Source organism: Leuciscus leuciscus, assembly GCF_965113295.1.
Source record: "Leuciscus leuciscus genome assembly, chromosome: 8".
Classification (NCBI taxonomy): domain Eukaryota; kingdom Metazoa; phylum Chordata; class Actinopteri; order Cypriniformes; family Leuciscidae; genus Leuciscus; species Leuciscus leuciscus.
This window is the reverse complement of record NC_138732.1, coordinates 26,895,553-27,018,261: the sequence shown is the minus strand read 5'-3', so window position 1 is coordinate 27,018,261 and position 122,709 is coordinate 26,895,553. Positions and strand designations below refer to the sequence as shown.

Here is a 122,709-nt window from a genome sequence, read left to right as displayed (position 1 = left end):
GTGATAAAAAGCTGAATTTTCAGCATCATTACTTCAGTGTCACATGATCCTTCAGAAAGAATTATAATATTCTGATTTGCTGCTCAAGAAACATTTCTTATTATTATCAATGTTGAAAACAGTTGTGCTGCTTAATATTTTTGTGGGAAAATGTGATGCATTTTTATTTTTTACAGATTCTTTGATTAATATAAAGCTTTTGTAACATAAATGTCTTTACTGTCACTTTCATTTAATGCACCCTTGCTAAATAAAATTATTAATTTCTTTATAAAAAAAAACTTGCTGAGCAAAACATTTGAATGATAAATGATGCTTGGAATATTTTTATAATGGAGGCATTGTTTTTTAATGTAGCTTAAGCATTCAAATCTGTCTAGAGGCAATGCATACATCTAAAATGTATTTTAGATTTTAGCTTTGAGATGGAAGACTATTAAAAAGCATTTAAAAGTTTCTCTTCAACAGTAAACACACTTCTGAGCCAAAACTTAAAATCCCCCTGTAGTCAATAGTTTTACCCCTTAAAACTCTTCTTTGATCACCAAAATGACATATTTAAAAGTTTTGTCCTTGAAAAAAATGTCTTCGTGTCATAAAATAGCTTGAATGTTATAACACACCCTTGCCTCATTTAGTATAGGTGGTTCTATGAATATGCAAATTAGCCCCAGAGATCCACTCGTTGATGATCACAGGTTGACCTGATTGGTTACAAGGTAGTTTGTGACGTCAGAAACACCAAACCGTGTTTTTGAGACTGTCTTTGGTTCACTGCAGTTTTAAGGAGAAAATACTCAGCAATGGTGTTGACTGATGAATCTGCACATGGTTTGTCTTAAAGCATATTAAAAACACCACATAGACATATAAACAACATTAAAAGCTTGATTTTCACCACAGGGGGACTTTAAGTAGTCAAAATAGACTTAAATGTACATGCACACACGCCTAAAAAATAAATATAAATTTATGAATGTACAGGGTGGTTGGAGGAGAAAAACAGGAACTGTGAGCTGGTTAATATAAAGCCAGAAATGTGCTTTTTCATTGCAGTGGGTGAGAACTTATATGTGGGCCTCTTCGTATCCCAGCTGACACAGTGTAACAGGGTTTCTCCCACTGACGTCAGAACAGTCCGTGCAAACTCCGCAGTCTCTGGGGAAGCGAACAGAGAGAATGAAAACCAGCGAGAGAACAGTGGGAGAGCTGGCCACCTAGCAACCCCTCGTCCTGCTGCCATGGAGAGATGGGCAGAGAGCGGAGGAGACAAACCTATGGGAGAGAGGGGGATGATGCAAGCACCAGGCAAACTCAGGGATTCCCTGATCTGGGGTTCACACCAGCCCACGTCCCAGGAATCACCCCACACACCACGGGACTTCAGCGGTAATGAGATTCAATTACTGCAGAGCCTTATGTAACCAGCTAACTTACTTTCACCAGTGTCACCAGCTTTACGCAAATCCATGACAAATACTGTGAAACAACAAGCACTTTTGCTAAAAGTAGAGTTAGTGGATATAGTCAGAGGAAGGCATAAAAGGCATTATGTATGTTTTATGTAGGCATAAAAACAGAAAAGTGTTGGCGGTTATTGCTAGAAATAATGCTGAATTTATAGCCCTTATTATTCTGTAAAATAAGCTGCTATCTTGCACACAGAAACGTGCTGTGATTAGTGTAGCATGTAATGTGGCATTTGAAGCTAATGTGTGCAGTTGTAAGATAGACATGACTTGAAATGTGACTGACTGAGAGTATAATTATTTCACTTTCATTTAGCTTCATTGTTTATTTGCACAGTTAAACTGGTTTTAATTGGTAAAGATAATTAGCTTTCTCATTACAGAGATCTGAGATACATACCATCAATAATATTCATAACTGCTCAATAAAGCTCTAGTTGTTTGTCATTTTCTATCTATTAACTCCCTCAGTTTACAAACTGATAGTATTGGATTACTTGCTCCACCTAGTGACACTGCTTAGAATTGGTCTGTGATCATGTTTCTATTAAAACTCTCTCTGATACAACCTTCAAATAGATGTTATGACAAAAAAACATGACTATTCTTCCTTTAACAATTACTCTCTCGGGGGTCTATGGCAGCATCTAATGTCATGAAAAGTAATTGCCCATTTCTGACGACCTTCATAATTGCAGCTTTATTTAATTTAATTTATTATGATGATAGTTACGGTCATGGATCCATAACAGCCAGGATCTTAGAATCGTCACCTTTCGCCTCACCAGTGACGGACACGTTCAGTGTGTGAATTAACCAGCTTGAAAAGCCCCGAAAGGAAATTTTACTTCTTAAAAGAATGCTTTTAATTTCCCTTAACGTTCCCTTTTGAGATGGTCTTTCAACATTGTGTACAGCTAGCTGATGCTATGGGGAAAAACCTTTCTCCTAGAAATACTGAAGCCTGATTTGCTTAACGCCATTGCAATGGTGCTTAAGCATGAGGAAAGGAGGCGGGAACGCAACTTATATGAGGCGGCACTCCTCAGAATCACATAAAAGTGGATTATTTCATGAAAAGAATTCCCTTAAGCATTCCGGTGAGATCTCAAGCTTTGTGAGGTCTGAGCGGGAGTTTTAGACGGCTAGCCATATGGAGTACTTCGATTCCCACCACAGTGTTGCTGATGAGCCCTCCGAACATGTGGATCACGAGCTGGAATGGTCTCCCTTCACTGAGGCATAACAAAGTAGACTGGATGAGTGGTTTCTTCAGCCAAAGGCCCACCCCATTCTTTCCTGAGGTGCAGGACAAGGTCTCCAAGATGTGGCACTCATATTCGTCTCATGCCCACATATCGGGTTCGTCACTTCTCTCTTCTGTGGATGGTGCTGATCTATGGGGCTATGCCAAGCTCTCTCCCCCCTGGGAGAACCTCCTCCCTTGCACTCGTTCTCATCGTCTGCACAGCACTCTTTCTTCTGACTCCAAAACCTTGTTCTCAGCCAGAGCCTTCGGTGCAGCCCAAGGACTCTTGGCCTCTAAGTCATGTGCTTCCTAAGCGTCAGGGCCCAAAAGTAAGGAGTCCATATGAGTAATCCAGTCTGAAGCTCGACACCAGAGACAGTCCGGCAGCAAAGGCTGCTCATTCGGAGGCTGCTCCGCCTGTTCCCCTCGCCTCCCTGCCTGTTGCAGACAATGAGAACAAAGAATGTGATATATGTGATTGTTCAACATGTTTGTGTAATAAAATCTTGCTTGCAAATGCTTAAAGACGCTAATCCCCTGGATGAGCACAGAGTTTAACGATCGGGGCGCTCCTATGGGACAGGTGTGCAGACCTAAGGTAGTCATGAAGCTCAGGCATGGGCTAGGACCTTTGCGATGGTGGTCTGGTATTCGGTGTCTGGCCAGACACAGAGAGAATGGGGTACATAAACTGTCTGGAGCTCAGAGCAGTTCACCTGGATCTCAAGTGTTTTTACTCTCAAGTCCATCACAAACATGTTCTCGTTCGCGCAGACAACGTGGCAGTGGTGGTGTACATAAATCGCTAAGGAGGAATCCGTTCTCGTTCTCTCCTTACTCTCGCGACGAACCTGTTGTTATGGGAAGATCAACATCTATCTATTTGAGCTGTCCATGTCCCCGTCCATCTGAACTATGGGGCAGACATACTGTTGAGACACGGGGTAACCTAAGGAAAATGGAGACTACACCCGAAGACACCCTCAGATCTCTTTGCGTCAGGAGAGAATACTCAATTCCCGCTCCATAGCGTAGTGCTCCACACCCCTGCCTTGAAGCGTGCAAATACGCGTTCCCCTCGGTGAACATGTACTCTGTACTGTATTCAGAATGCTGCAGCTCGTCTTGTCTTCAACAAGCCAAAAAGGGCCCACATCACTCCTCTGTTCATCTCTTTGCACTGGCTACCACTCGCTGCTTGCATCAAGTTCAAGGCACTGACACTTGCTTACAGATCTATCACAGGCCCAGCTCCCCCCTACTTTCACTCGCTCCTACGAGTCTACATCCCAACCAGAAGCCTACGATCGGTCAACGAGCGACGGCTCGTGTTTCCATCACAGAGAGCCAAAAAATCACTTTCCAGAACATTCTTATTCACGGTTCCATGCTGGTGGAATGCTCTCCCCACCCTCATCCGGAATGCAGAATCCCTGACAACATTCAAAAGACAACTGAAAACTCATCTCTTCCGTGAGCACTTAACCTCAAAAAATATATAATCTTTCCTTTTCCTTTAATCCTCCCTTATCGGGCTTATGCTACTCTGAACGATGCCTGAACTTCATATTTTGAGCACTTCTTGCGTTGTTTGCCTCTTCACGATGACTCGCTTAATTTAGTCCTAAATTGTAAGTTTCTTTGGACAAAAGCGTCTGCTAAATGACTAAATGTAAATGTACTATGTACCAAGTACTGTGCAAGATCAGGGAGGAGAGGGAGTCAGTTCTGTTAGTTGCGCCGAAATGGACCTGCTCGAGATGCTATGAGGAAACCATAGCAATATTAAGCTGGAAGCACTATTTCCGTTATTTTGTACTTGTCAAAATGTAAATAGCCTGCTGTCATCAGCTATATACAGATTTACACATTACAAATATTTCACAAAAAAACGTTAGGGTTTTTGTCATTATGCATATGATGCTTTTTATTGTTTTACTTTTCCTTTAGTGTGCAATGCATCTCTTTGAGCATGTATATGATCTGCAAAGTTACAAAGCTCTTCCCTAGCAAAAAATAAATATACCAAATATTTAAAATACATTTATTTTATGCTAAGTTTACTACAAATGCATTTACATATTTATGTACTTAATATAAATACCCTGCAATTGTACTGTTGGTATACTAAACTGATATACTTAAAGTCTACTAAATTGGAACTAATTTTGCACTTAATGCACTTGTTATCCGGAAATAGTGCTGAGGTCCAACTAAAGATATACTTAAGTATATTTGATTGCGCTAAAGTGGAACTATTGCAAGTATACTTTAGGTACACTTTAAATATCTTGCATTTAAAGACTAATATTATACAGAGATCAAACTATCCTTAATAATAGTGATATTAAAACACATTTTAGGCTTAGTAAAAAAGAAGTTCACCAAATAAAGTTTAATTATAATATGTGTATCAGTAAGTGGAATATTCCCTTAACATCTGCATAACCAAAGAGACATAAACATTTAAACCTGGACATTTTTAAAGATCAGAGAACATTTAGGAAAAAGTTTATAACTTAATGGGAATGTTAGTAAAATTTCCTTAGAACATATTTTTGTTAGCTGGGAAGATGCTCCCTGGGCACGATTCAATCTATCACTCCATTTGAATTCAGTGTTGCTATTATGATTAAAATAAGGGGCAAATAAATATGTATTGTTATAGTCAGATTAAATGATTCTCTTTTATTATGCTTTGTCTGTCATTACTTATTCAGTTATTCTAATTTACCGAAGCTGATTTAGTATTTTATATCAATTAATTCATCATTCATTACATTTATATAGCGCTTTTCTCAGCACTCAAAGCGCTTTACATAGAAGGGGGGAATCTCCTCAACCACCACCAATGTGCAGCATCCATCTGGATGATGCGACGGCAGCCATATTGCGCCAGAACGCCCACCACACACCAGCTTACTGGTGGAGAGAAGACAGAGTGATGAAGCCAATTACTATGTATATATGGGGATGATTAGGAGGCCGTGATGGACAGAGGCCACTGGGCAAATTTGGCCAGGATGGCGGGATTACACCCCTACTCTTCGAAATACATCTTTCAGATATTTTGTGACTACAGAGAGTCAGGACCTCAGTTTAACGTTTAATCAGAAGGACGGTGATCTTTGAAAGTATAATGTCCCCATCACTATACTGGAGCATTAGGACCCACACAGACCACATGGTGAGCACCCTCTACTGGCCTCACTAACACCTCTTCCAGCAGCAACCTGGTTTTCCCAGGTTTCCCATCCAGGTACTTACCAGGCTCAGCCCTGCTTAGCTTCAGTGGGCAACCAGTCCTGGGCTACAGGGTGATATGGCTGCTGGCATGACACATTAAAAAATATATTTGTAGGCCTATAGGAATATCTAAATATCCTATAGGCCTACGTTAGGGTCCTAACGCTCCAGTATAGTGATGGGGACATTCTGTAAAAGTTTAGCCAGGGGGGCTTCTTGCCCCAGGTATGCAAGGTCTCTTTGAATAACTTAACATTTTGTGCTATGACAACTAAATTAGCAAATGTTTCTATTTATTTTCCTTAGCACATTGGCTGATGCATCATCATCATCATCCTGCACATGCTAAACTTCTAAATAGGTTACAATTTAAAAGTAAAAGCACATTTCTTAAGGAGGGCATCTTCCCCCATCTTCCTCGAAATCTTGCCAAACCTCCTATGTAATTACAGCTTTTTGACAGAATGCTTTTTACATCAACAAAAATGTAATATCAGAACCTAACAGAAAGGCAGTATCAACTGAAATTAGCAGTTTAAAGTGTTAGTTCACCCAAAAATGAAGATTCTGTCATGAATTACTCACCCTCATGTCATTCAATGCAAATGAAGATTTATTTTTTATTAAATTGGAGATATTTATGTCCCTGCCTCAAAAGCTACGCAACTACCACGTTGACGCTTCAAAACGTTCATAGAGAGATCGTAAAACTAATCCATATGAATCCACATTTTCTGAAGAGACTCGGTCACTTTTTATGATGAACAGATTGAATTTAGGCTTTTATTCACATGTAAACATTAATCAACTCACACATCAGTGGTAAACGGAAGCTCAAGCATTTTCACTTGATGTGTGAGAACCAATGAGGTTCATTCTCATGTTACGCAGTACGTTTGAGCTTCTGCAAGAACCAATGAGGTTCGTTCTTGTGTTACGCTGCACGTTTGAGCTTCTGCAAGAACCAATGAGGTTTGTTCTTGTGTTACGCTGCACGTTTGAGCTTCTGCAAGAACCAAGGAGGTTCATTCTCATGTTACGCAGTACGTTTGAGCTTCTGCAAGAACCAATGAGGTTCGTTCTTGTGTTACGCTGCACGTTTGAGCTTCAGCAAGAGGTTTGTTCTTGTGCATCAAGCAGGTTCGGTTGAGCTTCTGTTTATTTTTGCTGATCAATGTTTATATGTGAATAAAAGACACATATAATCATATAAAGCGATCGTGTCTCTTCAGAAAATTTGGAAATTTGGAAACCGCTCAATTCATATGGATTACTATTACGATCTCTTTATGAACTTTTTGAAGCCTCAAAGTGATAGTTGCGTAGCTGACAGAAAGCTCTCAGATTTCATTAAAAATCTTCATTTGTGTAACGAAGATAAACTTAAGTCTTATGGGTCTGGGACAACATGAGGGTGAGTAATTAATGAATTTTAATTTTTGGGTGAACTATCCCTTAAGCTTGAGAATTTACAGCTCATAAACCATAACAAAACAGAGTTCTTTATGAAAAACTAAAGGTAGATATTAAATTACAGGAATGGTTGTTAATGCAGATAAAGGTGGTACAGTTATTACTCTTGTGCCTCAAAACCACTGGACGTGCTGCAGTAACAAATAAAACAGGAATGAAGCTCTCCAGAACTGCAGCAGGTTTGCCAGATACAAATTCCTAGTACATTTCGTCTACTGTATGATGAACAAAGTAAAAAAAAAAAAAAATAAGATGAAAAACTACATACTAAATGAGTTAAATGAATAATCCATTAGGGATGCAATTGCATTTTTATTGAATAATAATTCAAGGTCAGTTAGTACACACTTAGCAGCAATCTCTTTCTTTTTCATACTTTTAATATATTAAGAGCATTGAGAATTGGCACAAACAGTATATTAATGTTGACTATTCTCTCACAGATCAAATCTGTATGCAATAACACAAATTTCCAACACATCACAGAAAAAATCTAAAAGAAAAACTGAATATGTTCAATTTGTCACATCTCACTCAGTGCAGGCATCGGTGAATTAAAAACAAGTTAGTCATTTTTGATTATGCAAATAAGACATACTGAACAAAGGGGGAAAAGAAGCGAAAAACAGGAACAAAGAAAAGAGTGAGACTGACTTGTCATTTGTGTGTGGGTTGGTGAGAACCAACCACACTAGCATTTAATTAAAAGAAAAAGAAGTTTCTTTAAAAAAAACTGAATTACTCAAGAGACTGAGACAGAGAATGTCAAGTTGCCAATCAGCAACAATGAATTAAAGACGTTAAGACAGCAGTGTGTCATGACAACAGATCTGTATTACCGCATGTTATTTCTAAACCGTGTTTCTACAGAAACATCTATCTGCTATTAACTACATGTTTGAGTGTCTAATGTGAGACTGACATATGTTTTGCACTGTTAAAAGAAACTGTAAAGTAAAGTCATCAGACGTTCTTCTCAAACGCAACTGCCCCCATGTTTCATTTCTCTACAAAATAAGGCAGAGAGAAGACAACACACTTTAAATTAAAACACCACACGAATATACACTAAACAAATAGCACTTAACAAGAAATTAACATGTTTCTGTACATCCTACACTACAAAAGTGACAAATTAAATGTAAACAAAGAAAGAAAGAAAAATAACTTAAAAAGCCTATCAGAGTAAGGCAGAAATTTTGTACAGTCAATAGTATTATACAAATAAACATTTCCAGGTAAATTTCAGCTAAATAACTGACTGATTTAAATAGACTGATTCAAAAGGCGTGTATAATAATTTAATCTTGACAGGCAGGGCACTGTGCTCTCTCCCTGTACAGCAGCGCCCCCTACCAGCTCTCCGTAGGACTGCAAGTTGTATTATCTTTGCAAAACCGTAATTCAAACTGCCATTGCTCAAGATCAGTACCACACACCAAATCCTTCAGTTCTGAACAGCTGTGCTGGGAAACACAGCTGCCCACATTTGGATTTTGGGTTACATGCAATTTCAAATGAACTTGGTTCACAGGGTCCAATACAACAAACAAAAAAAATCTATAGATGTCTTTAAAAAAAAAAAAATGGGAGCATTTCCTATAAAAGCACCTATGATTTTCAACAATGACGGTTGATCATTTCACCAAACTTAACCACCTGTTAACTCACGGGTGATGCCATGCTTTGTGCTGCGCCAACCGAATCTGCTCACTATAATTACAAACTGATATGGAGTATTTGAGTTTCCGAAGCAAGCCACAACAAAAATTCCAGCATTGAAACGCAGATTACTCAAGACGGAGGGATCTTGCCCTTTTCTGTGGCCAACATGTGATTGTTTCATCTTGCACCCTACCAAAACACCAGAGGACACCTGCTATCTGATCTACCAGTTAACATAAATGTCTTACAATGCTTTCAAAATGTGTAACATCACGCTACTCGAATGTAAAATTAGCACAAGGGACTGCTTATGCGAGATGAACGCCTCCAGCCCCAGCTGACAAAAGCGCTATTAATGGCAGGAGCGTTTGAGAGCCTGCAGCTTCCAGGAGACATCTGACCTCTTTGATCATGAATATTCACAACAAATCTCAAGACTTTGGATGTTCTGTGACCCGGAATAGGAACAGAACTGCTCTGGGCGCCTCCAGAACTCTCCACGGACGCTGTACTCGTGTAAATCAAGTCTGTTTCTATTCATTTAATAGCCCAATTTTTCTGTTCCCAATTCTTGTTCGTCCCATAGCGTGTGGCCTACATGCTGAAGAAAAAAAAGGAACCAGCCTCCATTATGGAAAACACTTCTGGCATTGAATCTGTGGTTATAAGGGACAAAAGTGTTGATGTGCGATCATGTGCAGGCACTGCTTTCTGGTCTTATGCTTTACAAAGATGCTCTCTAGTATTAAGGCCTACAGAGAATAAGACAAGACCCATCCTTACTTAACACACGCAGAGGAGTGATAACGTGGAAAATAAACGCATGAAGCCTGATCTCTAAATATATTCACCGCATTAAACCTATTACACAAAAACAGCCCCAGGCGATGTGTATGTGTGTATCAGTACGTATCTATAGCAAAGAGCACTAATATTTGGTTGTTAGTATGAGGAAGCATGTGATGTTTGTGTGTGGTCCAGGGATGGATAAACGCAGTGTGACTCATGGTGATTCGGCAATGTTGTTGGTCGTGGTTGTGGCTTTCTTCTTTGGCGGTTTCTTCAATGTCTTGGTGGTCTGCTGGGGACGACAGCAAGAAATGGTGGTAAAAGAAAAAAAAGAGCATTAATACAATTTTACATTTATAACAAGAAAATCAGATCCAAAGCACGCACATCCAAGCAAAATGTTGCTCAAATTGGGTGCTCAACAAGAAAAAAGGAAAAAACGTTGGTACACCATGGCTCCAAAAATGCGAAAAATTTTATGGTAGACTCACACACTGTCTCTCACACACAAAGGCATGTAAAATGTGTATACAGAAAATAAAGAGTTGTCTTATTCTGGTTTACATTCAAGCAGGCAGATGTGACGGACTACAGTGCATTCAGAGTATGTGTTCAGACCCCTTTATTTTGCTTTGATGCAGCCTTAAGGTGTGATCACATTATCAAAATGTCAGCAGAATTTTGCAGGCAAAAAGGTCAATAGTGTAGCGATGTATGAAGCACTGCTCACACAGAAGTCACTTTCAAACCAAGCATTTTTCTGTTAATCAACGCAGTGAATCCATATAACTAACTTGAACCTGTTGCAAAACTTTTGCCCTCACACAAAATTCCAGATCATGTGGGTTCCTACTGAAATGACTGGATTTTACCAGGGAAAATGTATGCATAAAAGCTCAAAAATGCTAAATGTGACCACACCTTTAAATCTACTCTCCATAACCCATAATGACAATTATGATTTGCAAAAAAACTGAAATATCACATTCACATAAGTATTCAGAGCCTTAAAGTGCCCCTATTATGCTTTTTCAGATATTACCTTTCAGACCATCCTTAAAAATATTTTGGTTTGCCGTAACAGCAAAAAAAAAAAAAAAGGTCGTCTATATATTGTTTTTCAAGATTCAATGTAAAAAAAAAAAAAAAAAGTACAATTTTGGTCACGGGTATTACGTAGGTATGAATTTAAACAAATTTTCATATCGGGACTTCACTGACAGTTTTCCAGAACTTCGTGCCAAGTTAAAGAGGTGTAAAAAAAAAAAAAAAAGTGCGATTTTGAAAAAAAAAAAAAAACATTATTAAATGTATAATATAATACATATATTAAATAATTAGAAAACCTGAATAAACTGAACACCAAAGAATAATATTAACTATTGAGCGCTGGTGACGTGTTCATGTGTAAGGGTGGCGCTGCCAATAACGCACCTAAAAGCTGTCACAAAGAACCGGCAAAAGTAATGATTATTAGTATGTCAAATATATCAAGGAGACATTTCAATTGTTTATTAATAAACAAGTGTTTTCTGTGTCAAAGATGAAGTTGACGATGCTGACTCGCGATCTTCGCAATAGTGAATGCGCCAGAGAGAAATACACATTTCACGGATTACATTAAGCAGAGAACAGTCTGTTTTCTTTCGTTTTGAATTGTTTTGTTTAAAAGTACACATTTCATGCTTTCTATATATTTCTCAGGTCTGTGGGGCAAGTAGCTTATACGCTGAGTTTCGGTTCATTTTAAGAGACGAGAGCGCCGGCGCCTCCGTGTCCTGGTTATATTGCCTGCTATATTAAGCCTACCTCTTATTTATTAAATCCAGGAAATTGGTTGATGAAACATTGATTAAAATTAAGATACAATTAATACAAAACGAAATTCACTTTAAAGAAAGGCTTTCTACAAAAACAAACTTAATGAAGTGGTCAAAATATCTGCCCACTCCATTTGTCTCCCGATATTTTCGGGATCATCTTATCTTATTAATGCTTTTCACTTTTCATATAATCAACATGAAATAAAAAAATATATATATTTTATTTAAACATGAATATGAAACTAAATCGTTTTTTAATGACTGGGCTACAATGCCTATTAGCCTACAGTAGGCCTACAGAGAAATTTAATGTCGGAGCGTCTTGCCGGTGAGCATGTGGGGGAGAGATACGATTTTCGATCAATCATCGAATATTATTTTGCTTGATATGCCAATCCTTTATATTTGGTATTTTAAATGCCTGTTTGAGATCTCATGTGAAAGTTTTAATTGTAGTGCCGCTTTCAGAGCGCTCACGTCCGTAACATAAATGTGAACACATAAAATAAAATAAAATAAAATGAATATATTATGTTCTGTGGAGAGCCAACCCCGGTGGGTATATTACTTTTGGTTTGCGCAGTGTAATTCATAGAATTACTAAAAACATATTTTACCACCTAAAAGTTAAAGATTTTTTGTGTCACGTCCGGACCGTAACGCAAGTGTATTTCCCTCATATTAAATATAAAACGCATTTGTATACTGATATTTTTCTAACGTCTGGACTCCTTTATTAAGGGAGTATGGATGTATAAACATACGTTTCAATATATTAGTATTAAACACATTTTCTGATAATTTATATTTCAAGTTTTGACTGCAAATGTCACGTCCATAACGCTGGAATTGCCCAATAGTAATGTAAAGATGTGGTAGCATTAGCATTTTTATTTAAAAGAAAGAGCGTAGCCTATGCTTGTATGTAGGCCTATGGGCAATTTATATTCACAATACTTACTAAAATATAATTAATATTTTATTGCGTTTGTATTAGTTGTTTGAAAAGTTAAAAAAAATCCGTCGGTCTTAACGCAAGTTTACAACCGGCAAGTCGGTCGGACTAAAAGGGAAAAACATTTTTTAATTGGGTCGGTCCTAAATTGACAGGGTCGGTCGGGTTACGGCCAACAAGAATATTTTTAAGGATGGCCTCATGTATTGTGTAATATGGTTGTTTGTGAATGTAAAAGGTCTACAAAGTTTCAAAGATCAAAAGAGTTATTGTCACCCAAAAGAAAGAACCAATTTTGAAGTCCCTGAAACAAGTTGTCAGTAATTCCAGTCTTACTTCCTGCTCAAAACTATGTAGGTTTGTTTGCATAATGCCAGCCTATGGTCTTCACTGGCTGTCCGTGAACAATGTACTTTGATCCTCAAACACTGTAGTTGTGGCTGAGGCCTGGAAGAGTTTGGTTCGTGTTGTTGGCATGTCAAAAAGACGCTGTTTTCTGCTCTGAGAAAGCAAATCCTCTTTGCATGAACTTCTAAAGAATGAGGACTCTCGCTGGAACTGATCCGGTAAAACCGACGCCATAGTTACTGTTCGTATCACTGTGGGTCAAGTGCTGAGGAAGATCCAGAGCTGAAATTCAGATATGGTAATGACCATTTCTTGTTCGGCCGATCAATTACAACAGACTAGCACATCTGACCTATCAGAGCAGGGTAGGCTCTCGAAAAGGAGGAGTTTAGAGAGACTAAATCTTTTATTGAACCATTTCAGACACTGTGACACTGTGCTGCTGCAATGTATATTATGAGAAAATTAAAGTGTATTTTGACCTTGCATGTAAACCTGTTGTAGGAGACAGTAAGGCAATTTAACTCAGCACTTAGTTTAAGCACCTTTGATCGCGATTACAGCCTCAAGTCTTTTTGGGTATGATGCAAGTAAGCTGTGCACATGTGGATTTGGTCAATTCTCTGGTCTTTTCTGCAGATCATCTCAAGCTCTGTCAGATTAGATGGGTAAGGTTGATGGACAGCCATTTTCAGGTCTCTCCTGAGATGTTTGATTGGGTTAAAGTCCAGGGTCTGGGAGACCTCTGAGAGACCTAGGTCCTGAGTGCTCTAGACCAGGTTTTCATTAAGGAGATCTCTGTATTTTGTTGCAATTAGCCCTCCTTCTACCCAGACCAGTTCCCAAGACCCTGGCGAAAAAAAGAAGAAGAAAAAAAAAACACCCCTAATGCATGATGCTACCACCACCATGCTTCACCGTTGGGATGATGGTACTGTGCTGTTTCCTCCACACATGACCGTGGGAATTGAAGTTCATCAGACAAGATAATCTTGTTTCTCACAGTCCTTTAGGTGTTTTTTTGTTTTTTTTAAGAATGCTTCCACATGTCTACAATGAGGAGAGGCTTCCAGCTGCCCACTCTGTAATGAAGTTCAGACCGGTGAAGTTTTGCAGTAATTGTTGTCCTTCTCATCTGATTACTCTTCCGATTTCCACACGATCTCTGAACTCAACCAGATTGACCATCAAGTTGGTCACCTCTTTTACCAAGGCCCTTCTCCCTCAATTGCTTAGTGTGTCTGGGCAACCAGCTCTAGAAAGAGTCTTAATTATTTATTATTATTCCAAACCTCTTCCGTTTAAGGAAAATGGAGTCCACTGTGCTCTTGTGAGCCTCCAATGCAGCAGAACTTGTCTCTAGCCTTCCCCAGATCTGTTCCTCGACACAACCCTGACGCTGAGTTAAGTCTAGTCAGGTTAGTGCCTTTTCAAATCATTTCCAGTTAATTGAATTTGCCACATTTACTTCAATCAAAGGGCAGAAACATCTCAAAGATCCATGGAAATGGGATGCACTTGAGATAAGCTCATCACAAATATGATTTTGCTTTGTCATTATGGCATGTGGGGCATTTTAGAACAAGGTTGCAACATAAAATGTGACTATTTAAATGAACTGGTCTGAATGCTTTCTGAATGCACTGAATTTCAGAGAACTGTAAGTGGAAAACACATATTACAAACTACTAGTGAAGTAAGCTCTGAAATGTGGGTATGGCAAATAAAACATCTAAGCCAGGAACATTTATTTTCATATTTCTTCAGAATTGAAGACTTGAAATATAGTGCACAAGATAAGAAAACATAACTTTTGTGTCCATGGCAATGGAAAAATGGCAATTTTTATTATTTTTAGGTGAACCCCTTTAAGAAGCTTTCCTGAATACTGAATATTCCAGACACAATTGACAAATGCTGAAATAGCCCCAACACTCACAACAAAACCATGTGCTGTAAATAATACAGTTTGTGAAAACAGTAGTACAGGACGCTGTCAAGACATTTGCATCAATTTTCAAATTAGAATCGGCGTGTGTCTATGAGCAGGGCTTAAAATTAACACTCACTAAGCGCCAAATGCGAGTAAAAAACGCCGTTGGCGAGTATATGAAAGGTGTCAATCGCCAGTTGGCCGGTAACATTTTTATGAATTCTAACAAAACAGTGTTGTGAGAACATGAACAACACTCGGGACGGTTGACGGGCCAGTGCTGCATCGTCCCCAAAGTTTAAGCCTTGCCAATTAAAACATTCAAGTGCAAGAGGATGCGAAGACGAAAAAAAAAAAAAAAAAAAACCTTTCAAGGTCGGTAAAATATATTTATGGCTGGTAAATTAAGTCATTTGGCAGGAGTGGCAAAAAGTTAGTTTTAGGCCCTGTCTATGAGTAAAAGAAACAAGAAAAAAAGAGGGTGGAAGAGCACAAACCTCTGTCTTGGCAGCGGCTGGTTTCTTGGCTGCTCTGACGCTTGCAGTGCGTTTGGGGGCCTTATCAGCTACATCTTCATCTGAATGCTCAGTCCTGCTATCTGACTGCTCATCCGAGCGAGAGCTGTGCTGTGATTCAGTGTCAGCCGGCATGGGTGTGGCACGAACTGGGGAAAACCATAATGATGGATACAGTTTAGACAGAATTCATACTCTGCAGCATGTGCTATACTGTTTTTTTTGTTGTTGTTGTTTTTTCTAGATGAGCAGCTGCCATGAATGTGACATGTTGCCATTTGCTTTTTATTAGTCCGATGCAAATTATTCAAAGAACTAGGTTTTGAGTAGGTCTCTCAGGCCAGAGGTTTTCATACTTTTTAATGCCAAGGATCCCTTAATATGAGGTTCTCTTACAAAGACACCCTTTTCTTAATTCATATACATAATCATGTTTAATTTGTTTAGTAAAACATGTTAGAAGTGTGTACATTATCTGGAAATATGCATGCATGTATGTACATAAAATATAGCAAAGTAACTGTCATTAATCTCATGATTACAGACCAGTCTTTAGAAAACAGAATAAAACAGTTGTCAAATTCTGTAAATGTAATGATATTTTTTATATTATTTATTTATAAATAAATATGATCATTTGTTTTTATTCATTTATTTGCAAACTTGAATTTTCTCTGAACTTTTCACAGAACCCCTAACATCCCCTGAGGGTCTCAGGCTACATTCACAACACAGTTGAATGTTGCTGAAATGGTGAATCTGACATTTTCAGTTAAGATTGGGAAAATACATGTGTTTTGATATGTATATTTAAAGTGATATTATGAAATTTGTTGACTACGTTATGATACGATAAAAAGGTAAGTCAAGTCTGTTGCCTGTTGAGTATCTGTTACAGACAAGTACCTAAAATGAGCCACATTTAAGAGGTCACATGAATCGAATAAAATGAATCAACCAAACCAAATAAGAGCATAAAATGTGTCTTGTGGTGTGAACATTGGCTCTCAGGCATTGTGGTGCGAACGGACTCTCTTTGGCATTTAAAGCTTGCCAGACCTCATTCAAAGCCTGAAACAAAGAGGAGCTTTTTACTTGTCTACTCACAATGTATGTTTGACGCTCTGTAATTCAAAGAAGGAGCTCTGTGTGCTAATAGAATCTCATTATTGAAATCATCACCTCTGTGAAACTCTGGATAACTCTACCACAGGCTTTGTTCGTGTTTGCTGTAAAGCCTCACATGGGGGTCATGACCTTCAGCAACTTGCCAGTTTAATGACGTCATTGTGTGTGAAGAGACTAAACTTCATGGTCTTGATCTGCTTGAATGAGTGCTGAAACTCATCCAAGCTGAGCATGAACAAACTCCAGCAGACAGACCCCTCGTCTCTCTCGTCCAGTAGGCAGCTGAATCACATGCTGGTCACATCAGCATCAGCATTATAAACAGGCTGAGACAATGGCTGCCTGCAAAGCGGCTTTCAGTGAGTCAGCAAACACACACATACACACCTCACTGACCTGCCTGTGTGTGTTTGAACAGGACATTATAAATAGGAGTTATATTGAAATAGTATTGTAACAAAGGGATATTTACTACAGTTATTTGTCATGTACAGACATTAAAGAAGAGGATTTATTGTGGTTACATACCAACATTTTTCAATCCGCACCTGTCTGCTCCTGTATGTACATTTAGGGAGTCACACCTGTTACAGTTTTGCAACCAAACACTGACTTGTGTGAACGTGGCCTATTATGTTTTAGTTCCATAAAGTTATGTCCTAGATGCACTTAAAGCAAAATTGACATCTTTTCAAACAACATTAGGCCGAAACAAAGTTAATTTGGAGTTATTTTTGGGAGATCAAAACAGCTTGCCAAACTTTCCAGATCTGGATCTCGGATGCGGTGGGTGGGGATAGTGGGTAGGGACGATGTGTACCAATCGGACACCGTTTTACATCAGGACTGTGCTTGGATTGGATCGATCGCTCAGGGGTGCGTTTCCCAAAAGCATATTTGGCCGACTATGATTGCAATTTCCATTGAACTCTATTACATTTACATTACATTTATATTTATGTATTTGGCAGACTTGTGACCATAGTTGGCTTTGGGAAACGCACCCCAGATTGACAGGTCTGCATTTACCATGCGCCACAGACCAGGATCTTATTACTTGTTGTTTATTGGATGTACTTTTATTGTGGCATTTCCACAAGCAAGTAGTTCTTATGTTCAGAAAAATCACTTGTTTGGAGGGTTTTTTGGACCCTTAGTTAATCATATTTATAAATAAACGGCTAGCCTAATCTATTGCATGGCTTGAAGACATTAATACATTTAGAATACGTAACTACGGCTCGCCTGCTTAATTTTTCCTCATGTGTCTGCTGCACGTATTTTGCGCATGAGCCGCCCGCACCTCAAAACTACGCACTCTAACAATGACCTTACTTAATCAACCATCGATAAGTTATGATATTGATTAAATTATTATCGATAATTAAAGGAAGGGTAGGAAATTTCAGAGAGGCTAGCAATAGCAAGCTAGCTTTAGATACGCCTCCAACAAAACACATGAACGTACACAGCAGAGTCTGCAAAGCGTCAAGAGAGACAGGGTTAAATTACCTCCTGTCTCAAAGCACATAACATTACAATAATAATGAACGTAAACAACTCACAGAGAACCACCTGACGGCTGCAGATTCATTTCGCCGTTGATAGTGCTGACATAGAAACGCATAAATGCAAGTCTGAGGTCGTAATCAGCTCCGGATAGAACGGCACTGGTTACAATCTCATAATTACGGTTATGACATGGCATGGTTCAGGAGGAACTCCTAAAGGTGGCTGCTGTTTGTTTCTGGTGCTTGGCGACTGTCTGTCTACAACTCTGCATCGCCTCATCAAACACGCTGATGACATGTGATGTCTGCGCGAGCAGGTGTGCCAAGGTATTGAAATACATGTTGACAGGCATGTTTTGGTCCTGAGACTTCCACAACATATTTTAATATTTAGACCATTTCAATCAGGATGTGAAGAGAGTTTCAACCAGTATAACAAAAAGTAAAAAAAATCAAATTAAAAAAATGCCTACCCTACCTGGCTTTAATCGATAGTTGGTTAATGGTTAGCATCCCTAGTTAGGACTGTTGTTTTGTGTGTTACCTGAGCGCGTGACAGTTTTAGCACGAGGTAGCGTGGCTGCGGTGTGGGTGTCGTCTGTGCTGTCCAGCAGCAGCTCGTCTTCGTTCTGAATCAGAGTCAGATCCTGCATGCTGAAACTGCGCAGCTTCTCTGATAACACACCCTGACCCTGCAGTTCAATACACAAAAGACAAACATTACAATTGCATATTCTTATTCAAGATGCATAACAATATTACTGTTCGTACTTGTTCTTTGCTGAACACAGTTTGAATAAAAGACAAATGCGTATTGAACAGTGAACCTGACACTACACTACACTAAATTTACACTGATACATTTCTTTCACCCAAAAATGAAAAATCTGTCGTAATTTACTGTCATGTTGTTCCAAACACGAAAGACTTTCATTCATCTTTGGAACACAAATGAAGATCTTTTTAATGAAATCAGAGCTTTCTGTCCCTCCATATAGAACCACGAACCTCATTGGTTTTCACACGTCAAGCGAACATGTGTGCGCTGATGAATGTTTATATGTGAATAAAAGTCTAAATTCAATCTGTTCATCATATAAATCGATCGATCGCGTCTCTTCAGAAAATTGGGACTAAACCGCTCAATTCATATGGATTAATTTTACAATCTCTTTTTGAACTTTTTGAAGCATCAAAGTGGTTGTTGCGTAGCTGTCAATGGAGGGACAGAAAGCTCTCAGATTCAATTAAAAATAACTTAATTTGTGTTCTGAAGAAAACTAAAGTCTTATGGGTTAGGAAGGACATGTGGGTGAGTAAATGAGAGATTTTTCATTTTTGGGTAAACTAACCCTTTAACTTTATATGCAACAAACATCTGCACCTACAGGTCACAACAATAAGAATTTTTATATGCTGGATTTTACTTGCCTATATTTTCATTGGCTCAACCACAAAAGAGTATATTATATTTTTATTTCAGAAATAAATATTATTATATGCTACTGATCAAAAGTTTGTGGTCTCTATTAAAGAAATGAATACTTTAATTTCACCTTTGAGGCAGCTGTGACGGCTGCAGTAGCTGCAATGTTGAGTCCTCTCTTCCCAAACCGCATCATGGTCTCATAACTGCGGTCTTTAGCCTGGGTTATGTACTCATCAATTTCCTGTAACACACACATACGTCATGCAACACAAATCCATTACTCTGCCCTAATTCCCTGATTGGTGGAGTGCTCAGGAAACCTGTTTGAAAGCAACCACCTCTAACAATAGTTTGATTATATTCACGAAGCAAGTTCATTTGTACCTTTTCTTTATTGGAGAGCGTGGGGTGCACAAACTTGCGGTACAGCACGCTGGAGCCTTTGGTGTACGGGGACAACAGCCAGACAACAAAGGCAATCTTAAGCTCAAAATAAAATGGAAACCTGGCAAATGGGAGGTCAACATATTAACGATTAATGCAACAAAAGTAAAGATAAATTAATAATCATTAATAATAATGATAGAGATGAAAATGACCATAATATTATATCACTATAAAACAAATTTTACAGCTTATAAAAAAATCTTAAATAAAAATGTATTTGGCATGATAAATGCATCTAAAAAAATCAGTTGACTGACCAAGAGAGAAGCATATCTGTGATCGTCTCTGCTGTCGTAAATATCGCAAACACTATCCAGTACATCATCCATTTCACCTGAGGAAAGAAAAACACACAGATGTTATAATCAAGCACGTGTGCACATGACATCAGCACACATCAGGTCACATGCTCTTGCTGAATACAGCCTTGTGTATTATGCATGACTGCTTGCTTATGAAAAAAACAGTCGCCATTGCCAATGGATTTGTCTCTATCTGAACTGCCAATAAGATTAACAGCCAATTAAAAAATGATCAAATGACATCACTATTTTTGTCTAGAAAAATGCTTGTGCATTTATAAATCCATGTCCACAAGAAAACAGAAGAATAAAACGTTACGAAATGTCGAAACCTTTTACTAAACTGTATTTGTAATACAGATGAGACTAAAAATGGTGTCCGTGGGAGCAAACTGCTGCCCTAGTGGTTTCCATAGCAACTAGTAACCTGAGACTCCAAGATAAATCGTTTCCAAAAATAGTATGATGCATGTATATATTTAACCAAAAACATAATTTAATCCTCAAATCGTAGGGAATAACAAAAGGTCATTATCTCTTTTAAAAGTAATATTTTGGCCATTTTACATGAATAGTGTACTTGAAGCAATAAAGGCACAATTTGCCTTTTTTTTATAATTTAGTAATGCATTTAGTTTGATAAATGTAAATATGATCATTTTCTTTCTGCATCTAAATATTCCAATTTACACAAATTGTATGGTTTAGTCAGTGAATTCATCAGGCTCAACCTTTCAACCTCGGTATCAAATATATAGTATAAATAACTAACAACAACCAACATTTGTTGCCAAACTAGCTAGCAAGACTCTAAATCTGCAACCCTTTCAGGAATACACATTCTGGAATTTTGTATTAAAAATAATTAAAATAATATTTTAATGAAAAGTAGATCAAATATAGCCATAATATTTCAAATATATATTCTATATATTTGTCAAATATATATATGTATAAAATATAGTAGCCCTATAGTAAAATATATATAGCATAATATTTAAAATATATTTAGTACATTTTATATATATATATATATATATAATATAAATAATATAAATATATATATATATAAATATAAATAATTGTAAAATATAGTAGGCAAATATATAGCATATATACACACTATATGTATAAAATAAAATATTGTAAAATATAGTAGGCCTATATATAGCATAGTATATATATATATATATATATATATATAGTATCTATTTATAAAATATATATGTATGAGATATAAAATATGTATCTATATATGTATAAAATATAGTATTGTAAAATATAGTAGGCCTATATATATATAGCATAGGCTAGTACATAAAATATATAGTATAAACTTATAAAATATAGTATATAAAATATTATATACAATATACTAGCTTCAAATATAGTAGATTCATCATTTTCTGCAAAAGCGACCCACTTAAAATAAAATCTTGTCCAATTAATAGCAATATAATTGAATATAACTATAACATTACAAAAGAGTAAAAAATAAGAACAAATATCCTAATTGAAGCTGTACTGAAATACTCACATACTCCTTGACGTTTTTCGTCTTCACAGCCTTATAAGAGGAATAGGCTGGGTAGAGCGTCCCGAAGGCCAGGCTGCAGAGAGAAAAGACCCTTATTGAACACACTCCCAGCAGAAACAGGCAAGCTCATCTTACCATTACACCAACTCACTTCAGCAGCTAAAATTTCACTTGCACCATTGCCTCGAGTTACAGGACACAATTACAGCACTTTAAGAGGCTGCCTATTTTAAGTGTTAGAGGATGGCTATCTCCAGTTCATTCTAACTAGAACAGAAATAAACAAGTTTATGAATCACACAACCAATTCTGGTGACTGATCAAATTATTCAGAGGCTCTGCACTTCAGTGAAAAGCAAGCTCATAAATCGTATCCCAGTCAATACTAACCCTACTGTACACATACCAGCATGTTTCATGACGCTATTGGAAGCAAACACTCTGAATCTGACTGAGAGCCATTAAAAGTAAATCATTTATGAGTGCATGAAGACGGATCTACACACAAAAGGACCAGATTCCACACAGATGCCCTGCATGTACAGCGTGAACTCAGACACGTGCCCTCGCGCACCCGCGCTCCTACACACACAAACATGCCATTTTGTGCTGAGGCGACAAAATCTGAACGTTCTGCTCTAGCAGATCCAGAAGAGGATGTCAGGATACAGGACAGACCACACCTAACCACAGCTGGCATGAGTGCATCCGGATCACTGTGTTCTGTGGCTTAAAGTCACCATGAAATCAAAATTGGCATTTCTTATTTTTTTATGGAATATTGCAGTGTTTATTATCAATGATTTATCTATGCGCATACTATTATTTATTTTTTTTAAATCACACGCCCTTGAAATCTTTAATCAAAATAACTTCCGCTCCCTCTTGCAGCGACATCTCTTCCCTGATGATGCGTTTACTGGCGTGAGGGCGGGGCAACCTGTAACTCACACGGGATTGACCAATAGCAAACCACAACCATCCAATCAATTCCCCATGGACAAAATCAAGTCCCACCCTACATTTTATCTTGTTCGAGAAGCCGTTTCACACAGATAGCCTATGCATCACAATAGAGAAGAAAAGTCTCGTAACTTCTGTTTCATGCTGACTTCAAAAACATGCTTTAAAGGGATAGTTCAGCCCAAAATGTTTTTCCAAACCTGTATGAGTTTCTTTCTTCTGTTGAACACAAAAGAAGATATTTTGAAGAATGTTGGTAACCGGAGAGTTGACGGCACCATGGAAGTCGAGTGCTACCGTCAACTGACTGGTTACAGAAGAAACAAACTCATACAGGTTTGGAACAACTTGAGGGTAAGTAATGACAAAATGTTCATTTTTAGGTGAACTATCCCTTATGGTTGTGCATATGATTCATTATATTCTGTAAATGTGTACATTTAGACCGTGCACCATGTGTAATAATGAAGCATGAGGACAATGAGGCAGTCTGGCGCGTGGCAGACCACATGCCCTCTGTCCCATTACAACTAGCCTGACTCCCATAACGCATCTGCTCACCACAGTTAAAGCCACAGCAAAGAGCATTCCATGAGATTCAGCAAAACCACGATAATGATGCCTGATGTTTATTTCTAATGGCCTCGATCCAGACCAACAAACAATGAATTCAACCTCTGCCATTTGTGCCCAAGCAGTCTTTGAGACAATTTGTTCGGCACATGCATGTATGGCCTAGCCTAACTGTTTGATGTAGCCTAATCGATTAATCATGGAGTTAGTAATCGGAGTATGATCCAATGATAATCAAAATCACCTGACTGTAAATCCCACTAAGGAACCCACCAGAGACCCAAACATCACAAATGTGAGTCATATGGAACAGATTACGTAACATTACCAGCCGGGACAAATCAGCTGTGCAGGTAGGCCTTCCTAGTGAAAATCCCATCTCAGATGTCTTTGATCACAGTTTGTGATTTAAAAAAAATATGCATTTGAAAGTATGATGACATCAGCATACAACGGAGATGATGTGATGGGTGTAATACATACAGTGCATAGGCTAACATCTGGGATGCCTTAAACCTGCCCATACGTTTTGTTTTTTAACATTTCTGTATTTCACATTCTATATTTAAGTGTTTGGTACATTAAGACCCAATTTAATACTAGGGCATTTAACTCCAGGTGAAAATCACACAACAAGCAACACAAATGGTGAACCCTCCTCGTCTGGATGAAGTCATCGCTTTATTTTATTAATTTAACCCCATATGCAATTTATATGAGTAGCTGAATATATTTAGATCCCTATAACTGTTACTATTAAAGCATTTCCCAGAAAAAAATAAGCAGAAATATTTAAATTTCCATTGAAAAGCCTCATGTATCCGCAACAACACACAACACAAACACACTCGCGCGCCGCATATACACTCACACCACCATTCGCGAAATGATCCACGACACCATCTTGATCTCTGCGACGACTTTTCCTTATTTTAGTCGATTATTCAACATCTCCATTCCGACCACACGACACGAGTGATGGTTAATATCAGGAGGGATCTCAACGGATGTTGTGTGTCTGTGTCTCAGTACAGCCGTTATGATGACGGGGAGCCGCTGCATATGCGCTCAGTCTGTCAGCCCGTGTCTCTTAAAGGGACAGTGACATCTTTACACCTGCTCCGTTTATTAAAAAACAAATATTAATTTATCTGTTTCATTGCTGCCCTGACAAATATTTGACATGGTATCCATAGTTTCCGTCAGAAAGGTACTAGTACATGGTTATTGCTAGTACTGCAAAACCAACCATATTGATCTAACATTGCCAGACGCTGCAGTCACAGGGGTTCAAACAGAAGAAGAAAAATTACTGTACATTTTACTGTCATATAGGTCAGTGTTGTATGTGGACTCATTTTAACAATGTAGGATGTCATAGATACATTTCAAATGTCATAATTTGCAGCTAAAAAGTCTATAACTAGGCCATGTATACATGTGTGTATTTGTATTTGTTTTGTTTCTTGTGATGATTGTGTTTGTTTGTTTTATTTTTAATGTTTTGATTTTATGTAAAAGCCTAACCAGGGCCGCGGGCCGCAAACTACGCTATATGCCCTATGTACACGGCATCGGTTGTCTATGTGTAACAATGCCTAGTGTATTGTCCCTGTTAAATAAACAAACAAAATAAAAATAAATAAATAAATAAATAAAAATAAATAATTTTATTTATTTATTATGTGCCATTCTGACCTTTAAAAATATAAAATATATACTTAATATAAGTAAATCAAGCATTTGCATGAACTGGTGTGTTTAAACAAATGATCAGTGTTTTTAGAAGTGAAACTTACCACGCTTTTTAATAAATAGCCTATATCATCAGCTCAAAATGGTATATTTGTATTTGTTAAATTGTACATGACTACTTTTCTGGTGTAGGCTTATACAAAAACAAGATGATGTTGGTTGGTTCATAAAGCCTGCAAAATCCAAGACCTTCGGTGCTGCTTGGACCCCTGTATTAATAATATTTTTCTAAATAACCATTTTCAAAGAACCACTTCAAACATTTTATTAGGTACAAATTACTTTTTTGCTGAAGGTTAAACTGACAATTTTCTAATGAATTAATATCTGACAATTTTCTAATGAATTAATATCTGACAATTATGCCTAATGTGTGTCTGTGTTTATTGCTATGGTTAAACCGACCGTCTGCTAGCTGTCTCACGTCACAGAGGTCAGATAAATCCCATCACATTGAGCCTCTTTCGCCTAGATATCATCGAGACTGTGTCTGTTCTAGGAATCACAAAACTCCCAAAACCCATTTAAGGGTAAAAATGTAATTGATGTTCAACAAATAAAAAATAGATATAATACAGATGAACAAATGATAAAGCTTGGGTTGCTGAATATTCAATCCCTTACTTCAAAAGCACTTATTGTTAATGATATGATTACAGATTATAACCATGTGCTGTGTTTGACAGAATTACAAGATAAAAGATTACTGTTATAAAAACGAGCCACGTCTGACAGGAAAAGGGGAAGGTTTTGCTGTAATCTATAGTAATATCTTCAGAATTACTGAGAAGTCTAGTTTCAAATATAATTCTTTTGAAGTGTTGGTGCTTAATGTAACACTATCTAATGTAAAACATAAATCCCGCTTGACATTTGTGCTAGCTACTGTATACAGGCCACCAGGGCACCATACAGACTTTATCAAAGAATTTGCTGATTTTCTATCAGAGTTAGTAGGCTACTGGTTGCAGATAAAGTCCTAATTGTTGGTGATTTTAATATACATGTAGATAACAAAAAAGGAGCATTGGGATTGGCATTTAAAGTCATTCTGAAGTCTATTGGAGTTAGACAACATGTGTCAGGACCTACTCATTGTCGTAATCATACCCTATCTAATATTATCACACGGAATCAATGTTGATGCTGTTGAAATTCTGCAGTAGAGCGATGACATCTCAGATCATTATCTGTCTCGCGTAAACTTCATTTAGCCAAGGCTACAAAGCCGACTCCGTGTTACAAATATGTTAGAACCATAATTTCTGCCACTAAAGATTGCTTTATTAATAAAATTCCTGATCAGTTTCATCTGCTCAGCGATAGCCTAGAAGAACTCGATATTGCAACAGTGCTTTTCCAGCACTTTAGACACAGTTGCTCCTTTGCACTTAAAGAAGATTAAAAGAAATAGTCCAACGCCCTGGGTATTTATTTGATACAGTGGCAAAATTAACAAGAAATAAAGCTTCTACTTCTGAAGTTTCCAAGCATAGCAGTAATGATTTTATGAACTTCTTTACTTACACCATGATAATAGAAAGAAAATTATAATTATGCAACTGTCTACTACAGTATCACATCAGACAGTGCATTGTTGTCTCCCTGAGGAAAAATTTCATTCATTCATTGCTATAAGAGAGGAAGAATTGTTTAAACTCGTTAAATCATCTAAATCAACAACGTTAGACCCTATACCGACTAAGCTACTGAAAGAGATGCTTCCAGAGGTCATAGATCCTCTTCTTAATATCATTAATTCATCTTTGTCACTATGTACCGAAAACCTTTAAGCTGGCTATGATTAAACCTCTTATTAAAAAACGCAACTTGATCTTAGAGAATTAGTCAATTACAGGCTGATCTCAAATCTACCTTTCCTGTCATAATTAATGGAATAGGAAGTATCCTCACAACTATGTTCTTTTTTAGAAAGAAATGATATCTGCAAGGATTTCCCGTCAGGATTTAGACCGTACCATAGTACCGAGACTGCCCTCATTAGAGTCACAAATGATTTGCTCTTATCATCCGATCGTGGTTGTATCTCGCTATTAGTGTTACTCGATCTTAGTGCTGCATTTGATACTATTGACTACAACATTCTTTTGAATAGACTCGAAAATTATGTTGGTATTAGTGGAATTGTATTAGCATGGTTCAAATCATGATTATCTGACCGTTATCAGTTTTAGTAAATGAAGAGATGTCTTATCGATCAAAATGTAACTGATGATCTTACTAATAAAATTTTGTGATTATAACTTATTTTGAATAAGTTTGATGACCTTACTGAGTTTAACTATAACGACAACTTTTTAGCACGGAAAGTTATTCAACTTAATAGATTCAATTATCCTCTACTTAAAATAATGAGTATTGTGACATTTTCGAATGGTCATGCGCAGTTCTACATGTAGGTGTAGTCAATTCACAACGGATTCTGAGGGGAGAAGCACATGGAAAGGTGCTTGTTTGTCAGTTTTTATTTATTTCTGAATTGCCTAATATACAGATCGTGTAGTAATCAGATTAAATAATTTAGCGTTACATGGTGATTTTGGATGTGATGTTATTTTATTGAAATTGTTGGATTGTGCTAATCGAAATTAGCAGTCTAGCATTTGCAAGTCACAGATATTTGGCTGCATGTATTCAGTAAAGAAATTTTTTTTTAAATCATGTTTTAGGTGTTTTTATTGTGTGTACAATTTAGACTGATTTATATTATTATATTTATATTTATATATATTTTTGGGGGGGGATTTCTTTAGATAAAAATGTTTGAACACTACACAGTGATACATAATTAAAAATATATATAAATCTTAAGAATTGAGTAGGTTTATATTATTTTATATTATTTCATTAAGTTGCAGAGCTTGTTTTGTGGAATGAGACATGTAGATTAATATTATTTTCTTAATTTGCATGTTTTGTTTTATGGAATGAGATATACAATGGAAATGTGAGTATTGTGTTGTTGTTGTTTTTTGTTGTGGTTGTTTTGGCAGTGTCGCTTAAAACATGGAAGCTGCACCAGAACTAGTCCAATTCCATGCCTTCACACAAACTGTTTGTGTTCATTCAAGTTATTTAATGCATTAAAGATGAATTTAACAAGAAATCATTCCCAACATGTTGATGCAAACCAAACAATTATCCCTTTAACACATTAACCAAAAGCCATATGAGAACTGAGCTGGATAAATGTGACTTGACTTGATTCATATAGCAGCCTAGTCATAACTCATAAACTCCTATTCAGCAATATATGATTTGGAAAAAAGAAACAAACTGCAAAATAAAAGACATGAAACAAAACGTAATCGGTTACTAACGTAACCTCGGTTCTCTCTAGAAGAGGGAACGAGTATTGCGTAAGTTAGCTTACGCTACGGGAAAGTCATCTTTTCTCGAGATCTGAAGCCAAAAAATTATCCTTAATTTTTATAATTTTGTCAACGCTGTGCAGCAGCACGCAGACCTAGGGCAGGCTTACTAGCGTGCCCAGTGGCTGCGCTGCGGCAACTGCAGCAGCCTATCGCTGAGCCTTAGACGTGACGTCACGTCCAATGAGCGCGCTTGGCGCACTTCATGCGTCACAGCCCGCGAAAGAGGGGGTGTGGCTTAGCGTATACAAGCGAGGCTCAGAGGCTGCTTCACTGGTTTCTGTCGCTGAAGCGAATGAGCTCGTGGCGCGAGCACGGAGGGTTACGCAATACTCGTTCCCTCTTCTAGAGAGAACCGAGGTTACGTTAGTAACTGATTACGTTCTCTTACGAGAGGTTCTCTCGTATTGCGTAAGTTAGCTTACGCTACGGGAACTCCCTTGTCAACGCCGTGCGCGCCCAGCATCCACTTAATGAGTCCCAGGGGAAGTCCGGGGAACACGATGAGTGGGAACCGGGCGGCCAATAGAATGGCTAGCGCAGTACATAAGCACACACTAGGGCGCTCAGAGCGGCACGGCCGGTCTGAGCTGATAAACCCTTGTATGATGCAGCTCAACCAGGAAAGCTAAATCAACCGCAGTAGCCCGCACACAGACAGTGGGCCGGCCTACGCGTGACTTAGACTGATAAAACTTTCGCCTGCAAGGCAGGAACTTCCAGGTTGTAAAACCTAACAAATGTCGAGGGGGAGGCCCAGCCCGCCGCCGTACAAATGTCATGAATGGAAATTCCGCTGGACCAAGCCCACGAAGAGGCCATGCCTCTGGTGGAGTGAGCCCTGATGCCCAGAGGGCACTGCAGGTTTTTAGACGCATAAGTAGCTGCGATAGCGTCCACTATCCATCTGGACAGGCTGTGTTTCGAGGCGGCGAGACCTTGGTGCGCCCACCAAACGAAACGAAAAGCTGCTCCGAGCGCCTGATAGCGGCGGAGCGCGTGACGTAATTTCTCAGCGCTCTGACCGGGCAGAGGAGATTACCATCGACCTCGCTGCCGGAAGGCGGCAGGGCTGAGAGAGAAATGACCTGTGCTCTGAAGGGAGTGCCCAATATTTTGGGGACGTAACCATGCCTCGGTTTAAGAATGACTTTCGAGCCATTAGGTCCGAACTCGAGGCACACGGCGTTAACGGATAACGCGTGAATGTCTCCCACACGTTTGACTGAAGACAGAGCTATCAGAAAAACGGTTTTGAGCGTGAGGTATTTCATATCCACAGTTTCTATGGGTTCAAAGGGATGCACTTTCAGGGCCTCTAGGACCAGCGAAAGATCCCACATAGGAACCGAGGGGGGTCGCGGGGGGTTCATCCTCCTGGCTCCCCTAAGGAAGCGGGTGACGAACTCGTTCCTTCCTAATGCGTGGCCCAGCGCCGAACCGGCAAAAGCTGAGATGGCCGCAACATAGACTTTGAGCGTGGAAGGGGACCTGCCCGTGTCCAGCAGCTCTTGAAGGAAAACCAATACCTGCGATACCCCACATGCTTGTGGATCAAGCCCCTTGGCAGTGCACCACTTTTAAACACAGACCATTTAGACGTGTAGAGCCGCCTCGTAGAGGGGGCTCTAGACTGGGTGATCGTGTTCACAACCCCTTCTGGCAGGTCAACGGGTATCCGTTGAGTCTCCATGCATGCAGAGACCAGCGCTCTGGATGGGGATGCCAGATCGAGCCGCGGGCTTGAGAGAGAAGGTCTCTTCTCGCCGGAATCAGCCAGGGGACTGTGTCTGCCAGCTGTATTAGCTCCGGGAACCAAGTCTGGTTCTCCCAGTACGGGGCTATGAGGAGCACCGTGTGGCGCGCTTCCCTGGTTCTCCTGATGACTTGTGGCAACAGAGAGACCGGCGGGAAGGCATATAGTGGGCCGCTGGGCCAGGTCTGGGCCAGCGCGTCCTCGTTCTTCGTAAAGAACTTTGGGCAGTGAGCGTTGTCTTTTGACGCAAAGAGGTCGACTTTCGCTTTGCCGAAACGGCGCCACAGTGACTGGACTGTTTGGGGATGCAAGGACCACTCCCCAGGGGGAACATTGTCCCTGGACAGTCTGTCGGGACCCTCGTTCAGGTGCCCAGGCACATGCGCGGCTCTCAGCGAGCGCAGTGAGTGCTGAGCCCACACGAGGAGGCGTTCCGCCAGGGTGCAGAGCATTTTGGATCTGACGCCGCCCTGGCAGTTCACGTAGGCCACTACTGATGTATTGTCCGTGCTGACTAGAACATGGTGACCTTGGAGGACTGGGAGGAAGTGCCTGAGCACTTTCTCGACCGCGAGCATCTCTAGACAGTTTATGTGAAGGAGATTCTCCTGGTCTGACCAGCAGCCATAGACCGGTCTGCCTTCGAAGAGCGCTCCCCAACCTTGGTTGGAAGCGTCTGTCGAGACAACCTTCCGGTGCGAGATCGCTCCCATCGTCACTCCCGTGCGATACCATTCGGCTGCTAGCCAGGGCTGTAGGGCTGAAATGCAGCCTTGATTCACCCTGACTCGCGAGTCGCTGGCCGCCCAGGCTCGGTGAGGCACGTGTGCTTTCAGCCAGCGTTGAAGCGGGCGCATGCGCAGTAAGCCCAGCTGAAGCACTGCTGCAGCTGAGGCCATATGCCCCAGGATTCGCTGGAATGTCCTCAGCGGAGCCTGGCTGCCCACCTGGAAGGATGCGGCGAGATGACGGATGCGGCGCGCGCGCTGCTCCGATAATCTGGCCGTCATAGCCACCGATCCAGTTCTATCCCAAGAAGGAGATTGACTGGCGGGGCGATAATGAGCTCTTGGTCCAGTTAACCGAGAGACCCAGGTTTTCCAAGTGGCTGAGAAGCACTGTTCTGTGAGACACAAGCTCTGTCTCTGACTGCGCCAGAATAAGCCAGTCGTCCATATAGTTCAGTATACGCATTCCCCGTCTTCTGAGGGGAGCGAGAGCCGTGTCCATGCACTTCGTAAATGTACGGGGTGCCAAAGACAGGCCGAACGGCAGGACTGTGTATTGATATACCCGACCGTCGAAGGCGAATCTCAAGAATGGCCTGTGACGGGGTGTTATCTGGATCTGAAAGTACGCGTCCTTCAGATCGAGAGAGATAAACCAGTCTCCTGGGCGAATTTGCGCAAGGATTTGTCTGGTTGTGATCATTTTGAACGGCCGTCTCATGAGGGCTTTGTTCAAATGTCTCAGATCTAAAATAGGTCTTAGCGCTCCGTCCTTCTTGGGTACGAGGAAGCAACGGCTGTAAAAGCCCGACTCGCTCAGAGAAGGATGGACCTGTTCTATAGCCCCTTTGTGCAGCAGCTTTGCTATTTTCTGCATGAAGCAGATGCGCTGCTTCTGAATTCTCTCTTGTCTCCGTCCGTGCTAAAAAGCGCGGGGGACGGCGAGCGAATTGAAGCGAATAGCCGTGTTCTATAGTGTTCAGCACCCATTCTGACATGCCCTGGATAGCTTCCCATGCTTCCGCACGCATAGCTAGGGGTCGAATGATCTCTGGGTTCAGATCGCCGCACTGCGCAAGATGGGGAACCTGTATCAGAGAAGATGGGGCGGCGCACGCGCCGCCGGTGCTTGAACACGGGGGCTGGTAGACAGTAGTGACTCGCTGTACAGCGTATGACGGCTCGATCTTTATGGATGGGGCACATTTCGCTGTTAAAAACCTGTGTCGCGAGAGCGGCATGAGAGGTATCGTGTTTGTTAGTAAGTGCGCGCACTCGTGAGCGGGCGCAGGGCTTACATTTGTCACACGGCCAGTGTTTGAGCGCTTTAGAGGGTCTGCAACCCGGGGTAACTGTGTGGCAGAGCGGGCAGTGGGTAGGTGTGGGCACAGAGTCGTGGACACATTCTCTACGCTTATTACTCGAGCGGCGTGTGCCCGCTTTATGAGAGTGCACTCTGAGCGTGTTACCAGGGGAACCGTGTTTGTTTGTAGCAGTGAGCACGAGGGTGTGGGCACATTTTCTACACTTATGACATCTTCGGCGTGAGCCGGACAACCCGAATTTATACTCTTTATGAGATTTATCTGGGCCGCCTTAAAAACGGCGTTTGTGTGCAGGCGAGCGAGTTGTGTTACTGGCTCGTTGGCTGCGATGTAAGCTGCTGCAGTAGCCTCTTGTAAGGGGACTGACAGAGCTGGGCGCTTTGATGGCTCAAAAATACTCAAGCACCATCCTTGTGAGCGGGAGGGTGCGAGATGCGGGTTCGCTTTCTGTATGTAAGAAAGCTGGCCACGAGCTCGGAGAAGCAAACAGAAAAAATTTGTATCTGCCGCCAGGGCCGGATTCGAACACGGGTCTCTGGCGCAAAAGCCTAATGTTCTGCCACTGAGCCACAGGGGCACACGTGAGCTTAGAGCTTGTAACGTAAAGGAAGCTATAGCCCGAGACCGTCCGTTTCTGACATCCCTTGTGAGCGGCGCCGTTTGCGCGGCTTGACAGAGGGGGGTAAGCAGCTGTCTATGATAGCAGCGTTGTCTGCTTCATCCCCTGAGGCGACGGCAGTGCGGGCGAAAGCCGGCCGCTGCGCGTCGGGAGGTGGGGGGGAGAAGGAGATAGCGAGGCTCGCGGGAGGGGCTCCGGCGAGCGCTCAGCTACTTCATCCGGGTCCGGAGGCCTCTGAGCGCGGCGTTTCTTCTTTACGCAGCGCGGCGGAGGCAGACGGAGAGGCAGGAGGAGGGTCCAACAAGGCGAGTCGAGCCCGCAGGGTCGACATCGGCATCTCCTCGGAGAGTTCGCAGCCGCCCGAAGTAAGGGCGAGGGCTGCGTGGTCGAGGCCCAGGCAGAGAGCGCAGATCACATGGCGGTCGCTGTCGCTGAGCGGGGCTCTGCACGAGCCACAGGAGGAGCGAGGCATTTGCAACAACGCCTCGCGCTCTTTTAGATGCAGTGTGTCGCGGGGCGAACACACAAACACACACAACACAGAGCAAAGAAGGTAGGGGCGTCACCACTTTTGAATAAGAAACAATATCAAGACTATAAAACTCCTCAAAAAACGCGCACACACTCAAACCTGACTGCACATCACATTTTTGACTTTATTGATTCTGCTTTTATTCCGGAGTCCCTTTTATTTTATTGCTCCGGAGTCGCATATCAGTCACAAAATGCGCCACGGGGAAGAAAAAAACATCTATAGCCTAAGTCGCACTGGACTAAGTCGCATTTTTTAAAAAATTTATTTCACAAAAAATAAATTTAAAAATGTTACAGACAGTTCTCCGTTACGGACGTGAGCGCTCTAAAGCGGCACTAAAATAATGTTTTAAAACTTTCACAGAGACCTCAAACTGAAAGCACAAAGCCTGTCTTTAAATTTAATTTCGTTTTGTATTAATTGTATCTTAATTTTAATCGATGTTTCATCAACAAATTGTCTGGATTTAATAAGAAGTAGCCTAAATATAGGCTATTAGAAAATAAATAATCAGGATACGGAGGCGCTGGCGAACCTGGAGCTCGTCTCATAATGAAACTCAGCGTCGGCCTATAAGGTAGCCTATTGCCTTCACAGACCTGAGACATATAGATAGCTTGAAATGTCTACTTTTAAGCAGAACAATTCAAAACGAAAGAAAACAGACTGCGCTGCTTATGTAATTCGTATGAAATGTGCATTTCTCTCTGGCGCTGCGAAGATCGCGAGTCGTCAACTTCATCTGTCTAGCCGACACTGACATAAAAAATAACTGTTTTATTAGTAAACAATTAAAATGTCTCCTGCTATATTTTACATATTTGCCTGTTCCTTACAAAACACTGACAGTGGGGTTTTTGACGTTTTTTTTTTTTTTTTTTTTTTTTTTTTTGAGCAGCTGCGGGCAAATTCTTTCGACACACACACACACACACACACACACACACACACACACACACACACACACAATATTACGTAACACTCTGCGCTTATGTTTTAAAAAGATAATTTAACATATAAATAACAATTTTTAAATAGCCCACTTAAAGTGTTTATTACAAATAAATGACTAAATGCTAAAAATTTATACATTTTAATGAACAAACATATGCGTTGCATTTACAATTCTGTGAAAACAGGGGGTGCTGCAGCACCCCCAGCACCCCCACTTCCCGCGGCCCTGCTCTCTCCCATTTAGGTAGTGAATCCACACATGGTTTAGGAAGATGTCCACGTGGATGGAAAACTTTTGGACGCCGGTGCTACAAGTACTTCTCTAAATCGGCTCCCTGGATCACAGCAGAGGTAATGCATTATACAACAAAGTTGTTTGGACAACACTTTATATTAGGTTTCTTTAACTACATCTAAATAAATAGTTTGGTACAATGTATTTATTGTGTATGTAAAATGCTTTTGCTGCTATTGAGGTGGGATATGGGTACGGTTAGGGACAGGTTTGATGGTATGGTTAGGTTTAAAGGGATACTCCACTTTTTTTGGAAATGGGCTCTTTTTACAACTCCCCAGAGTTAAACAGTTGAGTCTTACCGTTTTCGAATCCATTCAGCAGAACTCGGGTCTGGCATTACCACTTTTGGCATAGCTTAGCATAGATCATTGACTCGGACAGGACCATTAGCATCTATTTACGGTAAACCGGTAAAACTCAACTGTTTAACTCTGGGGGAGTTGTAAAATGAGCCTATTTCCAAAAAAAGTGGAGTATCCCTTTAAGGGTGGGTTAACACTGGGTCAACAGAGTAATCTTAGATCTAATTACAGCTGTATTAACTGCTTGTATTAAAGTACTATACAAGTTTACTGAATCAAATGATTAATTTTAATGTTAGTACAGATTAAATAATCTTAATATAAGTGGGAATGTTTCTTTGTTTGCAAGTGACTAATGTTTAAAGTCATTTCTGCTTTCTATTAAAAAGATTAGGTTTTTGTGATGACAAATCTGTCTCTTCAGAGAAACTGTCAATCTCTTGGTGCAAATCTCGCATCTGTGCATGATCGATCGGAGAATGATTTCCTGCTGAGTCTGTTGCCTTCCACAAGAACTTGGGTTGGTGCTCATGATGGTGAACAAGTAAGTTAAATTGTGTGCCCTAAAGAAACCTATTTGTTTGTCTAAACTGAAATTTCTGCTTTAATCAAAGGCAAAGTTTCTAATGAAGATGGTTTGACTTCAAAGCTGAACTTAATTGGCTTACGTCTGACTCAGTAGTGCACTTTTTGTATTCATTCTCTTCACTAATTAGGACGGAGAGTGGTTGTGGCGTGATGGAACTGTGTTTGACTATACCAACTGGTGCTCTGGAGAACCTAACAATGCTGGTGGACCTGAGAACTGTTTGGAGATCAACTGGACCTGTGAGTAGGCTTTTTTTTTTTTCTTTTTTTTTTTTAAATGTCATATCATACAGTAACATTAAATGAGTCGTTTGGATTTCACCAAGTGCCTTAAGTTGAACAATGATTCTAACACCACTGTAATGATCAGAGTAACTGATTTCATTCCACCCTACAGATAACCGTTGCTGGAACGATGCATCCTGTTCAACCTCAATAAGCTATATTTGTGAGCTCAAATTCCGTCATCCTGGTCGACACTGACTTGGATTGTATTTTTACTAATGTTGTTCTGAAATTCAATCTCTTTTCTCTGAAACACTCCTCAAATAAATAAGAGCATTGAATCAAAGCATGTGAATTGTGGACAATCAAATGTGTATATTGCATAGCAAGGTTTGAGGATATGGTTAGTAGAATGGCATTTAATGATCTCAGGGAAGGGGTTTAAGCAAGCGCACACAGCCGCTTTATCAACAAACACTAGGAGACATTTGTTTCCTATATTGGATTGTAAGCAACTCCTGGTTTTCGGTCTTAAAATATGCATCATGATGCTGGAATTCACCATGATCTTTACATGGTATTCTGGCTCAAGTCCAAAATCCCATGGTAAAACCATGTTACACTCTGGTATTTGAATCTCACATGTATAATGTAGGCAAATGGGAGTATTTTTGGAAATGTTGGTTGCAATCTACAGGGTTCCTATGCAGTTTAGAAAAGTATGGGATTTTAGTAACTTCCAGGTATGGAAAAAAGCAGATTATGGAAAAATATTCATTTCCAGACTATTGCCCCTATTTAGTTTCTATAATAGAAAATTAAGAATTTAATGAACACATTTATCATTGTTTTCATGGCAGCTGTTTAGTGATTGTCAAACGACTGAATTCAAGGTGCACTTTTTCATAATGCAAAATTGCAGGTTATAAGTGTTTTGGGTTTCTTATATTCTTTGCACTGTATTACAGAGCCACTAAAAGGATCTTTACAAAAAATAAAAAATATGCAGACTTTTGTGTAGCCGTCATGGAAGTAAGATTCGAATTCCTGACGACTCGTTAAGGCGGTTCAGAATCAATTCTTTCTTTTGAGAAAAAACAACTTTATCGCATGCTCTTTCGTCTGTACAACTTTGCAGAAAGCTGCATTACACATTGCATGAAAGAGAATATTTGAAAAAGCATAATAGGGGGCACTTTAAATATGGTCTGAAAATCTACAGAGAGGTTTGGAAATTTGAGTCTGGAAAAGTATGGAATTTTGAAATGGAAAATGTGTAGGAACCCTGAATCTAGGGATTCAGATCAGGTAAAACATGACCAGCGCATATGAAGAGGTTAAGAGGACCTAAAATATAATAAGATGGCATTCAATTTACAATCAACTTAACAGTATAACAAGGGCTTAGACACAAAAACAAATTAAAGAGACGTAAAAAAATATAAACCATAGTAAATAGTAAAATAAACCATATCTGCACAGCCTCAAAAAAATTACCTTCTAAACAGCAAATCAGCAAGGGATACAAGATTATCACAAGGGTATTGGGAAAATATTATTTAAATTGTATTTATCAACTAAGTCCAGCAAAATCCTAGCCTGGGAAAACCCAGACAACTTCTGGCAAATTTAGATTTGCTCTGTAAGTAGTCTGGCAAAGAGATCATTCAAGCCCATTTTTAATCCATCGAAATCTGAATCTAGATTTCACCAATCAGAAACGTTGAGGTGGGCTTTACACAATGACGATCGCTCTGATTGGTTTTAGGTCTATCCAATTGCGCCCAGAGGCATTTGAGCGACGTCCGTTGGTGAAGCGCATCAACTTTTAAATGCATGATTATATTCAAATTGCAAACACATGAGGACAGTCTCCATCAAAATGTGGATCAGTGAGAGGGAAAAGTCTTTAACCTGGTGCAGGCTTGATTCCCTCTGAATCTCTTGTACAGTTGGGTTTTGACATGCTCCCTACATTAAACCAGCTGCCTGTAATGAATTTTAAAAAATCATTTTTTTTTTTGCATCGTTTTAATGATTTCCTGTTGCGGCTGCGATCAAGTTTCATTCTCGCGCAGCTTGTTTAGTAACTTCACGAGCGTGTGTTTTCTGCTACGTGTGTGCGCCGTTCTCTTTGTTCCGTGTGTGTGTGTGTGTGTGTGTGTGTGTGTGTGTGTGTGTGTGTGTGTGTGTGTGTGTGTGTGTGTGTGTCGGCGCGCTGTGCTCTCTGCTCCGTGTTTGCGCGTTCTGCTCTGTAGTTAACGGCCCAAATGCTCGAATCATGTGCCGATCGGCGATCACGCACTGGAAAAGCAAAGTCCGCTCAAATAACGTGAAATTTAGAGGTGGATAAACGCACTTTGGAGGTGGGCAAACGCTATTTCCAAATTTTGGGAGGTGCGTAAACGGCGTTTACGTGCGTTTAGCCTCCACTACATCCCTGATGCTAAATGTACATTTAGCATTTTCAGAAGAGCAGCCCTGTTATGCAAAAATCTAAACATGTTTGTGTTAGTAAATTGCTCAGTGCAAAGAAAGAGAATAATGGGAACCTGGCATTTCTTTGTTCTTTCTACATGTGTCTAATAGACATGAACAAGTTCTTTGAAAAACATCTATGACCTTTGAAACATGTCTCGTCTTCATGCTCTATGTTGGCTATGGTTTCAATAATAAACATGCATTTGCATAAAGCATCCATATTTATCCATGCCCACGTTGATTAGAGTATTACAAAATTGAAAAGTATTAATTCAAGGTACATTTAGAACAATTTAAAAAATGTGCGATTAAATGCGATTAATCGCGAGTTAACTCATGACAATCATGCGATTAATCGCGATTAAAAAATTTAATCGATTGACAGCCCTAGTAAATTTATATTGTTGCCAGTGGAGATCTCAGCAAAAATATCACTCGCAAATTAATATTTTTGGTTGCAAATGCAACCGTTTTAGTCGACGTCTGGAGCCCTGGTGCCTCATGAAACAGTGCCCCAGACAGTGAGGTCCAAATACTAGATGGGTCAGCAGTCATCAACATGCTGAAACAAGGCGTAGCTAAAACCTTCAATGACTTTTCCAGCAAGAACTTCATACATAATATCAAAGAGAAACTTGAAAGCGCCAACAGAGTGGATGTTGTATGGGACTGCTATAAAGTTAACAGCTTAAAGTCCCACACAAGACAGAAGTGGGAAAAGGGGACAAGAACAAGAGTGGATGGAAAAAACAACCAACCAACTGGAAAGGCTTCCTGAGAGTGAATGAAAACAAAATAGAGTTCTTTCACTTTCTGGCCAGGAACCTTGTGGAGATGTTCACTACAAAAACAAAAACAAAAACTACAAGTTTCCACTTGTTCTATCATCTCACTCACAAGAATCAGATCAGATTGCCCCATGCACGCATGAAGAGGCAGATACAAGGATGCTACTCCATGTGGTGGATGCTGCAAAAAAAGGATTTAAAAAGATTACCCTGCGCACTGTGGACACAGATGTTGGGCGGGAGCCAAGCCATTGCAAATGTGTCAGAGCTGGACGATGAGGAGTTGCGCGTGGCATTTTGGACTGGCAACAACTTTAGATACATACCTGCCCATGAAATTGCCAAGTCTCTGGGTCCTGACAAATCAAAGGCCCTTCCTGTGTTCGATGCCTTCACTGGCTGTGACACAGTCTCTGCATTTGCAACCAGGGGCAGGAAACCAGCATGGGATACCTGGAATCCAGATGACATGGCAACAGTGTGGAGCTTCACAATTCTCCTCTACGATCACACCAGCAGCCAACTCAACATTGATCAAGCTTATCTTGAGTTGTTCATAAAGAAAGGAAGAGGAACTAAGGATGCACTGGTGCAGCACCTCAAAAGAGCAGTGTACAAAGGAGGGCACTGTTGGGGACAAGCACTTGAGGTGGCACCAAATATGCCATCTCCAACAGACTGGGGTTGGATGGACGCAAGCGATTGGAGACTATTATGGTCAACTCTTCCACAGACAAGCCAGTCCATCCTTAAGCCTCCACAGCTGTGTCAATGTGAAGGAGACAGTAAAGAATAGGTTCAACAACAACAACAAAATAGATTTTTTGTTTGACACATTCTTTTTAAGCTATGTTGCCAGGTCGTATTGAATATTCTACTCTTTACAGTCACTGTATTGTCAGGGTTAATGAACAAATGTATTAAGCTTTTTAAACTCTACACAACATGCATGCAACAAACATGATATTTTAAAGTCTAGCCTAGGTTCTCAGATACTGTATTGCCTTCACGTGTCACTGAATTAACCATTAACTATTCACCTGAACAGTTTATGATGTTGTATATGGTATCGTTGTAATCCTTGACCATCAGAACATAGGGGTAGACATCACATTTTACATGTTATCATGTTTGGTTCAGGAGATATGATACAAAATACAAAATTTGGTTGTGACGGAAAGTAAAATGGCCGCAACAAGGCGTTTTTGCGATGGCTCCATTTCTGAAAATGTTCAGGGCACCAAACTGTACAAGTATACCAAGTTTCACCTCAAATTCTGCACATATTACCTGGACTATTTGTTGAATTGAACATAACTACTTTCTGGTGTAGGCTTATACAAAAACAAGTAGATGTTGGTTGGTTCATAAGCCTGCAAAATCCAACACCTTCGGTGCAGCTTTGACCCCTGAATTAATTATATATTTTTAAATAAACATTTTATTAGGTACAAATTACTTTTTTGATGAAGGTTAAACGTATAACTGACCATTTAATAATGAATTAATATCTGACAATTATGCCTAATGTGGGTCTGTGTTTATTCATATAGCAGCCTAGTCATAACTCATAAACTCCTATTCAGCTATATATGATTTATATTAATGGTACCTTTAATGATCTCTATCACACAAACACTATAATTCCAAACCTCCGTTTTGGAACCAAAAGTTGAGGTTATTCGCTTACTTACCCTTAAACATACCCGGATATGTCACATATCCATTCACACAAAACATTGCAAATGTCGCCTGCAGGAACAGAGGGGACTTGATGCAGAACACGGCACTTGGGGGCAAGGCCTCCAAAGAACTCTCCCCTCCTTTTGGATGGTCCGTAGAACGACCAGGCTGGGCTGGAACGAACGACTGGGCAACATTCGTGACTCATAGTCTTCGCGCTTCTGTGCCTCAGAGAAACGCTCAGTAAATTACTCCAAGGCGTCACCAAAGAGGCCGGAGGGAATGATTGGAGCCTTTCTTTTTTCAGCCAGATGGGCCCTGAACTTGCACGGCTTGGACTGCAAGCTGAGATCCGCGCCCAGAGATGAAAGGATGGGCACAGATGCATGGCGTACAGAGCCATGGGCTTCCGCACGCCGATTGGGGTGCAGGCCACAACTTAACCACGTGCTCATTGAAGTCGTGGAAGAACGGAGTCCTCCTCCTCGAAGCAGCATGGCCTAGGAATCCGGTTTACTCTTGGTATTTTGACTAGTCTGAAGCATTTCACGTCGAGTCCAGCGCGTCCGCGAAAAGTACCGGTGGAACGTGGCGACGGCAGAGGACTATGACCCCAGGCCTCGTCGTCACCGTCGTTTCTGGCTGGGGGACAGCCCATTAGCGGCTCCCTGGTGGCAGTGGACCTCAACCCCGTAATAGTATGAGCAAAAACCCTTCCTGGTTCTCAAGTGCGCACCGGAAGTCCAAGAAGGCCGAGTTGGCATGGGCGTGGGCCGGGCCCAGGCAGGCGGCGTAGTACTCGTAGGCAGTGGCGCAGATAGGATTTTTTAACTGGGGGGGAGGACCAAGCTGTCAGAAAATGATTTAAACTCAATTCGTTATTTTGCATAATTTGGGCTTTAACTAGTGCTCAAGTAGTTACTTTGCGTAATTTGGGCTAATGATTTGCACTAAAAAGCCATTGGGGGGGTTCTTATTTGAAATCATGGATAAACAACAATGAACAAAGGTAAACAAAGGCCTACCTGATCACCACTAGCAATGCATGATCAGACTGTTATTTGACTAGTATGCCAATCACCCACCAAAACTTCATGTCTTCAGCAAAGTATGTTTTATTTAAACATTTGCTTATCTCAGCATACAAAGTCTATCATTATGAATTCTACTGTCTCTCCTTCATCATGCTGACTTTTTCTACTGTGGCTGCCTTCCTGCAGATCCTCACTTGACTGACTAAGGCCTGCCTTACTGTCATCAGAAATTGCCTGCAGGCCAGGAGGACAACATTTTAAATCTTATTTCAGTTAACCCTCTATACCTCTATAGAATTTCACAACAATGTGAAATACAACATTTTCCTGAGAATTAATGGCTAAAACTACTATTTCAAATGTCTAAGAATAACTCAAAATTTTAAATGTAAGTGTTAATTACAAGTTTTTTGCAATTTATATATTAGAAATATCTTTCAAATGATGTATGACATATTAAGAAATGTTTTTCATAGCCCATCATTTAAGAATCTATATCCTCTGTTGCTCCGTACAATAAAAAAACATGATTTCCTGCTATAAGATGATGTCAAAAGTTTATGTAGGCCTTTATTTGTTGTTTGCATATACCTTGCACCACACAAATTTACTTATTCTAATTATTTTTATAGTGGCTTACACGACGGTGAACATACCTCAGTCAATTTATACAGTACAATGGGTTAAATGATAAGATAAAACATTATTTCCTGACGACGATAAATTGTTTGATTTATCCAACCATTCTTTTTGTGTTCATTCATTATTTGCCTCTGTCCACTCACCTAAATGCATAGTTATGGTCTCCATATTTTGCTGTGTTTGCTAAGTGCAAAAGCCTTCTTGCCATTATTGTCAGACTAGCTATTCCCCTTAACAAATCTAATCTGCCACATCTGGGAAAGTCAACAGGCATAGGATACTTACATTGTTTGGTTTTTGAAAAAACGAGGTGATTGTTTTTTGTCTCTTCATTGCCTTTATGTGGCATTTATACAGTTGATTTTTTTCAGTTTTCACAGACTCAGCTCAGTCATAGATGGTATATGATCATTATGGTTACCGCTCCTACAGGCACGATTGAGGCAGCTTCCAGCTCCTCATAGGACCCCGGCGTCACTCAGGAGTCGTAGCACACACACAGAGAGAGAGTGTAAACGTCGGTGGCATCGTGTGTTTATTGACAACAGAACAGCGTGTAGTGAGAACGTGGGTACAAAGTAATGGTGACCGGTGTAGATTATTATTGTGTGTCAGCCTGCGTCTGCCCCGACCCGATTCTGAAGCAGCGCGGGCCGGGACACTACTTTGGCTATTGTACATAGCGAAAACACTGGTCAATCCTGTTTTACCGATTTTTGTCGCCTTTCGTAGAGATAGTGAGGGCGGGGGACGGATCGGGTCACTATGATCATGTCCCCCCCGTCCCTAGTGCCATCTGCGCCCCTGCTCGTAGGTGTGGGGCGGGTCGATGGGGCCCGCACAAATCCTGCAAAGGTTAACCATTGGATTAGAAGAAGAAAAGGTAACTAGTCCTCAGGTGCAACTTCAACGATGACAGCGTGAAGAAAGAGATTCTGACGCAATTGTCGCACCATGCATTTTATAATGCCCGTAAGCCTGTCAGTATTTGCATACTTCGCGAAAATTGGCCAGTTGTTCCAAGCTGGCGTTAGCCTATAAAATTTCAACAAAAGTGGAGAAGGGAGGAGTTCCCGCAGCATCAGCTGACGCAGTGTAGAAGTTACCGCTCTCGAAAGGAAACCCAAAACCAAATGTCACAGTATCTCTTTGTCACAACCCTGAAAGTTGAAGCATGGGTTAATAACATGAGCACTTAAAGGAACCGTATTTAAGAAATGTATTTCAATTAATCATAAAATGGCCCTGATATGTCACTAGACATTAAGAAATCATGTTCATTTCAAATACTTATATCACTGACAACAGTAGTCCGGCCAGGATATTGTCATTTAAAAGTGAAGTTGCAGCCTTCAACTGATGTTGATGTTGTCATGTTGTGTTTTGGCCTGATGCTCCACCCTCCACCTATCTACTTATCACAAAGTCAGTAGTGTTTCAGCATCCGGGTTGCCAGCTCTGCTCTAGTTACCACAGCTGCAGCTACAAACGTGTCAGATAAAAAATGTCTAACGTTACGAAACCTAAAAGACCTCGTTATGAATCCAAAATACGTTGTGACAAAGTCAGAAAAAAAACTTGCTGTGTAGGACTCGTCACTTGCCATTGGAAGCTCCTTGTAGCAGCCTACGTTCCTGCTGGATCCTGCAGCCTAACTGGCAACCTCGAGTCAGGGGGGAGGGGGAGGGGGAGGGGATACACCGCTCTACAGTAATTTGAAAGTGATTGCAGTACCAGTTTTGGCCACAATCTTACATACGGTTCCTTTAACTCAGATATTTCACAATTTTTTTTTCATGTTGTTGCAAGTTTTAAAGTTGAAAGCAGATAGAAATAGGCCTTCACTCACACACAAACACACACACACACACGCACGCACACACACACACACACACACACACACACACACACACACATATATATATATATATATATATATATATATATATATATATATATATATATATATATATATATAATGCACATTTGAAAAACTTTTTTTATATATAAAAATAAAATGTATATTTATTTGCAACAGTTGTGTTAACAGTAATAAGACATTTCTGTCTTAAAGGGGTGGTATAATGCCCTTTTCACAAGATGTACACAAGAGTTAGGTGAAGTTTTAGCTCAAAATAGCATGTTAAAATTGTCCCTTTTTGAGGGTGAGAATGTAAATGTTAGGGTTTGTGATGTCACTAACCCGGGAGGAATCCTTAAAAAGCAATTTCTTCAAAAGAAAATACCTCCCTTTGCTTTGAACTTAGCATTGTAACTTTGCAGATGTTTATTCTCAAACAGTAACATTACACACTAGCCTAACTAAAGTTAAAAAAAGTGAAATCATAATCAACCACCCCTTTAAGAACAGCTGATAGACGCCGTGCTGCGTTGTCATGGGAACATCCCAGGTGAAGATAATGAGGAAGTTACGGTTTCTAAACCGTGAATTTTTAGGGCCGTGATATTCAAATGCGATTGTTTTCAGCCGCCACATTTATCAACGTCGATCCGATCATTCGTACGATGGGACTGTCTGTATTCGAGTGTTTCATGAATCACACCTGAACCCTGTCGTAAGATGATTTCTGCGCTCGGATCTACGTTAGATTGATAAATGAGGCCCAATTAGTAAAGTAGGCTATAAAAGCAGGGCTCTTTCTGGAACTTAACAAACATTTTTTCTGAGATTCTGAAGGCAACAATCTGAAAAGCAAGGTGAGTTGTTGGAACAGAAACCTACGGAATAACATTTGCTTTGTCTTTAAAATACACTGCGATTCCACAGTGTGCAGCATTTGAGTGCAGACATTTAACTTTACCTGCTTATTCGTTTTTAGCTTCATTTCAGGTTCATCATGGCAATGCTGAGAAGTCTTCTGCTTCTTTTTGTTATCTTCTCCATGGGGAATGCAAACGGTAACCAAAACATTTAATTGTAAAAACCCTTGCAGTTTAAATGCACTATGGGAATGTACAAGTTTCCATTTACTGATATTTGCATGATTAATGAAGGATTTTCAGTGTCAAAGTACAATTACTATTTATTTATTTTTTTGCTGTATAATCACACAAACTTGAAAAGCAACATGATAAAATGCTAAATATTACAAAATCCCCATTTAGGTAGTGAATCCACAAATGGTTTAGGAAGATGTCCACGTGGATGGAAAAATTATGAACGCCGGTGCTACAAGTACTTCTCTAAATCGGTTTCCTGGATCGCAGCAGAGGTAGTGTATTATACAACAAAGCTATTTGGACAACACTTTATATTAGGTGTCTTTAAGTAGTTTGGTACAATGTATTGTGTTGATGTAAGATGCTTTTGCTGGGATATGGGTACGGTTAGGGACAGGTTTGATGGTATGGTTAGGTTTAAGGGTGGGTTAACACTGGGTCAACTGATTAATCCTAGATTAGTAATTTATGCTTTCTGCTAAAAAGATTAGATTTTGTAATGAGAAATCTGTCTCTTCAGAGAAACTGTCAATCTTTTGGTGCGAATCTCGCATCTGTGCATGATCAACCAGAGAATGATTTCCTGCTGAGTCTGTTGCCTTCCACAAGAACTTGGGTTGGTGCTCATGATGGTGAACAAGTAAGTTAAATTGTGTGCCCTAAAGAAACCTATTTGTTTGTCTAAACTGAAATTTCTGCTTTAATCAAAGGCAAAGTTTCTAATGAAGATGGTTTGACTTCAAAGCTGAACTTAATTGGCTTACGTCTGACTCAGTAGTGCGCTTTTTGTATTCATTCTCTTCACTTATTAGGACGGAGAGTGGTTGTGGAGTGATGGAACTGTGTATGACTATACCAACTGGTGCTCTAGAGAACCTAACAATGCTGGTGGACCTGAGAACTGTTTGGAGATCAACTGGACCTGTCAGTGCTTTTTTTATTTTTTTATTTCACTATGCCTTAAGTTGAACACCACTGTAATGATCAGGGTAACTGATTTCATTATTCCACCCTACAGCTAACCGTTGCTGGAACGATGCATCCTGTTCAACCTCACTGAGCTATATTTGTGAGCTCACATTCCGTCATCCTGGTCCACTTTGACTTTGATTGGATTACATTTACTCTTTCTGATCTTTACAAAAATGTTGTTCTGAAATTCAATTTCTTTTCACTGAAACACTCCTCAAATAAAAGCATTGAATCAAAGCATGTGAATTGTGGACAATCAAATGTGTATATTGCATAGCAAGGTTTTTGGATATGGTTAGTAGAATGGCATTTAATGATCTCAGGGAAGGGGTTTAAGCAAGCGCATACAGCGGCTTCATCGACAAACACTAGGAGACGTGTTTCCTATATTGGATTGTAAGCAACTCTTTGTTTTCGGTCTTACTAAAATGTGGATCATGATGCTGGAATTCACCATGATCTTTACATGGTATTCTGGCTCAAGTCCAAACCCCATGGTAATACCATGTTACACTCTGGTATTTGTTGAATCTCGCATGTATAATGTAGGCAAATGGGAGTCTATTTTTGGTAAGAACCTGTTGGTTGCAATCCACAGGATTCCTATGCAGTTTAGAAAAGTATGGGACTTGGTCATTTCCAGGTATGGAAAAATATTTGCATTTCCAGACTGTTGCCCCTATTTAGTTTCTATAATAGAAAATTAAGAATTTATTGACCCATTTATCATTGTTTTCATGGCAGCTGTTTAGTGATTCTCAAACGAATGAACTTTTTCATTATGCAAAATTGCAGGTTATAAGTGTTTTGGGTTTCTTATGATATTGTATGCATGCAACAAACATGACATTTTAAAGTCTAGCCTAGGTTCTCAGATACTGTATTGCCTTCACGTGTCACTGAATTAACCATTAACTATTCACCTGAACAGTTTATGATGTTGTATATGGTATCGTTGTAATCCTTGACCATCAGAACATAGGGGTAGACATCACATTTTACATGTTATCATGTTTGGTTCAGGAGATATGATACAAAATACAAAATTTGGTTGTGGTGGAAAGTAAAATGGCCGCAACAAGGCGTTTTTGCGATGGCTCCATTTCTGAAAATGTTCAGGGCACCAAACTGTACAAGTATACCAAGTTTCACCTCAAATTCTGCACATATTACCTGGACTATTTGTTGAATTGAACATAACTACTTTCTGGTGTAGGCTTATACAAAAACAAGTAGATGTTGGTTGGTTCATAAGCCTGCAAAATCCAACACCTTCGGTGCAGCTTTGACCCCTGAATTAATTATATATTTTTTAAATAAACATTTTATTAGGTACAAATTACTTTTTTGATGAAGGTTAAACGTATAACTGACCATTTAATAATGAATTAATATCTGACAATTATGCCTATTGTGGGTCTGTGTTTATTCATATAGCAGCCTAGTCATAACTCATAAACTCCTATTCAGCTATATATGATTTATATTAATGGTACCTTTAATGATCTCTATCACACAAACACTATAATTCCAAACCTCCGTTTTGGAACCAAAAGTTGAGGTTATTCGCTTACTTACCCTTAAACATACCCGGATATGTCACATATCCATTCACACAAAACATTGCAAATGTCGCCTGCAGGAACAGAGGGGACTTGATGCAGAACACGGCACTTGGGGGCAAGGCCTCCAAAGAACTCTCCCCTCCTTTTGGATGGTCCGTAGAACGACCAGGCTGGGCTGGAACGAACGACTGGGCAACATTCGTGACTCATAGTCTTCGCGCTTCTGTGCCTCAGAGAAACGCTCAGTAAATTACTCCAAGGCGTCACCAAAGAGGCCGGAGGGAGTGATTGGAGCCTTTATTTTTTCAGCCAGATGAGCCCTGAACTTGCACGGCTTGGACTGCAAGCTGAGGTCCGCGCCCAGAGATGAAAGGATCGGCACAGATGCATGGCGTACAGAGCCATGGGCTTCCGCACGCCGATTGGGGTGCAGGCCACAACTTAACCACGTGCTCATTGAAGTCGTGGAAGAACGGAGTCCTCCTCCTCAAAGCAGCCTGGCGGCGGCCCGACTGGTATACCTAGGAATCCGGTTTACTCTTGGTATTTTGACTCGTCTGAAGCATTTCACGTCGAGTCCAGCGCGTCCGCGAAAAGGACCGGTGGAACGTGGCGACGGCAGAGGACTATGACCCCAGGCCTCGTCGTCACCGTCGTTTCTGGCTGGGGGACAGCCCATTAGCGGCTCCCTGGTGGCAGTGGACCTCAACGCCGTAATAGTATGAGCAAAAACCCTTCCTGGTTCTCAAGTGCGCACCGGAAGTCCAAGAAGGCCGCGTTGGCATGGGCGTGGGCCGGGCCCAGGCAGGCGGCGTAGTACTCGTAGGTGTGGGGCGGGTCGATGGGGCCCGCACAAATCCTGCAAAGGTTAGCCATTGGATTAGAGGAAGAAAAGGTAACTAGTCCTCAGGTGCAACTTCAACGATGACAGCGTGAATAAAAAGATTTTGACGCAATTGTCGCACCATGCATTTTATAATGCCCGCAAGCCTGTCAGTATTTGCATACTTCGCGACAATTGGCCAGTTGTTCCAAGCTGCCGTTAGCCTATAAAATTTCAACAAAAGTGGAGAAGGGAGGAGTTCCCGCAGCATCAGCTGACGCAGTGTAGACGTTACCGCTCTCGAAAGGGAACCCAAAACCAAATGTCACAGTATCTCTTTGTCACAACCCTGAAAGTTGAAGCATGGGTTAATAACATGAGCACTTAAAGGAACCGTATTTAAGAAATGTATTTCAATTAATCATAAAATGGCCCTGATATGTCACTAGACATTAAGAAATCATGTTCATTTCAAATACTTATATTACTGACAACAGTAGTCCGGCCAGGATATTGTCATTTAAAAGTGAAGTTGCAGCCCTCAACTGATGTTGATGTTGTCATGTTGTGTTTTGGCCTGATGCTCCACCCTCCACCTATCTACTAGTCACAAAGTCAGTAGTGTTTCGACATCCGAGTTGCCAGCTCTGCTCTATTTACCACAGCTGCAGCTACAAACGTGTCGGATAAAAAATGTCTAACGTTACGAAACCTAAAAGACCTCGTTATGAATCCGAAATACGTTGTGACAAAGTCCGAAAAAAAACTTGCTGTGTAGGACTCGTCACTTGACATTGGAAGCTCCTTGTAGCAGCCTACGTTCCTGCTGGATCCTGCAGCCTAACTGGCAACCTCGAGTCAGGGGGGAGGGGGAGGGGGAGGGGATACACCGCTCTACAGTAATTTGAAAGTGATTGCAGTACCAGTTTTGGCCACAATCTTACATACGGTTCCTTTAACTCAGATATTTCACACTTTTTTTTTCATGTTGTTGCAAGTTTTAAAGTTGAAAGCAGATAGAAATAGGCCTTCACTCACACACACACACACACACACACACACACACACACACACACACACACACACATATACATATAATGCACATTTGAAAAACTTTTGTTATATATAAAAATAAAATGTATATTTATTTGCAACAGTTGTGTTAACAGTAATAAGACATTTCTGTCTTAAAGGGGTGGTATAATGCCCTTTTCACAAGATGTACACAAGAGTTAGGTGAAGTTTTAGCTCAAAATAGCATGTTAAAATTGTCCCTTTTTGAGGGTGAGCAAAAACGCACTGTTTTTGTGTCTGTCCCTTTAAATGCAAATGAGCTGCTGCTCCTGGCAAAGGGGGCAGAGCTTCAAAGTGTCCTTTTACCTCACACAGACATGCACTGAAAATTTCGGGGTATGTAAATTTTAGGGTTTGTGATGTCACTAACCCGGGAGGAATCCTTAAAAAGCAATTTCTTCAAAAGAAAATATCTCCCTTTGCTTTGAACTTAACGTTGTAACTTTGCAGATGTTTATTCTCAAACAGTAACATTACACACTAGCCTAACTAAAGTTAAAAAAGTGAAATCATAATCAACCACCCCTTTAAGAACAGCTGATAGACGCCGTGCTGCGTTGTCATGGGAACATCCCAGGTGAAGATAATGAGGAAGTTACGGTTTCTAAACCGTGAATTTTTAGGGCCGTGATATTCAAATGCGATTGTTTTCAGCCGCCACATTTATCAACGTCGATCCGATCATTCGTACGATGGGACTGTCTGTATTCGAGTGTTTCATGAATCACACCTGAACCCTGTCGTAAGATGATTTCTGCGCTCGGATCTACGTTAGATTGATAAATGAGGCCCAATTAGTAAAGTAGGCTATAAAAGCAGGGCTCTTTCTGGAACTTAACAAACACTTCCTCTGAGATTCTGAAGGCAACAATCTGAAAAGCAAGGTGAGTTGTTGGAACAGAAACCTACAGAATAACATTTGCTTTGTCTTTAAAATACACTGCGATTCCACAGTGTGCAGCATTTGAGTGCAGACATTTAACTTTACCTGCTTATTCGTTTTTAGCTTCATTTCAGGTTCATCATGGCAATGCTGAGAAGTCTTCTGCTTTTTGTTATCTTCTCCATGGGGAATGCAAACGGTAACCAAAACATTTAATTGTAAAAACGCTTTCAAATTTAAATGCATTATGGGACTGTACAAGATTCCATTTACTGATATTTGCATGATTAATGAAGGATTTTCAGTGTCAAAGTACAATTACTTTTTAATCTTATTTTTTTTGCCATATAATCACACAAACTTGAAATAAGCAACATAATAAAATGCTAAATATTACAAAATCCCCATTTAGTTAGTGAATCCACAAATGGTTTAGGAAGATGTCCACGTGGATGGAAAAATTATGAACGCCGGTGCTACAAGTACTTCTCTAAATCGGTTTCCTGGATCGCAGCAGAGGTAGTGTATTATACAACAAAGCTATTTGGACAACACTTTATATTAGGTGTCTTTAAGTAGTTTGGTACAATGTATTGTGTTGATGTAAGATGCTTTTGCTGGGATATGGGTACGGTTAGGGACAGGTTTGATGGTATGGTTAGGTTTAAGGGTGGGTTAACACTGGGTCAACTGATTAATCCTAGATTAGTAATTTATGCTTTCTGCTAAAAAGATTAGATTTTGTAATGAGAAATCTGTCTCTTCAGAGAAACTGTCAATCTTTTGGTGCGAATCTCGCATCTGTGCATGATCAACCAGAGAATGATTTCCTGCTGAGTCTGTTGCCTTCCACAAGAACTTGGGTTGGTGCTCATGATGGTGAACAAGTAAGTTAAATTGTGTGCCCTAAAGAAACCTATTTGTTTGTCTAAACTGAAATTTCTGCTTTAATCAAAGGCAAAGTTTCTAATGAAGATGGTTTGACTTCAAAGCTGAACTTAATTGGCTTACGTCTGACTCAGTAGTGCACTTTTTGTATTCATTCTCTTCACTTATTAGGACGGAGAGTGGTTGTGGAGTGATGGAACTGTGTATGACTATACCAACTGGTGCTCTAGAGAACCTAACAATGCTGGTGGACCTGAGAACTGTTTGGAGATCAACTGGACCTGTCAGTGCTTTTTTTTTTTTTTTTTTTTCACTATGCCTTAAGTTGAACACCACTGTAATGATCAGGGTAACTGATTTCATTATTCCACCCTACAGCTAACCGTTGCTGGAACGATGCATCCTGTTCAACCTCACTGAGCTATATTTGTGAGCTCACATTCCGTCATCCTGGTCCACTTTGACTTTGATTGGATTACATTTACTCTTTCTGATCTTTACAAAAATGTTGTTCTGAAATTCAATTTCTTTTCACTGAAACACTCCTCAAATAAAAGCATTGAATCAAAGCATGTGAATTGTGGACAATCAAATGTGTATATTGCATAGCAAGGTTTTTGGATATGGTTAGTAGAATGGCATTTAATGATCTCAGGGAAGGGGTTTAAGCAAGCGCATACAGCGGCTTCATCGACAAACACTAGGAGACGTGTTTCCTATATTGGATTGTAAGCAACTCTTTGTTTTCGGTCTTACTAAAATGTGGATCATGATGCTGGAATTCACCATGATCTTTACATGGTATTCTGGCTCAAGTCCAAACCCCATGGTAATACCATGTTACACTCTGGTATTTGTTGAATCTCGCATGTATAATGTAGGCAAATGGGAGTCTTATTTTTGGTAAGAACCTGTTGGTTGCAATCCACAGGATTCCTATGCAGTTTAGAAAAGTATGGGACTTGGTCATTTCCAGGTATGGAAAAATATTTGCATTTCCAGACTGTTGCCCCTATTTAGTTTCTATAATAGAAAATTAAGAATTTATTGACCCATTTATCATTGTTTTCATGGCAGCTGTTTAGTGATTCTCAAACGAATGAACTTTTTCATTATGCAAAATTGCAGGTTATAAGTGTTTTGGGTTTCTTATGATACTGTATGCATGCAACAAACATGACATTTTAAAGTCTAGCCTAGGTTCTCAGATACTGTATTGCCTTCACGTGTCACTGAATTAACCATTAACTATTCACCTGAACAGTTTATGATGTTGTATATGGTATCGTTGTAATCCTTGACCATCAGAACATAGGGGTAGACATCACATTTTACATGTTATCATGTTTGGTTCAGGAGATATGATACAAAATACAAAATTTGGTTGTGGTGGAAAGTAAAATGGCCGCAACAAGGCGTTTTTGCGATGGCTCCATTTCTGAAAATGTTCAGGGCACCAAACTGTACAAGTATACCAAGTTTCACCTCAAATTCTGCACATATTACCTGGACTATTTGTTGAATTGAACATAACTACTTTCTGGTGTAGGCTTATACAAAAACAAGTAGATGTTGGTTGGTTCATAAGCCTGCAAAATCCAACACCTTCGGTGCAGCTTTGACCCCTGAATTAATTATATATTTTTTAAATAAACATTTTATTAGGTACAAATGACTTTTTTGATGAAGGTTAAACGTATAACTGACCATTTAATAATGAATTAATATCTGACAATTATGCCTATTGTGGGTCTGTGTTTATTCATATAGCAGCCTAGTCATAACTCATAAACTCCTATTCAGCTATATATGATTTATATTAATGGTACCTTTAATGATCTCTATCACACAAACACTATAATTCCAAACCTCCGTTTTGGAACCAAAAGTTGAGGTTATTCGCTTACTTACCCTTAAACATACCCGGATATGTCACATATCCATTCACACAAAACATTGCAAATGTCGCCTGCAGGAACAGAGGGGACTTGATGCAGAACACGGCACTTGGGGGCAAGGCCTCCAAAGAACTCTCCCCTCCTTTTGGATGGTCCGTAGAACGACCAGGCTGGGCTGGAACGAACGACTGGGCAACATTCGTGACTCATAGTCTTCGCGCTTCTGTGCCTCAGAGAAACGCTCAGTAAATTACTCCAAGGCGTCACCAAAGAGGCGTGATTGGAGCCTTTATTTTTTCAGCCAGATGAGCCCTGAACTTGCACGGCTTGGACTGCAAGCTGAGGTCCGCGCCCAGAGATGAAAGGATCGGCACAGATGCATGGCGTACAGAGCCATGGGCTTCCGCACGCCGATTGGGGTGCAGGCCACAACTTAACCACGTGCTCATTGAAGTCGTGGAAGAACGGAGTCCTCCTCCTCAAAGCAGCCTGGCGGCGGCCCGACTGGTATACCTAGGAATCCGGTTTACTCTTGGTATTTTGACTCGTCTGAAGCATTTCACGTCGAGTCCAGCGCGTCCGCGAAAAGGACCGGTGGAACGTGGCGACGGCAGAGGACTATGACCCCAGGCCTCGTCGTCACCGTCGTTTCTGGCTGGGGGACAGCCCATTAGCGGCTCCCTGGTGGCAGTGGACCTCAACGCCGTAATAGTATGAGCAAAAACCCTTCCTGGTTCTCAAGTGCGCACCGGAAGTCCAAGAAGGCCGCGTTGGCATGGGCGTGGGCCGGGCCCAGGCAGGCGGCGTAGTACTCGTAGGTGTGGGGCGGGTCGATGGGGCCCGCACAAATCCTGCAAAGGTTAGCCATTGGATTAGAGGAAGAAAAGGTAACTAGTCCTCAGGTGCAACTTCAACGATGACAGCGTGAATAAAAAGATTTTGACGCAATTGTCGCACCATGCATTTTATAATGCCCGCAAGCCTGTCAGTATTTGCATACTTCGCGACAATTGGCCAGTTGTTCCAAGCTGCCGTTAGCCTATAAAATTTCAACAAAAGTGGAGAAGGGAGGAGTTCCCGCAGCATCAGCTGACGCAGTGTAGACGTTACCGCTCTCGAAAGGGAACCCAAAACCAAATGTCACAGTATCTCTTTGTCACAACCCTGAAAGTTGAAGCATGGGTTAATAACATGAGCACTTAAAGGAACCGTATTTAAGAAATGTATTTCAATTAATCATAAAATGGCCCTGATATGTCACTAGACATTAAGAAATCATGTTCATTTCAAATACTTATATTACTGACAACAGTAGTCCGGCCAGGATATTGTCATTTAAAAGTGAAGTTGCAGCCCTCAACTGATGTTGATGTTGTCATGTTGTGTTTTGGCCTGATGCTCCACCCTCCACCTATCTACTAATCACAAAGTCAGTAGTGTTTCGACATCCGAGTTGCCAGCTCTGCTCTATTTACCACAGCTGCAGCTACAAACGTGTCGGATAAAAAATGTCTAACGTTACGAAACCTAAAAGACCTCGTTATGAATCCGAAATACGTTGTGACAAAGTCCGAAAAAAAACTTGCTGTGTAGGACTCGTCACTTGACATTGGAAGCTCCTTGTAGCAGCCTACGTTCCTGCTGGATCCTGCAGCCTAACTGGCAACCTCGAGTCAGGGGGGAGGGGGAGGGGGAGGGGATACACCGCTCTACAGTAATTTGAAAGTGATTGCAGTACCAGTTTTGGCCACAATCTTACATACGGTTCCTTTAACTCAGATATTTCACACTTTTTTTTTCATGTTGTTGCAAGTTTTAAAGTTGAAAGCAGATAGAAATAGGCCTTCACTCACACACACACACACACACACACACACACACACACACACACACATATACATATAATGCACATTTGAAAAACTTTTGTTATATATAAAAATAAAATGTATATTTATTTGCAACAGTTGTGTTAACAGTAATAAGACATTTCTGTCTTAAAGGGGTGGTATAATGCCCTTTTCACAAGATGTACACAAGAGTTAGGTGAAGTTTTAGCTCAAAATAGCATGTTAAAATTGTCCCTTTTTGAGGGTGAGCAAAAACGCACTGTTTTTGTGTCTGTCCCTTTAAATGCAAATGAGCTGCTGCTCCTGGCAAAGGGGGCAGAGCTTCAAAGTGTCCTTTTACCTCACACAGACATGCACTGAAAATTTCGGGGTATGTAAATTTTAGGGTTTGTGATGTCACTAACCCGGGAGGAATCCTTAAAAAGCAATTTCTTCAAAAGAAAATATCTCCCTTTGCTTTGAACTTAACGTTGTAACTTTGCAGATGTTTATTCTCAAACAGTAACATTACACACTAGCCTAACTAAAGTTAAAAAAGTGAAATCATAATCAACCACCCCTTTAAGAACAGCTGATAGACGCCGTGCTGCGTTGTCATGGGAACATCCCAGGTGAAGATAATGAGGAAGTTACGTTTCTAAACCGTGAATTTTTAGGGCCGTGATATTCAAATGCGATTGTTTTCAGCCGCCACATTTATCAACGTCGATCCGATCATTCGTACGATGGGACTGTCTGTATTCGAGTGTTTCATGAATCACACCTGAACCCTGTCGTAAGATGATTTCTGCGCTCGGATCTACGTTAGATTGATAAATGAGGCCCAATTAGTAAAGTAGGCTATAAAAGCAGGGCTCTTTCTGGAACTTAACAAACACTTCCTCTGAGATTCTGAAGGCAACAATCTGAAAAGCAAGGTGAGTTGTTGGAACAGAAACCTACAGAATAACATTTGCTTTGTCTTTAAAATACACTGCGATTCCACAGTGTGCAGCATTTGAGTGCAGACATTTAACTTTACCTGCTTATTCGTTTTTAGCTTCATTTCAGGTTCATCATGGCAATGCTGAGAAGTCTTCTGCTTTTTGTTATCTTCTCCATGGGGAATGCAAACGGTAACCAAAACATTTAATTGTAAAAACGCTTTCAAATTTAAATGCATTATGGGACTGTACAAGATTCCATTTACTGATATTTGCATGATTAATGAAGGATTTTCAGTGTCAAAGTACAATTACTTTTTAATCTTATTTTTTTTGCCATATAATCACACAAACTTGAAATAAGCAACATAATAAAATGCTAAATATTACAAAATCCCCATTTAGTTAGTGAATCCACAAATGGTTTAGGAAGATGTCCACGTGGATGGAAAAATTATGAACGCCGGTGCTACAAGTACTTCTCTAAATCGGTTTCCTGGATCGCAGCAGAGGTAGTGTATTATACAACAAAGCTATTTGGACAACACTTTATATTAGGTGTCTTTAAGTAGTTTGGTACAATGTATTGTGTTGATGTAAGATGCTTTTGCTGGGATATGGGTACGGTTAGGGACAGGTTTGATGGTATGGTTAGGTTTAAGGGTGGGTTAACACTGGGTCAACTGATTAATCCTAGATTAGTAATTTATGCTTTCTGCTAAAAAGATTAGATTTTGTAATGAGAAATCTGTCTCTTCAGAGAAACTGTCAATCTTTTGGTGCGAATCTCGCATCTGTGCATGATCAACCAGAGAATGATTTCCTGCTGAGTCTGTTGCCTTCCACAAGAACTTGGGTTGGTGCTCATGATGGTGAACAAGTAAGTTAAATTGTGTGCCCTAAAGAAACCTATTTGTTTGTCTAAACTGAAATTTCTGCTTTAATCAAAGGCAAAGTTTCTAATGAAGATGGTTTGACTTCAAAGCTGAACTTAATTGGCTTACGTCTGACTCAGTAGTGCACTTTTTGTATTCATTCTCTTCACTTATTAGGACGGAGAGTGGTTGTGGAGTGATGGAACTGTGTATGACTATACCAACTGGTGCTCTAGAGAACCTAACAATGCTGGTGGACCTGAGAACTGTTTGGAGATCAACTGGACCTGTCAGTGCTTTTTTTATTTTTTTATTTCACTATGCCTTAAGTTGAACACCACTGTAATGATCAGGGTAACTGATTTCATTATTCCACCCTACAGCTAACCGTTGCTGGAACGATGCATCCTGTTCAACCTCACTGAGCTATATTTGTGAGCTCACATTCCGTCATCCTGGTCCACTTTGACTTTGATTGGATTACATTTACTCTTTCTGATCTTTACAAAAATGTTGTTCTGAAATTCAATTTCTTTTCACTGAAACACTCCTCAAATAAAAGCATTGAATCAAAGCATGTGAATTGTGGACAATCAAATGTGTATATTGCATAGCAAGGTTTTTGGATATGGTTAGTAGAATGGCATTTAATGATCTCAGGGAAGGGGTTTAAGCAAGCGCATACAGCGGCTTCATCGACAAACACTAGGAGACGTGTTTCCTATATTGGATTGTAAGCAACTCTTTGTTTTCGGTCTTACTAAAATGTGGATCATGATGCTGGAATTCACCATGATCTTTACATGGTATTCTGGCTCAAGTCCAAACCCCATGGTAATACCATGTTACACTCTGGTATTTGTTGAATCTCGCATGTATAATGTAGGCAAATGGGAGTCTTATTTTTGGTAAGAACCTGTTGGTTGCAATCCACAGGATTCCTATGCAGTTTAGAAAAGTATGGGACTTGGTCATTTCCAGGTATGGAAAAATATTTGCATTTCCAGACTGTTGCCCCTATTTAGTTTCTATAATAGAAAATTAAGAATTTATTGACCCATTTATCATTGTTTTCATGGCAGCTGTTTAGTGATTCTCAAACGAATGAACTTTTTCATTATGCAAAATTGCAGGTTATAAGTGTTTTGGGTTTCTTATGATACTGTATGCATGCAACAAACATGACATTTTAAAGTCTAGCCTAGGTTCTCAGATACTGTATTGCCTTCACGTGTCACTGAATTAACCATTAACTATTCACCTGAACAGTTTATGATGTTGTATATGGTATCGTTGTAATCCTTGACCATCAGAACATAGGGGTAGACATCACATTTTACATGTTATCATGTTTGGTTCAGGAGATATGATACAAAATACAAAATTTGGTTGTGGTGGAAAGTAAAATGGCCGCAACAAGGCGTTTTTGCGATGGCTCCATTTCTGAAAATGTTCAGGGCACCAAACTGTACAAGTATACCAAGTTTCACCTCAAATTCTGCACATATTACCTGGACTATTTGTTGAATTGAACATAACTACTTTCTGGTGTAGGCTTATACAAAAACAAGTAGATGTTGGTTGGTTCATAAGCCTGCAAAATCCAACACCTTCGGTGCAGCTTTGACCCCTGAATTAATTATATATTTTTTAAATAAACATTTTATTAGGTACAAATGACTTTTTTGATGAAGGTTAAACGTATAACTGACCATTTAATAATGAATTAATATCTGACAATTATGCCTATTGTGGGTCTGTGTTTATTCATATAGCAGCCTAGTCATAACTCATAAACTCCTATTCAGCTATATATGATTTATATTAATGGTACCTTTAATGATCTCTATCACACAAACACTATAATTCCAAACCTCCGTTTTGGAACCAAAAGTTGAGGTTATTCGCTTACTTACCCTTAAACATACCCGGATATGTCACATATCCATTCACACAAAACATTGCAAATGTCGCCTGCAGGAACAGAGGGGACTTGATGCAGAACACGGCACTTGGGGGCAAGGCCTCCAAAGAACTCTCCCCTCCTTTTGGATGGTCCGTAGAACGACCAGGCTGGGCTGGAACGAACGACTGGGCAACATTCGTGACTCATAGTCTTCGCGCTTCTGTGCCTCAGAGAAACGCTCAGTAAATTACTCCAAGGCGTCACCAAAGAGGCGTGATTGGAGCCTTTATTTTTTCAGCCAGATGAGCCCTGAACTTGCACGGCTTGGACTGCAAGCTGAGGTCCGCGCCCAGAGATGAAAGGATCGGCACAGATGCATGGCGTACAGAGCCATGGGCTTCCGCACGCCGATTGGGGTGCAGGCCACAACTTAACCACGTGCTCATTGAAGTCGTGGAAGAACGGAGTCCTCCTCCTCAAAGCAGCCTGGCGGCGGCCCGACTGGTATACCTAGGAATCCGGTTTACTCTTGGTATTTTGACTCGTCTGAAGCATTTCACGTCGAGTCCAGCGCGTCCGCGAAAAGGACCGGTGGAACGTGGCGACGGCAGAGGACTATGACCCCAGGCCTCGTCGTCACCGTCGTTTCTGGCTGGGGGACAGCCCATTAGCGGCTCCCTGGTGGCAGTGGACCTCAACGCCGTAATAGTATGAGCAAAAACCCTTCCTGGTTCTCAAGTGCGCACCGGAAGTCCAAGAAGGCCGCGTTGGCATGGGCGTGGGCCGGGCCCAGGCAGGCGGCGTAGTACTCGTAGGTGTGGGGCGGGTCGATGGGGCCCGCACAAATCCTGCAAAGGTTAGCCATTGGATTAGAGGAAGAAAAGGTAACTAGTCCTCAGGTGCAACTTCAACGATGACAGCGTGAATAAAAAGATTTTGACGCAATTGTCGCACCATGCATTTTATAATGCCCGCAAGCCTGTCAGTATTTGCATACTTCGCGACAATTGGCCAGTTGTTCCAAGCTGCCGTTAGCCTATAAAATTTCAACAAAAGTGGAGAAGGGAGGAGTTCCCGCAGCATCAGCTGACGCAGTGTAGACGTTACCGCTCTCGAAAGGGAACCCAAAACCAAATGTCACAGTATCTCTTTGTCACAACCCTGAAAGTTGAAGCATGGGTTAATAACATGAGCACTTAAAGGAACCGTATTTAAGAAATGTATTTCAATTAATCATAAAATGGCCCTGATATGTCACTAGACATTAAGAAATCATGTTCATTTCAAATACTTATATTACTGACAACAGTAGTCCGGCCAGGATATTGTCATTTAAAAGTGAAGTTGCAGCCCTCAACTGATGTTGATGTTGTCATGTTGTGTTTTGGCCTGATGCTCCACCCTCCACCTATCTACTAATCACAAAGTCAGTAGTGTTTCGACATCCGAGTTGCCAGCTCTGCTCTATTTACCACAGCTGCAGCTACAAACGTGTCGGATAAAAAATGTCTAACGTTACGAAACCTAAAAGACCTCGTTATGAATCCGAAATACGTTGTGACAAAGTCCGAAAAAAAACTTGCTGTGTAGGACTCGTCACTTGACATTGGAAGCTCCTTGTAGCAGCCTACGTTCCTGCTGGATCCTGCAGCCTAACTGGCAACCTCGAGTCAGGGGGGAGGGGGAGGGGGAGGGGATACACCGCTCTACAGTAATTTGAAAGTGATTGCAGTACCAGTTTTGGCCACAATCTTACATACGGTTCCTTTAACTCAGATATTTCACACTTTTTTTTTCATGTTGTTGCAAGTTTTAAAGTTGAAAGCAGATAGAAATAGGCCTTCACTCACACACACACACACACACACACACACACACACACACACACACACACACACATATACATATAATGCACATTTGAAAAACTTTTGTTATATATAAAAATAAAATGTATATTTATTTGCAACAGTTGTGTTAACAGTAATAAGACATTTCTGTCTTAAAGGGGTGGTATAATGCCCTTTTCACAAGATGTACACAAGAGTTAGGTGAAGTTTTAGCTCAAAATAGCATGTTAAAATTGTCCCTTTTTGAGGGTGAGCAAAAACGCACTGTTTTTGTGTCTGTCCCTTTAAATGCAAATGAGCTGCTGCTCCTGGCAAAGGGGGCAGAGCTTCAAAGTGTCCTTTTACCTCACACAGACATGCACTGAAAATTTCGGGGTATGTAAATTTTAGGGTTTGTGATGTCACTAACCCGGGAGGAATCCTTAAAAAGCAATTTCTTCAAAAGAAAATATCTCCCTTTGCTTTGAACTTAACGTTGTAACTTTGCAGATGTTTATTCTCAAACAGTAACATTACACACTAGCCTAACTAAAGTTAAAAAAGTGAAATCATAATCAACCACCCCTTTAAGAACAGCTGATAGACGCCGTGCTGCGTTGTCATGGGAACATCCCAGGTGAAGATAATGAGGAAGTTACGGTTTCTAAACCGTGAATTTTTAGGGCCGTGATATTCAAATGCGATTGTTTTCAGCCGCCACATTTATCAACGTCGATCCGATCATTCGTACGATGGGACTGTCTGTATTCGAGTGTTTCATGAATCACACCTGAACCCTGTCGTAAGATGATTTCTGCGCTCGGATCTACGTTAGATTGATAAATGAGGCCCAATTAGTAAAGTAGGCTATAAAAGCAGGGCTCTTTCTGGAACTTAACAAACACTTCCTCTGAGATTCTGAAGGCAACAATCTGAAAAGCAAGGTGAGTTGTTGGAACAGAAACCTACAGAATAACATTTGCTTTGTCTTTAAAATACACTGCGATTCCACAGTGTGCAGCATTTGAGTGCAGACATTTAACTTTACCTGCTTATTCGTTTTTAGCTTCATTTCAGGTTCATCATGGCAATGCTGAGAAGTCTTCTGCTTTTTGTTATCTTCTCCATGGGGAATGCAAACGGTAACCAAAACATTTAATTGTAAAAACGCTTTCAAATTTAAATGCATTATGGGACTGTACAAGATTCCATTTACTGATATTTGCATGATTAATGAAGGATTTTCAGTGTCAAAGTATAATTACTTTTTAATCTTATTTTTTTTGCCATATAATCACACAAACTTGAAATAAGCAACATAATAAAATGCTAAATATTACAAAATCCCCATTTAGTTAGTGAATCCACAAATGGTTTAGGAAGATGTCCACGTGGATGGAAAAATTATGAACGCCGGTGCTACAAGTACTTCTCTAAATCGGTTTCCTGGATCGCAGCAGAGGTAGTGTATTATACAACAAAGCTATTTGGACAACACTTTATATTAGGTGTCTTTAAGTAGTTTGGTACAATGTATTGTGTTGATGTAAGATGCTTTTGCTGGGATATGGGTACGGTTAGGGACAGGTTTGATGGTATGGTTAGGTTTAAGGGTGGGTTAACACTGGGTCAACTGATTAATCCTAGATTAGTAATTTATGCTTTCTGCTAAAAAGATTAGATTTTGTAATGAGAAATCTGTCTCTTCAGAGAAACTGTCAATCTTTTGGTGCGAATCTCGCATCTGTGCATGATCAACCAGAGAATGATTTCCTGCTGAGTCTGTTGCCTTCCACAAGAACTTGGGTTGGTGCTCATGATGGTGAACAAGTAAGTTAAATTGTGTGCCCTAAAGAAACCTATTTGTTTGTCTAAACTGAAATTTCTGCTTTAATCAAAGGCAAAGTTTCTAATGAAGATGGTTTGACTTCAAAGCTGAACTTAATTGGCTTACGTCTGACTCAGTAGTGCACTTTTTGTATTCATTCTCTTCACTTATTAGGACGGAGAGTGGTTGTGGAGTGATGGAACTGTGTATGACTATACCAACTGGTGCTCTAGAGAACCTAACAATGCTGGTGGACCTGAGAACTGTTTGGAGATCAACTGGACCTGTCAGTGCTTTTTTTATTTTTTTATTTCACTATGCCTTAAGTTGAACACCACTGTAATGATCAGGGTAACTGATTTCATTATTCCACCCTACAGCTAACCGTTGCTGGAACGATGCATCCTGTTCAACCTCACTGAGCTATGTTTGTGAGCTCACATTCCGTCATCCTGGTCCACTTTGACTTTGATTGGATTACATTTACTCTTTCTGATCTTTACAAAAATGTTGTTCTGAAATTCAATTTCTTTTCACTGAAACACTCCTCAAATAAAAGCATTGAATCAAAGCATGTGAATTGTGGACAATCAAATGTGTATATTGCATAGCAAGGTTTTTGGATATGGTTAGTAGAATGGCATTTAATGATCTCAGGGAAGGGGTTTAAGCAAGCGCATACAGCGGCTTCATCGACAAACACTAGGAGACGTGTTTCCTATATTGGATTGTAAGCAACTCTTTGTTTTCGGTCTTACTAAAATGTGGATCATGATGCTGGAATTCACCATGATCTTTACATGGTATTCTGGCTCAAGTCCAAACCCCATGGTAATACCATGTTACACTCTGGTATTTGTTGAATCTCGCATGTATAATGTAGGCAAATGGGAGTCTTATTTTTGGTAAGAACCTGTTGGTTGCAATCCACAGGATTCCTATGCAGTTTAGAAAAGTATGGGACTTGGTCATTTCCAGGTATGGAAAAATATTTGCATTTCCAGACTGTTGCCCCTATTTAGTTTCTATAATAGAAAATTAAGAATTTATTGACCCATTTATCATTGTTTTCATGGCAGCTGTTTAGTGATTCTCAAACGAATGAACTTTTTCATTATGCAAAATTGCAGGTTATAAGTGTTTTGGGTTTCTTATGATACTGTATGCATGCAACAAACATGACATTTTAAAGTCTAGCCTAGGTTCTCAGATACTGTATTGCCTTCACGTGTCACTGAATTAACCATTAACTATTCACCTGAACAGTTTATGATGTTGTATATGGTATCGTTGTAATCCTTGACCATCAGAACATAGGGGTAGACATCACATTTTACATGTTATCATGTTTGGTTCAGGAGATATGATACAAAATACAAAATTTGGTTGTGGTGGAAAGTAAAATGGCCGCAACAAGGCGTTTTTGCGATGGCTCCATTTCTGAAAATGTTCAGGGCACCAAACTGTACAAGTATACCAAGTTTCACCTCAAATTCTGCACATATTACCTGGACTATTTGTTGAATTGAACATAACTACTTTCTGGTGTAGGCTTATACAAAAACAAGTAGATGTTGGTTGGTTCATAAGCCTGCAAAATCCAACACCTTCGGTGCAGCTTTGACCCCTGAATTAATTATATATTTTTTAAATAAACATTTTATTAGGTACAAATGACTTTTTTGATGAAGGTTAAACGTATAACTGACCATTTAATAATGAATTAATATCTGACAATTATGCCTATTGTGGGTCTGTGTTTATTCATATAGCAGCCTAGTCATAACTCATAAACTCCTATTCAGCTATATATGATTTATATTAATGGTACCTTTAATGATCTCTATCACACAAACACTATAATTCCAAACCTCCGTTTTGGAACCAAAAGTTGAGGTTATTCGCTTACTTACCCTTAAACATACCCGGATATGTCACATATCCATTCACACAAAACATTGCAAATGTCGCCTGCAGGAACAGAGGGGACTTGATGCAGAACACGGCACTTGGGGGCAAGGCCTCCAAAGAACTCTCCCCTCCTTTTGGATGGTCCGTAGAACGACCAGGCTGGGCTGGAACGAACGACTGGGCAACATTCGTGACTCATAGTCTTCGCGCTTCTGTGCCTCAGAGAAACGCTCAGTAAATTACTCCAAGGCGTCACCAAAGAGGCGTGATTGGAGCCTTTATTTTTTCAGCCAGATGAGCCCTGAACTTGCACGGCTTGGACTGCAAGCTGAGGTCCGCGCCCAGAGATGAAAGGATCGGCACAGATGCATGGCGTACAGAGCCATGGGCTTCCGCACGCCGATTGGGGTGCAGGCCACAACTTAACCACGTGCTCATTGAAGTCGTGGAAGAACGGAGTCCTCCTCCTCAAAGCAGCCTGGCGGCGGCCCGACTGGTATACCTAGGAATCCGGTTTACTCTTGGTATTTTGACTCGTCTGAAGCATTTCACGTCGAGTCCAGCGCGTCCGCGAAAAGGACCGGTGGAACGTGGCGACGGCAGAGGACTATGACCCCAGGCCTCGTCGTCACCGTCGTTTCTGGCTGGGGGACAGCCCATTAGCGGCTCCCTGGTGGCAGTGGACCTCAACGCCGTAATAGTATGAGCAAAAACCCTTCCTGGTTCTCAAGTGCGCACCGGAAGTCCAAGAAGGCCGCGTTGGCATGGGCGTGGGCCGGGCCCAGGCAGGCGGCGTAGTACTCGTAGGTGTGGGGCGGGTCGATGGGGCCCGCACAAATCCTGCAACGGTTAGCCATTGGATTAGAGGAAGAAAAGGTAACTAGTCCTCAGGTGCAACTTCAACGATGACAGCGTGAATAAAAAGATTTTGACGCAATTGTCGCACCATGCATTTTATAATGCCCGCAAGCCTGTCAGTATTTGCATACTTCGCGACAATTGGCCAGTTGTTCCAAGCTGCCGTTAGCCTATAAAATTTCAACAAAAGTGGAGAAGGGAGGAGTTCCCGCAGCATCAGCTGACGCAGTGTAGACGTTACCGCTCTCGAAAGGGAACCCAAAACCAAATGTCACAGTATCTCTTTGTCACAACCCTGAAAGTTGAAGCATGGGTTAATAACATGAGCACTTAAAGGAACCGTATTTAAGAAATGTATTTCAATTAATCATAAAATGGCCCTGATATGTCACTAGACATTAAGAAATCATGTTCATTTCAAATACTTATATTACTGACAACAGTAGTCCGGCCAGGATATTGTCATTTAAAAGTGAAGTTGCAGCCCTCAACTGATGTTGATGTTGTCATGTTGTGTTTTGGCCTGATGCTCCACCCTCCACCTATCTACTAATCACAAAGTCAGTAGTGTTTCGACATCCGAGTTGCCAGCTCTGCTCTATTTACCACAGCTGCAGCTACAAACGTGTCGGATAAAAAATGTCTAACGTTACGAAACCTAAAAGACCTCGTTATGAATCCGAAATACGTTGTGACAAAGTCCGAAAAAAAACTTGCTGTGTAGGACTCGTCACTTGACATTGGAAGCTCCTTGTAGCAGCCTACGTTCCTGCTGGATCCTGCAGCCTAACTGGCAACCTCGAGTCAGGGGGGAGGGGGAGGGGGAGGGGATACACCGCTCTACAGTAATTTGAAAGTGATTGCAGTACCAGTTTTGGCCACAATCTTACATACGGTTCCTTTAACTCAGATATTTCACACTTTTTTTTTCATGTTGTTGCAAGTTTTAAAGTTGAAAGCAGATAGAAATAGGCCTTCACTCACACACACACACACACACACACACACACACACACACACACACACACACACACACACACACACACACATATACATATAATGCACATTTGAAAAACTTTTGTTATATATAAAAATAAAATGTATATTTATTTGCAACAGTTGTGTTAACAGTAATAAGACATTTCTGTCTTAAAGGGGTGGTATAATGCCCTTTTCACAAGATGTACACAAGAGTTAGGTGAAGTTTTAGCTCAAAATAGCATGTTAAAATTGTCCCTTTTTGAGGGTGAGCAAAAACGCACTGTTTTTGTGTCTGTCCCTTTAAATGCAAATGAGCTGCTGCTCCTGGCAAAGGGGGCAGAGCTTCAAAGTGTCCTTTTACCTCACACAGACATGCACTGAAAATTTCGGGGTATGTAAATTTTAGGGTTTGTGATGTCACTAACCCGGGAGGAATCCTTAAAAAGCAATTTCTTCAAAAGAAAATATCTCCCTTTGCTTTGAACTTAACGTTGTAACTTTGCAGATGTTTATTCTCAAACAGTAACATTACACACTAGCCTAACTAAAGTTAAAAAAGTGAAATCATAATCAACCACCCCTTTAAGAACAGCTGATAGACGCCGTGCTGCGTTGTCATGGGAACATCCCAGGTGAAGATAATGAGGAAGTTACGGTTTCTAAACCGTGAATTTTTAGGGCCGTGATATTCAAATGCGATTGTTTTCAGCCGCCACATTTATCAACGTCGATCCGATCATTCGTACGATGGGACTGTCTGTATTCGAGTGTTTCATGAATCACACCTGAACCCTGTCGTAAGATGATTTCTGCGCTCGGATCTACGTTAGATTGATAAATGAGGCCCAATTAGTAAAGTAGGCTATAAAAGCAGGGCTCTTTCTGGAACTTAACAAACACTTCCTCTGAGATTCTGAAGGCAACAATCTGAAAAGCAAGGTGAGTTGTTGGAACAGAAACCTACAGAATAACATTTGCTTTGTCTTTAAAATACACTGCGATTCCACAGTGTGCAGCATTTGAGTGCAGACATTTAACTTTACCTGCTTATTCGTTTTTAGCTTCATTTCAGGTTCATCATGGCAATGCTGAGAAGTCTTCTGCTTTTTGTTATCTTCTCCATGGGGAATGCAAACGGTAACCAAAACATTTAATTGTAAAAACGCTTTCAAATTTAAATGCATTATGGGACTGTACAAGATTCCATTTACTGATATTTGCATGATTAATGAAGGATTTTCAGTGTCAAAGTATAATTACTTTTTAATCTTATTTTTTTTGCCATATAATCACACAAACTTGAAATAAGCAACATAATAAAATGCTAAATATTACAAAATCCCCATTTAGTTAGTGAATCCACAAATGGTTTAGGAAGATGTCCACGTGGATGGAAAAATTATGAACGCCGGTGCTACAAGTACTTCTCTAAATCGGTTTCCTGGATCGCAGCAGAGGTAGTGTATTATACAACAAAGCTATTTGGACAACACTTTATATTAGGTGTCTTTAAGTAGTTTGGTACAATGTATTGTGTTGATGTAAGATGCTTTTGCTGGGATATGGGTACGGTTAGGGACAGGTTTGATGGTATGGTTAGGTTTAAGGGTGGGTTAACACTGGGTCAACTGATTAATCCTAGATTAGTAATTTATGCTTTCTGCTAAAAAGATTAGATTTTGTAATGAGAAATCTGTCTCTTCAGAGAAACTGTCAATCTTTTGGTGCGAATCTCGCATCTGTGCATGATCAACCAGAGAATGATTTCCTGCTGAGTCTGTTGCCTTCCACAAGAACTTGGGTTGGTGCTCATGATGGTGAACAAGTAAGTTAAATTGTGTGCCCTAAAGAAACCTATTTGTTTGTCTAAACTGAAATTTCTGCTTTAATCAAAGGCAAAGTTTCTAATGAAGATGGTTTGACTTCAAAGCTGAACTTAATTGGCTTACGTCTGACTCAGTAGTGCACTTTTTGTATTCATTCTCTTCACTTATTAGGACGGAGAGTGGTTGTGGAGTGATGGAACTGTGTATGACTATACCAACTGGTGCTCTAGAGAACCTAACAATGCTGGTGGACCTGAGAACTGTTTGGAGATCAACTGGACCTGTCAGTGCTTTTTTTATTTTTTTATTTCACTATGCCTTAAGTTGAACACCACTGTAATGATCAGGGTAACTGATTTCATTATTCCACCCTACAGCTAACCGTTGCTGGAACGATGCATCCTGTTCAACCTCACTGAGCTATATTTGTGAGCTCACATTCCGTCATCCTGGTCCACTTTGACTTTGATTGGATTACATTTACTCTTTCTGATCTTTACAAAAATGTTGTTCTGAAATTCAATTTCTTTTCACTGAAACACTCCTCAAATAAAAGCATTGAATCAAAGCATGTGAATTGTGGACAATCAAATGTGTATATTGCATAGCAAGGTTTTTGGATATGGTTAGTAGAATGGCATTTAATGATCTCAGGGAAGGGGTTTAAGCAAGCGCATACAGCGGCTTCATCGACAAACACTAGGAGACGTGTTTCCTATATTGGATTGTAAGCAACTCTTTGTTTTCGGTCTTACTAAAATGTGGATCATGATGCTGGAATTCACCATGATCTTTACATGGTATTCTGGCTCAAGTCCAAACCCCATGGTAATACCATGTTACACTCTGGTATTTGTTGAATCTCGCATGTATAATGTAGGCAAATGGGAGTCTTATTTTTGGTAAGAACCTGTTGGTTGCAATCCACAGGATTCCTATGCAGTTTAGAAAAGTATGGGACTTGGTCATTTCCAGGTATGGAAAAATATTTGCATTTCCAGACTGTTGCCCCTATTTAGTTTCTATAATAGAAAATTAAGAATTTATTGACCCATTTATCATTGTTTTCATGGCAGCTGTTTAGTGATTCTCAAACGAATGAACTTTTTCATTATGCAAAATTGCAGGTTATAAGTGTTTTGGGTTTCTTATGATACTGTATGCATGCAACAAACATGACATTTTAAAGTCTAGCCTAGGTTCTCAGATACTGTATTGCCTTCACGTGTCACTGAATTAACCATTAACTATTCACCTGAACAGTTTATGATGTTGTATATGGTATCGTTGTAATCCTTGACCATCAGAACATAGGGGTAGACATCACATTTTACATGTTATCATGTTTGGTTCAGGAGATATGATACAAAATACAAAATTTGGTTGTGGTGGAAAGTAAAATGGCCGCAACAAGGCGTTTTTGCGATGGCTCCATTTCTGAAAATGTTCAGGGCACCAAACTGTACAAGTATACCAAGTTTCACCTCAAATTCTGCACATATTACCTGGACTATTTGTTGAATTGAACATAACTACTTTCTGGTGTAGGCTTATACAAAAACAAGTAGATGTTGGTTGGTTCATAAGCCTGCAAAATCCAACACCTTCGGTGCAGCTTTGACCCCTGAATTAATTATATATTTTTTAAATAAACATTTTATTAGGTACAAATTACTTTTTTGATGAAGGTTAAACGTATAACTGACCATTTAATAATGAATTAATATCTGACAATTATGCCTATTGTGGGTCTGTGTTTATTCATATAGCAGCCTAGTCATAACTCATAAACTCCTATTCAGCTATATATGATTTATATTAATGGTACCTTTAATGATCTCTATCACACAAACACTATAATTCCAAACCTCCGTTTTGGAACCAAAAGTTGAGGTTATTCGCTTACTTACCCTTAAACATACCCGGATATGTCACATATCCATTCACACAAAACATTGCAAATGTCGCCTGCAGGAACAGAGGGGACTTGATGCAGAACACGGCACTTGGGGGCAAGGCCTCCAAAGAACTCTCCCCTCCTTTTGGATGGTCCGTAGAACGACCAGGCTGGGCTGGAACGAACGACTGGGCAACATTCGTGACTCATAGTCTTCGCGCTTCTGTGCCTCAGAGAAACGCTCAGTAAATTACTCCAAGGCGTCACCAAAGAGGCCGGAGGGAGTGATTGGAGCCTTTATTTTTTCAGCCAGATGAGCCCTGAACTTGCACGGCTTGGACTGCAAGCTGAGGTCCGCGCCAAGAGATGAAAGGATCGGCACAGATGCATGGCGTACAGAGCCATGGGCTTCCGCACGCCGATTGGGGTGCAGGCCACAACTTAACCACGTGCTCATTGAAGTCGTGGAAGAACGGAGTCCTCCTCCTCAAAGCAGCCTGGCGGCGGCCCGACTGGTATACCTAGGAATCCGGTTTACTCTTGGTATTTTGACTCGTCTGAAGCATTTCACGTCGAGTCCAGCGCGTCCGCGAAAAGGACCGGTGGAACGTGGCGATGGCAGAGGACTATGACCCCAGGCCTCGTCGTCACCGTCGTTCCTGGCTGGGGGACAGCCCATTAGCGGCTCCCTGGTGGCAGTGGACCTCAACGCCGTAATAGTATGAGCAAAAACCCTTCCTGGTTCTCAAGTGCGCACCGGAAGTCCAAGAAGGCCGCGTTGGCATGGGCGTGGGCCGGGCCCAGGCAGGCGGCGTAGTACTCGTAGGTGTGGGGCGGGTCGATGGGGCCCGCACAAATCCTGCAAAGGTTAGCCATTGGATTAGAGGAAGAAAAGGTAACTAGTCCTCAGGTGCAACTTCAACGATGACAGCGTGAATAAAAAGATTTTGACGCAATTGTCGCACCATGCATTTTATAATGCCCGCAAGCCTGTCAGTATTTGCATACTTCGCGACAATTGGCCAGTTGTTCCAAGCTGCCGTTAGCCTATAAAATTTCAACAAAAGTGGAGAAGGGAGGAGTTCCCGCAGCATCAGCTGACGCAGTGTAGACGTTACCGCTCTCGAAAGGGAACCCAAAACCAAATGTCACAGTATCTCTTTGTCACAACCCTGAAAGTTGAAGCATGGGTTAATAACATGAGCACTTAAAGGAACCGTATTTAAGAAATGTATTTCAATTAATCATAAAATGGCCCTGATATGTCACTAGACATTTAGAAATCATGTTCATTTCAAATACTTATATTACTGACAACAGTAGTCCGGCCAGGATATTGTCATTTAAAAGTGAAGTTGCAGCCCTCAACTGATGTTGATGTTGTCATGTTGTGTTTTGGCCTGATGCTCCACCCTCCACCTATCTTCTTCTTCTTTTTCTTTCGGCTGCTCCCATTAGGGGTCGCCACAGCGGATCATCCGTCTCCATACCACCCTGTCCTCTACATCTGCCTCTTTTACACCAACTACCTGCATGTCTTCCCTCACCACATCCATGAACCTCCTCCTTGGTCTTCCTCTTTTCCTCCTTCCTGGTGGCTCCATCCTCAGCATTCTCCTACCAATATAATTCATGTCACTCCTCTGCACATGTCCAAACCATCTCAATCTCGCTTCCCTCACCTTGTCACCAAAACGTCCAACATGCGCTGTCCCTCTAATGAACTCATTTCTAATCTTGTCCATCCTCGTCACTCCCAACGAAAACCTTAACATCTTCAGCTCTGCTACCTCCAGCTCCGCCTCCTGCCTTTTACTCAATGCCACTGTCTCTAATCCATACAACATCGCAGGTCTCACCACAGTCCTATAAACTTTTCCTTTCATTTTTGCAGATACTCTACTATCACAAATCACTCCTGTCACTCTTCTCCACCCACTCCACCCTGCCTGCACTCTTTTCTTCACTTCCCTAACACACTCTCCATTACTTTGCACTGTTGACCCCAGGTACCTGAACTCCTCCACCTTCTTCACCTCTTCTCCCTGTAACCGCACCACTCCACTGCCCTCCCTCTCATTTACGCACATGTACTCTGTCTTACTCCTACTAACTTTCATTCCCCTCCTCTCCAGCACGTACCTCCACCTCTCCAGGCTCTTCTCAACCTGCTCACTACTCTCACCACAAATCACAATATCATCCGCAAACATCATATTCCAGGGAGACTCCTGTCTGACCTCGTCCGTCAACCTGTCCATCACCACTGCAAACAGGAAAGGGCTCAGGGCCGATCCTTGATGCAGTCCAACCTTCACCTTGAACCAGTCTGTCGTTCCTACTGCACACTTCACTGCAGTCACACTGTCCTCATACATGTCCTGCACCACCCTCACATACTTCTCTGACACACCTGACTTCCTCATACAATACCACAACTCCTCTCTTGGCACTCTGTCGTACGCTTTCTCTAAATCCACAAATACACAATGCAGCTCCTTCTGTCCTTCTCTATACTTTTCCATCAACGTTCTCAAAGCAAATAAGGCATCTGTGGTGCTCTTCCTCGGCATGAAACCATACTGTTGCTCACAGATGGTCACCTCTTCTCTCAGCCTGGCTTCCACTACTCTTTCCCATAACTTCATGGTGTGACTGATCAACTTAATTCCCCTGTAGTTACTGCAGTTCTGCACATCTCCCTTATGCTTAAAGATCGGTACCAGCACACTCCTCCTCCATTCCTCAGGCATCCTCTCACCTTCCAAAATCTTGTTAAACAATCTGGTTAAAAACTCCACTGCCATCTCTCCTAAACATCTCCATGCTTCTACCGGTATGTCATCTGGTCCAACCGACTTTCCACTCTTCATCCTCTTAATCGCTGCTCTCACTTCCTCCTTACTAATCCTATCCACTTCCTGCTTTACTAACACCACATCATCCAACCTTCTCTCTCTCTCATTTTCCTCGTTCATCAGCTGCTCAAAATACTCCCTCCATCTTCTCAACAAACTCTCCTCACTAGTCAACACATTTCCATCTCCATCCTTTATTGCTCTAACTTGCAACACATCCTTCCCAGCTCGATCTCTCTGCCTGGCCAATCGGTACAAATCCTTTTCTCCCTCCTTAGTGTTCAACCTCTCATACAGCTCCTCGTATGCCTTTTCCTTGGCTTTCGCCACATCCCTCTTTACCTGTTGCCGCATCTCCTTGTACTCCTGCCTACTTTTCTCATCACCCTGTCGATCCCACTTCTGTTTTGCTAACCTCTTTCCCCTTATGCTCCCCTGCACTTCCTCATTCCACCACCACGTCTCCTTGTCTTCCTTTCTATTTCCGGATGTCACACCAAGTACCTTTCTAGCTGCCTCCCTCATCACTCCTGCGGTAGTTTCCCAATCATTCAGCACCTCTTCACCACCACCGAGCCTCTGTCTGACCTCTTCCCTGAACCTCACACTACAGTCTTCCTCCTTCAGTTTCCACCATCTTATTCTTCTTTCAGTCCTTACTCTCCTCCTCTTCTTCTTCACCTCCAAAACCATCCTACAGACCACCATCCGATGCTGTCTAGCTACACTGTCCCCTGCCAACACCTTACAGTCTCCAATCTCCTTCAGGTTGCATCTCCTACATAGAACATAGTCCACCTGTGTGCACCTTCCTCCACTCTTATAGGTCACCCTATGATCCTCCTTCTTCTTAAAATACGTATTCACCACTGCCATTTCCATCCTTTTAGCAAAATCTACCACCATCTGCCCTTCCACATTTCTCTCCTTTAGGCCATACCTACCCATAACCTTCTCATCACCTCTGTTCCCCTCACCTACATGTCCATTAAAGTCTGCCCCAATCACCAATCGTTCATTTCTAGGTACACCATCTACCACTTCATCTAATTCACTCCAGAATCTTTCCTTCTCCTCCATCTCACAGCCGACTTGTGGAGCATAGGCACTGATGACATTTATCATCATCCCTTCAACTTCCACCTTCACGATCATCACCCTATCAGAAACTCTCTTCACCTCCACTACACTCTTACTGTACTCTTCCTTCAGAATCACCCCTACACCATTTCTCTTTCCATCCACACCATGATAGAACAGTTTAAACCCACCTCCAATGTTTCTGGCCTTACTCCCTTTCCACTTTGTCTCCTGAACACACAACATATCTACCCTTCTCCTCTCCATCATATCAGCTAACTCTCTCCCTTTACCAGTCATAGTGCCAACATTTAAAGTACCAACCCGAACCTCCACTCTCCTACACTTCTCCTTTCCCTGCCGCCTCTGTAGACGTCGTCCTCCTCTCCTCCTCCTCCTTCGGCCAACAGTAGCCCAATTTCCACCGGTACCCTGTTGGCTAACGATACCTGTGGCGGTCGTTGTTAACCCGGGCCTCGACCGATCCGGTATGGAATTCTTATTCGTGACCCGCATATTTGATTTGGCACATGTTTTACGCTGGATGCCCTTCCTAACGCAACCCTCCCCATTTATCCGGGCTTGGGACCGGCACTAAGAGTGCACTGGCTTGTGCCTCCCTAATGGCTGGATTCCACCCTCCACCTATCTACTAATCACAAAGTCAGTAGTGTTTCGACATCCGAGTTGCCAGCTCTGCTCTATTTACCACAGCTGCAGCTACAAACGTGTCGGATAAAAAATGTCTAACGTTACGAAACCTAAAAGACCTCGTTATGAATCCGAAATACGTTGTGACAAAGTCCGAAAAAAAACTTGCTGTGTAGGACTCGTCACTTGACATTGGAAGCTCCTTGTAGCAGCCTACGTTCCTGCTGGATCCTGCAGCCTAACTGGCAACCTCGAGTCAGGGGGGAGGGGGAGGGGGAGGGGATACACCGCTCTACAGTAATTTGAAAGTGATTGCAGTACCAGTTTTGGCCACAATCTTACATACGGTTCCTTTAACTCAGATATTTCACACTTTTTTTTTCATGTTGTTGCAAGTTTTAAAGTTGAAAGCAGATAGAAATAGGCCTTCACTCACACACACACACACACACACACACACACACACACACACACACACACACACACACATATACATATAATGCACATTTGAAAAACTTTTGTTATATATAAAAATAAAATGTATATTTATTTGCAACAGTTGTGTTAACAGTAATAAGACATTTCTGTCTTAAAGGGGTGGTATAATGCCCTTTTCACAAGATGTACACAAGAGTTAGGTGAAGTTTTAGCTCAAAATAGCATGTTAAAATTGTCCCTTTTTGAGGGTGAGCAAAAACGCACTGTTTTTGTGTCTGTCCCTTTAAATGCAAATGAGCTGCTGCTCCTGGCAAAGGGGGCAGAGCTTCAAAGTGTCCTTTTACCTCACACAGACATGCACTGAAAATTTCGGGGTATGTAAATTTTAGGGTTTGTGATGTCACTAACCCGGGAGGAATCCTTAAAAAGCAATTTCTTCAAAAGAAAATATCTCCCTTTGCTTTGAACTTAACGTTGTAACTTTGCAGATGTTTATTCTCAAACAGTAACATTACACACTAGCCTAACTAAAGTTAAAAAAGTGAAATCATAATCAACCACCCCTTTAAGAACAGCTGATAGACGCCGTGCTGCGTTGTCATGGGAACATCCCAGGTGAAGATAATGAGGAAGTTACGGTTTCTAAACCGTGAATTTTTAGGGCCGTGATATTCAAATGCGATTGTTTTCAGCCGCCACATTTATCAACGTCGATCCGATCATTCGTACGATGGGACTGTCTGTATTCGAGTGTTTCATGAATCACACCTGAACCCTGTCGTAAGATGATTTCTGCGCTCGGATCTACGTTAGATTGATAAATGAGGCCCAATTAGTAAAGTAGGCTATAAAAGCAGGGCTCTTTCTGGAACTTAACAAACACTTCCTCTGAGATTCTGAAGGCAACAATCTGAAAAGCAAGGTGAGTTGTTGGAACAGAAACCTACAGAATAACATTTGCTTTGTCTTTAAAATACACTGCGATTCCACAGTGTGCAGCATTTGAGTGCAGACATTTAACTTTACCTGCTTATTCGTTTTTAGCTTCATTTCAGGTTCATCATGGCAATGCTGAGAAGTCTTCTGCTTTTTGTTATCTTCTCCATGGGGAATGCAAACGGTAACCAAAACATTTAATTGTAAAAACGCTTTCAAATTTAAATGCATTCTGGGACTGTACAAGATTCCATTTACTGATATTTGCATGATTAATGAAGGATTTTCAGTGTCAAAGTACAATTACTTTTTAATCTTATTTTTTTTGCCATATAATCACACAAACTTGAAATAAGCAACATAATAAAATGCTAAATATTACAAAATCCCCATTTAGTTAGTGAATCCACAAATGGTTTAGGAAGATGTCCACGTGGATGGAAAAATTATGAACGCCGGTGCTACAAGTACTTCTCTAAATCGGTTTCCTGGATCGCAGCAGAGGTAGTGTATTATACAACAAAGCTATTTGGACAACACTTTATATTAGGTGTCTTTAAGTAGTTTGGTACAATGTATTGTGTTGATGTAAGATGCTTTTGCTGGGATATGGGTACGGTTAGGGACAGGTTTGATGGTATGGTTAGGTTTAAGGGTGGGTTAACACTGGGTCAACTGATTAATCCTAGATTAGTAATTTATGCTTTCTGCTAAAAAGATTAGATTTTGTAATGAGAAATCTGTCTCTTCAGAGAAACTGTCAATCTTTTGGTGCGAATCTCGCATCTGTGCATGATCAACCAGAGAATGATTTCCTGCTGAGTCTGTTGCCTTCCACAAGAACTTGGGTTGGTGCTCATGATGGTGAACAAGTAAGTTAAATTGTGTGCCCTAAAGAAACCTATTTGTTTGTCTAAACTGAAATTTCTGCTTTAATCAAAGGCAAAGTTTCTAATGAAGATGGTTTGACTTCAAAGCTGAACTTAATTGGCTTACGTCTGACTCAGTAGTGCACTTTTTGTATTCATTCTCTTCACTTATTAGGACGGAGAGTGGTTGTGGAGTGATGGAACTGTGTATGACTATACCAACTGGTGCTCTAGAGAACCTAACAATGCTGGTGGACCTGAGAACTGTTTGGAGATCAACTGGACCTGTCAGTGCTTTTTTTATTTTTTTATTTCACTATGCCTTAAGTTGAACACCACTGTAATGATCAGGGTAACTGATTTCATTATTCCACCCTACAGCTAACCGTTGCTGGAACGATGCATCCTGTTCAACCTCACTGAGCTATATTTGTGAGCTCACATTCCGTCATCCTGGTCCACTTTGACTTTGATTGGATTACATTTACTCTTTCTGATCTTTACAAAAATGTTGTTCTGAAATTCAATTTCTTTTCACTGAAACACTCCTCAAATAAAAGCATTGAATCAAAGCATGTGAATTGTGGACAATCAAATGTGTATATTGCATAGCAAGGTTTTTGGATATGGTTAGTAGAATGGCATTTAATGATCTCAGGGAAGGGGTTTAAGCAAGCGCATACAGCGGCTTCATCGACAAACACTAGGAGACGTGTTTCCTATATTGGATTGTAAGCAACTCTTTGTTTTCGGTCTTACTAAAATGTGGATCATGATGCTGGAATTCACCATGATCTTTACATGGTATTCTGGCTCAAGTCCAAACCCCATGGTAATACCATGTTACACTCTGGTATTTGTTGAATCTCGCATGTATAATGTAGGCAAATGGGAGTCTTATTTTTGGTAAGAACCTGTTGGTTGCAATCCACAGGATTCCTATGCAGTTTAGAAAAGTATGGGACTTGGTCATTTCCAGGTATGGAAAAATATTTGCATTTCCAGACTGTTGCCCCTATTTAGTTTCTATAATAGAAAATTAAGAATTTATTGACCCATTTATCATTGTTTTCATGGCAGCTGTTTAGTGATTCTCAAACGAATGAACTTTTTCATTATGCAAAATTGCAGGTTATAAGTGTTTTGGGTTTCTTATGTTACTGTATGCATGCAACAAACATGACATTTTAAAGTCTAGCCTAGGTTCTCAGATACTGTATTGCCTTCACGTGTCACTGAATTAACCATTAACTATTCACCTGAACAGTTTATGATGTTGTATATGGTATCGTTGTAATCCTTGACCATCAGAACATAGGGGTAGACATCACATTTTACATGTTATCATGTTTGGTTCAGGAGATATGATACAAAATACAAAATTTGGTTGTGGTGGAAAGTAAAATGGCCGCAACAAGGCGTTTTTGCGATGGCTCCATTTCTGAAAATGTTCAGGGCACCAAACTGTACAAGTATACCAAGTTTCACCTCAAATTCTGCACATATTACCTGGACTATTTGTTGAATTGAACATAACTACTTTCTGGTGTAGGCTTATACAAAAACAAGTAGATGTTGGTTGGTTCATAAGCCTGCAAAATCCAACACCTTCGGTGCAGCTTTGACCCCTGAATTAATTATATATTTTTTAAATAAACATTTTATTAGGTACAAATTACTTTTTTGATGAAGGTTAAACGTATAACTGACCATTTAATAATGAATTAATATCTGACAATTATGCCTATTGTGGGTCTGTGTTTATTCATATAGCAGCCTAGTCATAACTCATAAACTCCTATTCAGCTATATATGATTTATATTAATGGTACCTTTAATGATCTCTATCACACAAACACTATAATTCCAAACCTCCGTTTTGGAACCAAAAGTTGAGGTTATTCGCTTACTTACCCTTAAACATACCCGGATATGTCACATATCCATTCACACAAAACATTGCAAATGTCGCCTGCAGGAACAGAGGGGACTTGATGCAGAACACGGCACTTGGGGGCAAGGCCTCCAAAGAACTCTCCCCTCCTTTTGGATGGTCCGTAGAACGACCAGGCTGGGCTGGAACGAACGACTGGGCAACATTCGTGACTCATAGTCTTCGCGCTTCTGTGCCTCAGAGAAACGCTCAGTAAATTACTCCAAGGCGTCACCAAAGAGGCCGGAGGGAGTGATTGGAGCCTTTATTTTTTCAGCCAGATGAGCCCTGAACTTGCACGGCTTGGACTGCAAGCTGAGGTCCGCGCCAAGAGATGAAAGGATCGGCACAGATGCATGGCGTACAGAGCCATGGGCTTCCGCACGCCGATTGGGGTGCAGGCCACAACTTAACCACGTGCTCATTGAAGTCGTGGAAGAACGGAGTCCTCCTCCTCAAAGCAGCCTGGCGGCGGCCCGACTGGTATACCTAGGAATCCGGTTTACTCTTGGTATTTTGACTCGTCTGAAGCATTTCACGTCGAGTCCAGCGCGTCCGCGAAAAGGACCGGTGGAACGTGGCGACGGCAGAGGACTATGACCCCAGGCCTCGTCGTCACCGTCGTTTCTGGCTGGGGGACAGCCCATTAGCGGCTCCCTGGTGGCAGTGGACCTCAACGCCGTAATAGTATGAGCAAAAACCCTTCCTGGTTCTCAAGTGCGCACCGGAAGTCCAAGAAGGCCGCGTTGGCATGGGCGTGGGCCGGGCCCAGGCAGGCGGCGTAGTACTCGTAGGTGTGGGGCGGGTCGATGGGGCCCGCACAAATCCTGCAAAGGTTAGCCATTGGATTAGAGGAAGAAAAGGTAACTAGTCCTCAGGTGCAACTTCAACGATGACAGCGTGAATAAAAAGATTTTGACGCAATTGTCGCACCATGCATTTTATAATGCCCGCAAGCCTGTCAGTATTTGCATACTTCGCGACAATTGGCCAGTTGTTCCAAGCTGCCGTTAGCCTATAAAATTTCAACAAAAGTGGAGAAGGGAGGAGTTCCCGCAGCATCAGCTGACGCAGTGTAGACGTTACCGCTCTCGAAAGGGAACCCAAAACCAAATGTCACAGTATCTCTTTGTCACAACCCTGAAAGTTGAAGCATGGGTTAATAACATGAGCACTTAAAGGAACCGTATTTAAGAAATGTATTTCAATTAATCATAAAATGGCCCTGATATGTCACTAGACATTAAGAAATCATGTTCATTTCAAATACTTATATTACTGACAACAGTAGTCCGGCCAGGATATTGTCATTTAAAAGTGAAGTTGCAGCCCTCAACTGATGTTGATGTTGTCATGTTGTGTTTTGGCCTGATGCTCCACCCTCCACCTATCTACTAATCACAAAGTCAGTAGTGTTTCGACATCCGAGTTGCCAGCTCTGCTCTATTTACCACAGCTGCAGCTACAAACGTGTCGGATAAAAAATGTCTAACGTTACGAAACCTAAAAGACCTCGTTATGAATCCGAAATACGTTGTGACAAAGTCCGAAAAAAAACTTGCTGTGTAGGACTCGTCACTTGACATTGGAAGCTCCTTGTAGCAGCCTACGTTCCTGCTGGATCCTGCAGCCTAACTGGCAACCTCGAGTCAGGGGGGAGGGGGAGGGGGAGGGGATACACCGCTCTACAGTAATTTGAAAGTGATTGCAGTACCAGTTTTGGCCACAATCTTACATACGGTTCCTTTAACTCAGATATTTCACACTTTTTTTTTCATGTTGTTGCAAGTTTTAAAGTTGAAAGCAGATAGAAATAGGCCTTCACTCACACACACACACACACACACACACACACACACACACACACACACACACACACACACATATACATATAATGCACATTTGAAAAACTTTTGTTATATATAAAAATAAAATGTATATTTATTTGCAACAGTTGTGTTAACAGTAATAAGACATTTCTGTCTTAAAGGGGTGGTATAATGCCCTTTTCACAAGATGTACACAAGAGTTAGGTGAAGTTTTAGCTCAAAATAGCATGTTAAAATTGTCCCTTTTTGAGGGTGAGCAAAAACGCACTGTTTTTGTGTCTGTCCCTTTAAATGCAAATGAGCTGCTGCTCCTGGCAAAGGGGGCAGAGCTTCAAAGTGTCCTTTTACCTCACACAGACATGCACTGAAAATTTCGGGGTATGTAAATTTTAGGGTTTGTGATGTCACTAACCCGGGAGGAATCCTTAAAAAGCAATTTCTTCAAAAGAAAATATCTCCCTTTGCTTTGAACTTAACGTTGTAACTTTGCAGATGTTTATTCTCAAACAGTAACATTACACACTAGCCTAACTAAAGTTAAAAAAGTGAAATCATAATCAACCACCCCTTTAAGAACAGCTGATAGACGCCGTGCTGCGTTGTCATGGGAACATCCCAGGTGAAGATAATGAGGAAGTTACGGTTTCTAAACCGTGAATTTTTAGGGCCGTGATATTCAAATGCGATTGTTTTCAGCCGCCACATTTATCAACGTCGATCCGATCATTCGTACGATGGGACTGTCTGTATTCGAGTGTTTCATGAATCACACCTGAACCCTGTCGTAAGATGATTTCTGCGCTCGGATCTACGTTAGATTGATAAATGAGGCCCAATTAGTAAAGTAGGCTATAAAAGCAGGGCTCTTTCTGGAACTTAACAAACACTTCCTCTGAGATTCTGAAGGCAACAATCTGAAAAGCAAGGTGAGTTGTTGGAACAGAAACCTACAGAATAACATTTGCTTTGTCTTTAAAATACACTGCGATTCCACAGTGTGCAGCATTTGAGTGCAGACATTTAACTTTACCTGCTTATTCGTTTTTAGCTTCATTTCAGGTTCATCATGGCAATGCTGAGAAGTCTTCTGCTTTTTGTTATCTTCTCCATGGGGAATGCAAACGGTAACCAAAACATTTAATTGTAAAAACGCTTTCAAATTTAAATGCATTCTGGGACTGTACAAGATTCCATTTACTGATATTTGCATGATTAATGAAGGATTTTCAGTGTCAAAGTACAATTACTTTTTAATCTTATTTTTTTTGCCATATAATCACACAAACTTGAAATAAGCAACATAATAAAATGCTAAATATTACAAAATCCCCATTTAGTTAGTGAATCCACAAATGGTTTAGGAAGATGTCCACGTGGATGGAAAAATTATGAACGCCGGTGCTACAAGTACTTCTCTAAATCGGTTTCCTGGATCGCAGCAGAGGTAGTGTATTATACAACAAAGCTATTTGGACAACACTTTATATTAGGTGTCTTTAAGTAGTTTGGTACAATGTATTGTGTTGATGTAAGATGCTTTTGCTGGGATATGGGTACGGTTAGGGACAGGTTTGATGGTATGGTTAGGTTTAAGGGTGGGTTAACACTGGGTCAACTGATTAATCCTAGATTAGTAATTTATGCTTTCTGCTAAAAAGATTAGATTTTGTAATGAGAAATCTGTCTCTTCAGAGAAACTGTCAATCTTTTGGTGCGAATCTCGCATCTGTGCATGATCAACCAGAGAATGATTTCCTGCTGAGTCTGTTGCCTTCCACAAGAACTTGGGTTGGTGCTCATGATGGTGAACAAGTAAGTTAAATTGTGTGCCCTAAAGAAACCTATTTGTTTGTCTAAACTGAAATTTCTGCTTTAATCAAAGGCAAAGTTTCTAATGAAGATGGTTTGACTTCAAAGCTGAACTTAATTGGCTTACGTCTGACTCAGTAGTGCACTTTTTGTATTCATTCTCTTCACTTATTAGGACGGAGAGTGGTTGTGGAGTGATGGAACTGTGTATGACTATACCAACTGGTGCTCTAGAGAACCTAACAATGCTGGTGGACCTGAGAACTGTTTGGAGATCAACTGGACCTGTCAGTGCTTTTTTTATTTTTTTATTTCACTATGCCTTAAGTTGAACACCACTGTAATGATCAGGGTAACTGATTTCATTATTCCACCCTACAGCTAACCGTTGCTGGAACGATGCATCCTGTTCAACCTCACTGAGCTATATTTGTGAGCTCACATTCCGTCATCCTGGTCCACTTTGACTTTGATTGGATTACATTTACTCTTTCTGATCTTTACAAAAATGTTGTTCTGAAATTCAATTTCTTTTCACTGAAACACTCCTCAAATAAAAGCATTGAATCAAAGCATGTGAATTGTGGACAATCAAATGTGTATATTGCATAGCAAGGTTTTTGGATATGGTTAGTAGAATGGCATTTAATGATCTCAGGGAAGGGGTTTAAGCAAGCGCATACAGCGGCTTCATCGACAAACACTAGGAGACGTGTTTCCTATATTGGATTGTAAGCAACTCTTTGTTTTCGGTCTTACTAAAATGTGGATCATGATGCTGGAATTCACCATGATCTTTACATGGTATTCTGGCTCAAGTCCAAACCCCATGGTAATACCATGTTACACTCTGGTATTTGTTGAATCTCGCATGTATAATGTAGGCAAATGGGAGTCTTATTTTTGGTAAGAACCTGTTGGTTGCAATCCACAGGATTCCTATGCAGTTTAGAAAAGTATGGGACTTGGTCATTTCCAGGTATGGAAAAATATTTGCATTTCCAGACTGTTGCCCCTATTTAGTTTCTATAATAGAAAATTAAGAATTTATTGACCCATTTATCATTGTTTTCATGGCAGCTGTTTAGTGATTCTCAAACGAATGAACTTTTTCATTATGCAAAATTGCAGGTTATAAGTGTTTTGGGTTTCTTATGATACTGTATGCATGCAACAAACATGACATTTTAAAGTCTAGCCTAGGTTCTCAGATACTGTATTGCCTTCACGTGTCACTGAATTAACCATTAACTATTCACCTGAACAGTTTATGATGTTGTATATGGTATCGTTGTAATCCTTGACCATCAGAACATAGGGGTAGACATCACATTTTACATGTTATCATGTTTGGTTCAGGAGATATGATACAAAATACAAAATTTGGTTGTGGTGGAAAGTAAAATGGCCGCAACAAGGCGTTTTTGCGATGGCTCCATTTCTGAAAATGTTCAGGGCACCAAACTGTACAAGTATACCAAGTTTCACCTCAAATTCTGCACATATTACCTGGACTATTTGTTGAATTGAACATAACTACTTTCTGGTGTAGGCTTATACAAAAACAAGTAGATGTTGGTTGGTTCATAAGCCTGCAAAATCCAACACCTTCGGTGCAGCTTTGACCCCTGAATTAATTATATATTTTTTAAATAAACATTTTATTAGGTACAAATTACTTTTTTGATGAAGGTTAAACGTATAACTGACCATTTAATAATGAATTAATATCTGACAATTATGCCTATTGTGGGTCTGTGTTTATTCATATAGCAGCCTAGTCATAACTCATAAACTCCTATTCAGCTATATATGATTTATATTAATGGTACCTTTAATGATCTCTATCACACAAACACTATAATTCCAAACCTCCGTTTTGGAACCAAAAGTTGAGGTTATTCGCTTACTTACCCTTAAACATACCCGGATATGTCACATATCCATTCACACAAAACATTGCAAATGTCGCCTGCAGGAACAGAGGGGACTTGATGCAGAACACGGCACTTGGGGGCAAGGCCTCCAAAGAACTCTCCCCTCCTTTTGGATGGTCCGTAGAACGACCAGGCTGGGCTGGAACGAACGACTGGGCAACATTCGTGACTCATAGTCTTCGCGCTTCTGTGCCTCAGAGAAACGCTCAGTAAATTACTCCAAGGCGTCACCAAAGAGGCCGGAGGGAGTGATTGGAGCCTTTATTTTTTCAGCCAGATGAGCCCTGAACTTGCACGGCTTGGACTGCAAGCTGAGGTCCGCGCCAAGAGATGAAAGGATCGGCACAGATGCATGGCGTACAGAGCCATGGGCTTCCGCACGCCGATTGGGGTGCAGGCCACAACTTAACCACGTGCTCATTGAAGTCGTGGAAGAACGGAGTCCTCCTCCTCAAAGCAGCCTGGCGGCGGCCCGACTGGTATACCTAGGAATCCGGTTTACTCTTGGTATTTTGACTCGTCTGAAGCATTTCACGTCGAGTCCAGCGCGTCCGCGAAAAGGACCGGTGGAACGTGGCGACGGCAGAGGACTATGACCCCAGGCCTCGTCGTCACCGTCGTTTCTGGCTGGGGGACAGCCCATTAGCGGCTCCCTGGTGGCAGTGGACCTCAACGCCGTAATAGTATGAGCAAAAACCCTTCCTGGTTCTCAAGTGCGCACCGGAAGTCCAAGAAGGCCGCGTTGGCATGGGCGTGGGCCGGGCCCAGGCAGGCGGCGTAGTACTCGTAGGTGTGGGGCGGGTCGATGGGGCCCGCACAAATCCTGCAAAGGTTAGCCATTGGATTAGAGGAAGAAAAGGTAACTAGTCCTCAGGTGCAACTTCAACGATGACAGCGTGAATAAAAAGATTTTGACGCAATTGTCGCACCATGCATTTTATAATGCCCGCAAGCCTGTCAGTATTTGCATACTTCGCGACAATTGGCCAGTTGTTCCAAGCTGCCGTTAGCCTATAAAATTTCAACAAAAGTGGAGAAGGGAGGAGTTCCCGCAGCATCAGCTGACGCAGTGTAGACGTTACCGCTCTCGAAAGGGAACCCAAAACCAAATGTCACAGTATCTCTTTGTCACAACCCTGAAAGTTGAAGCATGGGTTAATAACATGAGCACTTAAAGGAACCGTATTTAAGAAATGTATTTCAATTAATCATAAAATGGCCCTGATATGTCACTAGACATTAAGAAATCATGTTCATTTCAAATACTTATATTACTGACAACAGTAGTCCGGCCAGGATATTGTCATTTAAAAGTGAAGTTGCAGCCCTCAACTGATGTTGATGTTGTCATGTTGTGTTTTGGCCTGATGCTCCACCCTCCACCTATCTACTAATCACAAAGTCAGTAGTGTTTCGACATCCGAGTTGCCAGCTCTGCTCTATTTACCACAGCTGCAGCTACAAACGTGTCGGATAAAAAATGTCTAACGTTACGAAACCTAAAAGACCTCGTTATGAATCCGAAATACGTTGTGACAAAGTCCGAAAAAAAACTTGCTGTGTAGGACTCGTCACTTGACATTGGAAGCTCCTTGTAGCAGCCTACGTTCCTGCTGGATCCTGCAGCCTAACTGGCAACCTCGAGTCAGGGGGGAGGGGGAGGGGGAGGGGATACACCGCTCTACAGTAATTTGAAAGTGATTGCAGTACCAGTTTTGGCCACAATCTTACATACGGTTCCTTTAACTCAGATATTTCACACTTTTTTTTTCATGTTGTTGCAAGTTTTAAAGTTGAAAGCAGATAGAAATAGGCCTTCACTCACACACACACACACACACACACACACACACACACACACACACACACACACACATATACATATAATGCACATTTGAAAAACTTTTGTTATATATAAAAATAAAATGTATATTTATTTGCAACAGTTGTGTTAACAGTAATAAGACATTTCTGTCTTAAAGGGGTGGTATAATGCCCTTTTCACAAGATGTACACAAGAGTTAGGTGAAGTTTTAGCTCAAAATAGCATGTTAAAATTGTCCCTTTTTGAGGGTGAGCAAAAACGCACTGTTTTTGTGTCTGTCCCTTTAAATGCAAATGAGCTGCTGCTCCTGGCAAAGGGGGCAGAGCTTCAAAGTGTCCTTTTACCTCACACAGACATGCACTGAAAATTTCGGGGTATGTAAATTTTAGGGTTTGTGATGTCACTAACCCGGGAGGAATCCTTAAAAAGCAATTTCTTCAAAAGAAAATATCTCCCTTTGCTTTGAACTTAACGTTGTAACTTTGCAGATGTTTATTCTCAAACAGTAACATTACACACTAGCCTAACTAAAGTTAAAAAAGTGAAATCATAATCAACCACCCCTTTAAGAACAGCTGATAGACGCCGTGCTGCGTTGTCATGGGAACATCCCAGGTGAAGATAATGAGGAAGTTACGGTTTCTAAACCGTGAATTTTTAGGGCCGTGATATTCAAATGCGATTGTTTTCAGCCGCCACATTTATCAACGTCGATCCGATCATTCGTACGATGGGACTGTCTGTATTCGAGTGTTTCATGAATCACACCTGAACCCTGTCGTAAGATGATTTCTGCGCTCGGATCTACGTTAGATTGATAAATGAGGCCCAATTAGTAAAGTAGGCTATAAAAGCAGGGCTCTTTCTGGAACTTAACAAACACTTCCTCTGAGATTCTGAAGGCAACAATCTGAAAAGCAAGGTGAGTTGTTGGAACAGAAACCTACAGAATAACATTTGCTTTGTCTTTAAAATACACTGCGATTCCACAGTGTGCAGCATTTGAGTGCAGACATTTAACTTTACCTGCTTATTCGTTTTTAGCTTCATTTCAGGTTCATCATGGCAATGCTGAGAAGTCTTCTGCTTTTTGTTATCTTCTCCATGGGGAATGCAAACGGTAACCAAAACATTTAATTGTAAAAACGCTTTCAAATTTAAATGCATTATGGGACTGTACAAGATTCCATTTACTGATATTTGCATGATTAATGAAGGATTTTCAGTGTCAAAGTACAATTACTTTTTAATCTTATTTTTTTTGCCATATAATCACACAAACTTGAAATAAGCAACATAATAAAATGCTAAATATTACAAAATCCCCATTTAGTTAGTGAATCCACAAATGGTTTAGGAAGATGTCCACGTGGATGGAAAAATTATGAACGCCGGTGCTACAAGTACTTCTCTAAATCGGTTTCCTGGATCGCAGCAGAGGTAGTGTATTATACAACAAAGCTATTTGGACAACACTTTATATTAGGTGTCTTTAAGTAGTTTGGTACAATGTATTGTGTTGATGTAAGATGCTTTTGCTGGGATATGGGTACGGTTAGGGACAGGTTTGATGGTATGGTTAGGTTTAAGGGTGGGTTAACACTGGGTCAACTGATTAATCCTAGATTAGTAATTTATGCTTTCTGCTAAAAAGATTAGATTTTGTAATGAGAAATCTGTCTCTTCAGAGAAACTGTCAATCTTTTGGTGCGAATCTCGCATCTGTGCATGATCAACCAGAGAATGATTTCCTGCTGAGTCTGTTGCCTTCCACAAGAACTTGGGTTGGTGCTCATGATGGTGAACAAGTAAGTTAAATTGTGTGCCCTAAAGAAACCTATTTGTTTGTCTAAACTGAAATTTCTGCTTTAATCAAAGGCAATGTTTTTAATGAAGATGGTTTGACTTCAAAGCTGAACTTAATTGGCTTACGTCTGACTCAGTAGTGCACTTTTTGTATTCATTCTCTTCACTTATTAGGACGGAGAGTGGTTGTGGAGTGATGGAACTGTGTATGACTATACCAACTGGTGCTATAGAGAACCTAACAATGCTGGTGGACCTGAGAACTGTTTGGAGATCAACTGGACCTGTCAGTGCTTTTTTTTTATTTAAACTAATTTGCAATCCTATAATTTCACATCATACGGTAACATTAAATGACTCGTTTGGATTTCACTATGCCTTAAGTTGAACACCACTGTAATGATCAGGGTAACTGATTTCATTATTCCACCCTACAGCTAACCGTTGCTGGAACGATGCATCCTGTTCAACCTCACTGAGCTATATTTGTGAGCTCAAATTCCGTCATCCTGGTCCACTTTGACTTTGATTGGATTACATTTACTCTTTCTGATCTTATATTTACAAAAATGTTGTTCTGAAATTCAATCTCCTAATTTTCACTGAAACACTCCTCAAATAAAAGCATTGAATCAAAGCATGTGAATTGTGGACAATCAAATGTGTATATTGCATAGCAAGGTTTTAGGATATGGTTAGTAGAATGGCATTTAATGATCCCAGGGAAGGGGTTTAAGCGAGCGCATACAGCGGCTTCATCGACAAACACTAGGAGGCATGTGTTTCCTATATTGGATTGTAAGCAACCATTTGTTTTCGGTCTTACTAAAATGTGGATCATGATGCTGGAATTCACCATGATCTTTACATGGTATTCTGGCTCAAGTCCAAAACCCCATGGTAATACTATTGTTACACTCTGGTATTTGTTGAAACGCAGATGATACACACTTTTGCCACAGATAAAACAAATCGCGGGAGTCTTCGAGCAGAGCTCTGCGAGGTACACTCACTGGCTTGGCTTCTGACAGCTGCCTACAACTACCTTGCGCGACGCACGTCGTCCAGATTTTTGTTTAAGACACTTTATTCAACAAATGCAGTTTACAGGAATGTTCATCTCATTATAAAAATAACATTGTGCAGTTTCTAACATTGCAGGTGTTTTAACATAAACCAAACATAAACACTCACATCACATTTTGCCAGGGGAAGTACGGATTTACAAAAAGATATCAAAGTGTTTACAAACATTCACAGTTTTTGTTGCCTTTTAAGAGAATACTTAATCGTGTTGACATATTGCTTGACCTCATTGTTAAAAGCAATAAAAGATGTTTTGGAATGCGCAAACCTACATTTATGAATGTAAAATTTTGCCAAGAGAATGAGATTAATAATGAAAGTTTCATTTGGCCTAGTCTTAGTTCTGTTGAGGTCATAAAGGCCAAAAAGAACATCCTTCCAAAACAACTTGAAATCTTTCTCAATTTTTTCTGCAATAAAATTACAAATGTCAGACCAGAAACTTTGGACAAAAGGGCAGTGCCAAAACAAATGGGTAACAGTTTCAATACTCATAGAGCAGAAAGTGCACATTACATCAATGTCTTTTTTTTATTTTTTAACAATATGATCATTAGACGGGTAAAACTTATTATTATTTTAAATGATATTTCTCTAATTTTGTTGGTCAGCAGATATCAGTTGGGTAAGAGCCAGACCTTCTTCCAGTCAATGTTTTGCACAAATTTATTCCAGTATGGAACCACATATGGGACTGTGATAATATCTGTTTTGAACAGGGATCTAATTAGTTTATTGTTCTTACCATTGTTACAAGAAAAACAAATCTTACCAACTGTCAGTCAGCGATAACAAAGTTAGTTGTTGTGTGTCCAATCTTGGTTGAGCTCTATATAACATGCAGACACCAGAAGAAATTGCTCCAAAGACTTTGGCATAATCTCCAGGAGACACAGGAATTTTGTATTCTTCTAGAAACTCATTATAAGAGTAAAGACAACCAGCCCTGTTAAATAATTGGTCAACAAAAATAATGTTATTATTAAACCAGTAATCAATGAATAAAGATTTGTGTTTAAACAGTATGTCTTTGTTGTTCCATACGTAATATTTGTTGGGTGAAAAGTTGTGTTTGAAAATAAGAGACCATGAAAGGAAGGCCTGGCGGTGAAAGGATGACATTTTTATCGGGACTTTATCAATATTATAATTACAGGTTAAGAAATAGCTCAACCCACCCAATTTTGACAGAATATGACATGGTATGACATTCCAAATAGAATTAGGGTTTTTAAAGAAATGTTTCAACCAATTTACTTTAAAAGTATTATTAAGAGTACAGAAATCGATAGAGTTTAATCCACCCTTTTCATAGTCATTTGTTAGAACAGACTTCTTCACATGATGAGTTCTATCTTTCCATAAGAAGTTAAAAAGTAGCTTGTCAATCTCAGTAATATATTTTTTGTCCACATACAGAGATAGAGCTGGATATGTTAACCGTGATAAACCTTCTGCCTTAGACAGTAGGGTTCTGCCTCTGAGGGAGAGATCCCGTAACAGCCACTGGTTCAGCTTTTTTCTGGTTCTTTGACACACGTCATCCAGATAAAGGTAACTGGGCTGGACCCAAGACGTCACCATCTTCGTCGCTATCTTATGACGACTGCAGATTCACATACTTTATACATTGTTTTGATTTTTATGGATGATGAACTTGGATTATATTACAGATGACTGATAAATCTAGGATAAATAAACATCTAATTGTTTATTTTATGACGACATCGTCACATGTATAATGTAGGCATATGTGAGTCTATTTTTGGAAAGAAAATGTTGCAATCTACAGGGTTCCTATGCAGTTTAGAAAATATGGGCTTTTAGTAATTTCCAGGTATAGAAAAAAGCAGATTATGGAAAAAATTTGCATTTCCAAACTATTGCCCTTATTTAGTTTCTATAATAGAAAATCATTGTTTTCATGGCAGCTGTTTAGTGATTGTCAAACACGACTGAATTCAAGGTGCACTTTTTCATTATGCAAAATTGCAGGTTATAAGCGTTTTGGGTTTCTTATGATATTCTTTGCCCTGTATTACAGAGCCACTAAAAGGATCTTTGCAAAAATAAAAAATATGCAGACTTTCGTGTGCGCATGAGAAAACAAACTTAGCATAGACAATGCACACTGAGCCACCTATTGCACCATCAGCCCATTTCACAGTGTGGTTTCCTGGCCGTCATAGAGTGTCTTAAACAGTCTTTTGATAGACCCTTAAATTTGGCAAATAGGACAATGCACACAACCATATTGTGTCATGGTTTCTCCTCCGCCACACAGGATACATTAAATTGGACATTAGGCCTTGAAATTAGAGGTACTACCCTAACGAAAGCCACATTTTGAGCAAATGGGCCTAAATTTCTATTAATTCATGTGCATATATTGATCTCACCATCATTGACATAAAGAGACAGAAAAAAACCCGAGATTAAATATAGAAGAACTACAGCAATGCCTCCAAGATGCTTGAAGAAACCTTCCTGCAAAGCTACAGCACTGCGAGACGTTTTAGGCACTTGTGTAAAAATGCTGTAAAGTGAGGATGCTTTCCAAAATAATGTCATAAATAGATTTTATTTATCAATTAGCTTCTATTAACTGAATCAAATCAATATTTGGTGTGACCACCCTTTGCGTTTAAAACAACTGTTGTCCAGGTACACTTGCACATAGCTTTTCATGTAGCTTTGTAAGAAGTTTCTTCAAATGTCTTGGAGACGTTGCCACAGTTCTTCTGGATTTAGTCGTTTTTTCTGTTTCTTCATGTAATCCCAGACTTCTTGAGGGTCAGCAAAAACGCACCGTTTTTGTGTCTGATAAACTATAACAAACTATATTGGAGCTCATTAAACCCAATGTACTATTTAAATCGATTGCTGGACATCGTAATGTTATTGCACATATATCTGATTTATGATTTAATGATTCAGTGACTCAGTTGTCCAGCTTGTCAATCACACACACTTCTGGTAATTGTTTTACACTTCTAGTTGTGTTTATGATTTAAATGCACAATTTTCAGATTTTTCCTACAAAACTTTACAGAAGCACAAGTCAAAAGTTATTTGTTAAAGACTGATTACAGCTAAAGTTTCCCTCGTGCATCAAGAAAATCTCAAGGTAAACCGACAATATTTCAAAAGCTTTAGTTTATTGCAGTGCCATTCATGAACCACAAAATGTCTTATAAAATAAAATAGTAAGCATTTAACAAATAGATAGCTAAGAAATTCGTTGTGTCATTTCCAAACAACAGGGCCAAATCCTTTCTTGTAAATCTTTATTGTGAAAAAAAAAAAAAAAAATCATACACACTGCTAAGATCAATATATATATTGGTACATATTAATGAGCAGTAGATCTGCAGAACTGGAATTGTTGATTCTTGAATGACTGTTCCTCAACGCCAGTCTAACTCCTGTTGTCAGTGAAATATTACCTAAATGGCATATTACAAAAAAAGCAAAAGGACATGTTTTCATCAACAAAAAAAAAAAAAAAAAAAAAAACTCAAAACTAAAAAACTTTGGTCTAGTTCCCTTCCATGTTCATCTCCACCTCTCCTGGACAAGGTGGTGGGAATCTTTTAATCGTTTTAATTTCTGTTGACCCCCATCTTAACTAAAAGCTCTCCTTCATTGAAGAGCACAGAATGAATGTTCTCTAAGGAGGAAACCCAGTGCTCACTTTTCACAGAAGTCATAGAAAAACCTTGTTGAAGGCCTTTTAAAAGATTCGTCAGCTTATAATCACCAGCTCTCTGAACAGTCCAACAAACTTTAAACGCGGAGCAAAAAACAGACTTTTTAAATACAGAGAAAAGGATTGTAAAACTAAACAATGCTTTTGTAACACTGATGAAGCAGCATCTTCATCCTACCAAAACGCTGAGAGACGTTCCATTATAAACAGCTTGTTTTGCGAGCGCACTGGCCTCATCCAAACCCAAATCTCTCCAACTAAGAGCGGCCTATCTTGGGCTCATGGGCTTTTAGTGTTCCCACAGCATCCTTCACAGCATGGTAGATGATGTTCTTCACCTGTGAACAACACAAACACAACATGATCAGGCATAAACGCTGAAAAATTGATTTTGTGCTCCACGGAAGAAAGTCACATCAGGGTTTGGAAGGACATATAGAAATACCTGTAGCTTGTCCTCGTGGTTCGTGTGAGTGTTGGAAAGATGCCGGAACTCTTGCGTCAGTCTAAAACAGTGCTTCACGTGTTCAGGAGAAACAAAGTCCTCTGCGACCTTGATACAGCTGTACAGATTGTGCACCTGGCAAAACCAAGATGAGGAAAATAAATTAGTATTTGTCTCTCAAGTAGGGGTGCGTCATATGTATCGTCTACGATAATATCGTAATAAAGCAATAAGCCCTGTGAAGCAGTGGTTCACAGTGAATTTAGAACAGACATTTTTAGGCACGACACGAAGCGGACGGGTATGGAGTATCCTTTTTTGGTTATTCCACACACCTGGCTAGGTTTGACAAATGCAACGACGATGCATTGACTCAGTAATACTGTTGTAATGCGGTCACGGGTCTGTGTTTGTAGAGTTGTTTACAACTGCTTCGAACACGGCTCAACCAATCATAATCAAGGACCAGAACTATCCGATTTAGAATTGTTGTTTTAATCATGTGGAAGCAGACATAATTCATCCACTTTGTAAAAAACAAACAACAGCAGGCCTCGAGTGATATCGCTTTCACTTTATGAAGTCGCCTAGTAGAATTCAGCTAGAATGACCACACAATTCCATATGAGTTTGTGTCTTATATTTCTATATGATATCGTACAGCAATATCACGTGCTTGTTTATTGAACCGTTTTAGAAAATCTGTAAGTTAAAATTGTTATTGTTACATGTAAAATATAGTCTTTTTGATCTGTTTTGCCAATGAAAATAGTTCCAAACCAAATCACAACACAACCGTCTCAGTGCATCACAGTGGTGTTTCTTTCCAGAAAGAATCAGCATTTTTGAATGAACCAATGATTCAATGATCCATTCATATAGACTGTCGCTGCATCTGAAATCAAATACTTCCTTACTATATAGTATGCGAAAAACAGTATAAGAGTAGTCCGAATGCATAATATGTGAAAAACAGTAGGCGAAAAGTACCTGGATGACCTACTAGTTCCAGTGAGATTCTGAAGTGCGCATTCGATGGACATTGACAGTGAAGCGCCGTAACTGACGCTGGTAGGTCACGTGACAGTAACAACATGGAAGTAGTATGTTTCTTATTATTTTAATTATGCATAATGCATAAAGGTTAGAAAAAAATGGTGACAAATAAGCCCTTAATGAAAATGTTTATTTCTGTTAAAGAATATGAAAAACTTCAGGAGTCAGTTAAACGTACCAGCACAAAAACACACTCAGCAAATTGTCTAGTTATCGCTATCGACAAAATCCCTGAAACTACAGAGATATAATTGTGTCAATATCGCACACCCCTAGTTTCAAGTGCATGATTTTGAACTGAACTCTGGTGGACATGATCTCAGTAACTAACCTGATGTGGCGCTCCAGCTGGGATGAACACGGCATCTCCCAAAAACTGCACAATGGACCAGCCCTGGACTCCATACTCCTCGAACAGCCTGTGGCGCAGCGTCTGGTCCAGGTACCAGCTCTGGTCATGGATAGGATCGTGGTCTGGTGGGTTCTCTTGTCCTTGTTCTTCTCCAACCTGCAATAAATGGGTGAAATTAACTTCAGTCATTCATACCATATGAAAAACATAGAAAGAAGAGAATATTGCCCAAATGTGACATTATACATGTCCTCAAGGCATTAGGTTTGGGGCAATCTTCTTTTTTGGGTAAACTAAAACTTTAAAAGCAATAACATCAAACAAACAACATCATTCTTTCACCTTTCGCAGGAGCTCGCGGATCTTTTCGGCGTCTTTAGCGGCGTAGATGTGCCAGAGAGCTCCAGGTTTCTCCTTGATCTCGTAGACTCTTTTCTTAGTCATGTCATCCACATCACCCTCTTCAATGGTCAGCATCACCTCTGCAGTAATAACAGCTTGGTCAGTAAACAAACACACAATTATAACTTGTGTAAAAGTCTTTATCTTTTCAATAAGACAGCGAACTACAGCTTTACTATTCATATTGATTGTAAGAGCCTCCTTTGTGTCTACACTATGGCTTTAAAATGGACACAACAGCGCATGGCCATAAACACAGACTCGTGAGCACAGTGACAAAGCTCACACGTAAAATGTACACCTGCAGAAATCGCGAATCCAAAACTCTAGAGTTTGCTCAACTCTGCTGCTTATATTATGTTAAAGGGATACGTTTTCTTTCTGAGTTCACATGTCTTAGTAGCATCGGAGCAGCGGGTTTCCATAAAGGCAAACAAGCTGATGTATGATGCCTGGTGAGGTTAACAGCACATTATAAACAGTCAGCTATTTCAAATGAAAGTTGTGGTATTAATGTACCACAGGATAAGGAATCTTTTAAGCCTAATGTTTTTCTATCAGTTTCCATCTCTTTGAATAGAAATGCATTAATCTAATAATATAAAACTATACTGTCCGTACACCACAGTTATACAAATGAACTTGTGTAGAAATGTGAAAGACTTATAGATCGTTAAATGTTTATTTAAAGTCCCCCTGTGGTGAAAATCAAGCTTTTAAATGTTGTTTATATGTGTTGTTTTTAATATGCTTTAAGACAAACCATGTGCAAATTCATCAGTCAACACCATTGCTGAGTATTTTCTCCTTAAAACTGCAGTGAACCAAAGACAGAGACATAGAACCGCGTAAACTAAATGAGGCATGAAGAATTGTTTTCCAGGAAAATACATTTAAATGTCATTTTGGTGATCAAAGATGAGATAAGGAATAACATTGACTACAGGGGGGCTTGAACTTTTATAGACCCCAATAAAACATTTTTCAAATTACCAGACATGACAAATATATTGCTGTCCATTTAAAATTAAGATAAAATTTGATTTGCCTTTTGTAGAAAATAAATATTTCAAGATTCCTATAAAGACAGTTATATCTGTGGTATTAATGAAAAAAGAAACATACTGTCTGCACATTTTCATTTAACCTGACACCAGCATCACACAAATTTTCCATTTATTAAGTTTTTTCCAAACATGCCGTCTTAAATATGACCATTTGTTCTGTGTAGCATTTCTGCACTCCAGTACAGTAGATTATAATTTCTACAAAAATATTAAATGATTTATTTATTACAGTGTTTACTTGGTTATGGGCCATTGGTGCTTGGGCTCAGATGACTGCTGACTGCTCATGATCTGAATGAAATACAAAATGAACCGTCACTATTTTTTGTGTTTACACGTTTAATGCTGAAGAAAATATTGAATGTTTAACGAATGTCCAATATCAAATCAACGCAAGTTAAAATTGCATAGCGAGAAAACTGCTTTTTATGTGTATATCATGAGAAAATGAAGTCGAGATCATGAGAAAACGAGAAAGAAAAAAGACCCGTCAGGACTTATGGTTTTGTTATTTCTCCACACTGTGTTGATTTGTGCACAATCTTTTTTTTGTGTGTGTGTGCTCAAGTTTGGGCTTTGCGATTTCTGCAGGTTTACATTTTACGTGCAAGCTTTGTCACTGTGCTCACACTGCTGTAGTTCATGCGCTTGCACTGTTTTGTCCATCATTTAATGCCGTACTGCACAGGGTCTCTAAGCATTAGTCGGGCAAGTCAATATTTAATACTAACAATAGGGCTGTCAAAATTAATGTTAACACATACGATTAATTCTTTGCTACGCTGTTAACACCATCACTTTATCTGACAACGTATTCTGCTATTTGAGACAACATGCTCTCTCTCCCTGCCCAACAAAGACATCACCAAAACTAGAAAGAGAGACACACACACACACACACACACAGGCCTATAAATATAATTACTGTAGTTAGTAATTGTTTTATTGGAATTACATCCCTATCTACATTGGATTGATTTTAATAACTTAAATGTACTTGAAGTGTTTGTGCACAAAGCACTAAGAATATACGAGTATCGGATCAGGACTTCATATCAGCAGATACTCAAAATGCAATGACTCGAATCTGATCAGGGGGCCCAAAAAAATTTATCGGGACATCCCTACTCTTTTCTTGCTGTTTAAGACTGTCGCAGTCACCAATACAAGGGTGCTTCACACTGGCAGTTTAGTTGAAAACGGAGCACGGTTCGCATGAAAAATTGGTAATGTGAAAGCTGTAGTGCGGACCCGGGGTCCCGAACCCGAGGCTACCTAAAGGCGGTGGTCTGAGTTTAGTTGCACTCGAACTGTGGTGCGATTCGCGTGAATTTGAAAGCAACTCGGGTGCGCACTTGTTCAGGAGTTAAAGTAACCTGCACACATGCATTTGAGTTCAACAAAACACGTGACGGATGACAGTGGTGATGATTTCCCTTGGATACAAGCATGAGTGAGAGTGCAGTGTCATTGTGCAGAGTGAGCGCTATTAATTAATGAATGGCTTGCAATCCACTGTCTCCTTAAAAGAGTCTGTTTGCAGTGAAGTGTCGTTCAATCTGCTGCGCATAATAGCACCAAATTAATAAAAAACACAATTTATTGACCCACGTCCTGTTTTCTGTCATGCACCGTGCACGTTTGTGAAGACATTCAGTGCATGTTAACACAACAGGGTTCGATAGAATCAAGTTGAGTGTGAAACCAGACAAACGTTGCAGGACCGGAACAATCACGCCCGGACTCGGACCACAGCGAACGTGTGAAAGCCGCCTCATTGATAACTGTCAGGTATAAGGTATTTATGACAACAGTGGGATTCCAATAATCCAATAAGGCTAAATCACAATGTACTGTCTGTTGCAGTATCCCAACATATTCTACAGAAGAAACGATAAAAAAAATCTGACCAGATTCCTGGAATAAAAATGAATTCCAATTCAAATATCTTAAAAAAAAAAAAATAAATAAAAAAAAATGACAGGATCACCAACCACCACTGAAAATAAATAATAAATGGAAATAAAAAAAGCTTTTTTTCTATAGCAGATAAGAATAATTAAAGGGGTCATAATATTAGTCGCAAAACACTGCAATTTTAAACAAATTAGTCTGATATTGAAAATTTATGAACCAGATTAACCAGTTCATTGACGACAACTGACTCAAGAGTAATGGTCGGCCGATATATCGCCAAGGCCGATATATCGGCCGATATTAGGGATGGGCATTCGATTAAATTTTCTTAGTCGATCGTCGGGAGAATTAACGATCGACTATCGATTAATCATTAATATTTTTATATTGAAATTCATTATTTCTTTAACTTTTTATAAATTAAAAATGCAATGAAAATACAAAAATACAGTTTGTTTGTCCTCGATGAGATCTTTATTACAAGAAGATCAACTTGTGGCAGTGAAACTGGACGTTCGGTAGACTTGAAGATTCCTGCGGTGCTCTAAACCAGCGGAACCTGCAGCTGCGAGCCGGCGTTCTTAAACAGAGACCCATGGCCACTTCATCCGTTTTCTGTGATCGGATAGCTATCCGCTCGTGAAAAGACCAAATCTAAATGCCCTCCGAAACGCATTCGAGACGGATTTAAATCCGATCGCTCAAACCACTTCACATCTGAGACGCATTCCAGACGAAACTGGACAAGAGTAAATGCATCTGGTTGTTGAAACCACATATGCAAATTTGACTTATCCCAAAAATGATAAGAAATAAACGTGTGAGAGCGTGTTATAGGCTATATGTCATGTTATATCCAGATATGACGACGCTACTTCAACACGCATCACCACAGATGAGCATCTATTCATCAAGCCAACGTGCAAACTATCACAAATCAAAGTTAAAGTCATTCATCAACACACAATCATCTTCATTAAAAGTAAAGAACCGAAACGATCTTACCAGGACTGTTGCCGCAATATCTTGTTGCGGTCTTTGATTTAGAAATTTTCAATAAAATGCAGCTCATATCAGTTGCTTTCGATGACGTGCAACAATTTAAATATGCATATAGCGCGGGAATTCAAGATCGGATTTATATCCGTTTTGCAAAAACACGTTTATGTGACCAGGTGTAAATGGAATCGTTTTGATAAATCAGATAGCTCTCCGATCTGAGAAAACGCATGAAGTTCCCATAGAACTTCTGCACCAGTCTACTGATTTCTGTTGAGAAAGATAAGCATGTTGACATGATCTGGGATCAGACGCGACCGCAACCTGGTGACAGCCAGTCCAGCCGCCGAAAACACCCGCTCTGAGGGGACTGACGTTGCCGGGATGCACAGGTACCTCCGCGCTAAAATTAATTCCATTGCTTCAAGACTCACACTACGCAACGCAACCTGCATTAGTTTAATCGATAACAAATAAACGTGATCGACGAAATTCTTAACGATCAATTATCGATCGTCGATTAATCATGCCCATCCCTAGCCGATATTTGGCACTTTTAAAATATCGGCATCGGCCGCTAAGTTTTTCTGATTGGCCGATGTGTTGGAAGCGGGACTTTTATGTTGACAAGCGGCGCTGAGAACACCAGTGCCTGAGAAGAGAACAGCAGCGCCTGATCACACAGCGCTCTATCACATTCTCCGTCTTCATTAGTTTACGATCTCGGTCAGTCATATCTAATACTTTGTTAGACAGAACTGGTAAACAAAGAAAGTAAATGGTATGCGAAAAAGTAAAGTGTTGCTTTTATATTATTTGTTACAGAAAAATACTTTCTCATTTACGGTCAACATTCAGCAAATGCGCATCTACATCATTTAAACAAATCTCTGAATATCTAATAAACATTTAATTTCACAAACCTTGCAGATTTAATGGAATCCACCTGTGATATCTTGTGAAGTGTGCATTTGTAGCCTGCATAAACGTGTTAGGCTACGTTTACACGGAAACGATCTGAAGAGAAAACGCAAAAGTGATCACTTTTTATTCTGCGTTTAGACGAGCGTTATGGGGGGGAAATCTGCGTGCATACGGTGACGCAAAAGTGTGTGAAATTCAATGTAGTATGCACTCCAGGCGGCTAGGTGGCAATGTGAAGCACTGATCGGTGCCTTCACTGTCTAGCAAACTTTTGCGTTTTTACCGTTTAGACGGAGACGCGACGGTGGAGCGTTTTTAAGATTTCCACTCTGGAGGGTGGTTTCACTTTTTTGCGTTTTTAAGCCCCAAAAACGCCGTCGCCGTCTAAACGAAAGGCACATCTGCTAAAATATTTTTACGTTTTTACCCGCGAGCGTTCTCGTGTAAACAGGGCCTTAGTGACGGTCGGTCCGTGCGAAGTGAGTGAATGCGAACAGAAGATCATCCTCACAGGAGACGCGATCGAAAAACTTCAAATCCTTCATTTTAAAATATGCTGTGCTATATCCAGTTGCCCACTGTGTCATAGTCATATCTTAGCGTTACCTAGTCTTTATTTGAAAAAATGTGATTACCAGTGCGCACAATATTACGAGATTACTGAGTGCAATGTTACAGTGTTTACTTCCTTTTTATTCACATATTCATATATTTTTAAACAATTACTTTATTTGTGAAAAATACTGTAATAGGATTGCAGATTCAAGAAGTTGCCATCTAAAGTATAAGCATGTTTATTTTAAAGATTTGTTTTCTAATTTATTTAAAATGTATAAAATATTGATTAAAATAAATATAAAGTATATAATAAAACTATCGGCTTTATATCGGCCATCCTGCTCTCTAAGATATCGGCATCGGCCATCAAAAAACCAATATCGGTCGACCACTACTCAAGAGCGATCCATTTGATCTAGTTGCAGCGGTTAACAGAATCCGTCTTAAGAACAGACCCCTCCAGTGAGCCGTCATACAACTTCAGAAGACCTGGAATATAGTGCACAAGCCTGTGACACACTAAACCGACGGACGACCAATGTCGGGCCATGGTGATTGTCTGTCGGTCTAGTTTCTGTCGTGTGTTCTGCACCGTTGGCACTAGTCGAACCGCACAGCTTTTCAGCCAATCGAGCATGTTGAATCAGAGTCATTAGTGAGAGAGTTCACTCTGATTGGCTGGTCAGCTCAGCGAACCAGTGCACAAGAAAAGTGAAAGTGAATAACAAAGTCAAGAGGGCACAAACAGTGCTCTGAGTGCTCATCTCATCTGAGATTTTCAGTGAATTCATCTGCAGGGGGCGAGATTGGTGTGAAAGTGGTAAGCAAGCGCTGCTTTGTTTACGGTCCTCTTATTGGTTCTTCTTTTGAATAATGAATACAGAATCCTGCAACCTGCTGGTATGAAGAGTTATTCCTTCTCACCGAGGCACAGAACATAAGCAAGTTGGCCATTGGCTGTAGTCTTTGCAGCGTTTTCAACTTTTTGGCCCAGACGCAGGTGACGTCACAGTCCTTTGATGTTCATTGATGTCATTTGGTGTGTCTGGGTCTTTAACTATGTCTAGCGTTTTCCAAGCCTGTTCCTGGAAGCATACCAACAGTGCACATTTTGTATGTCTGATTAATTTGAGATTTTGCATCTCTACTAATGAGCTGATGATTTGAATCAGGTGTGTTTGATTAGGAAGAGTTTGAAAATGTGTAGTTGTGCAGCATCCCAATTGACATACTCTCTGTCCTAAGTAGTATTCGAAATTAGAACTAGTGTCCCCCAAATCGTAACGTTGATTTCAAATATATCTGGATTAGAGCCCTGCATTTTTAGCGTCATAACTCACACGCAGGCCGCGCATCGCGCCCGTTATAGGCTTCTTCTTATACATTTAGACATTCATTCATTAAAATAAACTATGGGATGCCCTGCGCTGGTGGAAACAACACGAGAACATGCTGCCGCAAGCCCGCAACTCAAGACTGGCTCGCATGGTGCAGTAGCAGCGAGTGTGACTTTAGCACAGCTGTGAGATGACTGGACTAAAACCTTCCACTATGGATGCTGTGCTTTTTCTCTCACGATGCTCTGTAGAAGCTGTTCTTCTGGCTGTAGCCATGTTAGGAGACGGTCTCATTTTTGGTTTGGGATTGGACTTTCTTTGATTAGTCTAACTGTTGGAAACTCTTGGAAATAAGAATGGCCATGCTCTGTGGTGAAGCCTTGAGTTTTTGATGCATAGTCTAGGTGTAAGGTAAGACAACTTGAATTTTTTTTGTTTGTTTGTTTAGATTGTATAGCGTTTCGTTTGCGAGCGCCGTTGTAAGCAGCAGAGCAGCCTGCCAGAAATGCCTTTTTACTGTGGTGGTGGTGATAATCATATAAAATAACATTGTGATATGCTTTAAGTTTTTTGTATCAGTGGATTTTATTGTAAGCGAGTCAAGTGTTGTTTTGAGAGGCTAAATTGATCAAACATGTGGTCAACTCACTGTCGGCTACTGGCCGCTTGGTCGTCACGGGCTCCAGTCGAACTCGGGCCGAGAATTCTGATAAGCTGTCGGACAAGGGCCAGGTTAGGGGCCCAGGCTGGCGCCTACATTTGAGGCCCATGCAGGGCTTTAACCTGGATGGTCTACTTTTTCTGGTTAGAAGTTAGAATCTGAAGTGCAGATCTGTGGATCTAATGGCTAATATTGCCCACAACCCATTGTGCATTGAATGAGGATTCGAAAAGAACAACAAAAACCAATAAATAAATAAAACATTTAAAAAACTACAAACATGGCGGATGTGCAAGACTGCCGGTTAAGTAGAGAGGTGTAGATAAAGTGGTTTGAGTGATTAAAAATCAGTATCAAACCTGGCAAAAAAAGATTTACTCAATGTTATCCACATTATATTTCACCTGCAATAGCATTGTGAACTTTATGAAGATACGTTGGTCAATCACTTTTAAATGCATTATTATGCAAACAGAGGAGAGTCTCCCGCATGAAAGACCCACGATTGGCAGATCAAAGTGCTGTAGGGAAATAAAATTAAATAAAATGTGGAGGACTTTAACTGTGACAATGATTGACAGGGCAGTTTAAACGGTGACAGGATGCATGGGACTAAGCGGCAGAGCGATCCGTTAAAGACGCATCAGGGCTAATTGGGACGCAGCATTGGTGTGCCTCCACGAACAGGGTTGGGAAACACTGGTCTATACTATTACATATTACTGTGAACAACTGTTGTAGAGTGGCATGAAGAGTCTTCGAAAAAAATCTCCTTTTGTGTTGCACAACTGAACTAGAAGCACATGGGTTTTTAAATGTAGTGAATTTACATTTTTGGGTCAAATATTCCTTTAAAAAACATTTAGATTTCTGAAAGTAATACATCATTATACATAAAACTCCTACTTGAAAAGAACCAAGGAAATTGTGGTTTTCTTTATTATATGACCCCTTTAAAAAATAAAGCTACTCAATCAAGTGGTCTGAAGGGGCGTAAACACAGTGAAATGTAACAACAACAAAAAAAACAACACTACGGTCACTATGTTTTGGTGTCCTGGGAAATTCTGAATGGAGTACAAAATGGTGCACTGAGAGGTGCATTGTCCATACTTATTCCCATAGATTTAATGTAAAGAGTAGTAAGAGATGGGTTAAAGCAATGGGAGTGTAGAACAAGAGAGAGCGAGAAAAGTGGGAGGGGCATGCCTAAATTGAGACAAATGAAAAAAATGCACAGACCTTTAAATCCAGCGAGGTCTGCTTCTGTAAATGAGAAATGGTGCCACAGTCAAAAGTAGTAAGACCCTAAGAGCACAGGCCGTCCTAAAGGCCTTGACTGCATCCGGCCCACTGGCCTGTGAGTGGTTTGGATGCTAAGGTGCAACAATAGCTCATAATCTGCACAGATTTTACCATGAGAGACCTCGGTCAGAGCAGATGCTATATTTAATGACACCAACAAAATGCAGCTATGAGGGAAAAACATTCAATATGTCGTACTGTTCATGAACAATACTGTACGTCTTTTTGCAAACATAGACGAATGTTGTCACCGTACAACATTTTAAACAACCTTCCACTGTTCTTCAAATTAAATACAGCTTCTACTCTTAATAAGGTCTGCCATGGTGGCCTCTAGGACACTACCTCTTGAGGGAGGCTTGGGACTATTATTCACCGATTTAAAATATTGTAACAAAAAGTTAGGGTCTGAATACTTTTGCAAGGCACTGTCTCTATTTTGTTCTATTCGATTGCCATTTTTCCCATCTAAATATTTAATCTATGGGTAGATTCTCTAAGCTTATGCCTAAAGTGACAGTTCACCTAAAAATTGAATTACTATGACTACGTTTACATGCTGTCAAATATCGGGTTATGGTCGGGTTAAGGTCACTATTTGGGTTTCTGAAACATTCGGAATAACCCGTTTACATGCGTGAGTAGAGAGAGTTACTCCTGTATACATGGAATTTGTAATCAATTGGCAATATCCCGATGTAAACGGCGACGCACGGTTAGCGTCTGGACGTACGGACAACGTTAAGACGCAATGTGCGTCATTTCCGATTCTTCTTCCTGTATCCAAAGGCAACAACAACAGCAGCAGCACGCGGATAATGAATAGTTCGGGGCAGATAGCGATCGCCTTTGTTTGCTATTTCCTCCTCGCTCCAAAAGTCTGGTGCTGTGCTGCGTCTCGCCATGTTTACCTCTACTTCTTGTTTACTTCCGGTATACTGCACGCGGGTTTTTGTATGCGCCGTCTTTACTCAAAAGACCAAGATTCCTTGCGAATAGAACATGCGCAGAACACAAATCAATGTTCCTTTTGATGGGGATATGCCGATACGCGTTTACATGACCAAATATTCGGGTTAGAAAAGGGGTACCCCAGGGATAATATCCGGGTTTTTAAAAACCGGGATATGAGCATATCCGGGTTTTTGCCGGTGTTTACATGGCCGTGCGCGACCGGGTTATTGCTAATCTCCCGGTTTTGAACGGGTTATTGGCTGCATGTAAACGTAGACAATAATCATTCCAAACCTTTCCTTATTCCACAGAACACAAGACAATTTGTTAGACAGAATGACCAATTCAACGTTCACTTTATGAGGAAAAAGTCGCAATGAAAGTGACATCAAATTCTGCCTCTCCTTTCGTATTTCGTCAAATGGGTTCAGAACAACACGAGGGTGGTAAACAAATGACAATTTCCATTTTTAGTTCAACTAACCCTTTTAGGACAGGACGTGTTTTCAGGGAAATTAAACAGCTTGTGAACACGGTGTGGATTTTTTATTTTTGTTATTTCACTGAAAGTTTGAAACCATTATTGGTGATAACATTTGCAAATAAGACAAAATATAAACAAAAAACTTGATTTAATTGTTTGTTTGTTTTTACCTTGAGCTAATGATTACAACGGGTTTTCGTTTTTCAGCAAGAATAATAGATTACAAAATTACTCAAAATACCCATCCTTATACAGTACAGGAACAGACAACAAATCTGGGAGATACAAACTAAAATATTACAATATGATTTAGCAATATAAGTGAACAGAAACAATTAAAGGTATAGCGGAGGATCTTTCCAAATTTTAGATAAGACCCGCCCTCTCCACTTTTTGAAAAGTTTGATTGATTCACCAGAATGACAATTAGGAGGACCAATAGTTTAGACTACCCACCAGGAAGTAAAACATCCTCCGCTATACCTTTAAAGGAGAAGTTCACTTTTGAAAAAACTTTTGCTGATAATTTACTCACCCCCATGTCATCCAAGATGTCCATGTCTTTCTTTCTTCAGTCGAAAAGAAATTAAGGTTTTTGATGAAAACATTCCAGGATTTTTCCACATATTATGGATTCCATTGGGACCCAAACGGTTCAAGGTCCAAATGACAGTTTCATTGCCGCTTCAAAGGGCTTTAAACGATACCAGACGATGAATAAGGGTCTTATCTAGCGAAACGATCGGTCATTTCAAAAATAAAATAAAAAGTTGACGTTTTATAAGCACAAATGTTCGCCTTGCTCTGTTCTGTGATGCGCGTTCGTGACGTCACGTAATACGCAATTACGTTGAAAAGGTCAAGTTTGATGTGTTTACAAATGTGCGGAAGGAGGACCATATAAACATTTTCAAATGTATTTGTGTCAGTTTATCGTTTAAAATGCCCATTTCGTGTGCGCATCCTGAGTGTTTTAATATTAAAAAGCCAAAAAGAACATTTTCTTCAATTTTTCAAGCGTGACCTTTTCAACGTAATTGCGTATTACGTGACGTCACGAACGCGCATCACAGAACAGAGCAAGCCGAACATTTGTGCTTATAAAACGTCAACTTTTTATTTTATTTTTGAAATGACCGATCGTTTCGCTAGATAAGACCCTTATTCATCGTCTGGTATCGTTTAAAGCCCTTTGAAGCGGCAATGAAACTGTCATTTGGACCTTGAACCGTTTGGGTCCCAATGGAATCCATAATATGTGAAAAAATCCTGGAATGTTTTCATCAAAAACCTTAATTTCTTTTCGACTGAAGAAAGAAAGACATGGACATCTTGGATGACATGGGGGTGAGTAAATTATCAGCAAAAGTTTTTTTAAAAGTGAACTTCTCCTTTAAGTAAATTAGCAATAGAAATGTTATAAAAGCTTAATGCTTACCCTTTTCTTGTTCACTTTCTCCTTCTGGGACACCCACATACACCATTACGTTGACTGCATCAGATACGTCCAGATGCAGGTTAGTGGTGCCAACCTTCCTGTCTTCTGTGGAGATCAGACCTGAGAGAGACACAGCGAAGGAAAGAGGTTAACAAAATGCCAATGTAATCCTCTTGAGTACTTGAGTGTTTTTAATGAAGATCCCTTACCATAGGCATTGTACATTTTAGGGCCCAGATCTGGCCGAACGAAGAAGTTTGGAAGACGAGAAGCCAGGTTGAGACGGCCGTCTCTCTTTGTGTACTCTGGCAGAGGAAGGTTGTCCATGAGATCATCAAACCTGCAAGAACATAAATAAGCCAAATCATAAAAACTGCTAAACACACTGGCTGCTCCTAGTTAGATAATAGATATAGCACAGATGAAGATACCAAGACGCCAAATGACATCAGAAAACCTACCGAGTGGGCATCATGTCTCTGAAATCTTCTCCAGGAGGCCAGTCTTTGAGTTTTAGTACCATAGGTTGGCCATCTCCACCTTGTAACCGTTCTAGAAAAGAGAATATAACAGACCTCCAGGTTAAAGTGGATTTATGGTTAACTGGTGACCACAAAATACACTGAACAAAATAAAAAATTATAAAGAGTTGAACTCAAAGATCTAAGACTTTTTCAATGAAGACAAAAGGCCTATTTCTCTCAAATATTGTTCACAAATATGTCTAAATCTGTGTTAGTGAACACTTCTCCATTGCCGAGATAATATATCCACCTCACAGGTGTGGCATATCAAGATGCTGATTAGACAGCATGATTATTGCACAGGTGTGCCTTAGGCTGGCCACAATAAAATGTAAGATAAAAGGTAACAAAAAAAATGAGCAGTTTTACTGTATTGGGGGGTCTGTGGGGGTCCAAAAACCAGTCAGTATCTGGTGTGACCACCATTTGCCTCACGCAGTGCAACACATCTCCATCGCATAGAGTTGATCAAGTTGTTGATTGTGGCCAGTGGAATGTTGGTCCACTCCTCTTCAATGGCTGTGCGAAGTTGCTGGATATTGGCAGGACCTGGAACACGCTGTCGTATACGCCGATCCAGAGCATCCCAAACATGCTTAATGGGTGACATGTCCGGTGAGTATGCTGGCCATGCAAGAACTGGGATGTTTTCAGCTTCCAGGAATTGTGTACAGATCCTTGCAACATGGGGCCGTGCAATATCATGCTGCAACATGAGGTGATGGTCGTGGATGAATGACACAACAATGGGCCTCAGGATCTCGTCACGGTATCTCTGTTTATTCAAAATGCCATCAATAAAATGCACCTGTGTTCGTTGTTCATAAAATACGCCTGCCCATACCATAACCCCACCGCCACCATGGGCCACTCGTTCCACAACGTTGACATCAGCAAACCGCTCACCCACACAATGCCATACACGCTGTCTGCCATCTGCCCTGTACAGTGAAAACCGGGATTCAGGTCGAGACCCCGATGAGGACAACGAACGCCTTTGGAGGCGGCTTATGGTAGAGAAATTAACATTCAATTCACGAGCAACAGCTCTGGTGGACATTCCTGCAGTCAGCATGCCAATTGCACGGTCCCTCAAAACCTGTGGCATTGTGCTGTGTGATAAAACTGCACAGAATAGCCTTTTATTGTGGCCAGCCTAAGGCACACCTGTGCAATAATCATGCTGTCTAATCAGCATCTTGATATGCCACACCTGTGAGGTGGATGGATTATCTCGGCAAAGGAGAAGTGCTCACTAACACAGATTAAGACAAATTTGTGAACAATATTTGAGAGAAATAGGCCTTTTGTGTACATCGAAAAAGTCTTAGATCTTTGAGTTCAGCTCATGAAAAATGGGGGCAAAAACAAAAGTGTTGCGTTTATAATTTTGTTCAGTGTAGTTAAGGATGTTAGGGATCATAGTTAGTGATGTTAACAGTTATTCAACAATAAATTAAACTGTTGTTAATAATTTAAAAAAAACAAGCCAAATTTGAGCATACAGTCCAATCTTGCTAAGAATTTTAAAGTCTAGAGATGTTAAAGTGTCTGTACTCACTGGAAATAACCTGGAAGCCATCCCAAAAGTCTCGGACTTTGACATCAGAGATGATGGCGCAGTTCCTACAGTTGACCAGGTCTACATCCTGGTCTCCAAACTCCAGGCTGAAAGCCTCAGGCTTCCATAAGTGACCCTTCAGCCTCCTGTGTATGCCCGAGACCAGCACAGGCTTAAAAAAAAAAAAAGAAAAAAATTGTTATTAGCATCAGTGGAACACAACTGATGAAACAAAAGTTCTTCCATTTGACTGTCACTGCTCACCTGTCCTTGTTTCCAGCACTCTCTGAAGATCTTCCAGTTGTTGCTGTTGCTGGGGTCCTGTAGGCAGAGTAAACGGCCATCACACAGCCAGGAGTGGGAGGTGTGGGGGTCGAGTACGCTGAGGCCCATCATCCCCTCTCTGCGAGGAACAGTCCCAGACTCGCCGCCTTCTGCTGACCCCGACACACGCCGACCCTCTGCCTTCTTTGTCTCTACTACTGATGCAATGATATGATCCAGGAAATTAGGAAGACCTCCTTTCATTTTATCAGCCTGCTAAGGAGGGAAAAAACAAAACTATATTAATAAAAATCTCAAAAGTCAAAAAAAATGATGCAAGATAGATGCAAGTTAAAGCGCTGATACTTACACCAGCAGTGGAGAACACTGAAGGGAAGGGGACTCCTCCCTCTGTGGAACCTTGCGGGAGCTTTCCAGGGCCATAGTTCAGCAGATCTCGGAGGCTAGTACCCTCTGCTTTGGGTTGGGACGGGCCAGCACCCAGCAGCAGACTATTGAAGAGCTTGGGGTTGGACCCCGAGGGTTTGGGAAGGGTACTGAAGGAGTCCAGGCCAAACGGAGTGCGAGGGTCACGACCCATCATGGAACGCAGAGACTCTGAAAAATGATAAAGCAAGAGGGAGAGCCTGAGCACATGGTATCTGCACAGAGTCCTTGCAAAGATTCACCAAGAAGTTGCAAATTTAAGAGATTCATTCCTTTTATGAAGTATGTAACCAATCCATCAAATGTTATAAAGCGGAAATTTTGTCACAAATTTATTCTTAAAGAGTTGAGGACAGCAAGGGGGAAAAAACAGTACTAAAGTCAAATAAATTGTAGATAAGAATATAATCATGCATAGTTTTGGATAGAAAAATGAATAGGCTTATCAACTTTAATAGTTTTATTTGTGTTTTGCACAATGGTAACAAAATTATTAGACTACAAAAATAACATAAGAGGAACTAGCTCACAAAATATTTTTAAAAGAAAGCTAAAAACTTACTTTAGCTTTTAACTAAAATTAATGTAAAATGAATTTACTTAAAACTAAAATTACTTGCTTGAAATTCCTTCTGTATTCATTGACTTTTTCGCCTCGTTTTTGCATTCTTTGTATTTTGTTTTTCTTTTATTATTCATACGTTTTCATTTCCATCTTTTGTTATGCATTAAATAAATACTAATTTCATCTTTTTTCATATTAGAAAGTGAGTTTCATGTTATATTAATTATGGTATTTGTTTTTATTCGTTTTTATGTAAAGAACTTGTAATGGTTTTTATTGTGAAGCACTTTGATCTGCATTTCTTGTACAAAAGATGCTTTACAAATATAGCTAATTATTATTATTACAGTTTTAAAACAACAAAATATAATAATAATATCTTTGCATACATATAAGAAAAATTATGTTTAACATGATAAATATAACGGTCCACGATAATTTGGGTCAAATGTAAGTTTAAAACAGCAAAAGCAAAAACCAGTTGGGTTGCACTTTTTTTTACAGTATGTGTCCTTCCCTAAGAAAATACTGGGTAACATAAGGTAACTACAGGGGTTAAAGTTAGGTGAAGGTTCAGGGTTAGTACCTAGTTATTGTAATTACTGTAATAAGTACATAGTATGTACATGGTGAGTAGGACTGTAAAATAAAGTGCTACCCGCAGTTGAGAACCACTGTTATAAAGTACCTCCACATTCTCTCACCTTTAGGCTCCTTTTGCGTGGCCAGGTCAGCCAGCCAGTGCAGGGCTGAGGAACTGGCCTTGCTATCTTTAGCGGCTGGTGTCGGGGCAGCAGGAGGGCTAGACGCACTGCTGTTTGTCCCACTCGTGCTTGATGTTGTGTCAGCACTGGCCGCCTCTTCAACGGGTTCTGTTTTGACCACTACACCTGCTGCAGATTCCCCATTGGGGCGGGTTGTGGCTGAAGTGGTGCTGGCTCCATTCCCCGAAGTGTGAGCTGTACTCGACTGCACCAATTAAGAGATAAAATATGAGATATTGAGACTAAATATTGCAGAAACATATCATGGTTTTTCTTTCTAAAGGTATCAAAAAGAAAACTTGCCTGTGAAAGGCCATTTGGAGCACTGGGCCGCACCAAGGGTTTGTTATGTCGACTAATGCAGGGACAGTTCGCTTTGATCCCCCATTTACCTCTGGCTGAGTGTACCATGTCACCTATGCTGTACAAGGCTAAAGGGGTACAAGGAGAAAGTATGAATGTGCCCATGGCTCCAGTTACCGCGATTTCACTTCATTTTAAATCTACATTATTTAATAGGAATAAATGCACTTACCTGTGCCAGGTATAATTTGAGTGGGCATGAGGTTCTGTGGTTCGTGTGGCTGGCCTTTAGCACACTTCAGCCATGAGAACACCTCTTCATCAGGACTGTCGTCTACTGAAAGAGTGGAAGGAGGAGTCAGAGACATGCTGTAATGGATGTGCATGATACAAGATTTCAAACAAAATGAGCATTTGGCTAGTCATTCTTGTTGCATGTCTACCTTCAGGTGGCCTGTTCTTGCGTAGCCGGTAGCAGTCAAGACAAACACCGAAGCCGCATTTGCGACACACCCAGTGGATGTTGAACAGTGTCGTTTCACACACATCGCACATTTCTCTCACTCCCCTCACAGCTCGCTTCCATGCCACTTTTTCTGCAAAATCACAGAGGATTATCAGATTTAATGCAAGTCTTTAATAGAGTTTTAAAATAGACACTAGCTTTTCGTTTTTTTTTTGTTAATATTTTAGTGAACATTTATAACAAGACAAATGTTGTACTTTTTATTTTAGTTAAAATAACTAGCATTGCTAGTTAAATAACTCGCTAGTCTACAGTCTCAATAGTAACAGTCTCAACTATTAAATCCTTAAGTTTTCACGCTAAAATAAGTGACATTGAGGTCCTAAAAGGTGCTGCATAAACAAAAATTATTATTATTATTATATGTTTATTGCTGATAAAACAACACATGGAAAAGTGTCTAAACCCCTTTACATTGGACTTTATTCATAAAACTTGAGTAGATTGTGTAATAAGAGATTTTTTATGAATAATTTGTTCTGCTTATATTCCATGAATGAAGACTGAAATATCACAACAATGATGGAAGATACATCTTTTTTTTTAATTGCTCAGATAACAAGCAATTCATTCACGTGTCCACATTTTTTCCAAACTTTTAAATGTGTAATTTCTAGACCTAGAAAAGTCATGTAAATTAATAAAATCTTAAAGTTTCATGAACATTCGTTGGTTTAAAAAAAAAGGTGTGAAACGAAGAAAATTCCACTCTAACTGGAATCTGGAAATTTATTAAAGGAAAATGTTGTTAATTTTTTGTTTTTAATCTGATTTGAAGAGTCCATAAAACAAGGTTAAAGGGATAGTTCACCCAATAATGACAATTTTGTCATCATTTACTCACCTTCATGTTGTGCCAAACCTGTATGAGTTTCTTTCTTCTGTTGAACACGAAAAGAGACATTTTGGAAGAATGTTGGTAATCAAACAGTTGCTGGTCCCCATTGACTTCCATAGTAGGAAAAATAATTTCAGTCAATGGGGACCAGCAACCAACATTTTTCAAAATATCTTATTTTATGCTTAACAGAACAAAGAAACTCATTCAGGTTTATAACGACATGAGGGTGAGTAAATGATGACATAACTTTCATTTTTGGGTGAACAATCCCTTTAAGAACTACTGAACTACTATATGTGCAAATAGTGTTTGGTTTTATGTCATACTTTGTTATGATTTATTCAGATTATAAGTTACACAGTTACTTACGATGGGGCTCTACCATCATCATAGCCTCTTTCTCTGACATGACCAATTGGCAAAACTGGTCACCCACGTTTGCTAAGATATATTTGGACGTGTCCAGGTCAAGTCCTTCATGTACCGCGAGGGAGGGCAGCCACAGCCCCATTGCCATGCTGTCACTCTGCTGTGGGCTCAGGAAACCTTCCACACGAAGGATTCCCTTCTTAGTGAAAGCCAGCCTGTTGCAACACAAGTCAAGATGTCAGAGTCATACCTTAGACAAGAGTTAAGCAAGTCATACCAAAAGTTGTCTGAATCTTATTCACCTGCGAAAGTGGAAGAATCGGCAGGCCACGTTTGGGTCATCATCATCCGAGTCTTGCTCGCGGGATTTCCGGTAGCGCTCCAGACGGCACTCGCGGCATTTGTGCAGGTGGGGAGCCACGTTAATGCAAGAGCCGTCTTGCAGGAAGGACTCTCCGGACTGCTTCAAGCGCCGAACCTTACTCTGGTCCTTCAACACGGACTGTCCCACTAGATAAATGTACACACATGAACTCAAAATCAGGTTACCGTGAATGCTGACTGATCTATCAAAATGAACTACTGATTCGGTGGCCGACCGTTGTGGATTTTTTTGATGGCGATGATGCTGATATCTTAGAAAGCAAGGTGGCCGATGGACAGAACTGTTTAACAAAGACAGTAAACTAATGAATAGTTCTGCAGGGATGACATTTTTGTAGGCCAAAACCCAGGCAAGTTTATATCACTTCCGGTTCTATCCTAATGAAGTCAATGGGTTTTTGGTTAAACGCCTGAAATAAGGTCTGTGGTGAAAACAAGCTCGAGGGTCAATCCATGTCAAATCAACTAAATTTCGGAAACTTCCCAGGCTCAAATTTAAATCAAAGAAAGATAGACAAACAAAAATAGTGATGAAAGCCAAAATATTCAATATAATTGATGTATATTGACTGAGTAATCCACTATTTTGTAGAGGGGGATCAAAAAGACAATTTTCACATGAGATTTGGTGCCAAATTACAGGGGGTAAAAATGACTTTAGAAAGATGGAAGCATCATTATTTTGTTTTTACACAGAGATTGGTAGGTTTATTAGTTAAATCTGTTTACTTTAGCAATCTTTGTTGCATTATATGGCAACAGTGACAGTTCAAAAATGGGAAAAGCACTTCTTGAGTTACAGGCATGCAAACTTGAGGCAAAAAACACAAGAAGTATTAAAGATATCTTAATTAATATTCTTTTATATTTTGGTTTTTAACAAACATTTATGTTGGTATCTTAATTTTAAAGGCCCGATATGGCTCAATCCCAGAGATATGGAGATTTTAATGCAACTCCAGGAGTAAATTGTACACATTTTCAGAGGTTCAAAACCAAATGTGGGTCACTTCGTTCGCATACTTTTTTCCTTTTCAAGAGGAATATTTGAACAACAAATAATGCTGAAACTAGAAATGCATCTCGATCCACAACGCACAGGAGCTCCCACGCTCACACACTGATATCAGTTCTCAGAGCTGTCAAAATAAACATCTTGCTTCTGACACATCTCAGCCAAACTGAAACTGACTTATTGGCCAATGCCGATAATTAGTAAATGTCAAATATCGACCAATATACACATCGACCACCACTACATATTGCATAAAAATGCTATAAGGCATGAAGCAGAAGGAATCAAAAGTGAGTTGAAAAGTTTCAACTGTTTTTGTCCATACAATGAAAGTCATTAAGGTCCAACAACAACACTGGACCCCTTGACTTTTATTGTATCTTCCTTCATGTTTCACAGATTAGAGAAACTCATACAGGTTTGGAACAACATGAGGGGAAGTCAATGATGGCAGAATTTTAATTTTAGGGTGAACTAATTTATGAATCACACAGCATGCAGTAGTCAAGCATGTTACCTTTAAAGGGTTTGTTCCGCGGCCGGCTCTTAGGCGCAGGCAGGATCTTATTCTTATCCTCATTGGCTGCAGGAACCCCAGGTTTCTGGCTCGAGTTGTCCTCCGCCTCACTCAAATCAGACAGGTCACTGTTGCTACTGGACTCTGAATCCCTTTTGGTGGACTGACCGCGTTCCTCCAAGGAAAACTTGGCTTGGTCGAAGGGCATAGCGACACCTTGGCCTTCAGTGGAGAGTCGGGTTCCCGTACTGACATCTGAACCCTCTTTGCTTGCTTTGGGCGTTTGTTGTCCATCCTGTGCTACCGATGTGAATGACGGAGTATTCATGAGAGCAGGAGCAGCGAACTGGGGAGTTAAGATTCCCTTAGGAGGTTCTGCCATGGTGAACAGATTTGGTTTGACCTCATTACCAGGAGGATCTTGACTAAGTACACTGGTGCTGCCTGAAGGTGAAACAGCAGATGCGGACAGGGCAGATGACGACTTTGGAGTTGACAAGGAACTGAAAGGGCTGTGCGAAACAGCTCCACCATAAGCGAGAAATGGATTTGTCTCCTTCGACGCCTGTAGGAACAGGTTCTCGTGAGTTTCTGAAACCTTGTTGCCAGCAAGCAAACCGAAACCGCTGACTGGGCTCGAGCTGTTAACATTTCTAATCCCACCACTGGCACTTCCAAGTCCACTGGTTCCTAATCCCAAAGAGGGTTTCAGCACCTCCGCAGAGCTCGCAGCTTGACCGATGGCTGAGGGGAAAGTGGCTGGGAGTTTTCCGTGTGCCTCCACAACCGCTCCGAATGGCTTGTTCATCAGCCCATTGCCTGCAGGCTTGATATCAGGCACTTTTGGCTGCTCTTTCAGTGGTGCCAGGCCACTAGCAGGTGCTGAACCAAACAGTCCAGCAGATGCAGAAGCCACAACTGCCTTCCTGAAACCCTCGGAGGGAGCGGAAGGCTTGAACAGGCTAGGCGGCTCCTTGGTCAGGCACTCGGACAAGGACGTGAAGGCCTTTGACTGGCCTTGTGTGATACTCTGGTTCTGAGACATGCATTGAAAGAACAGGTTCTGTGAGGAATCAGCGTTCTGCCTCTGCGGTTCCTTCGCAGCTCCAAAGGGAAAGCCAAAAGGCTTGTCCTCCTGGGAAGAACCATTTGTCTGTGTGGGAACATCTCCAAACTCACTTGACTGTTTACCAAATACTGCAGCAGCTAGAGCAAGGGTCTTGGGCGTCTGAAATATAAATAAGCCAAATAAGTGACGGTCAAAGACTAATAAGAGTCCACAGAAAGAAAAAGACAAATCTTGTTAAAAAACCAGTGTTGATATTAACTAAAACTGACCCCCATGTCGTTCCAAGACTTTCGTTCATCTTCGGAACAAAAATTAAGTAATTTTTCCCTCCATTTCATTAAAAAGATCTTCATTTGTGTTCCAAAGAAGAATAAAAGTTTTATGGGTTTGAAACGACATGAGGGTCAGTAATTAATAAAAGTTATAAATGATGTCTTGGCAACTAACTGAGATAAATAAGTTGAAGTTGAAGTAGTAAAATGACTAAAACTGAAAGAAAATAAACAGAAAAACAAATATAAAATAGTTAAACAGAAAACAAACTAATAAAAAAGACAAAAGCACATATTTATTAAAATATAAAAATACAAAAGCTAATTTAAAATATTTATAAATACTATAAAATAATATAAAAATAACACTAATAAACACGGCAAAAAAATTATATTCATGTTGATTTCATATGGTTTTGAAAATTCCTATTTAGATAAATCTGAAGATGTTTTAAATATATTTTTCACCATAAAAAAGTATTTCTTACAAATGTATATACATTTTTGAGGGGGGGGGGGGGGGGGGGGGGGGACTTTTTTACATTTTTAATTAATTTTTGAATTAATTAATAGATCCAGAAGGAAAAGAACAAGATAATTTCCTACCTGGCTTGCTTCTGGGGTTGATCCCCACATACTGGGCTTTAGGTTTGCGTCTCCAGGAACAGAAAGAGCCACACTTGAAGCATTGTCTTGGGAAGGTGACGAAATGGTCACAGGACCTGGAGACACCAGGGCAGCTGTTTTAGGATACCCTGAAAGGACACCTCCCTCCTCCCTCTCGGATGCTGGGAGAGTGGGAGATGACTTGGGGGCAGGGGCCCCGGGCACCAAACTGGGCATTTGCCCCAAAGAAGGAAAAGTGTTAGAAAAAGGCGATGGGGCAGGCTTCAATGGAGGTGGTGTTGGAGTGGACGCAGGAAGCACGGCTGACACTGAAGATATACGTTCTTGGTTTGGGACAAAACTGCCATTCTCCTTGACAAAAGTTGTGCTCCTTATGTGGGAGTGATCCTGCTGAGAGGAATTGGTGTTGTTAGAGGAGTCTTGGTTTGGGAAAGCTACTGGACTACAGGTGCTCGACACCCTCCCACCTACGCCACCCCCTCCGTCTTTTCTCTCCACTACTACCTCTACCGGCATCTCTACACGTGTTACCATAGCCTCAGCGTCCTTGTTGGAGCCATTCCCATTCTGGCTGTCAGAGGCACCCTCCCCGGCTCCTTTGAAACGTTTGAGAGTAACGTCTTCATCTCCTTCAGATGCTGTCCGGCGCCGCCGACTGCCCTCACCTTTCCCACCATCACCCTCCTTCTTGCGTCTATCTTGGCTCTAAAAGAGATACGATATGGTAGAATGACCCAGGCACAAGATCAATTACGAAGTTCATATATATATGTATGTGTGAGTATATGCATATAAATATATATATATAACTGTTCAAAAGTTTAAGGTCAGTAAGATTTTGTTAAATGTTTTTGAAAGAAATTCATGTTCACCAAGGCCACCTTTAATTTTTATATATTTAAAAATGTAATTTATTCCTGTGTTTCAAGCATCATTACTTCAGTCTTCAGTGTCACATGATCCTTCAGAAATCATTCTAATATGATGATTTGATGCTCAAGAAACATTTTTTATAATCATTAATGTTGAAAACAGTTGTGCTGCTTCATATTTTGTGGAAATTTTGTTTCAGGAATAGTTCAAAACATCATTTATTTGAAATAAAACCTTTTTTTTTTTACTTTTATCTAAATCTAATCTAAAACTTTTGAACATTAGTGTGTATACAATATTCAGAATTTAAATGAGTTTGCAAATGCATTAAAAAAACAATGCAATTTGTTCTCAAAGACTCCTAAACAAGTATAATTTCCAACTATTATTGCTAATCTTTGAAATATTTTTTTCGTAAATCAAATTTAAAATTTAATAAATTCTATCTGGTGCAAGTAAAAAAAAAATTACTAAAAACAAATCAATAAAAACCGATTTCTTTGGAACACTCTGATCGACACTAGCAGTGACAGTATTCTAACATACCTCATCTGATTGTTCCACAGCAAGCATCACATGAATAACCCGAGGATCGACCACTTGTGTCTCCTCACCCTGCAATGGTAAACCATGATTGACACATTAAGCCACACACTAAAATCAGCTTCCATCTGCATCTACAGTACGCCATGAATCAGTCAATGGTAACACCATTAGTTTCTAAACAGACAGCGCACTGACTTGCACACGTACCTGGTCCATGGTAATCTCCATAATGTGTGAAACAGGATCATGCTGAGATACGAGTCCCAGCGCCCAGGGCTCCCCAAACTCCGGCTGGTACACCTGTACTCTCCGACCCTGAATAGTGTAAGATCCTGCACAAGACAGACAAGAAATAAAGCTTATATTATCAGCTTAAAGGGATAGATCACCCTAAAATAAAAATGCTGTCATCCTTAACTGACCCCTCGTGTTGTTTTGTTCCTCTTTGAAACACAAATGGAGATTTAAGAGAGATTTGAGTTCCTCCATTGAAATTCCATTCACCCAAAACTCTGACGCTTCAAAACGTTCAGAAAGAGATCATAAAATAAATCCATATGCATCAAGCGGTTTAGTCCAAAGTCTTTTAAAGAGACTCTATCACTTTATAGGATGAACAGATTGAATTTAGGCTTTTATTCACATATAAACATTGGTCAGCAAACAATATTTACAGCATTTAATTTTGGTAAGCGGAAACTCATGCATGGTTGAGCAAGAACCAAGTACGGTTGAGCCTCTGTTTGTGTTCGCTGATCAATGTTTTTATGTGAACAAAAGCCGAAATTCAATCTGTTCATCATATAAAGCCGTCGAGTCTCTTCAGAAGACTTTGGACTAAATTGCTTGATGCATATGGATTTATTTTACAATCTCTTTATGAATGTTTTGAAGCGTCAGAGTTTTGAGTGAATAGACTTTCAAAGGAGGGACAGAGATTTAAATACAAACATCTTCACTTGTGTTTCGAAGATGAACGGACGCCTCACGGGTTTGGAACAACATGAGGGTCATTACATGACAGAATTATCATTTTTGGCAAACTAACCCTTCATATATTGCATGACTTTATTTCATTGCAGGCTTTGCACAGGTAAGTTTACTCATGCACGTTTATAGAGTTGGAGTTTATTTATAGGTAAATGCAACTGACCTTTGCGCAGGATCTCCTGCAGCTCAGAGTCACTGTGCCAACTGCTGATGGCAGCATGAAGCGCTGGCTGCTCTTGTAGCAGAGAGTGTCCAAAATCTTTTTCAGTCTGAAGAAATAAAGAAAAATAATCAATTGGATCGAGTTCTATTTAAACTTTTACAGCGCGAAAGTTCTGCATTAGTAAATTTAAAGTGATCAGAATGCAGATCTTATGATGGTCACCAACCTCAAAGGGGCGCAGGGAATTCCCATTAGGGAGAAACGACAAAGTTCTTGGTCCAAAGAACTCGACAGGAGCCATGGATCCCAAACCCACACGGTCAACCAGCGATTTGAACATCTGAAGATTGAGACAAGAGACAACAAGTGGGTTCGGGAAACCAGTATGGGACGCACAAAAACATATCTTCACTCTTACAAGAGTTCCAATCTAAACAATTTCCAAAAGCTTTTTCTAATCAAATTATAACTACAACAAAAAACAAAGATGACTGACAATATGGAGACAGCTCTCAACCTGTATGAAGGCCAACATGAAATCAAAATTGACAATTCTTTTTCTTTAACGGAATATTGCAGTATTTATTATAAATGATTTATCCATGCACATTATTATGCGATTTAAATTAATGTGTCCTCGTAATCTTTAATCAGAATAACTTCCCCTCCCTCTTGCAGTGACATCTCTTCTCTTCTCTGATGATGTGTTTACTGGCGTGAGGGCGGGACAACCTGTCACTCACATCCGATCCACCAATAGCAAACCACAACCATCCAATCAATTCCCCGTGGACAAAATCAAGTTCCGTCCTTCATATGTACTTGTTCGAGAAGCCGTTTCACTCGGATATACGTCACAATAGGGAAGAAAAGACTAGCGCAACTTCAATTTCATGCCGACTTTAGAGCAGAATCCCAGTGTGCATTTGTACTCACCAAGGCTGGCCATTGAGTAGCAACCGCTGTTAGAACCGAAGGAAGGGAGAGGGAAGGGTCGCTGCAGTTGACCCAGACGATGGCACTCTCCACGAGAAACGCACGCACCTCCTCCCCGTACACCTGCACCCATGAGCGCTGCCGCCAAGGGCTCTTCTCAAATTCCACGAACACCTGCAATGAAGATGGGAGGTTGGCATCTTTGCAGAACCCAGAAGTAAAATGCAGCACTCTACAAGTTTCAACGTGAACTGACGTGAATTCAACCTGAATTTCCATCTGTTGGAAATGGATATTATGTTCATTACATACCAAACTCCCAAACTGTTTTGACCCATGTACCACAACAACCCCGTCAGAAGGCTCAGTACCCCTTCATCAGCACCAAACAAGAAAACGATCATTTTAACTCATATTTCAGCGTTGTTAATATGATAAAAATGGCTATTATTAAAATATGGTGAGTGAAAAAGACGCACCAAGTAGTTTCCTTTCAAAAATGTATGACCGTCTCAATGAGTGAGCCATTGAGTCATTCATTCAAACGGCCAATTTATTCAAGAATAAGGAAGTTGTTTATGAAGGGGTCATTGAATCGTTGACTCAACCAATTCGTTTAAAACGCTGAATCATTCAGTATTGAATGTTGCTTAACTTTATCATAGGTTATAAATATAAAAATGCCACATTTTGAATTTATCACATGTTAACCAAGTCTCATTTAATAAATCAGCTAGAGAATCAGTTATTTTAGAACAGCATTCAGGCGTTTCAAGGGACAAAAAAAGTAACATCAGCCAGTCTTCCGGATTCCAGTAAATAACAGATGGTAAAAAAAATTTGGGATTAAATCAAACCAGTGCACAATAAATAAAAAGCCTGCATGTGTTTCTACCATGTATTTCAGTGGTTCTGTACTTGTACTCCACACACTGACCATTAAACTGAATCTAATGCAATTTAATCCAAGACTAATGACTGACAAAAAAAAACGTATTTTAAATAAAGTTTGCCTGTGCGAATATAAATAGCTTATACTTCCCAAGTATTTATCCCTTTATTCTAAATAGAAATAACCCATTTATAAAAGCTCATTCTCCTTATTACTACAAAGGCAGAATGACATAAACAATGGCCCTTCCCTTTGTATTCATAGTGAGTAAGTTTAATCGATTTGACGTATGCATTTATCGTGCTGAATGCATTTTAAATCACAATGGGCCTAGTATAAGCTAGTAAGCTGCCTAACCAGACAGCATCAGTGACTTCCAAAAACACAGGCGGCTCACTAGGATTTAAGCCAGCCCTTATATGCAGCTAGCTACTTAGCTAACTAGCACTCCATCACACACTTAAAGTCTATCTGCATATCTCTCCCTTAATTCAGAATTAGATGCAACCTAGAGTCAGGTCACATTGTGTTACACTGTTAAACTGTCGAATGCACCAGAGTTGATTCGCATGGGCAGGTTTTGTTTAATGTTTTGACGGGGTGGTGTTGTTGTTGTTGTGTCGGTCTCACCTCCACCCCCGGGCTCGCCAGCCCGATCACACTGACCGCCCGCACGGTGCCGCGGAGCCAGGCCGCCGGATCCGTCCCAACGCCCGCGGCAGACGCGGAGTTCCCGTCATTGAGCAGCAGCAGCAGCCGCTTCCCGATCAAACCGAGCGAGTCCCCCATATCACAACCACCATGAAGAGAGCGACTTCCTCTGGAGCTCCGCTAAAATCCGCGATCTATCGTGCCTCAACTAAACCCGTCAATTACTAAAGCCACATATGAATGACTGCAGCCTGTGCGCGCGGGATTTGCATCGGCAAGCTGAGACGACTGATAACGCGCTTTACTGGGAAAGAAGGTGTTATTGTTCGAGCTTCAGCCCCTTGTCCTCATCCGCCATTTAGCTGTGCAGTGATCAAACGCACCCCTCGTACTGCTGCGGGACTGCGCTTCACGGGCTACCCGAGAAATAGAGCAGCGCCCCCTGCTGGACACTGTACGCGCCATACACAGTGAACGCGCATCTCTGGAGGTCTGTATGGGAGGGTCACGCCAAACTCTCGCGAGAATTCAGCTGCGCTTATTTGGACTTGAAGTCGCGCAGCAACGAGATGAAGCGTCCGCTTTATAGACCAACTTATTGACAATTTAAATTAATTATTATTATTGACACTTTCCACATTTTTTTAAAATTGTAAATATATATATTTTTTAAAGACCAAGGCTATTCCCAGTGGCATGTTAAACATAACCTAACCAAATCCTTTACAAATGATAGACTAGAA

General features: G+C 40.4%; 10 protein-coding genes and 1 long non-coding RNA gene across 18 annotated transcripts; 9 read left to right on the top strand and 2 right to left on the bottom strand.

Annotated features, from left to right (window-relative positions):
• Positions 1 to 7,729: 7,729 nt before the first annotated feature.
• On the bottom strand, positions 7,730 to 24,418 carry reep2 (receptor accessory protein 2). Of its 2 annotated transcripts, none has more exons than XM_082177424.1 (8): positions 24,227 to 24,418; positions 21,820 to 21,892; positions 20,238 to 20,314; positions 19,918 to 20,038; positions 19,661 to 19,774; positions 18,649 to 18,796; positions 15,448 to 15,614; positions 7,730 to 10,180 (listed from the first exon to the last, which is right to left on the bottom strand). In XM_082177424.1, the coding sequence occupies exons 1-8, from the start codon at positions 24,256 to 24,258 to the stop codon at positions 10,106 to 10,108; spliced, it is 807 nt and encodes a 268-aa protein (XP_082033550.1). In that variant the 5' UTR covers positions 24,259 to 24,418; the 3' UTR covers positions 7,730 to 10,105. The 2 variants fall into 2 exon arrangements, with proteins under 2 accessions (XP_082033550.1, XP_082033549.1); XM_082177423.1 differs by having other exon boundaries at positions 7,730 to 10,183; positions 24,227 to 24,417.
• Positions 24,419 to 34,063: 9,645 nt separating this feature from the next.
• LOC309503921 lies at positions 34,064 to 36,178 on the top strand. Its single transcript, XR_014207938.1, has 4 exons — positions 34,064 to 34,770; positions 35,444 to 35,563; positions 35,736 to 35,847; positions 36,005 to 36,178. It is a non-coding gene; the product is annotated as an uncharacterized lncRNA (long non-coding RNA).
• An 8,748-nt stretch (positions 36,179 to 44,926) lies between these two features.
• LOC309503920 (ladderlectin-like) lies at positions 44,927 to 46,633 on the top strand. The gene is made up of 6 exons (XM_082176779.1): positions 44,927 to 45,178; positions 45,301 to 45,379; positions 45,587 to 45,693; positions 45,942 to 46,061; positions 46,234 to 46,345; positions 46,440 to 46,633. Exons 2-6 carry the CDS (start codon positions 45,319 to 45,321, stop codon positions 46,523 to 46,525), a joined length of 486 nt encoding a protein of 161 aa, XP_082032905.1. The 5' UTR covers positions 44,927 to 45,178; positions 45,301 to 45,318; the 3' UTR covers positions 46,526 to 46,633.
• A 3,836-nt stretch (positions 46,634 to 50,469) lies between these two features.
• LOC309504813 (ladderlectin-like) lies at positions 50,470 to 52,198 on the top strand. The gene is made up of 6 exons (XM_082178109.1): positions 50,470 to 50,739; positions 50,862 to 50,937; positions 51,151 to 51,257; positions 51,506 to 51,625; positions 51,798 to 51,909; positions 52,005 to 52,198. Exons 2-6 carry the CDS (start codon positions 50,880 to 50,882, stop codon positions 52,088 to 52,090), a joined length of 483 nt encoding a protein of 160 aa, XP_082034235.1. The 5' UTR covers positions 50,470 to 50,739; positions 50,862 to 50,879; the 3' UTR covers positions 52,091 to 52,198.
• Positions 52,199 to 56,082: 3,884 nt separating this feature from the next.
• Positions 56,083 to 57,746, top strand: LOC309504372 (ladderlectin-like). Its single transcript, XM_082177440.1, has 6 exons — positions 56,083 to 56,288; positions 56,411 to 56,486; positions 56,700 to 56,806; positions 57,055 to 57,174; positions 57,347 to 57,458; positions 57,553 to 57,746. The coding sequence occupies exons 2-6, from the start codon at positions 56,429 to 56,431 to the stop codon at positions 57,636 to 57,638; spliced, it is 483 nt and encodes a 160-aa protein (XP_082033566.1). The 5' UTR covers positions 56,083 to 56,288; positions 56,411 to 56,428; the 3' UTR covers positions 57,639 to 57,746.
• A 3,818-nt stretch (positions 57,747 to 61,564) lies between these two features.
• Positions 61,565 to 63,303, top strand: LOC309504294 (ladderlectin-like). 2 transcript variants are annotated; one of them, XM_082177338.1, is made up of 7 exons: positions 61,598 to 61,673; positions 61,709 to 61,845; positions 61,968 to 62,043; positions 62,257 to 62,363; positions 62,612 to 62,731; positions 62,904 to 63,015; positions 63,110 to 63,303. In XM_082177338.1, the coding sequence occupies exons 3-7, from the start codon at positions 61,986 to 61,988 to the stop codon at positions 63,193 to 63,195; spliced, it is 483 nt and encodes a 160-aa protein (XP_082033464.1). In that variant the 5' UTR covers positions 61,598 to 61,673; positions 61,709 to 61,845; positions 61,968 to 61,985; the 3' UTR covers positions 63,196 to 63,303. The 2 variants fall into 2 exon arrangements, with proteins under 2 accessions (XP_082033463.1, XP_082033464.1); XM_082177337.1 differs by having other exon boundaries at positions 61,565 to 61,845.
• Positions 63,304 to 67,147: 3,844 nt separating this feature from the next.
• LOC309503919 (ladderlectin-like) lies at positions 67,148 to 68,876 on the top strand. The gene is made up of 6 exons (XM_082176778.1): positions 67,148 to 67,418; positions 67,541 to 67,616; positions 67,830 to 67,936; positions 68,185 to 68,304; positions 68,477 to 68,588; positions 68,683 to 68,876. Exons 2-6 carry the CDS (start codon positions 67,559 to 67,561, stop codon positions 68,766 to 68,768), a joined length of 483 nt encoding a protein of 160 aa, XP_082032904.1. The 5' UTR covers positions 67,148 to 67,418; positions 67,541 to 67,558; the 3' UTR covers positions 68,769 to 68,876.
• Positions 68,877 to 75,880: 7,004 nt separating this feature from the next.
• On the top strand, positions 75,881 to 77,609 carry LOC309504894 (ladderlectin-like). Its single transcript, XM_082178183.1, has 6 exons — positions 75,881 to 76,151; positions 76,274 to 76,349; positions 76,563 to 76,669; positions 76,918 to 77,037; positions 77,210 to 77,321; positions 77,416 to 77,609. The coding sequence occupies exons 2-6, from the start codon at positions 76,292 to 76,294 to the stop codon at positions 77,499 to 77,501; spliced, it is 483 nt and encodes a 160-aa protein (XP_082034309.1). The 5' UTR covers positions 75,881 to 76,151; positions 76,274 to 76,291; the 3' UTR covers positions 77,502 to 77,609.
• A 3,843-nt stretch (positions 77,610 to 81,452) lies between these two features.
• LOC309504825 (ladderlectin-like) lies at positions 81,453 to 83,180 on the top strand. The gene is made up of 6 exons (XM_082178115.1): positions 81,453 to 81,722; positions 81,845 to 81,920; positions 82,134 to 82,240; positions 82,489 to 82,608; positions 82,781 to 82,892; positions 82,987 to 83,180. Exons 2-6 carry the CDS (start codon positions 81,863 to 81,865, stop codon positions 83,070 to 83,072), a joined length of 483 nt encoding a protein of 160 aa, XP_082034241.1. The 5' UTR covers positions 81,453 to 81,722; positions 81,845 to 81,862; the 3' UTR covers positions 83,073 to 83,180.
• A 3,860-nt stretch (positions 83,181 to 87,040) lies between these two features.
• Positions 87,041 to 88,807, top strand: LOC309504640 (ladderlectin-like). Its single transcript, XM_082177827.1, has 7 exons — positions 87,041 to 87,117; positions 87,153 to 87,289; positions 87,412 to 87,487; positions 87,701 to 87,807; positions 88,056 to 88,175; positions 88,348 to 88,459; positions 88,611 to 88,807. Exons 3-7 carry the CDS (start codon positions 87,430 to 87,432, stop codon positions 88,694 to 88,696), a joined length of 483 nt encoding a protein of 160 aa, XP_082033953.1. The 5' UTR covers positions 87,041 to 87,117; positions 87,153 to 87,289; positions 87,412 to 87,429; the 3' UTR covers positions 88,697 to 88,807.
• Positions 88,808 to 92,396: 3,589 nt separating this feature from the next.
• Positions 92,397 to 122,362, bottom strand: kdm3b (lysine (K)-specific demethylase 3B). Of its 6 annotated transcripts, none has more exons than XM_082177700.1 (25): positions 121,946 to 122,362; positions 120,424 to 120,597; positions 119,714 to 119,827; positions 119,488 to 119,593; positions 118,542 to 118,666; positions 118,335 to 118,403; positions 116,895 to 117,620; positions 114,948 to 116,175; positions 113,334 to 113,541; positions 113,032 to 113,246; positions 111,739 to 111,891; positions 111,528 to 111,632; positions 111,296 to 111,423; positions 110,933 to 111,197; positions 109,587 to 109,834; positions 109,217 to 109,492; positions 108,953 to 109,124; positions 107,329 to 107,419; positions 107,077 to 107,207; positions 106,868 to 106,987; positions 103,929 to 103,952; positions 95,164 to 95,303; positions 94,801 to 94,977; positions 93,414 to 93,548; positions 92,397 to 93,306 (listed from the first exon to the last, which is right to left on the bottom strand). In XM_082177700.1, exons 1-25 carry the CDS (start codon positions 122,102 to 122,104, stop codon positions 93,226 to 93,228), a joined length of 5,370 nt encoding a protein of 1,789 aa, XP_082033826.1. In that variant the 5' UTR covers positions 122,105 to 122,362; the 3' UTR covers positions 92,397 to 93,225. The 6 variants fall into 6 exon arrangements, with proteins under 6 accessions (XP_082033826.1, XP_082033827.1, XP_082033828.1 ...); XM_082177701.1 differs by having other exon boundaries at positions 109,217 to 109,489; XM_082177702.1 differs by having other exon boundaries at positions 111,528 to 111,629.
• Positions 122,363 to 122,709: the final 347 nt, after the last annotated feature.

What these genes read in the sequence shown, in the direction of transcription:
- reep2 (XM_082177423.1), bottom strand. Translation starts at nt 24,258, where the DNA reads ATGGTGTCGTGGATCATTTCGCGAATGGTGGT. An exon ending in CGCTCTCCAATAAAGAAAAG is followed by an intron (nt 19,775 to 19,917) that starts GTACAAATGAAC and finishes TGTGTGTTACAG; the next exon opens with GAAATTGATGAGTACATAAC. An exon ending in CCGTCACAGCTGCCTCAAAG is followed by an intron (nt 18,797 to 19,660) that starts GTGAAATTAAAG and finishes ATTGAACTGCAG; the next exon opens with GGTCAGGGTGTGTTATCAGA.
- LOC309503920 (XM_082176779.1), top strand. Translation starts at nt 45,319, where the DNA reads ATGGCAATGCTGAGAAGTCTTCTGCTTCTTTTTGTTATCTTCTCCATG. An exon ending in CTCCATGGGGAATGCAAACG is followed by an intron (nt 45,380 to 45,586) that starts GTAACCAAAACA and finishes ATCCCCATTTAG; the next exon opens with GTAGTGAATCCACAAATGGT. An exon ending in TTTGGAGATCAACTGGACCT is followed by an intron (nt 46,346 to 46,439) that starts GTCAGTGCTTTT and finishes TCCACCCTACAG; the next exon opens with CTAACCGTTGCTGGAACGAT.
- LOC309504813 (XM_082178109.1), top strand. Translation starts at nt 50,880, where the DNA reads ATGGCAATGCTGAGAAGTCTTCTGCTTTTTGTTATCTTCTCCATGGGG. An exon ending in GTGCTCATGATGGTGAACAA is followed by an intron (nt 51,626 to 51,797) that starts GTAAGTTAAATT and finishes TTCACTTATTAG; the next exon opens with GACGGAGAGTGGTTGTGGAG. An exon ending in TTTGGAGATCAACTGGACCT is followed by an intron (nt 51,910 to 52,004) that starts GTCAGTGCTTTT and finishes TCCACCCTACAG; the next exon opens with CTAACCGTTGCTGGAACGAT.
- LOC309504372 (XM_082177440.1), top strand. Translation starts at nt 56,429, where the DNA reads ATGGCAATGCTGAGAAGTCTTCTGCTTTTTGTTATCTTCTCCATGGGG. An exon ending in CTCCATGGGGAATGCAAACG is followed by an intron (nt 56,487 to 56,699) that starts GTAACCAAAACA and finishes ATCCCCATTTAG; the next exon opens with TTAGTGAATCCACAAATGGT. An exon ending in TTTCCTGGATCGCAGCAGAG is followed by an intron (nt 56,807 to 57,054) that starts GTAGTGTATTAT and finishes CTGTCTCTTCAG; the next exon opens with AGAAACTGTCAATCTTTTGG.
- LOC309504294 (XM_082177337.1), top strand. Translation starts at nt 61,986, where the DNA reads ATGGCAATGCTGAGAAGTCTTCTGCTTTTTGTTATCTTCTCCATGGGG. An exon ending in TTTCCTGGATCGCAGCAGAG is followed by an intron (nt 62,364 to 62,611) that starts GTAGTGTATTAT and finishes CTGTCTCTTCAG; the next exon opens with AGAAACTGTCAATCTTTTGG. An exon ending in TTTGGAGATCAACTGGACCT is followed by an intron (nt 63,016 to 63,109) that starts GTCAGTGCTTTT and finishes TCCACCCTACAG; the next exon opens with CTAACCGTTGCTGGAACGAT.
- LOC309503919 (XM_082176778.1), top strand. Translation starts at nt 67,559, where the DNA reads ATGGCAATGCTGAGAAGTCTTCTGCTTTTTGTTATCTTCTCCATGGGG. An exon ending in CTCCATGGGGAATGCAAACG is followed by an intron (nt 67,617 to 67,829) that starts GTAACCAAAACA and finishes ATCCCCATTTAG; the next exon opens with TTAGTGAATCCACAAATGGT. An exon ending in TTTCCTGGATCGCAGCAGAG is followed by an intron (nt 67,937 to 68,184) that starts GTAGTGTATTAT and finishes CTGTCTCTTCAG; the next exon opens with AGAAACTGTCAATCTTTTGG.
- LOC309504894 (XM_082178183.1), top strand. Translation starts at nt 76,292, where the DNA reads ATGGCAATGCTGAGAAGTCTTCTGCTTTTTGTTATCTTCTCCATGGGG. An exon ending in TTTCCTGGATCGCAGCAGAG is followed by an intron (nt 76,670 to 76,917) that starts GTAGTGTATTAT and finishes CTGTCTCTTCAG; the next exon opens with AGAAACTGTCAATCTTTTGG. An exon ending in GTGCTCATGATGGTGAACAA is followed by an intron (nt 77,038 to 77,209) that starts GTAAGTTAAATT and finishes TTCACTTATTAG; the next exon opens with GACGGAGAGTGGTTGTGGAG.
- LOC309504825 (XM_082178115.1), top strand. Translation starts at nt 81,863, where the DNA reads ATGGCAATGCTGAGAAGTCTTCTGCTTTTTGTTATCTTCTCCATGGGG. An exon ending in CTCCATGGGGAATGCAAACG is followed by an intron (nt 81,921 to 82,133) that starts GTAACCAAAACA and finishes ATCCCCATTTAG; the next exon opens with TTAGTGAATCCACAAATGGT. An exon ending in TTTGGAGATCAACTGGACCT is followed by an intron (nt 82,893 to 82,986) that starts GTCAGTGCTTTT and finishes TCCACCCTACAG; the next exon opens with CTAACCGTTGCTGGAACGAT.
- LOC309504640 (XM_082177827.1), top strand. Translation starts at nt 87,430, where the DNA reads ATGGCAATGCTGAGAAGTCTTCTGCTTTTTGTTATCTTCTCCATGGGG. An exon ending in CTCCATGGGGAATGCAAACG is followed by an intron (nt 87,488 to 87,700) that starts GTAACCAAAACA and finishes ATCCCCATTTAG; the next exon opens with TTAGTGAATCCACAAATGGT. An exon ending in GTGCTCATGATGGTGAACAA is followed by an intron (nt 88,176 to 88,347) that starts GTAAGTTAAATT and finishes TTCACTTATTAG; the next exon opens with GACGGAGAGTGGTTGTGGAG.
- kdm3b (XM_082177700.1), bottom strand. Translation starts at nt 122,104, where the DNA reads ATGGGGGACTCGCTCGGTTTGATCGGGAAGCGGCTGCTGCTGCTGCTC. An exon ending in CGATTCTTCCACTTTCGCAG is followed by an intron (nt 113,247 to 113,333) that starts GTGAATAAGATT and finishes GTGTTGCAACAG; the next exon opens with GCTGGCTTTCACTAAGAAGG. An exon ending in TGGCTTCCAGGTTATTTCCA is followed by an intron (nt 107,420 to 108,952) that starts GTGAGTACAGAC and finishes TCTCTTTTCTAG; the next exon opens with AACGGTTACAAGGTGGAGAT.